The sequence below is a fragment of the Bos indicus x Bos taurus genome, chromosome 8 (assembly GCF_003369695.1).
Source record: "Bos indicus x Bos taurus breed Angus x Brahman F1 hybrid chromosome 8, Bos_hybrid_MaternalHap_v2.0, whole genome shotgun sequence".
In the NCBI taxonomy this organism is placed as follows: domain Eukaryota; kingdom Metazoa; phylum Chordata; class Mammalia; order Artiodactyla; family Bovidae; genus Bos; species Bos indicus x Bos taurus.
Genome location: NC_040083.1, coordinates 19,647,690 through 19,791,868, shown reverse-complemented (window position 1 = coordinate 19,791,868; position 144,179 = coordinate 19,647,690). Strand labels below are relative to the sequence as shown.

Sequence of the window (144,179 nt, the reverse complement as noted above, 5' to 3'; positions counted from 1 at the left end):
TGGGAACTTTAAGTGACTTCCTGCCTCAGGAACTTTGTACTTGCTCTAGCCTGTCCTTGAAAAATTCTTTCCTCACTTCCTTCAGGCCTGTACTCTAATATCTGCTTCTCAGACTCTCTGACCAAACCATTTAAATTGAGAGCATGCATATTCATTGCCTTTAATTTTTCTGCATACCACTTACCACCATGTAACATACATATTTTATTGATCTGTTATGCCGATGGTCTGTCCTTTATAATGGAAGCACCATGAGAATGTGAATTTTTCTGTTATTCCCTTTTCTATCACGGTGCCTATAAGTATCTGGTAGCTAGTAGATACATAATACATATTTTGTTGAAAAATGAATGGTATACATTTACCAGGCTTCTTTTCCTAAGCCAGGGATGAAATACGTTCTGTAGCAGGATCTTGGGAAGACTAATAATTTACAGCTATTATTTTTGTTTGTGTGTGTGTTAGTCTTTTAGTCGTGTCTAACTCCTTGCAACCCCATGGACTGTAGCCCACCAGGCTCCTCTGTTCATGGAATTCTCCAGGTAAGAATACTGGAGTGGGTTGCTATTTTCTATTCCAGAGTGTCTTCCCAACCCAGGGGTCAAACCTGCATCTCTTGCATTGGCAAGTGGTGTTTGTTTTTTTTTTTCCTTTTTGATACCACTGAGCCACCAGGGAAGCACTTTTATTTAGCAGGTCTGGGGAAAGGCCTGAGCAGATGTATGTCTAACAAAATTTTAGGAAACACTGATACTGTAAGTCTGGAATTCTCACCTTGAAACTGCTTATTGAAAGGAAAAGGCAGAGTCAGTAAGGGAATATAGAGCCTGGGAAATCTGGCTGGCAGCACCTAGTCATTCTAATATGGTTTTGAGCAAGACAGCCACTGTTCCAAGCTTATTCACTTCAAAGTCCTGCAGTTAGCAAGATCCTTATTCTTTGCATGGCAATTTAGCTTCTTCAATGGTCTTATTTCTTCTTCCTTCTAAGGTATCTCATTCCTACCAATGGAATACAGTATTCTTCTTGATAGAGTTCTGATTAGCCAGTTTTCTCACTGTATTTCCAGTAAGAATCATGACTCATAATATTTTTTGTCTTTTGCTGGCAAATCTCTCTCAGTCTAGCTCTGCGTTCAGTCACATGATTATGAGACAATACAGTGTCAGTGATGATTAAGATGCTGTTTCTCATCCCCAGCCCAGTGGATATTGGGTATATGGGAAATAAGACTAATTCTAGGCTCACTAGTTAGGGAGTTGAGGTGATGACATGTCTACCTTTTCAAAGATTGTGTGATTGTGTGATTATGTGTGTATGTGTGTGTGTGTGTGTGTGTGTGTGTGTGTAACAGTGAGAGGAAGAGAGAGAGGGGAAGTTGAAATGAGAATGAGACATGGGATTAATGTGACTGAACCTACAGATAGAAGGAAATATCAGAAATTGTAGTTGGGAAGAATTAGGAAAAGTAGGAGCCATTGCAAATGTTGTATTTGTCCCTATTGCAAGGTCATATTATCTAATCATTAATGAAAATGTATTAACATCTTCTATGTGCATGATATACTGATACAACCTACTTTCTAATTACATATATTTAAAAAAATCTATTCATTGAAAGAAATATCTTAAGGACTTCTGGAACTCTTACTCAATGAATAAAAGATTGGTTGAACTTGTAAGACTTTGGATAAAGATGGTATTTTGAGACAGAAAATTACATGTCTTTCAAAAGTATTCTAACATGTTGAATTTCCATTAATTTAGATAGACTTTTCCAATTAGTCCAAATTGTGGAAGTTTTCCTCTCTTCACTAATCCTTTGGTCTTCTAAGCTCTATTAGGTGAGATAATAATTAGAAGTTTAGTGGAAACTAAACTTGCATATAGGAAGAAGTGTAAAGTTTAGAAAGATGTTTGTATCACAGCCTGGAGCATGCCTAGCTTTCATTTGTTAGCTGTTGGCTTCCCAGTTTATTATTATGTAAGCAGATTTGCACTCCATTAGTGGTTCTCTACCCTAACCACACATTAGAAGCACCCTTTGAGAATAGTAATTTCTCAGTTCCACCTTAGATCCTCTAGTTTAATTGGTCTAGGATGGGACTGGGAATTGGAAAATTTTTAAAAGCTCCCTAGATGATTTTAATGTGCAGCCAGGTTGAGGACCACTGCACTTGAGAACAGCAAAAATCATGATAGCTTAGAGTAACTAAACAAATACCTTTTGACAAGTTTTCAAGACCAGTGACCAAATCTGATGATTCTATATTGATTTATGATTCACTTCAGTTCTTTAACATAAATATGCTATTTCAACCCATTTGCTATTTTGTGACATGAGTAAGGGGAGATGGTGCTATACTTATTTTATAGAATACAATGCTGAGACTTTATACTCATTTTGTAAATTACATTAGGTGCTTAAGTCAGTAATTTTCAGAAGATTTTCACTGGGTTATATGTTGCCAAACATCTAACTGAAAAGTTTGTTTCATAGCACGAAGATGCCACATTCAATTTCATAGTGTGAGGATGGTACATCTGCATCTTTTATCAAATGCTTTCCTCACGGGCTTCCCTGATAGTTCAGTTGGTAAAGAATCTGCCTGCAATGCAGGAGATCCTGGTTCGATTCCTGGGTTGGGAAGATCCACTGGAGAAGGGATAGGCTGCCCACTCCAGTACTCTTGGGCTTCCTTTGTGGATCAGCTGGTAAAGAAACCACCTGCAATGTGGGAGACCTGAGTTCAATCCCTGGGTTGGGAAGATTCCCTGGAGAAGGGAAAGGTTACCCACTCTAGTGATCTGGCCTGGAGAATTCCATGGACTGTATAGTCCACGGGGTTGCAAAGAGTAGGACATGACTGAGCGACTTTAACTTTCCCTTTCCTTTTCACACTCAAATTTGACCCTTGGTGTATACAATCTTAGCTTATATTTTCCCTTTTGTTGCCAGTATTAGCTGCAAAGAATTTCAGGCCCACTTTGTTTTTATCATCCTTGTTTACTTAAACTTATTCATCACACTCAGGATGTTTACCATACATTCCTAACTTTGGGGCCATTATTAGGCTAAGGGGTGACATTAACCTTCCAAAAGAGAATTGTTGACACAGGAAGGCTGACAGCCTGATCCTCTAATATGAAATCACAGGTTTGAAAGGTGAGGAAGTTGACCTTGAAATCTTCCTTTTGCTGCCTACCAGACTCTGAACAGTCAGTCATTCTGACTAAAGGGCAAGCTGGGCCACTTGATCTTTGCTTTTCATTGTGCTTTTTGTGTCAGACCAAACCTCCATTAGAAGACTATTGAAAAATGCAATAAGCACGTCTACAAGAAAGATTTCTTTGTGTTAGCACATTAACACAGTAGTTTCAACAAGACAAAACAAAACAAAACAAAACACAGTAGTTTCCAGATGTGTTTGAATGCCATGGTATGTTCATAGGCAGCTCACATCTTCACAACATAAGTGTGTCGGAGTCAGGATTTGAACTCAAAGTTACTGACTTGTGTTCAGACCAGCAGGTCCTGCTGCTACTTAGATGTATCCTATTGTAGAACTGGACTTAACAGCAAAGAGAAAGAAAACATAGCCTGTGAAATGACCTGGTTGGTTTACCAGGTGCAAATATGTGGATTAGCAGCTTAATGCTTCTGAAAATGATAAATAAATTAAAGGAGAATCATCTGTGGCCATTTTAATAAGTACATTGGTGAAAGAATGGAACCATGGAAACAATGCAATAGAATATTTATTCAAGTATATTTTGTCCAGACTGTCAACTGACAGGACAAGAAATATTTTTTTCAGAAGCCATAATTGGAAACTTCAGAATACCAGATGGAGAGAAACTAAAACTATGTCTCAAGGGAGAATTCTTGTGGGCTAGCCCTGTGGGTTTAGAAGAAGAAGAGAACCAGAGATCAAATTGCCAACATTCGCTGGATCATACAGAAAGCTAGGGAATTCCAAAAACAAAAACAAAAACCTTCTACCTCTGTTTCATTGATTATGCCAAAGCCTTTGACTGTGTGGATCATAATAAACTTTGGAAAGCTCTTAGAGAGATAGGAATACCAGACCATCTTATCTGTCTCCTGAGAAACCCGTATGTGGGTCAAGAAGCAACAGCTAGAACTCTGCATGGAACAACTGGTTGATTCAAGATTGAGAAAGGAGTATGGCAGGGCTCTCTGCTGTCACTGTTTGTTTAATCTATAGCTGAGGACATCATGAGAAAAAGCGGGCTGGATGAGTTACAAGTTGGAGTCAAGATAGGTGGGAAAAACATCAACAACCTCAGATATGTGAATGATACCACTTTAATAGCAAAAAGTGAAGAGGAATTAAAGAGCCTCTTGATGAGGGTGAAGGCGGAGAGTGAAAGAACTGGCTTAAAACTAAATATTAAAAAACTAATATCATGGCATTTGGCCCCATTACTTCATGATATATAGAGGGGGAAAAGGTGGAAGCAGTGACAGATTTCCTCTTCTTTGGCTCTAAAATTGCTGCGGATGGTGACTGAAGCCATGAAATCAGAAGACATTTGCTTTTTGGCAAGAAAGCTATGACAAACCTAGCCAGTGTTTTGAAAAGCACGGACATTACTTTGCCAACAAAGGTCCATATAGTCAAGGATATGGTCTTCCCAGTGGTCATGTATGGTTGTGAAAGCTGGACCATAAAGCAGGTGGAGCACCAAAGAATCGATGCCTTTGAACTATGGTGTTGAAAAAGACTTCTGAGGGTCCCTTGGACAGCAAGGAGATCGGACCAGTCAATTTTAAGGGAAATCAACCCTGAATACTCGTTGGAAGGACTGATGCTGAAGTTGGAACTCCAATATTTTGGTTATCTGATGTGGACAGCTGACTCATTGAAAAAGTCCCTGAAGCTGGGAAAGATTGAAGGCAGAAGGAGAAGAGGACATCAGAAGGTGAGACGGCTGGATGGCATCATTGATGCAATGGACTTGAACTTGGGCAAATTTCGGGAGATGGTGAGGGACAGAGAGGCCTAGTGTGCCACAGTCCAAGAGGTTGCAAAGAGTCAGACATGACTGGGCGACTGAACAACCGCAACACCAGCACCAACAGCCCCGTGGAAACACCTGTGTTCCTTTTATTCCCACCAACATGAAGGGATACTTGGCAGAGAAGGAAGAGGCTCTCATTTTATGTGGGTCTGGTTAATTGCTATATCCACTGCAAGTATAACCAGAGGTAGCATTAGTTAAACATAGGCCCCAGTTTAACCAATCCAAGTATAATGTGGGCTCCACCCTTCAATGCATAATCCCCATAATGCATAATCTCCCATTATATCAGTGTTGAAAACCAGTTAGACAATTGTTAACCCTACTCATAAAAAAAACAAAGTTAATAATAAAAAACTTCAGAGCATTTGAAAACACAACTCTGTGTGTGTGTTAATATTTTCTGTAATTAACCCTATAAATTCAGTTGTTCCGGTTCTCTTGTTATTGTGGTTTAGTCACTACATCATGTTTGACTCTTTGTGACCCCCATGGACTATAGCCCACCAGTCTCCTCTGTCCATGGAATTTTCCAGGCAACAGTACTGGAGTGGATTGCTGTTTCCTCTTCCAGGGAATCTTCCCTACCATGCCTTTTTAAAGAGACTACAGTTCTGTACAGGATTTGGCCAGGATTTTCTTTCAGGATGTCTATACAGTATACAAATTTGTTCTTGGGTTAATGCTTCACAGTACTTATGAACCAAGTCTTTTCCATTTGTAATTTCTAGATGAGAAGTTTTCCTCAGGCTAATATGTTTTCTACATATAGGGACATAGATGTGTGCGTGTGTACTAAGTCGCTTCAGTTGTGTCCAACTCTTTGCAGCCCTGTGGTCGGTCTCCTCTGTCCATGGGATTCTCCAGGCAAGAATACTGGAGTGGGTTGCCATGCCCTCCTCCAGAGGATCTTAATGACCCAGGAATGGAACCTGTGTCTCTTTTGTCTCCTGCACTGGCAGATGGGTTCTTTACCATGATTGCTACCTGGAAAGTCCAGGGACATAGATATTTTCTATTAGTTTATTTTCACTTATAGCCACAACTAAGTTAAACAAAAAGTTAAAGAAATATTAGGGGAAACTTAATAAAACTATTACTTACAGCTTGTATATCATATGTATATGCACATGTATGTTATTATTAGTAGATGTATATGTACATACTTAATAACTCCTCCACTACTTTAATTCTAGATCTTTTGGGACATTGTTTCACTCGGGGATTGACTCTGAGGGAATTTCTATTGGTAATGAGGCTAACATTTTGAAGGGGAGAAGGAGGAGTTTATGATGACAGAATAAGAGACCTACACTATTTAAGAGCAGCCCTGCCACAAAACCAGCATCTACTTAAGGCACATAGTTACTTTACTGTTTGAAAAAGAGCAATTTCCTCAGATGAATATACTATTTGGATAGAGATGCATGACTCTCACATGATTTGGCCAATGTTGGAAGATGCCACCTAGAATCATGGAATACTGTTGCTGGAAGCCACAGAAAGCTTGTAGTGCAAACCTCCTCTATTTGGCTGGCCTCCTCTAGCTGGCCTCCAGAAGAGGCCAGCTCCCTTCTGCTGGATCGTTGAGCAAGGTCATAGCCCAGAGAGGACTAAAAACCAGAGATCCCCTTAGCCAGTGTCTTGCTTACTGTCTCTAAAATGTGTGGGCACATTAGGGAACTGTTGATGTAAAATGGCTCTCCAAAATAAATCTGTTGGTAAATTGCATATAAAACCGAAGGACATCTATAAAGAAAACAGAGTATCTATAGCCCCAGGGTCCAGAAGTGATCATGGGCTTCTCATCAGTAATATTCTTCCATTTTCCTTTCATTCTTCTTTTCCCACTTTACTGGTTCATCCCAATCCCCAGATGAGGAGCTCATGCTCACTTCTAGACTCTGGGTCTATAGATACTCTATTGTCTTAGACTGACTCAGGCTTAATTACCATTTTGGCTATGTCCCAAGATTCATCTTTGCTGTTACTCTTGAGTCACAAATACTATCTTTGCTTTTTGTAAGTTATTCTGGAGCCCTCTCCTCTTCTCAGGATAGCTTGAAAATATTCTAGGTAGTAAAAACAAAACCCATTCACAAATCCTAGGGAAATATATGTATAATATGTACTACATCTCTGTATAAACATTTATAAGTATCTCAAAGTTAAAGGTGTAGTAGGTCACCTTATTAAAATGCAAATCTCAGGGTGGGGCATGAGATTCTATAAGTCCAAGTTTTCCCTCAGGTGGTGCTGATGCAATTAGTCTGTTGGTCACACTGAGCAACAAGGCAATTGCTACAATAGTTAAAATGTTTGCATTTTAACAAAAAGCATCAATATTTTAACCTAAAAAGGGACTCAACATGGGAATTTCAAGCAGGTCTATTTTTGACAATTTTTACATTGCAACATATAGTCAGGGGGTATTAGCCTCTGTCTTTATCAGGTCTATTCTGGTAAGCCCCTTTGAGATCATTATATGAGAGAGAGCACAGAAGAGCAGACAAATGTTCTTCATTGGTTGTAAATTTCAACCGTGAGCAGATGATTTTCTATTCATCTTGGATTCCTTCCTTCTCTTCCCACACCCCACCTCCCACCCCCAGTTCAGAAATGCGTGTTAAAACTTCTCCTGTACAAGATGCTGGTTTTGTTGGATCTGCCTTTGAAATAAAATAAAAACACAACAGGTACGTTTATTGAATGTTCTTTATTTCTTAATTGATAGGAGCAGTGGGTTTTAATTTTAATTGGGGAGGAGCTTAGTTTTCTTTATCTTTCTTTCTCCAGTCCCCATTGCATTCTATTTCTATAGCACACATCTTTTTTTTTTTTTGTTTCCCCTGTAATTGTCTTTTTAAAACCAGAGTTAGAATTTTTCTTCTTCCCTCAATATTATGGAGTGCATCTGGAGTATGACTTAATTTTGCCTCAGCCTCTATTAGGGTGCTTTGTGTATTAATATTCACAATAAAGTCTCAATGAATAAATGTACACTTAATAAATATTCATAGTATTTAATTATCCTGATCCTTCAAGGTAGCTCCTTTCCATGCTGGTTTACACAGACATAAGGACACTACTTGGGGATTTTTGGTTTTCTCCTTCTAGACTCTAGGAATGCAGTTATGCTCTGTTCTGTGTATATTTATATACTTTTCAACTAGAACAGCAACACTATTTTTTCAAATAATATCCCTAATCCTACTGGTTCTACCTGTGAAGTTGCACATGTGTCCTCTTTCGCATGCCTGATGTAGAATAATCTTATATACATCTCCTATATATCACTGTATTCTGATGCAAGTAGGAAAGAAAAGTAAGTGTTTCTGATTGATCGTTCTTTTTGAATTGGAGGCTCTTTTGTTTGAATGACCTAGTGGAAAGAATGTAGATAATAAAGTTACCAGGCCAGAAGGCAGATCTTTTATGTGTTTGTAATCTAGGTGATAATATTAGTTATGAATCATTCATTCATTCACTCAGCTCTCACTGAGCACTTCCATGTACTGGGCATAATTAGCAATAAACTCCCTGCCTTCTTACAGTCAAATTCTGTTTGTGTGTGTGTGTGTGTTTTATAAAGCTAAAAAATAAATTTAGAACATAATTTCTATTAGTGATAAGAACGGTAAAACTATATAAAGCAGGTTAAGAGGATAAAGGAGAATGATAATAGCGGGCCCTAGAAAAGGTTTGTATGAGAAGACATTTGAGCAGAGAACTGAGGTAAAGTGTAGAGTGAAACGTGGATGTTGGGGAAAATGGTCTACAGGCTGAGTGAACAGCAGATGCAGAATTGAGAACAAGTCTGGCATGCTGGATGAAGAGTAAGACTTCCGGGGGTAATGGAGTGATTGCAGTGACTGAGGAGGTGAGTTTGACAAATGGGCTGGCCCATTATTGTGGGTGTGGTAGCTGCTTAGTAAATGGACACTGTTCTACTCTTATGCTTAAACCTTTCAGTGGCTTTTACTGCTCTTAGGAAGAAGATGCAAGAGCTTGAATGAAAGCTTAGTCTTCCAGCTTCATCAGGCACACCATCTTTTCCTAAATTCCCTCTGCTCCAGACACAACCCACTACCTCCTCCACACCCCATGGTCTTTTAGTCCTTCTCTCTTCCTGCTCTTCTCACCACAGGGCCTTAGTGTGTGCCAGTCTCACTACCTAGAGGACTGTCCAGCTACACCCTCAAGCCTTTGCCCCTTCACATCTCAACTTCATTATCAATTCTTTAGAGAAGATTTTTCTGGCCCTCCAATAATCCCTGTTATTATGCTGTCAGAGTATCATGTACCCCTTTTCATTATGCTTACCAGCATTTCAACTTTACATTTGTGTGGTTCTTTGTCTTTTTCTACTACCAAATTATAAGCTCCATGAGGCCGGGAACCAGACTGGTTTTTTCCCACTACTTTGCCTCTGACACCTGGAGCCAGGGTCTGTCACACAATAGTGGCTCAATAAAGCCCACTTGAATGGGCTTCCCAGATGGCTCAGTGGTGAAGATTCTGCCTGCAAGTTCAGGAGATGCAAGAGATGTGGGTTTGATTCCTGGGTCAGGAAGATCCTCTGGAGGGAGAAATGGCAACCCACTCCAATATTCTTGTCTGGGGAAATCCCATGGACAGAGGAACCTGGTAGACTACAGTCCATGGGGTCAAAAAAGAGTTGGACACGACTTAGTGAATAAACAATAGCAACAACACGTACTTGAATAGTTGATTAAAAAAAAATTCTCTTAGCTTTTTTCCACATTTTATTTCTCTTTTTCTGAAAATTCATATTTCTCCTTTTTCCTTTGTTCTCTATCTCTCATTTCTTCCTTCTCTCATCTTGCCTGATGAAGACTCACTGCTGAGTTTAAGATTCTGTATGTAAGTGAACATTTTCTAAAGACTAAAGGAAAAAGGTAGAAAAGAGTTGGTGGCATTTAATAGCATGTTGCCAGTGTATGTGAAATCAAAGATAGCCCTTCATAAGAGAACGTGGCTATTATATCTTCCTTAAAATGAAGACCTACATCAAACACTGCGGCAGGGGTGTTTTTCCATTTCATTTCTTTTGTTCTGCTTGTGGCTTTGCTGGATCCATCTATCATTAACATTTATAATTTAGCACTGTCTTCTGGCACAGCGTGATGCTATCTGTATTGCTGACAGATTTGTCTCAGTCTTGGTCTTAGGTCTTTCAGCTGTCTGGTTTCCCAAATTTTGCTTATCCAAGCATTTCATTTGTCACACTACCTGCCATTGTCACCACGTTTTTCTTTATCCTCAGTCATTAGTTTTCTATGCTCTGTCTTAATCCCATTACAGGGCTTGTTCTTGCTATTTTTATTTGTCACGGTATCTATTTTGGTAACAGATGTAGTTGTCAGAACAGCTCCTTTACTCTCATTACTGGTGTCACTTGTGTGTTTGGTGTGAGAGTTTGTCTTGTATGCTCTTCTGGATCTTTCTGTGTACACATGTTAGTCCACTTCATTGTTCTAACTGTATAAAATTTTTCTTTCTATGATGATACATAACTGTAGTTTATTTCTACTTGCCATTCTGAATATTGTTGACTTGCTGTCTCTAAGGAAGGCATTTTGGGGAGGCCAGATCCATAGAGTAACAGATGAGAATGCAAATTGATGAGTGTTTGCTCTTAACATGTGTGCATTCAGTCAGAGAGCTGAGCTACAGTGTGTGTGCTTTTGATCATGTTAGGATAGTATGTTCATTGACTGAGTTTGATTTTTAGTATATGCTTTTCACATTCGGTTTAATATCATATTCAATGGGATGTTATTTATTTATTTATTTTTTACTGTTTGAAGTTACTGTATTTCCATGGTAAATGAAGTTTTGAAGGAAATACGCTTTGTCTCTCCTACTCTTGCATGATGAGTTAACAAAGCACAGCATAACAGATTTATTCTAAAGTGAATTTATTACTTGAAGAAAAGCTTACTAAGCAGCATTTAGTGAAAAAATATAAGATGAGGAGAAACATGGATGTGTGCAGATAATAAAAATAAATAGAATTTGTCTTGAGGATGTGTACAAAGAGGATTAGCTTCTCTGAATTAGCCCTCTAACCTTTATAATTTATTCTCAAATAATTTAAAATAACTAAGGGTATGTGAGAGAACTTCAGCTTACTAAAAGATAGAAGAAGAACTCATTCCTCAGGGTTGTGGGTACTCTCTCAGTGAGATTAGCTATAGCTTCTCTAAGGTTAGGTCTAATCCAATTTGTGAAAGAGAGGAGAATGTATAAACAGGTTAAATCTTGAAATCTTGCAAGTGTATAAAATGTTTTATGTTCAATCAACTGACTTGGAACCAGACCATGATGAAATTCACATTCTTCCTCTGCTCCATGATTTTATGATTGCTTTTCAGTTGATATTTGAACTGCTTTGTTAGTTTGATTCCGCTAAACTGAGAAAATTAGAGTATCAACCACTTGTGGGAAAAATTCAGTTTCATTGTGGAGTCTTAGTAGTCAAGGAATTCAAGGGATAGTAGATACGTAAAAGTTATGAAATACAACAGTGTAGTCCCCACTTGTCAGTATCTGCCTCCCATTTCTAATTTTTATAAGATATGAGCTAGCAGGGAAGCTCTCTAACCATTAAATGGTAGGAAAATGGGGTTTTGTAGGTCAGAAAAGGGAAATGTTCATGGGAGTCTGGATTTTCTATGACTAAATGACACTCAGCAGTTATGAATTTGAAAGGCCTATATATTGCTTCTCAAGTGAACAGGAGAATGTGTGCATGTGTATGAAGTCGCTTCAGTCATATCTGACTCTTTGCAACCCTATGGAACATAGCCTGCCAGGGTCCTCTATCCATGGGATTCTCCAGGCAAGAACACTGGAGTGGGTTGCCACACCCTCCTTTAAGGGATCTTCCTAACCCAGGGATCGAACCAGCATCTCTTTAAGTCTCTACATTGGCATTTGGGTTCTTTACCACTAGCACCACCTGAAAGCCTGTACAGAATAGCCTCCACATTTTTCCTGTGAAGGAATAAAAATACACAATAGCAATTTGTGAAGAAGAATATTTCATGTATATATTTAAATATCATTTCAGAAATCTCCTTATCTATTCTGTGGCATTTTCTCTCCTTTGTACTGCTGTGGTGTTTGGTGTTCAGCTCTTACATAAGACTTTTCATTGCATCCTGATTGCATATCTTCTACCACCCTGGCTATGAGCTCTTTGAGTGTGAAGCTTACTTATCCACTATTTATTAATGTCAATGCTTTGTGAATAATTGCTTTTCAATATATGATTGGAAATGAAGAGTTACTATTTTACGGTTTATGCCAGGTAATTGTTATGAATACATGCTTTAAAACATTTATTTATCTGATTGAAGATTTTATAATCTTAAATGAGTTAGTGAAAAAAAAATCTATGTTGAAATATTTGAGGCAGGCTTCTAATCTTTGTTTTTGCATGTAAAATACTTGAAAAGGTAATTTAAAGCAAAAGAAGGTCTTTGAAGTGCCAAACATATAGTCCAGACAGGGCAGGACACTATCTGTAAATATGACTTCTAATTTACTCCTTGTAACAACCCAGTGAGGTAGGGATTTACAGTAGATAATTCTTAGTGAGCTGCTGACTCAAAGTAATCTCCCTTTTTCTAGAGAAATACATATGAGCTCTCTGTGACGACATTTCTACTCTTAACTCTAAACCTCTGGCCGTAGTTTGTTGATCCAGGATTTGGGTATGATCTAGGCAGGGATAGTCAGATTTTATCTTTCAGAAACTGGAATGTGAGACAGAAAGAGACTGAGAATTGTTGGAACTGAGTCATATAATCAACAGAGAAATTTCCTTCCTTCATTCATTCAACAAATATATATTGAATGCTTTAAATGTTCCAGACACTAAGGAGAGGTTGGCGATTAAATGAAACAAAATCAGACATAATCTCTGCTCTTAAATACTTATAGATTACTGAGAGAGGAAGACTATAATCAAAATCTCATAAAGTTAATTAAAACTATTAAGTGATATAAATGAAGAAATGGAATATAGCTTTCTGATAGCAAATAACAGTAGAACCTGCAGTGGAGAAAGATTGAGAAGGCTTCTGCAAAGAAATAAAAGTCATTTAATTTACAAAGAGTGTTAAATAGGTGAAAATGATGGATGTGGATGAGAATGAGACATTTCAGGAAGAGGCAGCAGTGTGGTAGAGGCTCTAAGGTACTAGTAGGAAGCATTCAATTGAATGTTTTTCATCACATATCTAGTATAATCATGTTTGTCACCAGATTTACTCCAGGGAAGAGTGGATGTTAGTTTTCTATGACAAGAGCAATAGAGTAGGAAGAGAAATGGATGGGTTTGAGAAATATAAAGGAAATAAAGTCAACAGAATTTGGTGATAGAATTTATGTGGTGGGTAAGAAAAAAGTGTCAAGTATGATTTCTAGATATTTAGCATGCAGAATTAGAGATAAAAAGATTTAGCAACTGACAAACAACTGATCTCAAAAATATACAAGCAACTCCTGCAGCTCAATTCCAGAAAAATAAACAACCCAATCAAAAAATGGGCCAAAGAACTAAATAGATATTTGTCCAAAGAAGACATACAGATGGCTAACAAACGCATGAAAAGATGCTCAACATCACTCATTATCAGAGAAATGCAAATCAAAACCACAATGAGGTACCATTACACGCCAGTCAGAATGGCTGTGATCCAAAAGTCTACAGGCAATAAATGCTGGAGAGGATGTGGGGAAAAGGGAACCCTCTTACACTGTTGGTGGGAATGCAAACTAGTACAGCCACTATGGAGAACAGTGTGGAGATTCCTTTAAAAACTGGAAATAGAACTGCCATATGACCCAGCAATCCCACTGCTGGGCATACACACCGAGGAAACCAGAAGGGAAAGAGACACGTGTACCCCAGTGTTCATCGTAGCACTGTTTCTAATAGCCGGGACATGGAAGCAACCTAGATGTCTATCAGCAGATGAATGGATAAGAAATCTGTGGTACATATACACAATGGAGTATTACTCAGCCATTAAAAAGAATACATCTGAATCAGTTCTAATGAGGTGGATGAAACTGGAGCCAATTATACAGAGTGAAGTAAGCCAGAAAGAAAAACACCAATACAGTATACTAATGCATATATATATGGAATTTACAAAGATGGTAAGGACAACCCTGTATGTGAGACACCACAAGAGACACAGATATATAGAACAGTCTTTTGGACTCTGTAAAAAGTCCAAGGGAGGGCAGGGGGATGATTTGGGAGAATGGCATAAAAACATGTATAACATCAGGTAAGAAACGAATCTCCAGTCCAGGTTTGATGCAGGATACAGAATGCTTGGGGCTGGTGCACTGGGATGACCCAGAGGGATGGTATGGGGAGGGAGGTGGGAGGGGGGTTCAGGATGGGGAACATGTGTACACCCGTGGTGGATGCATGTTGATGTATGGCAAAACCAATACAATATTGTAAAGTAAAAATAAATAAATAAATAAATACTAAATGGTATTTCAGCATTGAAGAATGTAGGAATTTTGTGTGACCATTTGAAATGGTTATGATGGTCATGGATTTTTGTTTCTAGTACTTATAAATGATAAGTTACGTAAATTCTGATGTTCAGTGTTTGACTGTAAAGAGCTTGACTAGCAAAAGATGGTAGTTAAGATTTTTTAATTTTCTAGATATTTCCAAGAGAAATTCATGAATAGTGTTCACCCAAAGTGAACCAGAATGCCATCTGGTGACTATTTATAAAAATAGCAGGCACATGTTCCCTGAGGACAAACTTATAATAGCTAACATTTCCTGAGAAATTATAAGTGCTTGGAATCTGTGCTAAGCAATTATATGGCATCACATTTATTAACACTCTAAAGCATACTGGATTTTAAATGGCAATATAAGATAATATTAGATATAAAGAAATTATATAATTGCATGGCACATGAATGATTTAAATTAAAAAGTGTTATGATTTTAGGTTGCTTCTGTGTCCTAGCTATTGTAAATAGTGCTGGAGTGAACACTGGGGTACAAGTGTCTTTTTCAGTTTTGATTTCCATGTTGTAAACCAGTTATCCTCCAATTAAAAATAACCAAATTAAAAAAAGAAAAATTCTAAGGACAAAAGGAAAAAAAAAAGTCTGGTGATTTCAATAGGTTAATGAATTGCACTCTTCCTTTTGCCTAAAATGCATATGCATTTATATCACCTGTTCATCAGGAGAAAATGTGGAATCAATTCTGTTGTAGGATTTGTTGTCTTCTCTCCTAAAGAAAAAAGGAATTATTTGCAGCTCTTGAGTTATGCTTTTCAGTGTAAACCAGGCTTTGAAAAAAGTCAAACATTATTTTGCATAATTCAACCATTCATTTACTCAGCAATTATGGTTATATATTGAGCAACTATTATGATGGGGCACTTTTCTACTGAAGATGCAACAGTGGAAAAAATATGCAAGAACTCTTATCTTTATGGAATTTTCCATTAGGAGAAATAGAAAGTGACTAGTAGAATATATAATATATCAGATACAATTAAGTGCTGAGGTAAAAAACAAAGCAGAGAAAGAGAATAAGTAGTGATGGTAGAGGTGCAATGGTGTTGCTCTTTTAAATAGATGCCAGATCTCATGGAATAAAAACTTCAAAGGGGTAAAGAAATGGACCATAGGAACTTTTGAAGTAGAGTGTCCTGATAGAAGGGCCAGAAGGTGCAAAGACCCAGAGGTAGAAATATTCCTAGTTTAGTTAAGTAAAACCAAGAAGACCAATGTGGCTGGCGTAACATAATTTAAAGAATAAATTAGAAAGTATTCCTTCTGCTTCTATTTTCTGGAGGAGATAGTGGGAAATTGGCATCATTTCTTTCTTAAACATTTGATAGAATTCACAAGGAAAACCATCTGGGCTTAGTCTTTTATTTATGGGAGATTATTACTGGTTCCACTTCTAAACCTGATATAAAGCTCATTGAAGTTATCTGTTTCTCTTCCTGTATGTTTCAGTAGATTGTGTTTTTCAAGGAATTGGTTTATTTTATCCATGTTATCGATGTTTTGGGCTATAATGTTTCCAGTGTTAATTTATTTTACTTTTAGTGTCCATGTAATTAGTAGTGATGACCCCTCTTTCATTTCTAATATTGATAATTTGCGTCTTCTTTCTTTCCTTTTTTGGCTAGCCTAGCTAGGTGTTTAGCAACTTTATTGGTGTTTTCAAATAACAGTATTTTGTTTTGCTGATTTTCTCTATTGTTTTCTTGTTTTTAATTTCATTTATTTCTGCTCTGTTTTGTATTATTTCTTTTCTTCTGCTAGCCTTAGGCTTAAATTACTTTTTTAAATATTGAAGGATAATTGCTTTATAGAATATTGTTGTTTTCTGTCAAACCTCAATGTGAACCAGCCATTTGTATACATATATCTCCCTCCTTTTGAACCTCCCTCCCATTTCCCTCCCCGTCCCACCCCTCTAGGTTGATACAGAGCCCCCGTTTGAGTTTCCTGAGCCATACAGCAAATTCCTGTTGGCTATCTATCTTACATATGGTAATATAAGTTTCCATATTACTCTTTCCATACATCTCACTCTCTCCTCCCCTCTCCCCATGTCCTAAGTCTATTCTCTAAGTCTGTTTCTCCATTGCTGCTGTAAATAAATTCTTCAATACCATTTTTCTAGATTCCATATGTATGGGTTAGAATATGATATTTATCTTTCTCTTTCTGACTTACTTCACTCTGTATAATAGGTTCTAGGTTCATCCACCTCATTAGAACTGACTCAAATGCATTCATTTTTATGGCTAATATTCCATTGTGTATATGTACCACAACTTCTTTATCCATTCATCTGTTGATGGACATCTACATTGCTTCTATGTTCTAGTTATTATAAATAGTGCTGCACTGAACAATGGGGTACATGTGTCTCTTTCAATTTTGGTTTCTTTAGAGTATATGCCTAGGAGTGGGATTGCTGGTCATATGGCGGTTTTATTTCTAGTTTTTTAAGGAATCTTCATACCATCTTCCATAGTGGCTGTATCAATTTATATTCCCACCAACAGTGCAAGAGCACTCCCTTTTCTTCACACCCTCTCCAGAATTTATTGTTGATAGACTTTTTGATGATGGTCATTCTGACTGAGGTGAGGTGATATCTCATTGTTGTTTTAATTTGCCTTTCTCTAATAATGAGTGATGTTGAACATCTTTTCATGTGTTTGTTAGCCATCTGTATGTCTTCTCTGGAGAAATGTCTATTTGGGTCTTTTCCCCACTTTTTGATTGGGTTGTTTGTTTTTTTGGTATTGGGTTGTATGAGCTGCTTGTATATTTTGGAAATTAATCCTTTTTTAGTTGTGTCATTGCTATTATTTTCTCTCATTCTGAGGATTGTCTTTTCATCTTGCTTACGGTTTCGTTTGCTGTACAAAGGCTTTTAAGTTTAACCAGGTCCCACTTGTTTACTTTTGTTTTTATTTCCATTACTCTAGGAGGTGGGTCATAGAGGATCTTGCTTTGATTTATGTCATTGAGTGTTCTGCCTATCTTTTCCTCTAAGAGTTTTATAGTTTCTGGTCTTACATTTAGGTCTTTAATCCATTTTGAGTTTATCTTTGTGTATGGTGTTAGGAAGTGTTCTAATTTCATTCTTTTACATGTAGCTGTCCAGTTTTCCCAGCACCATTTATTGAAGAGACTGTCTTTGCCCCATTGTATATTCTTGCCTCCTTTGTCAGAAATAAGGTATCCATAGGTGCATGGGTTTATTCCTGAGTTTTCTATCTTGTTCCATTGGTCTGTATTTCTGTTTTTGTGCCAGTACCATACTGTCTTGATGACTGTAGCTTTGTAGTATAATCTGAGATCAGGAAGGTTGATTCCTCCAGCTCCATTCTTCTTTCTCAAGACTGCTTTGGCTATTCAAGGTCTTTTGTGTTTCCATATGAATTGTGGAATTTTTTGTTCTAGTTCTGTGAAAAATGCCATTGGTAATTTGATAGGGATCACATTAAATCTGTAGATTGCGTTTGGTAGTATAGTCATTTTCACAATATTGATTCCACCTACCCAGGAACATCAAATATCTCTCCATCTGTTTATGTCATCTTTGATTTCTTTCATTAGTGTCTTTTAATTTTCTGTGTACACTTATTTTGTCTCTTCAGGTAAGTATATTCCTAGATATTTAATTTTTTTGTTGCAATGGTGAATGGGATTGATTCTTTAATTTCTCTTTCTGATTTTTCATTGTTAGTATATATAAATGCAAGTGATTTCTGTGTATTGATTTTGTATCCTGAAACTTTTTTAAATTCACTGATTAGCTCTAGTAATTTTCTGATTCTATCTTTAGGGTTTTCTATGTACAGTATCATGTCCTCTGCAAACAGTGAGAGCTTTACTTTTTTTCTTCTAGTTTTCTAAGATGAAAACTCAGAGTTGTAGATCATTGTTTTCTCCTAATATATGCATTTGATGCTATAAATTTCCATCTAAGCAATACTTTCAGTATATTTCACAAATTTTCATATATTCTATTTTTATTTTCATTTAGTTCAATTAAAAAAACATTTTCCTGGAAACTTCTCCTTTGACCTTATATTTATAGAACTATGCTATTTAGTACCCAAGTATTTGGATTTTCCAGCTGTCTTTTCTAATGCTAGTTAAAGCCCATGATGGTCTGTGAACATGCTTTGTATGATTTCTATTCTTTTAAATTTATTAAGGTGTTTTATGCCCCAGAATGTGGTATGTATTAGTGGATGTTCAATGTGAGAAGAATATGCATTCTTCTCTTATTGAATGGACTATTCTATAAATGTAAATTAGATCAGATGGATTGATAGTGCTGTTTAAGACAACTATGCCCTTACTGGTTTTATGCCTGTTTGATCTACCAATTTTTTTTGAAGGAGAGCTGTTGAAGTTGAAAAAAGTAAGAGTACATTTGTCTTTTTATCATTGCAGTTCTATGAGAGTTTGCCTCACATATTTTGCTGTAGTACTGTTAGGTGCACATATGTTAAAGAGCATTCCGTTTCCTTGGATAATTGGCCCCTTTATCATATATTATGCCACTCTTTATCCTTGGTAATTTTTCTTGTTTCGAAATATATTTTGTCTATAATTATAGTAAATCCAGCTTTCTTTTGTTTCATGTAGGCCTGCTACAACTTTCTCTATCCCGTTACTTTAAACCTCTCTGAGTTTTTAAAGTAGGTTTCTTGTACATAACAAATAGTTCGGTCTTATCTTTTACTTCTAGGTGTTCTGATAATCTCTGCCTTTTAATTGGCATATTTAGATCTTTCATATTTAGAAGGATTATTAACACAGATTATATAACTTATATTTGAAACCATTTTCTTATTTATGGCATTCAGATTTGTTTCTGTTATTTTTCCTCTTTTTATGCTTTTTCTCCTTAAAATTGAGTATTTTTCCCTATTTCATTTTGTCTCTTCTCTTTGCATATCAATTATACTACTGTAAAAAAGATTTTTAGTAGCTGTTCTAGGATTGCAATATGCATTTTAATCTAATCTAAGTGCATATTCAGTTCAGTTCAGTCACTCAGTTGTGTCTGACTCTTTGCAACCCCATGGACTGCAGCACACCAGGCCTCCCTGTTCATCACCAACTCCCAGAGTTTACTCAAACTCAGGTCCATTGAGTCAGTGATGCCATCCAACCATCTCATCCTCTGTCATCCCCTTCTCCTCCTGCCTTCAATCTTTCCCAGAATCACGGTCTTTTCCAATGAGTCAGTTCTTTGCATCAGGTGGCCAAAGTATTGGAGTTTCAGCTTCAGCATCAGTCCTTCCAATGAATATTTAGGACTGATTTCCTTTAGGATGGACTGGTTGGATCTCCTTGCAGTCCAAGAGACTCTCAAGAGTCTTCTCCAACACCACAGTTCAAAAGCATCAGTTCTTCAGTGCTCAGCTTTCTTTATAGTCCAACTCTCACATCCATACATGACTACTGGAAAGACCATAGCCTTGACTAGATGGACCTTTGTTGATAAAGTACTGTCTATGCTTTTTAATATGCTGTCTAGGTTGGTTAGTTTTTCTTTCAAGGAGTAAGCGTCTTTTAACTGAATGGTTGCATTCACCATTGGCAGTGATTTTGGAGCTCCAAAAAATAAAGTCTCTCCCTGTTTCCATTATTTCCCCATCTATTTCCCATGAAGTGATGGGACGAGATGCCATGATCTTAGTTTTTGAATGTTGACTTTTACGCCAACTTTTTCGCTCTCCTCTTTTACTTTCATCTAGAGACTCTTTAGTTCTTCTTCGCTTTCTGCCATAAGGGTGGTGTCCTGTGCATATCTGAGGTTATTGATATTTCTCCCAGCAATCTTGATTTCAGCTTGTGCTTCATCCAGCCTGGCATTTCTCATGATGTACTCTGCATATAAGTTAAATAAGCAGGGTGACAATATACAGCTTTGATGTACTACTTTCCTGATTTGGAACCAATCTGTTATTCCATGTCCAGTTTTAACTGTTGCTTCTTGACCTGAATACAGATTCTTAGGAGGCAGATCAGGTGTCTGGTATTCCCATCTCTTTTAGAATTTCCCATAGTTTGTTGTGATCCACACAGTTAAAGGCTTTGGCATAGTCAATAAAGCAGAAATAGATGTTCATCTGGAACTCTCTTGCTTTTTTGATGATCCAATGGATGTTGGCAATTTGATCTCTGGTTCCTCTGCCTATTCTAAATTCAGCTTGAACATCTGGAAGTTCTCAGTTCATGTACTGTTGAAACCTAGCTTGGAGAATTTTGAGCCTTACTTTGGTAGTGTGTGAGATGAGTGCAATTGTGCAGTAGTTTGAACAACCTTTGGCACTGCCTTTCTTTGGGATTGGAATGAAAACTGACCTTTTCCAGTCCTGTGGCCACTGCTGAATTTTCCAAATTTGCTGGCACATTGAGTGCAGCACTTTCACAGCATCATCGTTTAGGATTTGAAATAGTTCAACTGAAATTCCATCACCTCCACTAGCTTTGTTCATAGTGATGCTTCCTAAGGCACATTTGACTTCACATTCCAGGATGTCTGGCTCTAGGTGAGTGATCAAACCATTGTGGTTATCTGCATCATGAAGATGTTTTTTTATATAGTTCTTCTGTGTATTCTTGCTACCTCTTCTTAATATCTTCTGCTTCTGTTAAGTCCATACCATTTCTGTCCTTAATTATGTCCATCTTTGCATGAAATGTTCCCTTGGTATCTCTAATTCCTATTCAAATAATATCAAATTGCTTAATGTGTAGTGCAGTAATTTATAAGAAATCATTGGGTTGGCCCCAAAGTTCATTTAGGTATGGAAAAACTCTAATGACTTTTTGGCCAATCCAATATGCCCAACGTCTTACTCCTCTCCCTCATGATATTGCTATCATGCATTTATTTTCAGTTTGTTCAACTTTACTTATATAACTAAAAGTCATGACTTCTAAGCTCTTTACATGTTGAAGTGGAAAAATGGAAGTGGATCGTTTCTTTTTAAAAAAAATAATTAGCTGCTAATAGTTGTCCATGATTTTTTTGAGCTGTGGGTCAGAACTATTTCCTTGCTTTTTTAATGCCCTTTCACTACTGCAAGTATCATAGTGGAAAGCACGTGTCCTGGAAATGCAAAAGAGAAAATAGCAAGCTTTTAAATCTATCTATCAGTCTAATCTAGCTCTGTATTACTATCTCATTTTAAACAGGACTTATCGACCACTGTGTGGTCTGCCCTGGTGACTCAGAGGTTAAAGCATCTGCCTGCAATGTGGGAGACCTGGTTTCAATCCCTGGGTCTGGAAGATCCCCTGGAGAAGGAAATGGCATTCCACTCCAATATTCTTGCCTGGAGAATTCCATGGGGTCGCAAAGAGTCGGGCATGACTGAACGACTTCACTTTCACTTCAGTTCAGTTTAGTTCAGTCGCTCAGTCATGTCCGACTCTTTGCGACCCCATGAATTGCAGCACGCCAGGCCTCCCTGTCCATCACCAACTCCCGGAGTTCACTCAGACTCAGATCCATCAAATCAGTGATGCCATCCAGCCATCTCATCCTCTGTCGTCCCCTTCTCCTCCTGCCCCCAATCCCTCCCAGCATCAGAGTCTTTTCCAATGAGTCAGCTCTTTGCATGAGGTGGCCAAAGTACTGGAGTTTCAGCTTTAGCATCATTCCTTCCAAAGAAATCCCAGGACTGATCTCCTTTAGAATGGACTGGTTGGATCTCCTTGCAGTCCAAGGGACTCTCAAGAGTCTTGGAAGCAACCTAGATGCCCATTAGCAGATGAATGGATAAGAAAGCTATGGTACATATACACAATGGAGTATTACTCAGCCATTAAAAAGAATACATTTGAATCAGTTCTAATGAGATGGATGAAACTGGAACCTATTATACAGAGTGAAGTAAGCCAGAAAGAAAAACACCAATACAGTATACTAACGCATATATATGGAATTTAGAAAGATGGTAACAATAACCCTGTGTACGAGACAGCAAAAGAGACACTGATGTATAGATCAGTCTTACGGACTCTGTGGGAGAGGGAGAGGGTGGGGAGATTTGGGAGAATGGCATTGAAACATTTATAATATCATGTATGAAACGAGTCACCAGCCCAGGTTCGATGCACGATACTGGATGCTTGGGGCTGGTGCACTGGGACCTCCCCAGAGGGATGGTATGGGGAGGGAGGAGGGAGGAGGGTTCAGGATGGGGAACACAGGTATACCTGTGGCGGATTCATTTCAATATTTGGCAAAACTAATACAATATTGTAAAGTTTAAAAATAAAATAAAATTTAAAAAAAAAGAGTCTTCTCCAACACCGCAGTTATGGACCACTATAAATGAAAAAGTTGGAGTGTGAACAGAGCAATACAGTTCAAATGACACAGTAATAAGATTTACATATTTATCAAATATGATTAATTTTTGTACTTTTCCAGTAGTTTTAGCTTTCTGTTATACTCTTCTATTTCTAAGCACTATATATATTAAAAGCAAATAACTAAAAAGCCTAGTAAATATAAGTAATTTAAAACTTATAGGCAAGAATAACCAAAATAAAGTTGCATTTAGAGCTGGGGGGGTCAACCACATAATGTGGGTAAATATCCACATTTCATGTTTTAAAAAATTTATGTTAATTCTCTATTTACATCATTCTAGAAATTTCAATGTCTTTCTTTTCCTCATTGCATTTATTTTTCATGTTTCCTATTGCTCAGAAACAAAGGTATTTACACAACTATTGATATGCTAAAAGTTTTGTTTGCTACCTGCACAATGTACATTAATAGTGAATAAATACTTTGAATGAAGCTTGACTGATATCCTTCTGCAACACACAGACAGAATGGGGCACCTTGACTGAAATCGGCCCTGATGATTTTTGAAATCTGAAAAGTTAGGGCTCTACAAGCCACCTTTTCAAATCTCTAAGCAGTTTTGATCTTTCAGAACTGAAGCCTTCAATTCATCCTGAGTGCAAAGTACCAGTGCTAATGCTTCCAGTTCACACAAGAGGTTAACTGTGCTGGTGTGCTATATGTGTCAGCTCCCTCAATTCATTTTTTTTTTTTTTTTTGTGGAGATATTTTAAAAAAATTTTTTTTTTTGGCTTTCTACGTATTTAGAATGCACTGTGCCATATGCAAACCGTGACTTATTCAAGCAGAGTTTTGGATATTTTTTCATTTGTCTCAGTTTGATGAACGATGATGAGTACAGGTGGAGAGAACTGGAGGTGCCACTCACTCATGCTAAATTAAAAACTAAGAAAGGAACTGGGATGTTAAAATCCTACACATAGTGTTAGTAACGAGTGGATAATCTATAACAGAGTAATGATAGTCTGTTGGTTTGGATATTATGTCCACAGACTTAGGCCATAACTAAATGGGTAGGTCGAAGGTGATAAACAGCTTATAATATAGTTATCTTTATTCATGTACTTCTGAGAAGTCATAGAACTCCTTTTATAGTCGCTAAACTCAGGACTCAATTCACAACTAATGAAAGGGTTTAGAGAGCGTCAGCTGGGATGTCTGTCTTTAGCACCTTCTTGGTGTCACTGATGTCAGTTAGCTGCCCTGAAGAGAAAGGGCAGCCCTGAGTGGTGTGGGGGTCGATGGGTGGATAAGAAATTCTTCCTCCCTTTGAGCATTTTGCAAGGCTGGTTTCTGAGGGTAAATGTATTTGTAACACTGGTAGTGGTAGGAGAGTAGGTGGTTCCTTTGTGAGAAACACACAGGAGGAGCCTATCAGAATGACGCCCAGTAAGGGAATCGGAGGACCATGAAATGCTACATATAATGGTCCTAAGTTATTCTTGAGCTGCTTTTATTTTAAACTTACAAGCTTTCAAAGATGCTTCTTTAAGAATGATGTCTTAGTTTTTATGTGAAGAATTAAGGACAAGGCTTGCCCTATATTGGGTAGAAGAAGGGAAGGAAATAATTTTTAACAATTTAGACTAGTGATTCTCAATGGGAGTAATTTTTGCCCTCCATGGATGTCTGGCTATGACTGGAGACATTTTTGGTTGTCACAATGTGGGTGGAGGAAGGATTTAATTGGTAGTGGTTAGGGGTGTTGCTCAACCTCTTACAATGCACTGGACAACTTTTTATAACAAAGGATGATCTGGTCTAAGTCCATAGTGCTGAGATTGGGAAACCCTGAATTTTAGATATTTTGAAGGAATTCCTGTGTGGGCATATGCACGTGTGCTCAGTCATGTCCAACTCTTTGTGATCCTATGGATTGTAGCCCGCCAGGCTCCTCTGTCTATGGGATTTTTCAGACCAGAATACTGGAGTAGGTAGCCATTCCCTTCTCCAGGGAATCTTCCCAACCCCAGGATTGAACCTGGGTCTCCCACATTGCAGGTAGATTCTTTAACATCTGAGCCACCAGGGAAAAAGGATTATATTCCACATTTAGTCTGCATGTTGCAGTTACACTGTAGAGCCTATGAATATGTGTGCATCAGTTCAGTTCAGTTGCTCAGTTGTGTCCAACTCTTTGCAACCCCATGAACTGCAGCATGCCGGGCCTCCCTGTCCATCACCAACTCCTGGAGTCCACTCAAACCCATGTCCATTCTGTCAGTGACGCCATCCAACCATCTCATTCTCTGTCGTCCCTTTCCCTTCCTTGCCCTCAATCTCCTCAGCATCAGGGCCTTTTCAAATGAGTCAGCTCTTCGTATCAGATGGCCAAAGTATTGGAATTTCAGCTTCAACATCAGTCCTTCCAATGAACACACATATATCAGAAATAAGCTTTCCTGCATTACCTTCTCTATCATAAACATTGCAAAAACCTTTGTAAATTATATTGTATCTAATAGTCCATCATCACTGCATGAAGAGAAATCAGCAAAGCTCAAGTTGGTGGTCACAAAGAAAAGGACCGTTGCTTCTTATGATCTTGACTGAAGTTAATGCTTTACTTTGCCTTGAAGTTTTCTTTTAAAAAATTGATCAAGTTTTGTCTTTGTATTTCCTCTGTACCTGGATACTTTGTATTATTATTATACATACTAATTTTTAGTGATTGTAGAATACGATGAAGTGTTCTCTGGCTCTTCTATAAATTGGTGATAGATACTCCTGGAACAATTCCAGAATTTGAGATAAAACATTCCTTAGAACATGGCCTTCTAATGAAACCCATCCCTTTCTTTCATTCCGATCAGCAGCAAAGTAAAAGTTTTACTTGCCACAGATGATGACGGGAATGCTAGATGTCAGTCTTGTGCTGATAGTTCTTTGATCAATTTGACCTGTCAGTAAATCAGTTCAATTTATGGTCTAACTTTAAGAATATCAGAATTGAAATGCAATTTTATGCCCTACCTTAATTTCTGTGATTATATTAATATTATTAGAGAAGGCATTTTATACTAATTTAGACAATTAGAAATAAAAGAAATTCTAGTGATAATATAGTCTTTCTTTTTTAAACCTCTCTGGCCTAACATAGCCTTTCCAGAAAGAGTAGCACCAAATGCTATGACTGCTAAGGTAGTTTCGTAGGCCATATTGTGACTCTCCTGGTGGTAAAGAAGCTGTTGTCATGTGACAGGTCTCCCATGGATAACCATTACCTCCTGTCAGTGAGAAATGTGAAGATTAAAAACTGTGTCACCAAACACCGACACCATCCCGTATTTTTTATTTAAGAACTGCTGAAAGATTTCCCGCTGGCTGATCAAATATGTGAACAGCTGGCTCCTGACCATAACCTGTCACTTGCAGCACATTTCAAAATGCCCATTTAAGAGCAACATAACATCCCTGGGACCTTCAAGCGAGTCAAAGGGGCAAGAGAACGTATAAGGAGGCACAAAGCTAGCCAAAATCTTGGGTAGCCCAAACACCATTGCATGGTTTTTGAGTATCCAGTATGACAAGTGAAGGCAGAGGCTACCAGCATAGATTCTGGCAGGGATTGTAAATCCTGGGACTGAGTCTTTGAGAGCTTAAATTCTTTTGGATGATTAAAAGAGTGTTAAATGACAGCTTATTATCACCTAAATAGCACAAACAGTGGTCTGGAATTTTAAAAAAGAATACCATAGATATGCTTGCTTATTTATCTGTCTAAGGACCTATCATCTCTTTATGAGATTTATAAATAAAAAAAGGGAATGGTTGTTTCATTCTTTTCTTATGACCCCAAATTAATCCTACTCTCAGCTATCAATCAGAGATTGGAGTGCCAGTTTGGCTGATATCCCTGTAATAGAAAGACTCATTTGAATGGATTGATCAGCTGGATAACTTAGATAAAATGCAGTCTGCTTTTATTCATCTTTCTATTTAATAATGAGCTGTCTGGAATTTCTACTCCTTTCATATATGTTGTATTCTAATAAAAAGCAATCGGTTACAGAATTTGCTCAATTCTAACACCTAAGCTTCCTTGCTTATTGTTGTAATGTTAAATGCTCTTTTTTGAATCCAGTATAGATATAAGCCATTTTAAAAATAAATTTCCAAAATGTTGAGAATGCTTTCTAATCTGAAATAGAAGTGACCCTCTTTGGCTGCTTTCTCAAAGTCAACCTAGAAAATTGCCATCTACCTCCACCCAAAATGAGACTGGAAAGGCAGACAAGAGTTCATTTATGAAAGGCCTTATTTTACCAAGATAGAATGCACGGATCCTGTCCTTTATGACGGTGAGCTAGGTGAGATGTTTAAGAAGGGACTGATATGATGCATTTCTGGTAGAGTAAAAAATTGCAATGATAAAACCAAAAAGCAGCTGTTTGAAGTAGCCAACTGAGGTTTCCTCAGTGATTGAAAATATACCGTATCTGAATTCCCATCCGCAAATTTGTCAGTAATATATATTAGCACTTTAAACATATGATACCCTTTCTTCCATCAATAAGAGGTATTTGACTATAGAGTAGGAAAAATACTTGAGAACACAAATTTTATTGAAGACCTATATTGATTAAATGAATAGTACCTTTCTATCTTTCACTTTATTCTACACTCATTTAAGTCAATTTTGCTGACAGGGGAAAAAAAAACAACAACAACACCTGTTTTCTAGAAGAACATGGAGAAGTAGAAAGGATGAATGAGAAATAAATGTTTGATATGATAAACTCAAAGGAAGAAGTAAAGACCCTTAAAGACCCATATTACATGTATGATTATGTTCAGGATTGAAACTTATGTTTAAAAAATACTGGAACATTTGAAATGTCAATATTATTGTTTTTCCAAAAAGTTTATGTTATTTTAAGGCAAAGTTCATACTTTTATTTTCCGTAGAGCAAAAACATCATGAATGCTACACAGATTTTCAGTAATTACTTGGTGATTGACAAATTATTTGCAAAATTTTTTGAGTACTAACTCTGAGCTAGGTACTATGGGGGGTTGAAAAAGGCATAAGATAGAGATAACTATTTCATACATGTTACACTGAATTCAAACCAAATAGAAATGAGAGACACATATGCCCTTTAGGATCACATAATAGTATAATAGTAACATCTGTTTCTCTCTTTTTGTCTCTCTAAAGAAAACACAAGGGATATTCACAATAGCACAGATTTTTAGGAGAGATTGTTGTGAGTCTAATGAAATTATATTTGTGTCTTAGGTAGTGCATTCTTAAACTTTATTAAAAAATACATCAGTATGCCCAATTAATATCTGAGGGAAACCTTTGCAACAACATATACACAAAATTGGAATCAGTATTAAAACTGGAATCCCTTAACAATGAACAGAACTTATTTTCATATTGGTAGGTCATCATCACACTTTCCTCCTATATCACATCAACTTAGGACACTGAAATATCCTCAAAGAACAGTCTAGAAGGAGTTTCTGAGGGATTGGACGTAGTTTTCCTGTAGCAGAAGCTTCCCCATTTACCATCCATCAAGGAAAAGCAAGAATACTTTGGGCAGTTGTTCTCTTTGCTGTTGGTGCAGAGCTAGGATGCACTTTTTTAAGTAAATCTTGGGAGAGATTTCAGATCCTTTTTCAAACCATGCTGGAATTTTGCTCCTTTTTCTGACCATTTTGGGTTGTGTAATGATAACTTTTACATGAATCGTTATAATACAAAGACATGTCCTACAAATTTAATAATGGCCACCATGAACGCCAGCATGCAATAAGGTTTCCTCAGCAGGGACATATTCTTTCTGGAAGGGAAATTTAATTATCTAGCTTGACTACTGTGTAATTCAAACGCTAGCTATCGTGGCTCTTTTATACTACACACTGGTGTTGGTGGCAGACAGAAGAGTGATGGTTACCTCCCTACAGGCAAACTCAGAACTGAACTGCTCAGTGTTTTACTTTTACCCCATTTTTGAATTCCTATCCAGCTCTTTAGGCATTCCTCGCTCATAAACCATGTATGATAGAAGAAAAAGGTGGGGTTTTAATTCTGTGGTGATCATATGCCATCCTCTATTTTTCTTCCATTTCATCTTTTACCTTTTGGTAGAGGCAGGTGGTCAAAAAGGGAAATTACTGTGGAGTCAAGCAACTTAACATAAAGGGAAAGTCAGGCTCACCACAAGACCTCCCTACCCTTTAAGCAATTAAAACAGTACTCTGGGCTTCTGAAAACAGAATGAGAAAAAACAAAGCTATATAAACCGAAGGTTGTTGTTATTTCTGTGCTCAAACTCTGAAATGTATAATTAGCCTGTTAAGAGAACGGAATTCCACAGGAGATGATGGGATGGAAAGGGGAGATTTGCGAGGAAAAGTGCTATGAGATCATAGGGGGCGTTCATGGGATTTATCTCTGTCATGTCCTGCTTTACCTGACTCTCCTCAATTGCTGAGTGCAAGAACAGATTGGAGAGTTTAGGATGACCTTGCCCAATCCATTAGAAACTAGTTAGCTTGACTTTCTGGAATTTTATTATAGCAAAAATGTACACAAGTCTATTACCTCCTACATATGTAGTATTGAATATAATGGAAAAAAGAATAAGCCCAATGCTATAGCATTTGGATTCTGGAACTACTCCTTTTGATATATATATATATGGGAGATAAAAGGATAGGTCCTGCCTAGCTCTCCAGCTCCTTGCAGAGATGCTGTGTTGATTATATGAAATACTAAATTTGAAAATAGTTTATAATTTATAAATATCCAAGAAACATGTGATATTATTATTGTTGTTAATTAAGGAGAGTGTGGTGCCTAGTATAAAATTAAAATCTCTTGACTTTCTATCACTTTAAAGTGAATATATATTCTGTGCTTTTCTGCTGAGAGGAGGAGATGGTGCTAATTTATTTACCCTGGCATTTTCTTGTGCACAAATGTCACCCCTCTCTGTCCAAAAAAATCTGCTTGCTGGCATTTCTTATAGATTGCTTCTTTCTCTAGCTGCTGAAGTGAGACCAAAGGACATGTGTATGTAAGTCTAGACTATTTTTGATATTGTAAGTGATATAATCATTGCACTTTCCTGTGTAAAGTAGATGGCAAGGCAAAGAGTTGTTAAACACAGTTGGCCCTAGATTCTGAGAAACTGTTCCCTGAGCCTGATGATTGAGACTGTCTTCACAGTCAGGGTACACACTAATCAAATCATGCCCTTCCCTGCCTATAACTTTTCACTGAAACTCATCACCTTTAGAGAATAAAATCCAGGACTGTTTGCAATGCATGCAGCTCACAATTGAGGTTCTTATGTACTAGACTCATCATCTACTTCTTATACTTTTGTGAGCCACCAGGAAAGCCCCTCTTATACCTCAGACTTCATTAATTTTTTGGCAGTTATCCAGAAAATATCACCATCTTATTTATGACTTTACACATGCTACTTCCTTTGCCAAATATACTCTTGCTGTCTTGCCTTCATGGAAAACATCTACTTACTCTCAAGAGCAGATTCAGTCACTTATTCCATGAAGTGTTCTCTGCCTGTCCCATGCAGAGAAGTTCCCTACCTCCTCTCTGCCTTCCTGTACTTCGTGCATGCTTCTGGTGTGGTCTGATTGAAAACTGAAGATGAAACTTCATTTCCTAAGTCTGAAGATGAAACTAAGAACAGGTCTTTTCCTCCAACTGAAGAGACAAAGAACAGAGACTTACACCCTAAGAGCTTATTTAGCGGGAGCAATCAACTCCCACTTCTCATCCATCTCAGAGGGGAAGAGGGCTCGGCTTCCCACCACACAGGCGGGTACATGCTGATATTAGAATGTTTTCCAGGCAGAGCCGGGAGAGGGCTTCTTTTAGCACATCCCTGCAGATTCAAATAGTGATAGCCTGGAAAGAAACATGTCCTGCTGTGTTCAGTAGCTCTAGGGAGAAGACCAGGGGCTGTTCACATTCTGAAGTTGAGTATAATTTTTGCTCTTTAGAGAGCAGAGAGAGATTTCAGAGATGGACTACAGATGCATGCAGGTAATCCAAGGTCCTCTGATGTAATATCCATCAACTATATCATTCTCTTATGATTCAGACACAGCATTTGGGCCTAAATTCAAATTATTTCTTTATAACTAAATAATATTTATCTTAGTATGTAGAACCTCAAATAGACTTCAATTCTTGTGGATTAGGAGACCATCTTGTAACCAAAGGAAAATGTCAGTTGCTGGAGCATTTTCTAGGAGGTCATGGACCTTTCAGGACAAGTTTCCCCCTTGCAGAGGAACTGTAGCTGTTGTTCAGTCACTCAGTCGCGTCCAGCTCTTTGCAACTCCATGAACTGTAGCATGCCAGGCTTCCCTGTCTGTGACTATCTCCCTGACTTTGCTCAAACTTATGTCCATTCAGTCAGTGATGCCATCCAACTATCTCATCCTTTGTCATCCCCTTCTCCTCCTGCCCTCAATCATTCTCAGCATCAGGGACTTTTCCAATGAGTTGGCTCCTTGCATGAGGTGGCCAAAGTATTTGAGCTTCAGCTTCAGCATCAGTCCTTCCAATGAGTATTCAGGGTTGATTTCCTTTAAGGTTGACCAGTTTGATCTCCTTGCTACCATTTTCATTGGTAGGGGATTCAAGTCCAAGGGACTCTCAAGAGTATTCTCCAGCACCGCATTTCAAAAGCATCAGTTCTTTGGTGCTTAGCCTTCCTTATGGTCCAATTCTCATAGCCATACATGACTACTGGAAAACCATAACAGAGGAACTGTCGATGTCTTTAACTCCAGTTAGATTGTGTATCTTTTGGTACCTGAATTCTTACAATGGTACTGCATTCTTACAATGCTACCCCTGATGATGATGCTAATTTTCTGGCAAAGGATGTTTCACTTCATTCAAAGGTTAGGTTTCTTTCAAATCCCAAAGGACTATGGGAAACTTCTGGGAAATCACTTCAATACATCTAAAGCCTCACACTGCCTTGTTGTGAAGGCCAGTTGTGATCAGGGTCAAGTTTTCTGCAGTTCGGTGAGGTCACCTCCAAACTGAAACATACTGGGAGAACGCACGCTCTTTTTCTGACCTCTCCACTTTTGTACTTCATCTTGGCAACCAAGAGTTTTACTGAGAATGAATATGTAGTTACACGCCTCCTGATTTTCTGTGATAAAAGTGAAGAACTAAGTGTATCCAGTTGTGTAAAATAATGATGGATTTCTACATTAAGCAATGACAAGCCCCAAATGGTTTTATTTTCACGTGAATTATTCAGGTTAAATCTCCCAATTTCACCTTCTTGAGAAGGTGCAATGAAGAAAGCCCTCTCATCATTTAACCTTGAGAGCTGAGAGCAACTTGAAAAATCTCCCTTCTACAACCAGTTAACTCTCTGGTAGCAAGCACTGCAGCTATCTGCCACTGCTTCTCAAACTGTCTACGGATGTGTACAAAGGATTTCTCTAAGCCACCTAAAACCCTGGTTAAATGACCCTTGCCTCACACACTTAAGTACACACTTAAGGCCACCCATAGTGGCAAGACAGTGAGATAATTTCTATAATTCTATTTTTGGAAAAGCAGAAAAATGAGTTTTCTCTCCCCACGCACAATTTAAGTTGGCTCAGTTTTGCTTTGTGGATTCTCCTATTTTTGTGTTTTCATTGCTATTTCTCATCACTATCTCAGGCTCTTTTCTATCTTCAAACATACTTTTTGAGTAAACTCATCCATTTTCATGATTTTAATTACTATCAATGAAGATTAACCCCAAGTAATGTTGGAAGCTGGATTTTTTGTTAGGGTCAGACACTTAATATATATTTTCTTGACATCTCCACTTGGATATCTCACAGAAACCCAAATCTCAGTGTTTCCAATAATGAACTTACCCTCTTACCCTGATTCCCTTCAAGTGAGCTTTCTCCTGGGTCTTCACTGTCAGTGAATGAGGCCAGCAGTCAGCTACTGGTCTAGCAACTCACGAAGGAGACTCATCCTTCTTCTATATGTTCTATGTCATTATCAAATCTTGTCCAGCCTACTTCTCTTAAAACAGTCATTATTTTTTCCATCCATTTGTCTTATTTTATTCAGGTCACTACCATATAGAAGGTCCTCAATGAATAAATGAGTCCAAATGTATTTTCATTGGTAGGGGATTCAAGCTAACTGATGATTTGTACATATTGGGTTTTCCTTTTTGTCTGTTTGTTTTGTCCTCAAGCCCTGATATTGTTTCAAGGACATAGTTTATGTGCCTTTCTATTTCGGCATTTCTCAGTACACTATTGGGAGGGTTTACTGGGAGAATAAATTGCCCTTCTAACTGAGTCCGACTGAGCGACTGAACTGAACTGAACTGAACTGAGTTCTGCAGTTTTTTCCAAAGTCTTTAAGAAAGTGAGTCATGTGATCAATGCCATGACCTCTAAATCTGGATTATTTTTTTGTGACATAGTTCTGTTTTTATTTTTGGCAAATGTGGACACTTAACGTTTATCTTCTCCTTTTAAAAATTAATACTCAATTCTATAATAAAAGTGTGGCAAATAGTAGTTTTTGTTTTTGTTTTTTAATAGTAGTACATAGTATTTAATACAGTAGTAAACCATACCCTGGGCTTTCCAGGTGGTGCTACTAGTAAAGAACTTATCTGAAATGCAGGAGATGTAAGACATGCTGGTTCAATTCCTGGTTTGGGAAGATTCCCTGGAGAAGGGCATTGCAACCGACTCCAGTATTCTTGACTGGAGAATCCCCATGGACAGAGGAGCCTGAAGGGCTATTGTACATAGGGATGCAAAGAATTCGACACAACTGAAGCTGCTTAGCATGCACACAAACCATAGTATATATAGTTTAATATATGTAGTAAACCATATAGTAGTAAATCATACCCAAGCCATGATCTTCGTTTTCTGAATGTTGAGCTTTAAGCCAGCTTTTTCACTCTCCTCTTTCACTTTCATCAAGGGGCTCTTTAGTTCTTCTTCACGTTCTGCCATAAGGGTGGTGTCATCCGCATATCTGAGGTTATTGATATCTCTCCCATCAGTCTTGTTTCCAGCTTGTGCTTCCTCCAGCTTAGCATTTCTCATGATGTACTCTGCATATAGGTTAAATAAGCAGGGTGACAATATATAGCCTTGACGTACTCCTTTTCATGTTTGGAACCAGTCTGTTGTTCCATGTGCAGTTCTAACTGTTGCTTCCTGACCTGCATACAGGTTTCTCAAGAGGCAGATCAAGTGGTCTGGTATTCCCATCTCTTTTAGAATTTTCCAGTTTATTGTGATCCACACAGTCAAAGGCTTTGCCATAGTCAATAAAGCAGAAATAGATGTTTTTCTGGAACTCTCTTGCTTTTCTGATGATCCTGCAGATGTTGGCAATTTGATCTCTGGTTCCTTTGCCTTTTTAAAAACCAGCTTGAACATCTGGAAGTTCACAGTTCACGTATTGTTGAAACCTGGCTTGTAGAATTTTGAGCATTACTTTACTAGCGTGTGAGATGAGTGCAATTGTGGGGTAGTTTGAGCATTCTTTGGCATTGCCTTTCTTTGGGATTGGAATGAAAACTGACCTTTTCCAGTCCTGTGGCCACTGCTTTTTCCAAATGAGCTGGCATATTGACTGCAGCACTTTTACAGCATCATCTTTTAGGATTTGAAATAGTTCAACTGGAATTCCAACACCTGCACTAGCTTTGTTCATAGTGATGCTCTCTAAGGCCCACTGGACTTCACATTCCAGGATGTCTGGCTCTAAGTGAGTGATCACACCATCGTGATTATCTGGGTCATGAAGATCTTTTTTGTACAGTTCCTCTGTGTATTCTTGCCACTTCTTCTTAATATCTTCTGCTGCTGTTAGGTCCATACGATGTCTGTCCTTTATTGAGCCCATCTTTGCATGAAATGTTCTCTTGGTATCTCTTAATTTTCTTGAAGAGATCTTTAGTCTTTCCTGTTCTATTGTTTCCTCTATTTCTTTGCATTGATTGCTGAGAAAGGCTTTCTTATCTCTCCTTGCTATTCTTTGGAACTCTGCATTCAAATGCATATATCTTTCCTTTTCTCCTTTCCTTTTTGCTTCTTTTCTCAGCTATTTGTAAGGCCTCCTCAGACAGCCATTTTTCTTTTTTGCATTTCTTTTTCTTGGGGATGGTCTTGATTCCTGTCTCCTGTACAATGTCATGAACCTCTGTCCATAGTTCATCAGGCACTCTGTCTATCATATCTAGTCCCTTAAATCTATTTCTCACTTTCAGTGTATAATCGTAAGGGCTTTGATTTGGAGTTAAAGCTTAACATTCAGAAAACTAAGATCATGGTATCCGGTCCCATCACTTCATGGTAAATGGAGAAACAGTGGAAACAGTGGCTGACTTTATTTTTTAGGTCTCTAAAATCACTGCAGATGGTGATTGCTGCCATGAAATTAAAAGACACTTACTCCTTGGAAGGAAAGTTATGACTAACCTAGAGAGCATATTCAAAAGCAGAGACATTACTTTGTCAACAAAGGTCCGTCTAGTCAAGGCTATGCTTTTTCCAGTAGTCAGGTATGGATGTGAGAGTTGGACTATAAAGACAGCTGAACACTGAAGAATTGATGCTTTTGAACTGTGGTGTTGGAGAGACTCTTGAGAGTCCCTTGGACTGCAAGGAGATCCAACCAGTCCATCCTAAAGGAGATCAGTCTTGGGTGTTCATTGGAAGGACTGATGTTGAACCTGAGACTCCAATACTTTGGCCACCTGATGTGAAGAACTAACTCATCTGGAAAGACCCTGTTGCTGGGAAAGATTGAAAGTGGGAGAAGAAGGGGATAACAGAGGATGAGATGGTTGGATGACATCACCAACTCAATGGACATAAGTTTGGGTAAACTCCAGGAGTTGGTGGTGGACAGGGAGGCCTGATGTGCTGCGGTTCATGGGGTCACAAAGAGTTGGACATGACTGAGTGACTGAACTGAACTGAACTGATCCTATGATTTCCTTAAGGTAATGAAGATCATGGCATCTGGTCCCATCACTTCATGGAAAATAGATGGAGAAACACTGGAAATAGTGTTAGACTTTATATTTTTTGGGCTCCAAAATCACTGCAGATGGTGACTGCAGCCATGAAATTAAGACACTTACTCCTTGGAAGAAAAGTTATGACCAACCTAGATAGCATAATCAAAAGCAGAGACATTACTTTGCCAACAAAGTCTGTCTAGTCAAGGCTATGGTTTTTCCAGTGGTCATGTATTGGTGTGAGAGTTGGACTGTGAAGAAAGCTGAGCACCAAAGAATTGATGCTTTTGAACTGTGGTGTTGGAGAAGACTCTTGAGAGTCCCTTGGACTCCAAGAAGATCCAACCAGTCCATTCTAAAGGAGATCAGTCCTGGGATTTCTTTGGAAGGAATGATGCTAAAGCTGAAACTCCAGTACTTTGGCCAGCTCATGCAAAGAGTTGACTCATTGGAAAAGACACTGATGCTGGGAGGGATTGGGGGCCAGAGGAGAAGGGGACGACAGAGGATGAGATGGCTGGATGGCATCACCGACTCGACGGACGTGAGTTTGAGTGAACTCCGGGAGTTGGTGATGGACCGGGAGGCCTGGCGTGATGTGTTTCATGGGGTTGCAAAGATTCGGACACGACTGAGCGACTGAACTGAACTGAACTGAACTGAAGCTCTTTTTTACTATTAAAGTACTATTTGGTCTTTAAGTGAACAATTTTTCTAAATCCATTGTTAAACCCCCAGGTGGTAGATAGAGTTCATTTTATAGCCTAGATAAACACTTACTACCTATATCGATATAGAATAGAATAAATGCATACTATGGCTATGTTTAGCATCAGGTCAAGATTTCTGTCAAGAGCAAGGAAGCTTTCATGTCTCCCTTTGAACTAAATGGGGAATGGAGAGTGAAAAGTTTCTTGCTTTTTGGTTTCTAATCTATTTGTGCTTAGTCACTCAGATACATCTGACTCCTTTATGACCCCATGAACTGTAGCCCAGCAGGCTCCTCTCTCCATGGGCATTTTCCAGGCAAGAATACCAGAGTGGGTTGCCATGCCGTCCTCCAAGGGATCTTCCTGACTGAGGGATTGAACCCCGGTCTCCCGCAACCCCGGTCTCCCGCATTGCGGGTGGATTCTTTACTGTCTGAGCCGCCACAAGGCCTTTTTACTCAGGGAGCTTTCCTGGTGGCTCAGACGGTAAAGAATCTGCTTGCAATGCAGGAGACCTGGAATCTATCCCTGGGTCAGGAAGATCCCCTGGAGAAGGGAATGGCTACCCATTCCTATATTCTTGCCTGGAGAATTCCATGGATAGAGGAACCTGGTGGGCTACAGTCCATGGGGTCACAAAGGAGTCAGATACAACTGAGTGACTAACACTTTTCATTCAAGGCAAATGAAAATTACTAATGTTAATGGAAATGCATCTAAGACAGGTTAGGTTTGGGATAAGTTGTAAAGCAAGACGGTTATCACTTCATATGTCTAGTATCTTAAAGCGATAGCATAATTTGGAAAGAACATAAATGCCTAAATTTCCCTGGGTAATGTGCTAATCTACCTGTAAATTCTATGCCTATGTATGTCTAATTTTGAAAACAGCAAATTTTCTTGAACTGACAAGCAGAGTATGCAATCTATTTTCTCTAATTTTACATTCTAAATAGCAAATTTATTAAAAGTAACTAAATAACAATTTTCATGAAAAGTAAAGAAAAATTTAGAGTACATCCTAGAACTTTGTAATTCTAGGTGTCTGTTATCTGTGTTTTCCTTCTACTTTTTTTCTTAAAATGTTTTCTGTATAGTTTCAAACTGTTTTGACCATCATGTCTTTTGATTACTCAATTTTGTTAAATATTCCCTTTTCCATCTCTAATGTCTTTAGTAATTCCTCATTTTTTATGTCCTGTTCAATTAGTTCAGTACTTTATTTGCAATCTATCAGCACATTCACAATCTTTAGTTTTCTTTCCTACCTTTCATAATTAATTTCAGTTATTCCTTCAGGCAGTTATCTGTCTTTTCAACCATTAACACTGTTTTAACACTTGCATAAAAATATGCAAAGATATATATTTAAACAGACAATATATATTTGTTTATATATGTTATATATGTTTGCTTATATTGTTACAGAACAATATAATATTAATATTTATAAATGTTTGTTATATGTATATTTATTTATATTTATAGAGGGAGCAGACATATAAAGGGGATTATAGTGGGCAGAATTTTCCAAATTTATTTCATCGCAAATCTGTCCTACCCTGCTTTTTAGCAGAGCATCTCACAGGAATAGTGTTTCATCGAATATGGTTTGGAAGATGTCATTTATTTATCCAGTCTATCAACAAATGTTTATCTGTCAGTTAACTAATAATACAACAGAAGTTAAAACAATAGGAAAAAAGATCCCTACCCTCATGGAAATTACATTTTGATGAAGATAGTCAATAAACATAATAACAAAAAATTATAAAGTATATTAAAAGGTAATAGGAGCTGTGGTGTGAAATAAACCAGAGAAGAGACAGAGAGCGCCAGGAACAGGGCTAGAATTTGAAATAGGTGGTCTTAGAAAAATTTGTGGAGAGAGGAATGTTTGAACAGAGATTTGAATAAGGTGATGGAGAAAACCATGTAGATACTTGGGTACTGGGAGGCACTCCCTGCAGAAGAAAGATCAAGTGTCCTAAGGTTGGAGAGATTTTAAGACTGGCAAAGACAGCAGGATGGCTAGATGATAGGGAAAGGGTAGATTGCAGAGATAAAGTTGAAGAGATAGTGAATTCAAGTTCTGTAGATAATTGTAAGCTTTGGGGCTTTGTCCTGTGCCATTAGGGGGTTTTCAGACATGGGAGTAGTGTACTATCTGACATATTTAAGGTGGATAACTCTGGATGCTGAACAGAGAATAGATAGGACAGGGTGTGGATTAAAGCAAGAAGACTTCCTAAAAGTTTTTTAAAGTAACGTAGGCAAGAGTTGATGGTGACTGGAACCAGAGGAGAAACTAATGATGAATTTGTGAGAAAAGGTTAGATTCTGTGTATATTTTGATAATAGAGAAAATAGTGTTTGCTGATGGATTGGATATAGGACAGGGAAGAGACAGGAGAGAAAAGGAAAGGAAAGTAGAGAAAGGGAGATGAAAAGAAAAGAAAGCTATCGTTGAGGCACTGGAAGAATAGAGCTGCCCTTGACAGAGATGAGGAGGACTCTGAGTGCAACAGGCTTAGGTGGGCATGGGCAGAGGAGATGAGTTTTGAATATGTTGTGTCTGAGATGTGTATTTCACACCCACTTGGGGATATTGATGAGGTAGTTAGATGTGCCAATCTTGAACTGAGGGATAGGGTTCAGGCTACAGGTAAACTTTCTGTTTATGTGGAGAAGGAAATGGCAACCCACTCCAGGATTCTTGCCTAGAGAATCCCATGGACACAAGAGCCTGGTGGGCTACTGTTCATGGGTCACAAAGAGACGGACTCGACTGAGTGACTAAGCATGACTTTCTGTATTCAGAATTACATTATTCAACTGTGGGTAATTTTGTACCCTGGTAGTGCAGAATAAATCCTGCTCTGGTAGTATGAAGGTAAAATGCCTGTAACAACTTTACTTGCTTATCTGCTGCCTTCCACACCATACCACAGAAAACAGGGTTGCATGACACTGAATCATTGATGGGCTGATATATATATTTGCAATAGGAATCATGGGACATAATCAAATTAATATATTCTAAATGAAATGTGCACAACAGTGGTAATAAAGCTTAGTGGACAGAGAGACCTTGATTCAAATCCTAGATCCTCACTAGTGTTATGCACCTCAATTTTCTCATCCAAAATCATAGGTCATATTACCTTCCATATAGATTTATTGTGAGTATTAAATTTTACACATGCTTCTGAGCATAACCGTTCAGCATAAAATAGGCACTCCATAAATACAAACAATTATACAACTTTTGACCTGTTTCAAAATAATAAAAATGTAACAGTGGTAATGCTGTTCACATTACTAAATAGCATATGTTGGCAGTAGTGATAATGGTATAAAAATATATCCAGATGCTTCCTTTTTTATGACTGGTTACATGTGAGAATGTGTGGAGAATAAAGGAGTACTGGTTAGTGGCAAACTTCTAAATAATTGTCAGTATAGTAATCTTCTCTTTGCTTTTAAAAAATATATGTACTTATTTATTTAAACTACTTTATTTTTAATAAGTAATGAACACACATGAAATACTGTAAATAAAACACCAGCAGTGAGTGCTATTCACGGGCCCTACTAAGAGGTCTGACACTGAACACCACCCCAAGGATGATGTTTATCATCCTCATAGGCTTCTGCATTGTAATGGCGCTATCTTTCCTGATTTGGATCAGAGTCCACTAATTCTTCCTGGTCCATTTCATCAGTCTCTTCTACTTCCTTCTTCTCAGGCAGAAGTTTTTCCAGCAGAGTTTATCAGGAGAGAGAAAGCCATTCTCAGGAAAGTTTACCTTAAATTCAATGATTAGGTGACCCTTTTCATATGGCCTATGATAAATTGGCATGCCTTCCTTTAGCAAACACTTGATATCTCCCTGCTGGACAATCTGACCTGGATGAGAAGTGATGACTATGGTTCGGGTGTCAAGAGTAGATATTGGCTTCTGGAAGCCACACAGTGCCTCAACCAGCTGTATGTCCATACACATGAAAAGGTCTTCTCCTCGTGGAGGAAAAACAGCATGGTCCTTCTGATCTAAAGCAATGATAATATCCCCTAGCTCCAGTCCGGGTTCTTGGTCTCTTTCACCATGGAATGTTATCTTCTGGCCATCTTTCATGCGTTTTTCAATATGAACTTTTATAATTTTCTTTTCTCAAACTATCTTCCTTCCATTGCAGCTTTTACATCTATCCTTAGGACTGATCTGCTCCCCATGGCCCTGGCACCCCATGCATACAGACTGAATTTGCTAAACCATTCCAGGTCCCGTTTGATGAATTATTATTTGCATTCCAGTACCTTGGTAGTTGGGACAGCATTCTACTGCTCCTTTCTTACCACCTCGGCCTTCATATTTGTCACAAATCACATTCTTTTGCAGAGCTAGTTTTCTGTTGCACCATTATATAAAATCTTCTAAGGTTACTGTAAGTTGACACACACGGTTTTTACCTCTCCTCTCTCTCTGCCTCCTTCCTCCTGCTCCGAAAAACGTATCAAAGATGTCCATGGGGGAGCCAAAGCTAATGACTGCTCCACCGTCTTTAATTGCCTGTTCTCCTCCTTTGTCATATAATTCCCTTTTCTTTGCATCAGAGAGCACTTCGTAAGCTTGAGAAATTGTTTAAACTTCTAGCCTTCATTTGGATTCTTATCAGGGTGGTACTTCAAGGCCAAGTTCCTGTAAGCCTTTTCAATTCTTCTTGGGTGGCATTGGGTTTGACCCCCAAAACATCATAGTAAAGTGGTTTCTTTAACCATTTTCTACAGCTGGTGAGCAGGCCGATGCCGGTGTGGGGGACCTGGAAGGAGCGTGCTGCTGTGCACAGCTCGGGCAGCTGCCGATCCTCTGCCTCTCACTGAGCGTTCTGGAAAGTTTCACTTTATTACTATTTTTACAGAAGAATAACTTTAAGGGCAATTTCAAATAAATGGCAACTTATCAGGGAAATCTGAAGTACCAAAGCTACTCTCTTGAAATGAAGGTTGATTATTTGCAGTTATAAAAAGGTCACTGCAACAGTTGCTGGTAATCAACAAAGAGATAAATTTATACAGTTGTTGCTCTCAGACATAAGTTTTTTCTCTCATTGTCTGCTGGGCATATTTGCAAATGCCAAATTGTGCTCAGTCTTTATCGTATCACTAAGAATATTTTAAGACGGGGGTCAAACCCAATGCCACCCAAGAAGAACTGAAAAAGGTTTATTTCCCATATATATGTGTGGTGAGAGGAAAGGTACATTTCTGGATAAAATAATGATGAATGTAAGTTGATGATTCACATTGGTTTAGATGAGCATTTGGTAGATTTAGATGTGACAAATATGTTTCCTTCTAAATCAAGCATATGAAAACATTTTAAACTTAAAAACAAATTGAAGATCATATGAAGGGAGATAGGGGTCGGATTTAAGAAATGACATTCAGCGCAAATGCTGCACAAAAGTAATTTTGTTGCTTTGTGGTCCTTATGGCTTCTCAATGTCAGGTCAGAAGGATTTGTTTCTGTTAGGTCAAGCTTCCCACAGTTCCTACAAATTTACTTCTCTATATAGTTAGCAGTTTGACTTGGGAGTGAAATTTCAGAGAGAATGTCATTTCTTTGAAAATTTATGAATATCCCTATGCTTCAGTTGCTAATGGGAGTGGAGGCAGGTGGTCTGCAGAGGAACAGATTATCTAGTTTGGGCAGATACTTCCTTAAACGCTGTTAGAAATACCCACAGCAATGCAAGGCCTTATACTTACTAGGTGGTCAATAAATATTTGTCAAATAAATGAAATAATTATATAAAGCAAAAAATGAAGACATATGGAATGCTTTGGGCAAGCTGCTTAACTGCTCTGATCTTCGGTTTCATCATGTATAAGATGGAGACAGTATTACTTACCTTATAATAATTGTGAGGATTACATTGTAAAATGCAGGCAAGGTATCTTATACCTTGCCAAGCACATAGCAAAAGTTCTGTAAATATTAACTGTTATGATGATTGTTTTCTTTATATAATGAAGGAGAGAATTTCATAACTTTCCTTAGTACTTTCATTCATAGTATAAAGCAGAAATAACATTTTATTGAAAAAGTCAGGGCTTTTTAACAACAATTTTCTTCAAAGACAACCAAATAATTTTCATTTGCTTTGCCACGTGTTGTAGTTAATATTGGTTGCCAAAATGGCACCTTGAATATTAAGTCATTTAGTCACGGCTACACTTTATCTGGGCTCCCCAGATGATACTAGTGGTGAAGAACCCATCTGCCAATGCAGGAGATGCAGGTTCGATCCCTGGGTTGGGAAGAACTCCTGAAGAAGGGCGTGGCTATCCACTCCAGCATTCTTGCCTGGAGAATCCCATGGATAGAGGAGTCTGGAGGGCTCTAGCCGATAGAGTAGCAAAGAGTCAGACATGACCGAAAGGACACACTACTTTATCTGTATCATTAGTGTTGAAAGAAACTGCACTGTTGAGTGGATTTCATTCAAAACTGACTTGAAGATTATAGGTATCTTACACATGTCAATGCACTCTTAGATTTCCCCAGTACTTTTTTCATGGACTTTGACCATTTTAACCTAGTTTACCCTTCTAGAAAACTGGGCATATATAAAATAAAATTTGAGCATACTAACTAAGTAACTATATGATTAGAAACTTACTAATAATTAAAAATGGCATATGACAAGCATAAAATAAATCTTTTCATAGGGAAGTCTAAATTCTCTATACCTCTAAAATTCTAATCTATTGATACATTTCAGTGCGGCCATGTATTTGAAACAGAAGGACTGTTTCACAGATGAGTTCTTGAATCTCAGCTGGCATGATTAGCTCTTCTCTTAAAAACAAAATAATTTATTTATTTTTGGCAATAATAAGTCTTCATTGCTACCTGCAGGCTTTCATTAGTTGTGGCTGTGGGTGGGTGGGGGCCTGCTTTGTTGTGGTGCTCAGGCTTCTCTTTTCTTTTTTTTTTTGTTTGAGATTTGACATTTTTTGTTGGCAGAAAAGGAAAGAAAAACAGCAGGAAATAAGATTCATCTTATATTTGATTTTTACACTTTCCAAGATAAATTTAAACAGAAACTTATTTAATGCATGAAATGTTTTAATTATTTGGTTATTTATATCTATTTAATATTTTAATTGACATGTAATTGGCTTACAATAGTATATTAGTTTGAGGTTGCTGCTGCTAAGTCGCTTCAGTCCTGTCCGACTCTGTGCGACCCCATAGACGGCAGCCCACCAGGCTCCCCCGTCCCTGGAATTCTCCAGGCAAGAACACTGGAGTGGGTTGCCATTTCCTTCTCCAATGCATGAAAGTGAAAAGTGAAAGTGTAGTCGCTCAGTTGTGTCCGACTCTTAGCGACCCCATGGACTGCAGCCTACCAGACTCCTCAGTCCGTGGGATTTTCCAGGCAAGAGCACTGGAGTGGGGTGCCATTGCCTTCTCCGAGTTTGAGGTTATGGCACAGTAATTTGATATTTTATCATTACAAAATGACCACTGTGGTAACTTTGGTGACCGTCTGTCACCATACAAAGTTATTACAATGTTGTTGACTCTATTCCCTGGGCTGTACATTATATCTCCGTGACTTATTTACTTCATAACTGGAAGTTTGTACCTCTTAATCCCCTTCATCTGTTTCACTCATCCCCCAGGGTGTGGTGGCTTCTCTTATTGAAGAGCATGGGCTCTAGAATGTGGGCTCAGTAGCTGAGGCGCATGGGCTTAGTTGCCCCATGGTATGTGTCTTCCAGGACCGTGGATTGAAACTGTGTCTCCTGTATTGGCAGGTGGATTCTTAACCACTGGACCACTAGGGAAGTCACTGATTAACTCTTATATTCAAGACCTTATATCTCATATAGTTAATGACGGTTGTTTCCAAAATAAGATGATAACTCAAAGATGAGAGTCTGACGTTTCTGGTCAGCCAAGATATTAGAAAAATAAAAGCAATGTGGTATGTTCTCCATAAATTTAAATTCAGTTTTTATAAAAATTTGAGATGTTTTATCTCAATTTTGATGTTAGATATCCACTATAAAAGGAAATGGTGATAATAGATAACAGCAATCCTTATATATCAGCCAAAAAATGTTGATTATTTCATGTGTGGCTTGTAGCATTTTTTTCCTTTTTCTTAGCTGGGTATAGAGTGAGTTCTAATCTCTCTTAGGGTTACACTTCCCATTCAGCTAATGACCATCCCTCCTCTATGGTATGATATTCTATTAGAACCATACTGCATTTATATTTCTATATTATTATTTGAATTCCACTAAATCCACTATTCCTTCCATGAATATTGAGTTCTCTCTTTATCCTTCTGTCTCTTTGTATGTATGAGTATATATATACTCACACACACACACACACACACACACAATGTGTATAGGTAGTGTATCACTAGTGTGATGTATAATCACTGGGTATTTGATAACTACTGCCTAGCACTACACCTAATTTGACATTTTTCTTATTTTAAACTCTTTAGACTATCACCTTTTTACTTCTTTTCTATTTCCTGATACCTTGTTCAAATAAAACAGAGAAACTGGTTTACAAATATAAAATTGAAGGGAAATTAGAAAGCGAAGAACAAAAATGTCACCATCAGAATTTCAACAGTATGTTCTATATTCACCTAGAAATAAAAGAATAAAAAGTACCTAAATTAAAAATATATCTTAACTGAACCCTGCAAAAGTAGTATAGAGTCTGAATTATTTTTCTTAAGAAAAATGAGACCTTCACATCATTGAACTCCAGATTTGGGGAAAGGTTCTAGCCCACTACTTTTCGGCACTTGAATCGGCTTAAAGGGAATTGTCTGCTGTGCTTGATGGTTTGGCAGATTTCGGAAGCTGCTGGATGTTCTGGGCTCAATGGAGTAGAACACCAGAGGCTAAAACTGATTCATGATCCAGTTAGGGGAGAAGAAAAAAGTTTTTACCTGGGAGAGTTATCTTTTCCTATAGCATTTTGTCCTGGGTTGTGGTTTGGAATAATTTCACTATATTCTGAAGTAGAAATATTTTCCCCATGCTTTCAATATTGTGGTTGATGCCTTTGGGTGAAAAGCTAGTGCTGTCCATAAACTTAATTTTTGACTTAGCTTCACAATTAATTTTGTTGTTGTTGTTTAGTATTCTCATTTAAAATAGTTTGAAGTAAGACTTACAAGTTTAGAAAAATCTGTTTTCTTTTCAAATTATAAACTAAAAGTGAATTCAGGAAATCTACAAAAATGCCTTTGGCTTTTATAGACTAGAAGAGTTCAGAAAATGGATGGTGGTTCCATAAAATACAGATAATTTTATTTGATGGATGGTGGTTCCATAAAAGAGATGTAAGAGGTAACTTGTCTACACTGGCTCAACTCTTATGTGTCCCAAGATGTACTGTCTGATTCCAAGTTTGGAATCTTTCTATGAGAACTGACTACCTCTAATATTCTTTATTTTTTTCTCTCATTTAAAATATTTTTTCTGTTTTATCTACTCATTCTAACCTGATGATCCATTTGAAAAAAATTATAAGGATGCAAAATCTCCTTGATTATTTGCTGTGTATGTTGAAGCTTTTTCATATATTCATTATCTTAGATATTCCTTATCTTTTACCATTTTAATTCCTTTTCTGTGTTTGGAGAAAAATCATGGTTTATGAAAGTCACTGAGAGATAATTATCTGCCTATAATTGATGGTAACTACTCAGAATTTTCCAGGGACTATCGGATTATGGCTGGTCATCACATTAGAATCTGTCTCGTGGGGTTCCATCGTACTATTTGGAAAACTGTGAGGAATAGTAGGAAACGACTAAGAATTTCAACCTAAAGTGACCTGAGAGGCTTTCTCTGGATCCTGTGTGATATTTTTCATTTTTAATATGAAGACTGGGATTTGTGATTTAAATTTTATTTTGTGAAGAACTTCCAGCTGAAAACTTCAGCTTTATTTTGTCTAATTTTTATTTCTCTGCTTTCTCCCATTTTATTATTAGAGAATTAAAATAAGATGTAAAGAATAACTTCCCCAAAAAACCTTTTTGATGAGTGCCAGCAATTTCATTCATCTGTCCTTGTTCAGCAGTTTGCATGATCATGAATTATCTTTTGTTTTCTAATTAATGTTTATATTTGGTGCATCTTTACATCCAGTTCTCCATCCTCTGAAATAGGATATGATCTCTACTTTGTTTCCCTGATAGTTATTGTGACAACATTACTGAATTCTTGTCCTGGAAAGAATGCGGGTAGAAAAAATTTTAAATGTATCAGATGTGCCACAGACGATGCAATATAAGAGAACACTGTATCAGAGGTATATGAAATTCTCAGATATCCCCCAAATTTCCTTAGCTTAGAGATTCTATTTGTACCCAATCACAATTTATAAAAGTCGATTTTATTATGAATGTAATGGACATATGGAAGAATGCATAAAATAAATAATATGGGTGCAAACATTATATCCATGTCACTACCACCTAGGTTAAGAAACAGAACATTGCCAGAATCCCAGAAAAATCTCTATATTATTTGTCCCAACTTTGGTGACATTTATGCTATCCACTTCCTAACTTTCCTTTAAATTTCGTATCAATCATGCGGTCTGTAGTGGATGCTGTTTGTTCTCTACCCTACCTCTCACATCTCCTTTAGCAGATCCTGTGAGTTTTGCATGGCAAGAATTCACAGCTGCCCACTTATTTGGAGAACTGCCCTGGGCCAGATGGGAACTGCTACCTGGGAAACTGTGTCTCTTCTGTGCAGCCCCAGTACCAACTGACTGGCAGTATGGCCCCCAAGGGCAACCCTGGAACTCAAGGTTCTAATTGTGTGATGCTCTGGGATATCACTTTGGGATTGACTGATGCTACTTTCTAGCTGAGACCTTGTTCTTGCAGGCTTCTTTCCCCTACCTTATCCTGCTTCCTTTATTCCCCTTCTCCTGACAGCACTTGTCCAATAATGAATCCTTGAACAAGAATCTCTGTCTCAAGCTCTGATGCTAGGGAACTGGAGTTAGGACACCTCCAGTATTAGTTTCCTGTTGTTGTATAATATATTACAACAGATTTTGTGTCTTAAAACAACATTCATATTTAAACTCATAGTTTCTGGAAGTCAAGAACTTCCAGATGTGGCTTAACCAGGTCCTTTGCAAGGCTCCCGTCAAGATGCTGGTTCAAGTGGGGATCTCATCTGAAAGTTTGACTCCACAAAGATTTACTTCCAAGCTCACTTGGGTTGTGATGAAATTCACGTCCTTCCAGTAGGAATAAGAGCTTCATCTTATTGCTGTCAGCTAGGAACACTTGCAAGAATTCAACTGTAAATCCTTGCTGCATGGGTCCCCCAACATGGCAACCTGCTTCATCAAAACTTGAAAGGAAAAGAGACTCTAGAAGGACAGACGTTAGTCTTATGTAACATAATCATATATACATAATTGAGTACATCTCATCGCTTTTGCTGTATCCTTTTGGTTAATAGAGAGTCACAAGTTTAGCCTAGATTCCAGAGATGGGGATCACACAAGAGTGGGAATCTCAGGAGCTGTGAATTATGGGGGCTACCTTAGGAATCTGCCTGCCACACATCCCCCCTAGGCAATTTAGACTATTTTTGCCTGTTCTTGAATTTATATATTCAGGATTGCACATTGTATATTTATTGTGTCTATTTTATTATTTCCCTCTTTTCTGTTTATATGCATACCCACTTTTCTCAAATCATTAACTGTATTTTTAAGATTTATCTGCATTTTGCATGTGGTTGTGGTTTACTCACTTTTATTTCTATGTAATATTGTATTTAATGAAAACCAATAAATTATTTTTTCATTCTACTATGTTAGACATGTTGTTGAATTGAATTGTTTCCATTTTGGTTTTTGCTATAGCAAATTATGCAATTATGAAAATAATAATGCATGTTTCCTGATGCATATAATCTCACTTCTCTGTGAAACTGTGCTTCTCAAACTTTAGCACACTTCAGAATTATTCACTGGCCTTGTTAAAACCCAGATTCTGGGACCCAACCATAGAGTTTCTGTTTCAGAGGGTCTTGATGGAGATTTGAATCCTATCATTTGCCCCAGATGATGCTGATGCTGCCAATCTGGGGTCCACGCTTGGGGAAGCACAGCTGTAGAATGCATTCTTAGGTGTAGAATTGCTAGGTCAAAAGTATTGGTGTTTGTAAATACATATTTTTGTTGAATTTAACATTTTTTATTGGTTCAGACCATTTCTCTAATCATTTTTCTTACCTTAAGATTTGTTTTCTTTGCTTTGTACCTTGAACTCGCACTGGTCATCTGTTTTACATATGGTACTGTGTATGCCTCAATGCTATTCTCTCAAATCATCCCGTCCTTGCCTTCTCCCACTGAGTCCAAAAGTCTGTTCTTTATGTCCATGTCTCCTCTGCTTCCCTTCATGTAGGACTGTCGGTACCATCTTTCTCAATCCCATATATTTGCATTAATATACAATATTTGTCTTTCTCTCTCTGATTTATTTCAGTCTGTATAATAGGTTCCAGGTTCATCCTTTAATATTACTATAGTTGCATTTGAGCTTTGGAAGAAATTTGTTTGATTGAGTTTTCAAAAATCATTTTACATTCAAGATTTTTGTAAATGTCAACTTCAAATGTGTATATTATAAAGGGCTAGGATTAGTTATTATTTTTTAAAAACCGGTATAACAGTCAGTGCTTTCAAACCTGTGTGTAGTTAGTTTACATTTAATGAAATTACCAAAATATTTGGTTTTAAATTGATTATATTCTTATGTGATTAGTAATTGTTTTGCCTGTTCTATATTCTCGTGTTTTCTTTGTTGTTGCGTGCACACACACACACACACACATACACATACACACACAAATATTTAAGAGCTTAGAAGTTATAAATTTTTTAAGTGCCAAAATTTTAAGTGCTTCCATTTATGCACTGATAATTTATCAAGGGTTAATAATTATCTTTACCTGAAAAAAAGATAATTATCTTTATCTTTCAGAAAATGAAGATTTTAGCACACTTTAATATTCAATTACTTCTTCCCAATTTATATGCTATTATTTTATGTATTTTAATTATTTTTCTATATATTAAGTCCCACAAGAGACTTTTAATTTTAGTTTCTATAATCAGTGCTCATTTAAATTTACCACATATGTACCATTTTCCTTGCTCATCACACCTCCCTGCATTTCTGAGGTTAAATCTCCATGAATGTAGTGAGAATGGTTATTTTATTGTCTATACCTGCTGATTCCAGCATCTGGATTCCCAGTTGTCTCTTTTGGTTTTCTATTGTTCCTCCTGATCTGACTCATTTTGTCTTATGTGTCTCATTCTCTTTCTTTGTTGGGCATTATATTCAAAAATTACTTTCTGACATAATTTGAGGCCTGAAATAGCATTTGTTTTCCAGAGAAGATAGAATGGTCAGGGCCACAGCAAAAACAGTGTTCCCTCGAAAAGACTGAGGACTATTCACAAAGCGTTGTGGCCTAGAAAACCAACAAAGGGTGTTGAGTCCCCTAGTCTGAGTTTGTAGGGACACAGGCTGGTTCAGTGGAGGGAGGCCAACTGAAGGCCTTCACTTGTAGGTGGAGGCAGCCATTGCCAGAACTGCAGCCCCAAAGCAGGAATGGGGGTGGGGAAGGCAGTGTCCTAATGTCTCTGTCCTCCCACCCTCTGATCTTCTGCCCCTGTTTCCCTTTGTCCAAAACCACCAGAAGCCAGAGGACAAGGAAGTCTGGACAATGCAGTTTGTTATGGGTCAGTGATACTGCAAAGAGCAGGGAAGATAAGGGTAGAAAGTAGCTCTGGAGAGCAAATGTGGATAGCAACTATAGTGGATGTATTTTTCTCTTCTCTTAGGCTCCTTGCTGGGGCCAAGGCTTGAGTTTTTTCTGGAACATGAGAAATATAGTCCAGTCACTTACTGTCAGGGTGGAGAACCTCCAGACCCCAACACAGAGGAATGATGACTCGCCCAAATTTCCTGTCTTGGTGGGTACTATATGCTACCCTCTGCTCAGTGAGTCCACTCAAAGCAAAGTTCTACCTTTCAGCTTCTGTCAGTCAATGTGTAAAATCTCCAGCACAGAATCAGGGCTCAGCTGTAATGTTCTTTGACTTCCTCCCTTTAATGTTTGACCCACTCCCTTTAATGTTTTTTCTAGAAATTTTGGAGGGAGATAGGGGCAACCTAATTATTTTGTTTGTCTTCAGTAAGAGGGTTGGACAGGGTTTTGCAAACTATGACTCATGGGACATATCCTGCCCAATACTTGTTTTTGTAAATGAAGTTTTATTGGGGGAAAAAAAAAAACCTCAGCTATTATTAACATATTGTTGATGGCTGCTTTCATTCTGCAAGTCAGAGTTGAATAATTGTGATAGCGACAATCCATGTCATGCTCAGTTGTGTCCGACTCTTTGCGACCCCAGGCCAGGGTCCTCTGTCCATAGGATTTTCCTGGCAAGAATAATGACAGGAAAATCCTATGGACAGAATATTGAAGTGGGTGCCATTTCCTCTTCCGGGGGATCTTCCCAACCCAAGGATCGAACCCAGATCTGCTGCATTGCCAGCAGATGCTTTACCGCTGAGTCACTGGGGAAGCCCATTAGGGACCATCAGAACCTTAACACTTATATTTAGCTTTTTACAGAAAACCTTGGTTGAATTCTGCTAGACATGCCCTCCATTTTCAGAAACCAACCATCCCCACAAGAATATTTAAAATATATATAATTCACAGTGTGAAGCACCTTCATACATATCATCTAATTAAATTTTAGTGGCAGACTAGAGTTGAGAGCTTCTTTTCCATATTATCACAGATCTATCTAATGATGGTGATATTAATGAGATGTTCAGTACTCAAATTGAAGTTAATTGTAAGGGAAATAAGTGGAAAGAAGTGGTCCAGATTATTGGAAAAACCTAATCAAACTGCCACTGATAAAGATAAATAGAACACTATAACTTTAAGGTAATTAAAATCTGATTAAGAGAGTTAATTAAATGTGCACATACATAAATATAGACATAATCATTTAAATCACACTTTGATAATTTCTAGCACCTACTGTGTGGCTGATAATGTGCTAAATTTTAAATGTGTACTATCCTGATTAAGTTCCAATCTCTAAATCTCTGTTGAGTTAATTATAATTCTTCTCACTTTACAGATGGGTAGACTGAGTTCCAGTAAGTTTAAACAAAGTTGATTATGATTTCAAGCTTGCAGGTAACAGGGGATTTGGATCCACTTCAGAAGAACCAGCCAGGGCCATTTCATGTACTTCCTTTAGACAACAATGCAGCCCCAATACGTTTTGTTTATATTAAACCCAGTAACAATCACATCTCTAGCTTTTTAAATATATCTCTTTCAGTTGTATGCCAGAAAAAAAGTCAAATGGCCCAAGCAGAAATATTTCCTTCTAAGAAACAGTAGGACCATTCTGATTGATTCGGGCTGAGAGGTACTGACAATTCAACAGTAGCCAGCTGAGATTGCCTTTCCAACTGAAGTGGTTAAGCCTGGCCCAGAGCACTGCAGTCAGCTTGCACCTGCTGCCCAAATCCTCCTAGTGCTTCAGAGGCAACATGGGTCTTTGAGGCGTCTTATGGCCCTGTTATGTATTTATTAATATTATGTTCGTGAATATCAAAGAAGTGGAGGGCAAGTTTGGAAGCTATAAATAAACTACAGATAGGCTCTGGAAACTTCTAATTGCATTTTTAAGTTGTACTTTATGGTACTCTTTAGAAAACATATTTTTTTCTGCCCAGAAATTCCCAAGAGACTATTCCTTATCCTGAATTGAACAACTGGAAAGTTTTTATCTCTTAAAATCCAATTGATTTTTAGGTTTCTGTAACTTCATAATGTCCTCAATTGCTTTTTAAGCAATATATTTGTACTTAGAGGACTTTGTCTTGCTTTAATTTTGCCAAATATTTGCCCTGAGCCTGAGGCCAACATGGAGTTGATTGAGTCCCCAGAAGGACAATTTTATTTTGACTGATAAGTAGTAGAAAATGGGGGTTTTATTGCAGAAGACTTAAAGGTTTCATTTTAGCAGTTGCAAATACTGCAATTGATTTAAAATGTTTATGTTTTTAAGATAATTAAGTAAAAAATGCATAATTCTAAACAATGTTATACCAGTAGGCATGTTTACAGATTATAATTAGTTTGAGGTGAAAAATTAGCAGTGTAGGTGACTGAACCACTAGAATGTTTCCAGTGTTAGTGTTTCAGCATTTCCTTCTCTATTTTCTGTTCCACCACCCCCCCACCCCCTGCCAGTTTTTAAACTGGCAATGGTAGAGAGAGGTAGAAAGTTAGTAATTAAAATTTTTTTTATGGAACTACAGTTGATTTACAATATTGCATGTTTCCAGTGTACAGAAAATTGGTTCAGCTACAAATATTTTGTACAAGATTTTTTTTACCACTGTAAGTTATTACAAAATATTGACTATAGATCCCTGTGTATGCATGTGTGCTCAGTCATGTCCAGTTTTTTGTGACCCCATGGACTGTAGCCCACCAAGCTCCTGGGATTCTCCAGGCAAGAATACTGGAATGGATTGCCATTTCCTTCCCCATAATTTCCTATGTTATATAGTAAATCTTTGTTCTCTATTTTATATTTAGGAATATATATCTGTTAATCCCTAATCCTAATTTATCCCTCTCCCTACCACTTTCTGCTTTGGTAATCATAAATTTCTTTTCTATGTCTGTGAGTCCGTTTCTGTTTTGTAAGTTCACTTGTATTATTTTTTATATTCCACACATAAGTGATATATAACATTTGTCATTGTCTGGCTTACTTCACTTAGTATGATAATCTCTAAGTCTATCCATGTTATTGTAAATGGAAATATTTCATTCTTTTTATGGCTGAGTAATATTCCATAGGGTATATATACTGCATCTTCTTTATCCATTCATCTGTTGATAGTTAGGTTGCTTGCATGTCTTGGCTATTGTAAAAAGTGCTGCTATGAACATTGGTGTGCATGCATCATTTTGAATTAGAGTTTTTGTCTCTTCTGGATATATGCCTGGGAGTGGGATTGCTGGATTGTATTGTAGCTCTACTTTTAGTTTGTTAAGGAATTTCCACAGTGTTTTTCATAATGGCTGCACTAATCTATATTCCCACCAACAGCCTAGGAGAGTTCCAAAAGGTTAGTACTTTCTCATAAAGGAGATTGTTAGATCATAGACTATCACTGGAGAATCAAGCCACTTAGAGATTCAAATATATGCTCTCAACATAATGTAGCATGAGAGACTGCAGAAAGTTAATCTCTGCGTTTTTCATAATGTATCTTTCAACAAGCATACAGTAACTATACTATCTCTGGAAGAGCTGATCAGTGCATGAAGTCTTCTCTCACACAACTTGAAAACACTGAAAAATATTTTTGTGAGTTACCTTTACATGTCTTCTGTAGGACAAAAACAAAATAAGGAGATGGCCTAGAATATTTTTTAAGACAGTGAAATGGCCTTTTAAGGGTAGAGAAAAGAATATCAGTCCATTCAACCAACTTTGTTTGCTTGCAATAATTTTTTAAGTTTCAAACCCTCTTCTAGTTAATGACTACTCTGTCATGCACACACACACACACACACACACACACACACACATGTGCACACACATCCATACCCATGGGTTACTATTATCTTGATAGTTGCACCATCATAGTTTAGTTTTGGAAACTTATGCATGTGGAATTATACAGTATATATTCTTTTATATCTTTGCTTTTTCATCCATGAGATTCACCCACGTCATTACATTTAGTTTTAGTATATTCATTCTCACTGATAAAAGTCTTCATACTATTCATTGTGTGACTATACTAATCAATATTTATTAATTTTACTTTTGAAGGTATTAGGTTTGCTGGGCCACCCCTAAGGTATGAAGAATTCTGGAAAATGTTTGTTTTTTGCCTGTATAAATGATTCAGTTAAAAACTAATTACAAATTTGTGGGCCCATATGCATAGGATGATTTACCAATAAATGTTTGAAATCATAATTAGAGAAGAGGTACTTACCTGTCTATTGTTCAAGCAGTAGACATAAAGATTCCTCATAATGTTCAGGCCTAAGAACTGTATCTTCATGTTCTTTATCATCAAATTTCCTATTCCTGGCTAGTAGTATCCTTATTCATGACATAAGGAAAAGATAACAGCACTGTTACTATCCATTATGTCTTGGCTCTTCAGAACTGTTCGTACTGAAGCAATATAGATCTTCTTGCTTTTGCATTACCCTAGTAGCTTTTATTAAATGCTGGTTACCTCATTACTCATGATTTTGCATCATCCACTGTGCCATCTGTGAATACCGGCTTCCAATGACTCAAAGAATGTAACTTCACTTTGTTGATTATGATCACAAATGTAAGTCTTATCCATAATATGTAGAAAACAGTTGACAATAATTCGTTTTCTAGTCATGTTAAATTTACCATTTATCGTTTTATAAGATAAACACATGGAGAAGGCAATGGCACCCCACTCCAGTACTCTTGCCTGGAAAATCCCATGGATGGAGGAGCCTTGCGGGCTGCAGTCCATGGGGTCGCTGAGTTGGACACAACTGAGTGACTTCACTTTCACGCATTGGAGAAGGAAATGGCAACCCACTCCAGTGTTCTTGCCTGGAGAATCCCAGGGACGGGGGAGCCTGGTGGGCTGCCATCTATGGGGTCGCACAGAGTTGGACACGACTAAAGTGACTTAGCAGCAAGATAAACGTAAATCAACACATCTTATAACTGTGTCTTACCTTGAACTCTTTTGACCATGATCACTAAAGTCTTAGAATGTGGTATCTTTCAATGCCTTCTGCCTCCTCTCACCATTGGGAAAGAGAGGCTAGGAATCTGTCAGTAGAGCGAACAGTGTGGTCTCACGTACATGAAGGATGTCTTTGCCTTGTTCAGTACATCTCAAGACGCATCCAGGGAAGCATTATGTTGTCCCACCTGTTGAAGCAAGAAGAGATACAGATCGAGGGGACCAGTGAGCATTACATAGTATCAGCCTGGATGGCTATGGAGGACATAGGCATGACTAGTCCTAGAGGACTGGCTGATATGTCATTTACGTTCTGTGGAGAGGTTCTACTATGTGTTCCGGGTGGAATGTGTGCTGCAAAACCCATCACTGCAAAGTATAATAGCTTAGAGGTGGCACTGAGGTAAGAGCTGGTGTGCGAACATACAAAGGTGACTCAAGTTCAAGGGTTGAGAGCAGACTATTGGTAGCCCGGAGCTGGAATCTATCATGTGTCACCCAAAATTAGTGTATTAGTACTATTCTGGTGACTCAGTCTCATTTGACACAATAAAACAACAACAAATCCAGCATTTGCCAGCCAAGAAGTTCTTGATCTCCTTGGAGCGACTAGTCAACCTCATGAGTGGCATAGAGGGTTGGAAGGTACCTAGAGGGAGAAAATAGGACCAGCACCCATGTGAGTCCTAGTCTGGGCTCAGACACACCACATGGGTGGAATTTCCAACTCCAGCTCATCCTGCCCACTAGAAAGAGATGAAAGTTTTAACAATGACACTCCAAAGCATGAGGCTTCTTGAGGCATTGCTAGATAGGGCACTACTTGTTTAGGGACAATACTGTTGGGTCATTTCTAATTTCAGCTAGTACAGATGAAGCTTCTATGAACATTCTTGGTGCACATATGAACTGATTCCTGCTTGTTTTATACCTAGGGTGGGATTACTTGATTATAACTAATTATAATTGAAATAATGTGCATGTTAACTTTACTAAAGTTAACACATTAACTTAACTTCAGTAAAGTTAAGTTTAGTAAACAAATCCTGACAGTTTTCTAGAGCGTTTAGACTAAGTCACGCTCCCAGTAGGATGATAGTACCAGAACTCCACATTCTTTTCATATTTGGTGAGGTCATTGTCATTACTTAAAAAAAGAAATATAGCTCTTCTAGTGGATTCGATGGTACTTCATAGAGATTTTCATTCACATTTTCCTGAATAATAATGATTTAAAGTACCTTTTCATATGCTTATTGGTTATGTTGATATCCTTGTTGAATTACCTGTTCATCTTTTTTCCTTATTGCTTTGTAGAAGTCTTTTCTTACTAATGTATAGTAGTTCTCAGTACACATCTTTAATACTCACCTATTATTCATATGTGAATAATATCTTTATTATTATTCAGCACATATCTTTATCCTATTAAGGCTTGCAGTTTCATTCTCTTAATGGTGTCTTTGAGTGCCAAAACCTTTTAATTTTAATGCAATTTAATTTATCAGCATTTTGTTAATTGTTAGAGAACATTTTCCTCTTTGAGAAATCTTTGACTCCTGGGTATGGATATACTCTCTTTTGTTTTCTTCTACATGCTTAATTTTTTCTCATTATTCCAGTTGTTCTAGCAGCAGATTTAAAATGAACACTGTTTCACCCACAGCATGTTTGTGGAAAAGCAAGTGACTGTGTTAGCAGGATTCTGGGCTCTCTTTCCTGTTAACCTTGTACCATTACTGCAATGTGTTAGTTTTACTATAGTTACAGTAGAAATCTTAATATCTGGGTGTGTATTCCCTTTAAAATTATATTTTAAAACTATATTTCCTTTAAAATTATATTGTATTCCCTTTAAAATTATATTTTTTAAAAGATATTTCTTCAGTAATCTTGATCTTTCTGACATCATTCATACATATGTATATTATCAAAATTTATCTAGGATTTTTCTTATACTTGAAAAATTTCCTTTCCTTTTTAATTTCAGTGTATGCATCTTAAAAAGATGCATCTCAGATTTATTTTAGACATTTTATTGTCTAAAATATGTTTATTTTTGCCTTCATTTGTGAAGCACATATTTGCTGATGTAGTGAATTCTAGATGGGCGGGTTTCTTTTCTTTAAGTTTCAAATTGTTTTCAAGAAATGGGTTTTTGTTGTTGTTGCTGTTTGCTCTCATTGTTTCTGATGAAAAGTTAGCAGTAGTTATGCCCTTTGAAGAGAATTTTAATTTTTGTTTCATTTTTTTTCCCCCTTCTGCCTGCCATTTTCTTAAAAAATTTTTTTAGAATGGCTTTATTTTTTTTTAATTTTATTTTATTTTTAAACTTTACATAATTGTATTAGCTTTGCCAAATATCAAAATGAATCCACCACAGGTATACATGTGCTCCCCATCCTGAACCCTCCTCCCTCCTCCCTCCCCATACCATCCCTCTGGGTCGTTCCAGTGCACTAGCCCCAAGCATCCAGTATCGTGCATTGAACCTGGACTGGCTTTAGATTAACAGAGGAGTTAGGAAGACAATTACGAGAATTTTCATATTCCCTTTACCCAGTTTCCAGTTAACATGCTACATTAGTGTGGTACACTGGTTACAATTCCTGAACCAATATTGATACATTATCAACAGAAATCCATACTTTATTTAGATTTCCTTATTAAAGCCATCTATTAAATTTTTAATCTCAATTGCTTTTGTTTCTGTTTCAATTCTAGAACTAATGTAAGATATGTCTCCTGTGTAAATCCACAGCATTAGCCTAAGAAGTAAAATGGAAGAGGATCCTAGGCTTAAATGGGCAATAGTCGTATTATAGTATAATTCTTTATTTAGAAGTCAACCATAACAATTAAAAATACTTATTTCACATTTGTTTATTTTAAAATGTTTAAAAATACATACATATATATAAACATTCTTGGTAAAACTCCAGAATTTCACATGAGTCCCCGAAAGGCTATCCCATAGGTAAAAGGTAATTGCCCTAAGAATGGGTGAAACCAAGACTTTACTTTAGCAATGAATTGGCCCTTCCTTTTTTGTCTATGAGAAGAAAACTGAATCCTTTCTGAAGAAAGATATCACCTAAATGCTTATACACAGTGTCCAGCATCCAGTCAAAAGGTATACCGAAATTAAAGAGCATGTAATCAAAAGCCAAATGAAAAACATAAAACAGAGTCTTTGGTAAGACAGATACTGGAGATACTAGACAGACTTTAAATAAATACAATAAAAATTTCAAGAAAATTAAAGTAAAAATGAAAAATTTCACCCATTTAAGCCTAAGACCCTCTTCCATTTTACTTCTTAGGCTAATGCTGTAGATTTACCTAGATGCCATCATTTAAACAGATTCTTGGGCTTCCCTGATGGCTTAGCAGGTAAAGAATCTGCGCGAAATGCAGGAGACCTATGTTCGACCTCTGGATTGGGAAGATCCTCTGGAGGAGGAAATGGCAACCCACTTCAGTATTCTTGCCTGAATATTCCCATGGACAGAGAAGCCTGGTGAACTACAGTCCAAAGAGTTGCAAAAATATGGACAGGACTGAGTGACTAAACACATAAACAGATTCTCAATGTATAAGAGCTGTTCATTCATTCAACAAGTATCTGTCGAATGCTAACTCATGCCAGATTCTATGCTATTCTAGGCATACTATGGTGAGCAAAAAGCATGTGGTCACTGTCTCCATGAAGCCTACGGTTCTAGGGTAGGAAAAGATATTAATAAAATGGCATAAAAATAGAAACTACAAATTGTGAAAATTGTTGAAAAGTAAATGTGCACCTCTGTGAGAGCATAGAGGGATCACATATTGTCTGGGAGTTGCCAAACAAAGCCTCATTATGTTGAGATTTTACCTAAAGTAACATGTAATTTCTGGCATTACCCTAAATAATCAGCAAGGTGAATGATTTTCAGTTACAACTGAAGTCAAAGTTTTTTTCTGAATGTAGCACAAAATTTCTAATAATCACAAGACTGCAATAATAAAATTCCAGTGTGTAGGAGGTATCCCACAAGACTATATAGTATGTGGGTAGGATGTCCTTTATTTTAAGAATTGTTCTATTTAATGGCATAGGTGGGTGGCATAGGGATAGAGAAAAAAAGAGAGTTCTTTGTTACATAGTACTAAGTATTCAGTGTATTACTGTAAAATTTCATTTATGTTCCAGGTTGGTGCTTATAGATGGAAAGAAGGATGTACTGATATTTTTTCAAGTCACATTTACTCCTGGTCCTTGGGCATAAATTTCCATGCATATGCAAAAATGGTGAAAGTTGACTATCTCAGAAGAGAATTCCTGCAGACACTATTTTCGTTTGAAATGCTACTAATTTTACTCTTGCAGTTTTGCCAAGGAAGTGCTATGAAAAAAAGGAATGGAGGCATAAATGTGTGTAGTATTCTCAGGGAATGGCAAGCATGACCAAGACGTGGAAGAGAGGCAGAATGGAGTAGAAAAAATAGATTGTACCAGATTACGGGTTGAGGGGTACCTTGCAAAAAATTGGTAGGTAGTCGGGGAGCCACTGAAATGGTTGCGTGTATGTGTCAGGGAAAATATCTGTTATTTGGTAAGATTGCTCTGAGAAACTTCAGAAAGGAGATTGAAAAGAGGAAAGCTCTAGACTGTGAGACAGGTTGGAGCACATTCTCAGTCTGCTAAGAGGTGACGCTCAAGTGTTTCAGAAATATCACCTCTGATTAAAAGTCATCTCTGTTTTTGTTTGTTTGCTTTTGGAAAAAGTCCAACAAATGGGAATTTTAATGAATCTGAATGGATTGAGAAATACTAATGGTTTGAAAACCCTCACTTTTAGGAGAATTGATCTGTTTGAATAATTTGAGTTCTTTAGATGATTTTCACATTACTTAAAACATTCTTTGTTCTGACCTTTTGCTTTTTGACTCCCTGAAACCTTGCTGCCCCACAATTTAAGAATACATCAATATAAATATATAAGGAAGTCCTCAACTTTATCATTTGCTACTGCGCCCTGGACAGTTCTGATGGAAATCATTTCAGAAGCCTCCCTAATTAAAATGGAAACCCATTGTGTCAGTTTGTGTGACAAAGCTGGAGCACATTTGAATGTTTGTTTGAATACAGCTTTTAGGCTATTGACAGAAATTTGAGACCAAGGCCAAGCTTGGTAGCATGGGCCCTGAGAAAGACCAAAGCCAGACATGAATGTTTACTGACAGGCGGTTAAGCAAAACAGCTACTCTGCTGTTTGTCTTTGTCCTGGATATTTGCTTCTTATTAATCTTTTAGGATGTATTCTTCCTTTGCTGAATCCATTATTAATCAGAGAATAGACATTGTGTTCCCATTGTTTGTTCTTGCTCAGGTCGATGGAGAAAAAAAAATGTGTTAGATATAGTTAGAAGAAGTTGTATTTTCTAATTATAATTACAACAAATAGAACAAGATTTCTAATAAGATACTTTGTACTTTTGGTTGGTTTTAGGTAAGAAAATGTATATCTTAACACTAGATTGCAAAGAATGATCTCACAAATTCTCTAAAATCTTTCTCCTGTTCCCTGGGAATTTTAGTGACTTATAAAAGCAATTATGCTGATAATTTTTGTGATATAAAGAATACACTGGATTTTGTGTCTCATAGGCCAACTAAGCATTGTTATTTGAGATGATGTTGCTATATTTATCTGCAGCTTAATTATTGCTTTGTAATAATAGTATAATATTATATTGTTTTTAATATTATGGATATATGTATTTATAATTATCTTTCCTTTAACAACATACAGTTTCGAGATAAAGTGACTGTGGCCCAGAGAGTTTAAATAACTTGCCCAATATCAACCACCTATAAATAAAGACATTGATATTCAAATTTAAGTCTATCTCCAAAAAGCCTATTTTTTCCTAACACATCCTGCTGCTTTTTTATAGAGATAAATGTCACACCAAATTATTTTCCTTTTTCTACTAAGGGTAGGAGGATGAGCAAGGAGGAGCAGTGCCTTGACAACATGAAGCAGTAAGACCTCATTGTAATAAAAAATGGCAGCCAATCTTCTGGTGGCCTGCTCATTAGTGTCTGAAAATAAAGAATTCTGTTCTGGTGGTGGCAAATTCTTGGCAAGAAAGAAGCAAAATACGAACACTTTGAAGTATGCTTCTACTGTTACTTCTATGTGACGGAATTATACTTTCTGTCTTTTTATTTTCCCAAAGTGTTAATTTCAGGAAAATCAAATCTCCACTTCAGTTTGACCTAAATGGAATCTGTGAAGCCTTGTAACTTACTGCCTGATGGATGATGTCGTGGTGAGTGGCATGTACAAGGATGGAGTCAGTGATCCCAAACTTTCCAAAGCTTGATTTGTATTTTAAGAATGCATATGTCTAGCTGAAAGGAAAGATACATTCAGTGGTAAGGAAGCAGATTTGGGCATTTTAAAAATCCGTATTATTAAATAGTGCAATTGGAATTATATCAGGAATTAGCCAACCACAGCCCCTTGGACCAAATCTCCATCATCTGAGATCTGTTTTTATATAGTCCCTCCAAGTTAAGAATGCCCTTTACATTTTAGAGGGTTGTAAACAAAACAAACAAAAATCTCCAAAAGCAAAGAATATGTGAGAGACCTTATGCGGCACTCAGAGTCTCCAAATGTTTGCTGTCTGCCTATTTACATAAAAAGTTTGCCTATTTCTGAACTAAACAATGGAGGTTAAGCTATATGAACATATATCAATTCTATTCCATGTAGCTTGCCTTAGAGAAACAATAGATTTGGGCTTGAATCCTATTTACTGCTTGTGTGAACTTGGGCAGAATACACAATGGTTTTGAGGCACCGTTACTCATTCTTGAAATAAATATATTACCTATGTCATAATATAGTCAGAGGATTCTATATGTAAAGAGAGTTTTAAGTGCCAAAAGCAGATTGCAAAGTAGAATATTGGGTATAATCTCTTTGTCTTAAAAATGTTTGTTTTTATGATTATAATCACATGAAAAATGCCTGGGAACATAGCCTCTGAATTGTTAACAGTGGCAGGCAAATCCTGGAGAGTGAGAATAAAATAAAGATGTTTACTCTTTATTCTGTATAGTTCTGTATGAAAACTTTTATAAGGCACTGCTTTGTTAATTGTCACCTAATGGTAATTTAAAAGTACAGTAGGGATAGGCCAAATGTCAATCCTTTCTTGCTCCTTAAAGAAGGGAGAAAGATTCTCCAGATAGCTGATTCTAACTTGTGGATTGGAACAGCATTAAGCTCAGATTTTTTTAGGAGAATAAACATGCAGTGTTTTAAAATGTATTTTATAATTTAACAGCTTCGACATCTTGACTTCTAAAAGGGAAACAAGATTCACTAATTCATTTCCGGGTTTAGCCTCTAACTATCTGGCAAGATAGGGTGTCTTCACATTCAGTTCAGTTCAGTCACTCAGTTGTGTCCAACTCTTTGCAACCCCATGAATTGCAGCACGCCAGGCCTCCCTGTCCATCACCAACTCCTGGAGTTCACTCAAACTCATGTCCATTGAGTCGGTGATGCCATCCAGCCATCTCATCCTCTGTCATCCCCTTCTCCTCCTGCCCCCAATCCCTCCCAGCATCAGGTCTTTTCCAATGAGTCGACTCTTCGCATGAGGTGACCAAAGTACTGGAGTTTCAGCTTTAGCATCATTCCTTCCAAAGAACACCCAGGACTGATCTCTGGATTGGACTGGCTGGATCTCCTTACAGTCCAAGGGATTCTCAAGAGTCTTCTCCAACACCACAGTTCAAAAGCATCAATTCTTTGGTGCTCAGCTTTCTTCATAGTCCATCTCTCACATCCATAAATGTCTTTACATTAGGATATCATTTTCTCATGTCTCATGTGGGGAAGATTCCACCACTTGCATGTCCTTCTGGAGTCTCTTTTGTCCCTGAATTCAAATTCATGGATAGCTTAGTCTAACCTCAGGAACCCAACACTTCTGTTATTGTAGGCTGTTATTGAAATTCTGTCTGTAACTAATAAGAAATTAAAGGCATAGTTAGTCACCTTCTCTGGAGAAGGAAATGGCAGCCCACTCCAGTATTCTTGCCTGGAGAATCCTATGGATACAGGAGCCTGGTGGGCTGCTGTCCAAAGGGTCGCACAGAGTCAGACACGACTGAGGCAACTTAGCATGCATGCATGCACTGGAGATGGAAATGGCAACCCACTCCAGTATTCCTGCCTGGAGAACCCCAGGGACGGAGGAGCCTGGTGGGCTGCCGTCTATGGGGTCGCACGGAGTCGGACATGACTGAAGCGACTTAGCAGCAGCAGCAGCAGCAGTCACCTTCTCCTTACATTATAGATTAACTGGGGCTCCACAAGGTCTGTAAAAATCTAGGATTCTCTTAGGCCGATAGGCAGCCTTGTTTGTCATGGTTTGGCTGTGTATAAGCTTCATTCAGATATATAATGAAACTTGAAAGAGCCCAGTTTCACTTGAAGTTGAATAAACATGTCCATTAGCATTATTCCTAAATTTCATGACTTCTTACTAATGCTGCTAGAGTTCTAAGACTTCCAAAATCCCCTCATTAAATATCTCAAAATAACCCAAACTTCCTCTCGGTCCCCAAAACCATAGGATCCTAGGTAAGGTCACTTAGGAGTTTCTCACCAAGACTGATGACTGCTCTTGTCCTCTGTCATTGCAGTGCTCTTTTATTTTTTGCACAGACCTTGGATATCATGTCCCATAATGCCCATTCTTCCAGGACCAGTTTGCCTGTCTCAGGTTCCTCTCCAACTAGGATTCTGACTCACCCTCACCCTCTATCTTCCAAGGTGTGTCATCCATCTTCACCATCTCTTTTCGCCTGTCCCTAGGATTGCCATTATTCATCTATCCTTTGGACCTTTATGGAGAAGCCTTTCTCTTTCTGGACATATTTCTTCTACAGGATGTAATACAGATGATTTAATTTTATTATTCAGCTCTCTTGAATACAATTATCTCAGTGGAGTGACTCTCTCCTGTCAAAGGTGTGTAAGCAATCTGGAGACAGGAAGGGGAGAGACTGGTTAAGTTCAAGTTCAATTTAACTTTGCTTCCATCCCAAGCCCTGGTAAGGCCTAGTGAATCTCACTTCTCACCTCTCAGTGATTATCCCTTAGAGTGCTGGCTTGTCTCCCTGAGTCTGACTGAGCAGCACCGTTGTCCTTTCTCAATCAGGTCTCCATTTGGTCTGCAGTTGTGAGCAGGGATTTAGTGAAAATTGTAAAACATGTACAGAGTTCTCATTATACACCTCACCAAGTTTTCCCTATTGTTAACATTTTACCTTACTATAGTACTGTTGGGTAGTTACAGTAGGAAAAAGGAGTCCAGAATGGTGGTGACTAAAAGACAAAGAAGGGAAAACCCTGAGAAAATAGAAAAGGTCCGAGGTGCACACTCCCCGGACAATACGTTTGTCTCCTCTTTAGCAGACAGCTTGTGACAATTAGTTGCTTCGCTGACAATTAATTGCAGTATTTTCTAGGTGTGTCCTGATCAAATGATTTGAAAGGGTGTGATTAGGGACAAACTTTTTTTTTTTGCATTGTATCAGCTTTTGCCTTTGGCGTTTTGGGAACTCCATAGTAAGAGGACAAATTAGGGTAGCCTGAGTCTTCTTTTACTAAAGTCTTTGCTGAGAAAGAGTAGGCTAGGGTAGTTGCTCCTGTGGGGCTCTATGGGACAGAAGCTGAATTCAGGCAAAACTGAAAATCTGGGCAGTAGGCATTTAGGTGAGGCTTTCAAATAGGGAAGAAATAAAAATCACATTGGATAGAGCAGAATGAAATAAAACAACTATCAACTTGAAAACATGTAAAACCATTAACGTGTCCAAAGAAATTATGGTTGATGGTCATAAAGTCATTATATATATATATATATATATGTATACTGTACCTTCTTAAAATATGAAGTTTATCTCTATAAATGTTCTGAAGGTGTGTGTGTGTCTGAGTTATAGTGAGCAACTACCTATGGACCAGACACTGTGTTAATTACTAGAGATACTGACTAAAGAAAACCATGTTCTTATCCCCAAGAAGTTTATGGCCTGGATGGCGATGATCTTACATATATATAACCTAACTAGTTTTCCTTAACTGTTTCTTTTCCTCCAATTTGTACTATATTTTATCTGGTAGGGCAGGAGATATCCAGCAATGGGTGATATGACCATCATCAAAAATGTAATTCTCTGCTAAGAAAGTGACACAAACACCAAGTATCATGCTCATTAACAACTATCCATTAAGCTCTTGCTCTCTGTAGCACACTTTGCAGCCATTAATTAGGCAAACAATATAAGACCACGTGACCACCCTCTCTTACCTTGTTACTCAGGGTGTTTCCTAAAATGAAGAACGATGATACAAGGTAGTCTCAATTAGTCCTAAAGACTATTTCAGATCTAAATTCTCTAGGAGATTAGAAAATGAGGCAATCACCCCTACCTGGAACTGGCAGGTGAGGAGGCTTGGTGGAGGAAAGCTTCTAGTTATGTCCAGAAATAAAGCCCTACATGTGCCCAGGGTTTTCAAGGGTGGAATTAGACTAGCCAAGTTTATTGAATTGCCTTCCCTTCCTTTTCTGGCCTTTTTCTTTTACTTCTTGCCTTCTGTGTGCCAAGGTGACTGCATTTGGTGCAGTCATATGGTGACCCATCGTTCATTTCTTGTTAGCTGAATTAGGAAAAATGGTTGAGGTGGATTAAGATGGGCAGCAGCAGCCTTCATGCCATCCTGAGAGTAATTAAATGTAACAGAGCAAGTAAGGAAATAATCCTGGGTGCTTCACTTCCCCAAGTTCCGATTCAGGCCTTGAAATCCCCCTATGCCAATGAGTGATCTGGATGTTGTGCCACAATGAAGACTTTTGGCTTAGAGTCCTAGTTCATGGTAGAAATGAAAGGTCATTCTGTACTTTGCCTTGATGTCTTCAGATGTTGTTTCACCCATAGGATATAATTGGAGAATTTCTGTCGTAATTCTGTCATACTATTTCAAGTTCAGCTTTTGGTTTCCTAATAGTCTAAATGTCACATGCATTTTTATTTTACAAATGTAAATGGTCCACAGTTTATTGTGCTACTTTCCTGTGTATTGTGAAATGTATGTCTGTGTGTGTGTATGTGTGTTTATGTGTGTGTGCGTATTTCCTCCCCCTAAAGAGGTGAATTCTTTAAAGGAAATGAAAATAAAATTTTCATAGGGTGTAGGGCAGAGCAAATGCTCATCACAGACTTATCTGACAAGTCTCTTTCAAGAACCTGTCCACAGACTGAAGATTCACTCTTTGCTCAATTTGCATCCTTGGCCCAATAAATGTTTTATGACCTCCCTCTATGAGCACTCACAGCCAGAAGGAGGTAATGCAAAATTGATCTGTATATTAAAACTGCTGAGCCAAGCGGGCTTGCTCCTGGAATTACACTGATTATGTGTATGTGTGATTCAACAGGCCCTATTGAAACACCAGAGTATTTGAAAAGACACCCACCAGCTGCATTTTTTATACATATAGCTTCTTCCTTCCCTCTTCCTCTTAACCCTGTGGACTAACTCCCCTTTGGGCTCATGAATAGCAATAATGTTTGCAGAAAAGAAAATACTTCCCCATAAGGCTTCGCAGTCTATTATTTCTAGAATGCAAAGAAAGACATGGACCTCGGACTCAAACACACAAGGGTTGGAATCCCACCTTCATCATTTATTTGCTGCGTGGATTTGGGCCAATTATTATATCTCTCTGGGCCTCATATTGATATTTTAAAGTGGAGAAAATAACATCCACCTGCTCAAATTATTGCAAATACAACCAGTATAGTTAGGCTTCGGCTCTCTGTAATGTAAAATGATGTCTATTTCCTTTACTATCCTTGTTACAGTGGCGTGAGTTAATAGTAGCATGATGGATCTCCTTAAATCATGCCCCAATTATTTCTGGAAATGACACCAGGTTCTCTCTTACATGGGCTGAGAAAAGGTTCTTCATTCTGGTGTTTTTTTTTACATGCTGCCAAGATGTTCATTTATATAACAGCTGTTTCTTATTGAGTACCTATTTTATACCAGGAACTTCTCTTACCCTTGGGTTATGTCATGAGTGGGACAGACAAGATCCCTGATTTCCTGAAACTTAGAGATGATTGCAAGTAACAGGCGAGGAAATCACACAAGAAAGATAAATAGTTATAGGTAAAGACAAATATTCCAAAGGGAATAAAGCAGTGACTCTATAGACATTGACTAGAAAGGTGGTATAAGGGAGCAACATTAGAGATAGTGGTCAGCAAAGTCTTCTCTGATGAGCTGACATTTGACCTAAAACCTACATGGTGAGATGGATCTTACATGTAAAGATCAGAGGTAAAGGAAGACCATTCCAGACTGAAGGAACAAAGGGAAAGAACCACCGAATTAGACTGATTGAGGGAAGGGGGCTAAGATTCTGGTCACGCATTCCATCATGTGTGTTTTCCCCCATGCCTTCAAACAATTCTCCAACACTAGCTGTGTGTCCCAGAATTTGACACTCTACCCAAAGAAAGCATCAGACTGTTCCCCACTTCAGACTGTTACCTGCACTTCTTATTCACAGGCTATTAATCGGTGCTTCCTATTTCCCCATCTTTGCATTTGATTAGTTTGCTAGAAGGTCTCACAGAACTCAGGAAACCAGTTTATTTACTAGACAGTAAATTACAAGCCAGTTTATTACAAAGAATATGGGAGGATACATAGCGCAAGTTATGGAGAACAGATGTAGAGCCTCTGTATCTTCTCTAAGCAGGTCACGTCCCCAAATCTCCAAGCGTTCACCAATCCAGAAGCTCTCCAGTCCTGTCCTTCTGGGTTTTTATGAAGACTTCATTACACAAGTACAATTGATTAAATCATTGGCCACTGGCAATTAATTCAACCTCCAGCCCCTCTTCCCTCCCCAGAGGTCAGGGGAATAGAACTGAAAGTTAGAACTCTCTAATCCTCTGGTTTCTCTGGTAACCAGCCTGTGTCCTTAGGTGACCTAGGGTCTTTCCAAAAGTCACCTCATTAACATAACAAAAGCTGCTTTTATTCTTCTTCTCACTTAGGAAATTTCAAAGTTTTAAGGAGAAGGCAATGGCACCCCACTCCAGTACTCTAGCCTGGAAAATCCCATGGATGGAGGAGCCTGGAAGGCTGCAGTCCATGGGGTCGCTGAGGGTTGGATACGACTGAGCAACTTCACTTTCACTTTTCACTTTCATGCATTGGAGAAGGAAATGGCAACCCACTCCAGTGTTCTTGCCTGGAGAATCCTAGGGACTGGGCATCCTGGTGGGCTGCCGTCTATGGGGTCGCACAGAATCAGACACGACTGAAGTGACTCAGCAGCAGCAGTGCCAGAAAGAGAGGAACACCAAGTATATGTATTTCATATTATAAATCACAATATTACAGGGAGAAAAAGTGAGAAAAAGATATAGTGGTACAAGATGACCCTGAGAGTTATGCAGGGACCTGATCATGTATGACAGTAGGCAAGTAGAATGATTGGAAGAGGGACTTCCCTGGTGGTCCGGTGGCTAAGACTGCACTCACAAAGCAGGGGGCCCAGGTTTGATCCTAGGTCATGGAACTAGGAGGGTTTCTCTGGTGGCTCAGATGGTAAAGAATCTGCCTGCAATGCAGGAAACCAGGGTTCAATCCCTGGTTTGCGAAGATCCCCTGGAGAAGAAAATGGCAACCCATTCCAGTATTCTTGCCTGGAGAATTCCCTGGACAGTCTGACAGGCTATAGTCCATAGGGTTGCAAAGATTCAGACAAGAATGAGTGACTATCACTCGCATGGAACTAGAAAGTGTTAGTATCACTACAAACAAAGCTAGTGGAGATGATAAAATTCCAGCTGAGCTATTTCAAATCCTAAAATATGTTGCTGTTAAAGTGCTGCACTCAATTTATGTCAGCAAATTTGTAAAGCTCAGCAGTGGTCACAGGACTGGAAAAAGTCTGTTTTCATTCTAACCCCAAAGAAGGGCAATGCTAAGGAATGTTCATTCCACCATGCAATTGCTCTCATTTCACATGCTAGCAAAGTAATGCTCAAAATCCTTCAAACTAGGATTCAGCAGTATGTGAACTGAGAAACCAGATGAACAATCTGGATTTCTGAACAATCTGAAAAGGCAGAGGAACCAGAGATCAAATTGCCAAATCTTCTGGATAGTAGAAAAAGCAAAGGAATTCCAGAAAAACATCTGCTTCACTGACTATGCTAAAACTTTCAACTGTGTGGATCACAACAAACTGTGGAAAATTCTTCAAGAGTTGGGAATGCCAGATCAATTTACTGTCTCCTAAGAAACATGTATGCAGGACCAGAAGCAACAGTTAGAACTGGAAATGGAAAGACAGATGGGTTCCAAATTGGGAAAGGAGTATGTCAAGACTGTATATTGTCACCTGCTTATTTAACATCTATGCAGAATATATCATGAAAAAATGCCAGGCTGGATGAATTACAAGTTGGAATCAAGATTGCCAGGAGAAATATCAACAACCTCAGATATGCAGATGATGCCACTCTTATGGCAGAAGAGGAACTAGAAAGCCTCTTGATGAGGGTGAAAAAGGAGAGTAAAAAAGTTGGCTTAAAACTCAACATTCAAAAAACTAAGATCTTGGCATTCAATCCAATCACTTCATGGCAAATAGATGGGGAAAAAATGGAAACAGTGACAGATTTATTTTTCTTGAACTTCAAAATCACTGTGGACAGTAACTGCAGCTATGAAAATAAAAGACACTTGCTCCTTGGAAGAAAAGCTATGACAAACCTAGACGGTGTATTAAAATGCAGAGTAATCATTTTGCTGACAAAGATCCATGTAGTCAAAGCTATAATTTTTCCAATAGTCATGTTTAGATATGAAAGTTAGACCATAAAGAAGGCTGAAGAATTGATGAAGAATTTATGCTTTCAAATTGTGGTGCTGGAGAAGACTCTTGAGAGTCCCCTGGACAGCAGGGAGATCAGACCAGTCAATCTGAAAGGAAATCAATCCTGAATCTTCATTGGTGGACTGATGCTGAACCTGAAGCTCCAATATTTTGGCCACCTGATGCGAAGAACTGACTTATTGGAAGAGACTCTGATGCTGGGAAGATTGAGGGCAGAAGAAGAAGGGGTGACAGAGGATGAGATGGTGGGATAGCATCACTGACTCAATGGATATATATTTAAAAATACATTACTAAACTCAATCTCACTGGTTTCTTTTGCTTTCTTTTGATGTATCTACCAGAAATTTAAAATTATAAATGCAACTTAAATTATACCTCTGTTGGACAGTACTGTTCTAGACTATTCAGACCATAAATAAAGATGATTATTTGAAAAAATAGGAAATATTAATTTTAGTAATATAGAAAGAACACACACATGTAGATATTTAAGAGAGATTATATGATCTAAAGTGCAATCCATACTTCTTAGATTAGATACATTTAGAGATTTATTCTCATTCTGACTTAGAATCTTATTTCTTACAATTTTTTTTCAGCTTCTTTTTTTCTAGTAAACAATTGGATTTATAGAATTTTTCTTTGATTTTCGGTACACCTCTCCTCCCTTTCATTTTATTATCTCTGACCAGTTTCAAGGCTTTGAAAATGACCCATTTATGACACTCCACAATAAGTTCTGAGGATCCATTGAGAAACTATCATTCTAAAGTTGAGTCTCTGTTTCTCACTGCTGAGTTATTTATAGCTTTCCATTCATAGCCGTCCCCTGAGCACTGCAATTATGTCTCTCAACACCCACATCTTCTCCCTCCCTCCCTTCACCTTCTTGTGTTGTGTGGGCATAGGCACTTTGGATTTTGTATATTTTCAGACTGTATGCTGTTTAAGAATGAAAACTAATCTAATGTAAAAGCTTTAATAAGGAACACATTACCAGACAAATACTACAGTAGAGGATTTTGTTGAATATCAGTCAGGAACCCTGTTATATTTGAAATTAAGTAGCACCTAGTACTGTTGACATGAATGAAGTTGATACTTGGAAATGCAGCAAATTCACTGCATATAAATTTAAATATTAAAGAGCAATGAGGTTATACATGTCTGAAAAATTGCTTTGGCCCATGCCCAGTAGAAATTTGCATAAGCTTAGAATTATGCAGTTATTTCTATATCTCTGAAACCATTACAAAAGTTAAGTAAAAGTTGTATAATTGAATGGACATTTTTTGATGGTTTATATATTTTTTCTATAGATTGAAGTCTTATTACAAAAAAATTTTATATACTTATACAAAAATACAAAATTAAAGTAACCCAATAAATGTAATATGTAAGCTAGTTTATAAATGCAGAAGGGTCTGCTAAATATCCGGGAATGATAAGGTTCTTACACTCTACTTATGTACTTTAGACAAAAATATAGTCACAATTTATAATCACTTAAATTTAGCCTATGTGCTTCTATATGTGTATCAGTTCAGTTCAGTCGCTCAGTGTCCGACTCTTTGCGACTCCATGAATCGCAGCACGCCAGGCCTCCCTGTCCATCACCAACTTCCAGAGTTCACTCAAACTCACGTGCATTGAGTTGGTGATGCCATCCAGCCATCTCATCCTCTGTCATCCCCTTCTCCTCCTGCCCCCAATCCCTCCCAGCATCAGAGTCTTTTCCAATAAGTCAACTCTTTGCATGAGGTGGCCAAAGTATTGGAATTTCAGCTTTAGCATCAGTCATTCCAATGAACACCCAAGACTGACCTCTTTTAGAATGGACTGGTTGGATCTCCTTGCAGTCCAAGGGACTCTCAAGAGTCTTCTCCACCACCACAGTTCAAAAGCATCAATTCTTTGGTGCTCAGCCTTCTTCACAGTCCAACTCTCACATCCATACATGACCACTGGAAAAACCATAGCCTTGACTAGACGGACCTTTGTTGGCAAAGTAATGTCTCTGCTTTTGAATATGCTATCTAGGTTGGTCATAGCTTTCCTTCCAAGGAGTACGTGTCTTTTAATTTCATGGCTGCAATCACCATCTGCAGTGATTTTGGAGCCCCCCAAAATACAGTCTGACACTGTTTCCACTGTTTCCCCATCTATTTCCCATGAAGTGGTGGGACTGGATGCCATGATCTTCGTTTTCTGAATGTTGAGCTTTAAGCCAACTTTTTCACTCTCCACTTTCACTTTCATCAAGAGGCTTTTTAGTTCCTCTTCACTTTCTGCCATAAGGGTGGTGTCATCTGCATATCTGAGGTTATTGATATTCTCCCGCAATCTTGATTCCAGCTTGTGCTTCTTCCAGCCCAGCATGTATAACAGTCCATAGAATAAATAGCAACATATTATATCATTAGAGCTTAATTTTGAGGTATAATGGATGAAATATTTACATGCATGTTTACTGCATAGGTTTCCTGAATGTCTACTCTGTGCAGGTGCTTCTTTACACTAGCCTAATGTAGCCACTGATACTGATGGTCCTCTTGTGGTTATGTGTAAAAGCATTCCTGTTTTAAAGTATTTGGGTGTGATGGGATATCAGGTCAACAACTCAAATTGTTCAGGAAGAAAACAGTTCTTTGTATTATATGTACATTTTCTCTGTAAATTTGATTTTTTTAATAGAAGAAAAGAATTACTTTTAGCTGTTTGAACTTGGGAAACTCACTTCGACAATCAGTCTGGGTTCTGTTTCCCTTTGTGTAAAATGGAGATACTAATATCTTAAGAAGGTGCTTTAAAGATTAAAATTGCAAGTCACTTAGAGACATGGTTTTCTTCTTTATTCAGTGGTCTATAATCTGTTTCTCTCTTTATTTACTTAGATGTTCAAATTGTCCCATATTTGCTAGTGGAGAATGAAAGCCCCTTCTAGATGAGAGCCCATTTTCTTAACATCCTTGCAATGATATAATACTATTTTATAATTTAAAAGAAAGCTTTATGTTGTATCAGTATATCACCTCAAAAAAGTATACATTAGGAAAGGGCATTTTCAGACATCTCAGAATAGAGATCCAGACTGTGGTTTGCAATAACACAAAGCTATTATAAAATACCTGAAGAACCAACCACCTCATTACGGAGGATGCAACACCTGTAGAAGGTGTCTGTGATAGCAAGCACTGGAGCAATAACCTAAAGTGTTGTTTGCTCTATTCATAGGTGGGAGGCTGGGATAACCCTCTGATTTTTTTTTTTAATGAAGTTTATTACTTGCTTCCAAAAATATTAACCCCCTTAAAGAAGTAAGAGCATAGTTACCCAAATAGAATTCTAATATTAAAAAAAATTGAAGTATAGTTGTTTTACAATCTTGTGTTAGCTTCTCATGTACAGAAAAGTGATTCAGTTGTATGTATATAATGTATATATATTATTTTTCCAGTATCATTTATTACAGGATACGAATATATTTCCTTGTGCTATAGTAGGACCACATTATTTATCTATTTTCCATAGGTTGTGTATCTGGTAATCCTGAACTCCTAATTTATCCTTCCCCAGCTTTCCCCTTGGTAACTATGTTTTCTGTGTCTGTGAGTCTGTTTCTGTTTCATAAATAAGTTCGTTTTTGTCATATTTTAGATTCTACAAGTAAATGATATATGCTATTTGGCTTTCTTTTTCTGACTTCCTGCACCTAGTATGACTATCTCTAGGTTCATCCATGTTGCTGTAAATGTCATTATTTCTTTTTTTATAGCTGAGTAGTATTCCATTGTATATTTATATACCACATTTTGTTTATACATTCCTCTGTTGGTGGACATTTTGATTGCTTCCCTGTGTTGCTATAAACATTGGAGTGAGTGCATCTTTTTAAAGTAAAGTTTTCTCCAGATACATGCCCAAGAGTAGGATTGTTGGATCATATGACAACTTTAGTTTTAGTCTTCTGAGGTACCTCCATACTGTTTTCCATAGTGAGTGTGCCAATCTGCATTTCCACTAACAGTGAAGGAGGGTTCCCTTTCCACCACAGCATCTCCAGCATTTGGTAGACTTTATAATGATGGCCATTCTGATTGCTGTGAGGTGGTATTCATTGTAGTTTTGAATGGTGTTTCTCTAGTAATTACCAATGTTGAGCATCTTTTTATATGCTTATTGATCATCTGTATGTCTTTGGAGAAATGTCTATTTAGGTACTCAGTCTTTTTTTTTTTTTTGGATTGGGTTGTTTGATAATTTTGTTATTGAGCTGTATGAGCTATTTGTCTATTTTGGAAATTAAGGCCTTGTAGTTCACATCATCTGCAAATAGTTTCTCCTAACCTATAGGTTGTCTTTTCATTTTGTTTATGGTTTCCTTCACTGTGCAAAAGCTTATAGGCTTCATTCAGCCCAAACCAATTTTTGCTTTTATCTCTACTATCTTAGGGGGATTGACCTAAGAAAACATTGGCAAAATTTATGTCAGAGACTATTTTCTAGGACTTTTATGGTGTCATATCTTACATTTAAATCTTTAAACCATTTTTAGTTTATTCTTTTGTATGGTATGAAAGTGTGTTCTAACTTCATTGCTTAACATGTGGCTGTTGAGTTTTCCTGACAGCACTTCCTGTAGAGACTGTTTCTTCTCCATTATGTAGAATTCTAAAGTTTTTGCTCAGATTTTCAGGAAGCTGAAGAAATGAAATTACCAGAAGGAAATATGGGGTGAGTGGGTTGTAATTTAGTTCTTCTTCCTACCTTTAGGGAAAATTAGATTCAAGCTATTCTAGACACATGATATTATTTCTTAATTTAAAGACCTCCTGAAATAGGAGATCCCATAGCCTTCTATGGGATAGAATAGTCCATTTTGACATCTACTTACACTTACTGCCTGAAATTCTGTGTTTCTATGAGTACTGTGGCCTACTTGGAGATTAAACCCTCTCTTCTTGTTCTGTACTCAAAGAAAATTAAAATTCTGGTCATGTTCTCTCCAAAGTGTCTGTAAAAGAATAGTGTTCAAATTTCTGGTCACTTAATATACGTAGTCTCTACTTCCAAAGGGAAGTGACCTACCATTTCCTAAATTTCTAGAGAGGAAATTTTACTAACATTTTTTTAGTATTTAGAGTCCCTTGGACTGCAAGGAGATCCAACCAGTCCATTCTGAAGGAGATCAGCCCTGGGATTTCTTTGGAGGGAATGATGCTAAAGCTGAAACTCCAGTACTTTGGCCACCTCATGCAAAGAGTTGACTCATTGGAAAAGACTCTGGTGCTGGGAGGGATTGGGGGCAAGAGGAGAAGGGGACGACAGAGGATGAGATGGCTGGATGGCATCACTGACTCGATGGATGTGAGTCTGAGTGAACTCTGGAAGTTGGTGATGGACAGGGAGGCCTGGCGTGCCTCGATTCATGGGGTCACAAAGAGTCAGACACGACTGAGCGACTGATCTGATCAGATCTGATCTGATATGGCAAAGACTGTTACATGTACTTAACATGTTTGAACTTATTCAGTTTCTAGAGCTACCCTCTGTTTTCAATCTCCTAATAAAAATCACGTGGCTGGATTATTTCTTGAAGTTGGCACAATTAGCATAATAGTTAACTTTATGTGTTAACTTGATAAGCATGGGATGCCCAGATATTTGTTTAAATAATATTATTTATTTAAATATTATTTCTAGATGTATTTGTGAGGGTGTTGTTAGGTGAGGTTAACATACATTTGAATTAATAGACTGAGCACTATAAACAATATTTGTGACTCTGCCAAAATTCATATGCTAAATCCTAATGTCTAATGTGATGGTACTTGGAGATAGGATTTTGGGGAAGTGAGTCAAGATTGTGGAGCCCTTATGGATGGAATTTTTGCCCTTATAAAAGAGACTCCACAGAGCTCCCTTGCCCCCTCTACCACTTGTTAATAGACAGCCATCTATTAACTAGGAACTGAGGTTTCACCAGACACCAGAAACTTCTCAAGACTGATCTTGGTCTCTCTAGCCTCCAGAAATAAATTTCTATAGTTAATAAACTACCTAGTCTATAGTATTTTTGCTAAAGGAACATGAATGGGCTAATACACTGAGTAAAGCAGATTGTCCTCTCCATTGTGAGTGGGGCTCATCCAATCATTTGAAGGCCTGAATAGAACAAAGAGATGAATAACAAAGAATTCTTTCTCTGCCTGACTGTCTCTCAGTTGCGACATCAGTTCTCTCCTGTTTTCAGACTTAAAACTTGGACTGGAGGTAACACCATCTGCTCTCTTGAGTCTGGATTTGTCAACCTCCTATGTGAGCCAATTCTTTATAACAAATCTCTATCATCTATCTGTCCCTCTGTCTATCTATTTATCTATCTACCTACTCACCTACCTATCTGTCTCCCTACCTATCATCCATCTTATCTATCTATCTGTCATCTATCTCCAGTTGGTTTTATTTCTCTGGAGAATCCTGACTAGCACAAGAGGCAGAGCTTGGAGTCAGGGCATTTTCCCTTTAGTATTCTTGCTCTTAACTAATTGTATTAAGACAGCTTAATACAATAAGCTGTCTCTGATTCAGTAAATATTGTATAACCTTCACAGTACAGCAAAGTCAATGGGATTTTTTTCTCTCCATTTTATAGACTTAGTGAAGTGAAGTGAAGTTGCTCAGTCATATCCGACCCTTTGCAACCCCATGGACTGTAGCCTACCAGGCTCCTCCATCCATGGGATTTTCCAGGCAAGAATACTGGAGTGGGTTGCCATTTCCTTCTCCAGGGGATCTTCCTGACCCAGGGATTGAACCCAGGTCTCCCACATTCCAGGCAGATGCTTTACCGTCTGAGCCACCAGGGAAGTTTATAGATGTAGAGGAACCCAAAACTAGGAGAGGTTAAGCAATTTACTTGTGATCAAATAATTAAGCTAGTAAATGGTGGTGGTGGTTTAGTCACTAAGTCATGTCTGACTCTTGCAACCCCATGGACTGTAGCCCACCAGGCTCCCCTGTCCATGGGGTTCTCCAGGCAAGAATACTGGAGTGGGTTGCCATTTCTTTCTCCAGGGGATCTTCCTGACCCAGGAATCGAACCTGGGTTTCCTGCATTGCAGGCAGATTCTTTACCGACTGAGCTACAAGGAAAATGAGTAAATGTCACCCACAAATTCAAAATTCAGATAAACATGGTTCTGAAGTCAGTGGTATTTTATTATTCAGATTTACTGCATTTCTTCCATGTGGTTTATTTTGGAGGGGAGAATGTTACCTACAGAAAGGGACTTCTAGGAAATAACCAGAACTATTACTTTTTCTGGAGAATAGCTGCATTTGTTAGGTATATACCATCATAAGAGCCCCCAGTTAGATCTATAAAAGGCTACAGAGGTGAGAAGACTTTCAGGTCCCTTCCTGAAATAACAAAGGTAGTTACCATTTAGAGAAGACCTATTATATGTCCATTCCTGGGTGCAATAATATATCATTTAATCTTCAATGCAAACTTTTGAGGCAGTTTATTTTCTTAGACTGGGTTTCTCAGAAGCAGAGATGTAAGAATCTGTAATGTAAGAATTCAAATGCAAATGATTTTTAAGGTAATACTCCCAGGAGAAACAAGCGTGTGAGGAAAGCAATTCTGGTCAGGGAAAGAAAGCAAGCAAGACTGAAGATTTGGGTAAGAGCTCAGAGAAAGTAACTTCAGCTTGGTCCTACAGGGGATCTCTGGAGTGTAGGGCATACCTCAGGGTTTATCCGAGTCTGAGGCATAGAAGCTACACTTTGCCTCACCATTCATTCTCCATCCTTGGAGAAGGGGGGATATAAACTTCCAGGCACTTTATGAAGCCTTGTGTTTAGGGACAAGAGCCTCAAGGCAACTGAGGGTAGCCTGAGGAAGAAGAGTTGCATGTGTGGGCAGGAAGGAGACGAAACCAACATCACAGCTGGAGAGGGGTTCAGAGGATGGTAGAAGAATCTAGGGGGATCTGGGTGAAGCCATGATGTTATAAAGGGTAGAGTTCGGAGAGAGATTTCTCTGATGCCTGGGTGCTTTTCCTACCACGCCATTCTGCCTCTTTTTGTTTCCCTTACACTAGTCTGCCTCTGACGACTCTTGACTCATTTAGCAGCCTCAGGTCTCAGGGCTGAGTTGCCCTGCAGCTTGGCAGCAAGTAAGGCAGCAAGAGAACTGATAGGCTCAGTTCCATTTCCTAGAAGGTTTAATAGCCTTCTAGAATTAGAACTTCAGAACCAGGAATTTAGGAAAGTGACCTCATATGTTGTAATTGATGAAACTTTAAAAAATTTTTAAACTTATGAAAAAACACTTTTAAACCTTATGAAAAAATTTAACAGAGATAAAAATAAAACTGAGCCTCTTACATACCGGCCAGATCTCTGTCTTTCAGAGCATTGATTCCTTTTGTGAGTACTTTGGGGGCCTTCCTTTTTCTGGATTTCACTGCATTGAAGTTCCAGCTTGGATTACTTGTACTCCCTGGTGGGAGTGGGTTCTGGACAAAGATAAGTCACCAACTGCCGTAGGGTCCAGATACCATGAGGATTTCAGACATATGAATGCACAGAAAACAACAGATGGGATCTCTGAATTTTGGATTTTTCTTTTTTCTGAAAGTCTCCTTTCTTTTTCTCTGACAAATCAGATTTATGTTTCTCTAAGCTTGAATTATGTAAAGCTTTGTGGTCTTGTGTTGGCTGCACCTTGACAAACAGAGACAATAGCACTACGTAAAGGTGTGAAGAACAATTTTACATTTTTATAGCATTTTTCACAACCATTGTATCCTGAGGCACTTCACAGGAAGTAGCAACAGCAACTTCTATAGATCCTATTGGGGTGTGAATTCTGAAACCCAGTTCTGACCTTCTATGGTTCATTTGATGGTGCGAGAGACTCTAAAAATGGCACTCTCTGGCTTTTTTTCCTCTTTCCTTTTTTTGTTACATTCCTTTGAATGTTTCTCTTTGATATTTTTATGCATCTCTCTTTTAAATAAATTTTATTCATTATCTTGCAATATACTAAACAATGGGGATAAAATGGCAAACGAGATAATTTTGAATTTCACTTTTTCCACTTACTAACTTTGTGTCTGAGCTTCCCAGGAGGCTCTGTGGTAAAGAATTGCCTGCCAAGCAGGAGATGCAAGTTTGATCCCTGGGTCGGGAAGATCCCCTGGAGAATGAAATGGCAACCCATTCTGGTATTCTTGCCAAGGAAATCCCATGGACATAGGAGCCTGGCAGGCTATAGTCCATGGGGTTGCAAAAGAGTCAGACATGACTTAGTGACTAAACAAACAAAAAACAACTTTGTGTCTGGGTTTCATTATCCGTAACATGGAAATTACATATGTCCTGTGGGGAGTGAAATGAAGTAGTGTGTATAAACGTCTTAGAACAATATCTGACAGTTAGTCAATAGTGAGGCATTGAGAACTGATTGTGTGTGTCAGGCACTGCTCTAGGGAGTATGAAAGTAATACAATGCTACTGTCCTCACAGAGCTTACTTCCAGTAGTAGCAGATAGATAATGCAGAAACATACAAAAATCCAAAATCCAAAAAAAAAAAAAAAAAGTGCAATGAGGAAAATACAATAAATACAACACAATAAAATGATAATCAATTAGAAGTGTGCTGTACTCAGTTGCTAAGTCATGTCCGACTCATTGTGACCTCATGAACCACAGCCCACCAGGCTTCCCTGGTGGCTCAGATGGTAAAGAATCTGCCTGCAATGCAAGAGACCCAGGTTCAGTCCCTGGGTTGGGAAGATCCTCTGGAGAAGGGAATGGCTATCCACTCCAGTATTCTTGCCTGGAGAATCCCATAGACAGAGGAGGCTGCCAGGCTACAGTTCATAGGGTTGCAAAGAGTTGGACATGACTGAAGTGACTTAGCATGCACACATGCATAACTCTAAGAAGTGTTACTATATTAGTTTTACTGATGGGGAGCAGAGACACAAAGACATTAACTAACATACCAGTAAACAGTTTTGAATAAATTAGATTTTGAATCTAGGTTGTACAGCTGGTAGGATATGGACCCAGGACCCAACCCCAGCAGTCCAGCTCTTGAAACCATGTGCTTAACCAGCATCCATCCCTTCCTTAGTCTAAGCCATAACAAATGTACATTCCACAAAGCAAAATACTAATTGACTGGAATACACAGTTTAAATTTTTCATCAAAAGTAATCATAGATTAAAAAAACACAAACCACAAACCAGGAGTGTGTGTGTGTGTGTGTGCATTATATATATATATATAATGCATGAAACCAATCAAAATGATTAGTATACAGAATATATGAAAGTAAAAGTCACTCAGTCTTGTCTGACTCTTTGTGACCCCATGGACTATACAGTCAATGGAAATCTCCAGGCCAGAATACTAGAGTAGCCTTTCCCTTCTCTAGGGGATCTTCCCAACCCAAGGATAAAACCCAGGTCTCCCACATTGCAGCTAGATTCTTTACCAACTAAGCCACAAGGGAAGCCCAAGAATACTGGAACGGGTAGCCTATCCCTTCTCCAGCGGATCTTCTCGACATAGGAATTGAACCAGTCCTGCATTGCAGGCAGATTCTTTACCAACTGAGCTATCAGGGAAGCCCTGAATATATACAGAATATATAGACAGATCTTAAAAAGAAAGAAAATCACAAAGAATTTCATAGGAAAAAAGGGCAAAAGACCTGAACAGCCATCTATCACAGAAGGAAAACATGAGTCATCTATAAGCTTACTAAAAGTTACTCAATCTTCTTAATAATTATGAAAATACCAATTATAATCAGTAGCCACTTGATACTCAGTACATTAGCAAACATTAAAATGTCTGACAATAATAAGCTTTGGGGAGAATATGGAGCAATTTATTCTGTTTTTAGGATGCAAGCTAGTATAGTTACTTAGGAAAATATTTTGGTGTTACCTAGTAAAATTACCTAGGCTTCAGTAATATCACTACTAAGTATTTGATCTAGGAAAACTTTGATGCATGTTTACTAGAAGAAATATCTGAAATGTTTATAGGTTAAACAATGAAAAAAAAAACCCCACAAAAACCCAAATCTGGAAATAGCCCCAATATTTGCTTTGTTGATATGGGAAAGATGAAATGAATTGTAATATATTTATGCAATGCAAAGCTTCTCATTGTACTGCTGTTGTTGCTATAGTGTTGCAATGTCAGTGTTTTGTTTTTCTTTTTTTTTTTTTTAAGATTAGTGGTATAAGAAGATGCTAGCATGCTGGTGTAAAGAGTTGAAAAGAAAGTGCTGAATTGATGATACAGCACAGAGAGAAAATAAGAGTAGAAATAAAGCTCCTGAGATGGCAAGAAGAAATGAGATCAAAAGCTCATGTGTGCAAGTGGGCTTTAGGAACAGACAGATGGGAAATAGGTGGTTGTGTACTTCTGTGAGTTGTACATGAGGTGGTAGTAGGGTGAGGCAGTTCCTTGTTTGCTTTTACTTTTTTCTGTGATGTTTGAAGTTATTGGCTGGGTATACTATGGGGAGACAGATTGTTGGAAAACTGAGAAAGAAGGGGAAAGCATTAAACAAAATTCCCAGAGTATGGGAAAATGAGTCAAACAGTTCTCAAGATAGTGACACTCTCATATAGAAACGAAACACAATGCTCAAAAAAAAATTTAAATAAATTTGATACATTTCCACAGCTAGGCAGCAACAAAACTAGACTTCCCACACAACTTCCTTCTCAGCTCTAGTGGTTTTCTCCTATGTCTCAGTTTCTGAGAGGCAAAAATTTGCTTTCTCTGTGAAACTTACTCATCTCTGGAAATTCTGGGTGAATTGGAATTGTTTCAAAGGTATGCTTGCTCCTAAGAGGCACTGTCAATGTGGTCTGATACATTTAGCAGCACTGTCTCGTTATTTGGCTTTATTTTAGGAGTGAAAATACAAGGAATGAATGAGTGCTTATTACCAAGTCCAAACACTGCATAGCAGGCAGTGAGTTGAGAGACAAGGTTTTGGGACAAAGAAAAGTGACTTCTAACAGAAAGCCACCAAAGCGAGAAGATGGCAGACTAATGGCCTAAAGAATCATCTTAATTCAAAGTAGAATTCAAGCCTCTTTTATGTCAGGGAAGAGGGAAGCAGGAGGAGTTTAAGGTCAGGAAGTGACAGATAATCACAAACATCTGGGTGCCAGCAGGGACCCAAGGAGGTTTGTGAAAACCCTTTGTTCTTGGTAAGTTGACTTTGATTGAGGTGAGTCTGATCATGATAGTCCTGCAGAACTCAATAAGACAAATGTTAATTTTTCTTGTTCACATTTCCTTGTCATTACAGGGGAGACACTTTCTTTGGAAGGAGGCTACCGCCTATACCCCAAAGTGGAATAAAATTCCTTTCAGTTCAGTTCAGTTGCTCAGTCGTGTCCGACTCTTTGCGACCCCATGAATCGCAGCACGCCAGGCCTCCCTGTCCATCACCAACTCCCTGAGTTCACTCAGACTCACATCCATCGGGTCAGTGATGCCATCCAGCCATCTCATCCTCTGTCTTCCCCTTCTCCTCCTGCCCCCAATCCCTCCCAGCATCAGAGTCTTTTCCAATGAGTCAACATTTTGCATGAGGTGGCCAAAGTACTGGAGTTTGAGCTTTAGCATCATTCCTTCCAAAGAAATCCCAGGGCTGATCTCCTTCAGAATGGACTGGTTGGATCTCCTTTAGTGGCTAACATATCTATGTGTAGGGCTAAGCTGAGTCTTATGACTCAGGTTAAAGCAGCAGAAAAAGATAGATGAAATATAGAGGCAGAGATGGCAAGCTTCTTCTACAAACAAGAGGCTGGTAGGGAACATAGTGGGAAAGGTGGGCAGGTCTTAGTTCCTAAAGAACGACTTATCCAAGAGATTGTTACGTATATTCCCTGAGTAGGAACTAGAACTCTGCTTTATTTTGAAACTATTGGCATTACTCTTTTTCAGTTCAGTTTATTTCAGTCGCTCAGTCATGTCCGACTCTTTGCAACCCCATGGACTGCAGCACGCCAGGCTTCCCTGTCCATCACCAACTCCCGAAACACGCTCAAACTCATGTCCACTGAGTCGGTGATGCCATCCAACCATTTCATCCTCTGTCATCCCCTTCTCCTCCTGCCCTCAATCTTTCCCAGCATCAGGGTCTTTTCCAAGGAGTCAGTTCTTTGCATCAGGTGGCCAAAGTATTGGAGTTTCAGCTTCAGCATCAGTCCTTCCAATGAACACTCAGGACTGATCTCCTTTAGTATGGACTGGTTGGATCTCCTTGCAGTTTAAGGGACTCTCAAGAGTCTTCTCCAACACCACAGTTCAAAAGCATCAATTCTTCGGTACTCAGCATTCTTTATCTTTTTCTTATCTTATTTAACTGCCTTACTTTTTACTTATTTAGCTTTACTTTTCTTATCTAACTGCTTTTCCTTTGTTTCTGCATTCCTTCACTTATTCTCCTCATTAGTCATTGCCTGTGCCTGCTCTTCGGAACTCAGGGAAGGCCTAGGAGGCAAAAGCCTTTTCAACAAACAGGAAATGGGGACAGGGAGAGGCTTTTGTACCCTGAAGGGCCCTGCAGGGTCCATTGCTTTGTGCCTGTTCCAGGATTTTTATTTTTATAAAAATTTTGAAACATTGAGCACCTACTCTGTGCTCTAAAATAACTATGAGCCCTAAGATATTCATGAGTACCTCCAAGTACTTTCTGTGTTTATTCATTCATTCATTGAACATATTGAGCATCCACCACATGTATTAAATTCTAGTATAGGTGGCAAAAAACAGGCAAATATGTCAGATGGTGATAATTTATGTGGAGATAAATTAAGTACAGTAAGGCCATTGAGGGAGAGTTTGGCATTTCATTGGCCTGCTGAGTGGACAGGCTTGACGGGGGAAGCATAGTAGATAGGCAAAGGTCTTCTGAGAAATTTCACTGTAAAAGAGAGTGAGATGAAAGAGTAATTGGAGAGGATGTGGAGGTCAAGGGAGAGAGGTTTTGTTTTGTTTTTTCAGGTGGAAGATTGTGATGGTTAATTTTATTAATGGTCAACTTGACTGTGCCACGGGGTCCAGATACTTGATTAAACATTATTCTGGGTGTGTCTGTGAAGGTGTTTCTGGATGAGATTAACTTTTGAATCTGTAGACTGAGTAAAGCAGACTGCACTCCAAATTTGGGTGGCCTCATTCAGTCCACTGAAGGCCTGGATAGAACCTGAGTAAGGAAGAATTCATTCTTTTTCTGCCTGTCTTTGAGCTGGGACATCAGTCTGCTTTTGCCCTCAGACTTGAACTTGGACTGGAACTTATACCACTGGCTCTCCTGGAACTCAAGCCTTTTGAATACAGGTCTTTTGGACTTCTCAGCCTCTATAACCATGTGAGCCAATTCCTTATATATGTGTATATATAAATTAGAATGCTCTAGTAGGAAGGAAAACTGGTGATTCTGCAAAGGTACCGTATTCTTAGCTAACTGAAAGGATGTGTGTAAGCTTGCCAGGTTGCTTCAGTCGTGTCCGAATCTTTGCGACTCCATGGACTGTGACCTTCCAGGCTCCTCCGTCCTTGGGGATTCTCTGGGCAAGAATACTGGAGTGGGTTGCCATGTGCTCTTCCAGGGGACTTTTCCAACCCAGGGATTGAAACCGCATCTCTTTTGTCGCCTGCACTGGCAGGCAGGGTCTTTACCACTAGCCACCTGGGAAGCCCAGATAGGTAGAGGTAGTGGTTGCTATCCATAGACAGTTTATGTAAAAGAAGGAAGTCAGGAAGAACAGGTGCAGGTACAGGATGTGGTGGTGGGCACCTGTAGAAGTCCTTTTTTGGTTGCCTCCTTTCTCTTAGTGAGAGAGAAGGGAAATTCCACAGGTTGAGTGAGAAGGGGATGCAGGTGTTACAAGTTCGATAACAGGGAGTAGCTATTTAGTTGAAAAGTAAGCAATTTTAAAGGAAAAAATATAATAGTAAATAGTGCCTCAGATGAAATGAATTTCTATACAACTTTAAAGTGTAATGTGTGTTTCTAAGTTCCAACCTCCTCAAACAATGTAGCATTCTATCAAAATCTTAACTGAGAAAATTATACTTTACTCTTGTGTAGAGTAGATGATAAGCAATAAATATGGACAAGGTTAATGAAGACAGTGGGGAAAAAAAATCAAGGACATTTAGTTATCCACAAAGAGATCACTCTTCTGAATCCTTTCCTTTCTGATAGAGGTTGAGTTTGTACTCTGAAACTGAACTATGGGACTTGATATATTTTCAGCTTCTTTTTTTTTTTTTAAAAAAGAGGTTCAAGCATTTTGCCTTGTGATTTCCATTTTTCTTTAAAGTGGAAGAATGGTTTCACGTTTATCTATGTGCAAACATTACTCTTGTAATCCTAGAACGTTATGGAGACCTTGGCTTATCCATCTCATCACTTTCATTTGCCCATGGGTGGCTTCGTCTTGTGTATATTCAAAATTTCTAAGTAGCTCTGCTATTTCCAGACGGATAATAACACATTTTTATTGATCTCCAATCTTGACCCCATGTATCTGTTTCCCTGACAAAAACCTATGCCTGTGTACAATAAAGTATTCATGTTGAAGCACATAATTCTGAGTTTTGACATTTTAAAACACTAAAACTTTAACTTCTGCGGTGCTAAGGTATGGGGAGAGGAGGGTCCTGAGTCATAACTAGGTAGAAACAAGTAGGAGTGGATAAATCTAGGTGGAGAAATCAAGCCACCCACGGGAATTGCCAGAAATAGACTGAGCAGTTTTTTATTCCCCTTCCACTTTTGCCTTTCTTTCAGCTTTGTCTATAAGATTTTAAATTTGAGCATGAAGAGCTGTTGCAGTCTTTTTGTGAGTTTTTCTCATTCAGGTGAATCTTCTAATCCAAAATAAACTTTCTGGCTTTTATTAATTTCTAGCAACATCATTCTGAAAGCCAAGCATGCTGTCTTATTGTTGAAAAACGTTAGCTTAATTTGAGAAGTACTTGGCATAAGTAGATTTTGTTCCAATGATGTATTGATTTTTTTAACTTCTTTTTTTTTCAAGTTACATGTGTCCATATGATTAGTGATTATAATATTATTTTTTATTTAGTGGAGGCTTCTCTTTGGGTTATAAACTGCTTTCTTTTTTTGGTATGTCATTGTGTATGTTTTTGTGGTATATTTATGTATAAAAAGAGATATAATTACCATCCAGGAAATCAGTAGCAAGAGTACCCCAGAATATGTTGTTGTTGACAGTGTTTAATTTTATTTTGCATATATATTATTTATGAAAACTTTATAAATCCTGCCAAAGCACATTTCAGCAGAATTGGAAATTGTATCACAAGAAAAATTGCCTGGTATGGATCAACAGGCTTTGAGGTCTGTTTTGTAAATGTGCCTTTTTGTTGTTTAATTTATAAATCATGTATGTAGAAAGAAGAAAAAGAAAGATTTATTAAATGTTTATGAGAAACTCTAGTACACCCTGTTTTTAAAGTGCAAGGAATAAACAATTAGCTCAGGGTTTTGTCACTGAGGTTATTGATCACAATGGGAGTCTAAATGAAGGGAAAACATGAATTTCTCAAGTCAGCAGTCAATATAGACATGAAATAACCCTAATTTTGAATTCCCTTTCCTTCTCAAAAGTTTTTTACCACTCAACTTGCCACACTGAGACCTTTTGCCTTTGACCAAAAGAGACAAGAATAACTGAAGAGAACTATATTTATCCTCTTTTATCAGTTTCTATGAGGAAGGAAGACTTGTTTTTGTCCCTTTTCTTGCTTAAGAAAAGGTGGGCATAGTGTTATAGATCTTGTTTGCTGTGAAAGAAGAATAACTGTATCAATTTGATTGAAGGTGTCAGAAATGCTTTGGGAAATAGCAGAAACTCTGAGGTGGGAAAGGTTTGACATATAGCAGCAGCAGAGCCTGCTTTGTTTGTGTTTTGATTTAATGTACCTGCTGGGTTTTTAAGCATATTATGTCAGAAGAGCCAATTGCTATTTGCAAAAGCTGGCCAGAGTGTTTTATGGACATTTGTTCTTGTTTTACCTCTGTGTTTAAGTAAATAAATTTAATTTTTAAATTTTGGGGAGGGGTCTGGTAGAGTTTTCCCCCTTGATTGAAAGCCTTAGACATTTTATAGGCTTCTCAGTTGAATGGAAAAGAGGTGAAGGGTGTTCTAGGTAACAGATTGTTTTAATAAAAGGTGTCCCTAACCCACAGAGATGCTCTGTTGCACGGATGTCTGCTGTTGGAAGTATTTGCCTTTTAATGGAAATAAATAGTTAAAAATCTGGGCTGACACTAAAGAAAGCGAATCACACCCATAATTATCCTTATATTCTTAATTGTTTTCATTTGTTTACTTCTATGCATTTTGATGAGGCACTTCACTTCCCAGTGCCTTAGTTTTCATATTCACATGGTGGGGTCCATAATGTGCTTTTATAACCCTGCTGGGAGGATCAATGAGGTCCCTGTACATGAAGGGGCTTACTAAATGGTATGTGATTTGAGCTTTCTGGATGAAAGGTGCTACGTGAGTACAAAGTAGAGCAGCCTCCCACAGGTAATGCCTTTGCCTGGATAACTCTGATTATAGGCTTTCTTTATCTCTTCAAAGCAGAGATTTTTCTCCTTGATTCCTTCCTGTATCTTCATTTCAGAAGCTAAAATGCCTATTTACTCAGTGCCATTTTCTTTTGAGCATGCATACACCAATCAAGGAACACACTTGCAGAAAGATTTGTTTACTTAGTGCACACATGGTCAATCACATAAATGCAAATAGGAAAAAGTAACAGTACGAAAGAAATGTTCACATCACATCAAACCCCCAGATGGTTCTCAGAACCTCTGCCATCTCAGGTGGAACTGAATTCTGGAATATGCATTTTCAAGTGAAGAGACTGTATCCCAGGAACATTGAATCAAGGCTTTGTTAGGTCTATTTAAATTTTACTTCATTATGTTCCCATTTTTTCTGCAGTTCTAGAAAAAAAAGTAATAAAAAGAAATAATTTTATACAACACTTTTAAATGTTTGAAGAACAGTTTTACAAACATTATTTCATTTCTTTCTCTCCAACAACCTTGTGATGTAGGAAAGACCTGTGTGCTCAGAAGGGTTATGTAACTTGTCAAAATACCCCTCTGTTAAGTGGTAATATGTAAATTGGAATAAACATCTTCAGTACTTTCCCACATTTCCAGGGATGGCAAGTGAGTTTTATCACACATCTTATAATCTGATTAACAAGTAGTGACTGTCTGTAGTGCTTTGCTTAGGATTTTTAGGCTATATTCTGTACCTGAGGGAAAGACAGCAGTAATTGATTAGTGATGTCTGCTCTGTATGTGGGCATAGACCTGGGTCATGAGTAATGCATACCTGCCAACCCAGAAATGTACTATAATGTGGGTGTTACGGACTAAAATTTCCCCCAACCAAATTTCTTTGTTAAAATCTAGTCCTTAATATAATGGTATTTAGAGGTTGGGCAGTTGGGAGATAATTAGATCCCAAAGGGGTAGCCCTCATAAACAAGATTAATGCCTTAGAAGACAAGACCAGAAAACTAGCTGCTTTTTCCATTGTACAAGGACAGGGCAAGAAGATGACCCTCTGTAGAAGAGAGGAGATCACTCATTAGAGCGTGGTCATACTGGTACCTTGACCTTGGACTTCCAGCCTGTAGTACTGTGAGAAATAAATTTCTGTTGCTTGTAAACCATGAAGTCAATGGAGCTTTGTTATAGCAGCCTGAATTGACTAAGATAGTGGTTTTTTTAAAAAGCGTTTTTTGAATAATCAATTTGTCTCTATAGTACTCAAGTAAAACAGGTTCTCTCTGAACAATTGGAAGTCCAGGTAAGGACTGAGCCTGTTAGTTAGCCATGGAATGCAAACATAGCTTCTTGATCTAGAAGAATTTAATTGAACTACTATTTGTCTAGATTTATGATTTTGAAACGTGGCAGAAACGTAACATAGGTATGTATTTCTTTGATTTTTCTCTTAGTCTTATTTGTTGTTTGTTTGTTTACTTATTATCACAAAAGCTCCTCCTTATCCTTTAGAAACTTAGGCAGTCCTTGGATTAGGTGAAATCCGTTTTAGAAAAGCTAATGCATGAGAATGTAAGGATGGTGACGAACAAAATTCTTTCTAAATATTCATTGGTAATATGAAGGAGAATGTGGGGGAGATCTTTTGAAATAGAAGTAATATGGTAGAGCATTCTACACTCCTAGTATTATATCAGGTAGATGACAGTCTATTTGTGGTATTGGTAAGGAGAGCATTGATTGCTGGAGTAAGTTACTTTGGAATGGCATTAATATTATGGTAAATAATTTAGTCCTATCAACCACAGGAAATATCCTTTTAAAGAAAAAGATATGTCAGAAGACATGACTTTTGGCTTTTAAGAAAATGATAAAAGACTCATATAGTTGAAATTATGTTTGAAGCTGACTACCACTGGGTGCATAACTGTCCTGATATTTTCCATTCAGTTTGCAGACAACTGACCCACTTTGGTGATGAGTCATCCAGTTACACTTTCAAACTCGGCTTTGAAAAATACACAGATAACTCTAGTGTGAAAAAAGGTATTTCCATATTCTTGCCTTAAAGTTAGATTTAGAACTATACTACCTGCTATTTTGTTTCTTCCACCAGAAGGTTTTAGCAATGACATTTTTATAAAATTAGCTGTAACACATTTTTATAGTTGAAAAGGACCATTTGAAAATATGAATTGGAATTCATCATTGGATGGTCAGCTTCAAAATTTATGTCTTCTTTGAATTCCAGAACATATGATACTAATACAAAAGGATATTTGAAGTGGAGTTAAGCAATAAATGTAGACATCATCTCTGATACTTGCTTATCCCTGGCCCCCCTACAAAAAGTCATCACCATGTACCATGATTTTACTTCCTAAATATGTCCAAAATCTGACTGTATCACTCTGGCCTTACTAGTAGCAACTTTAGGCTTAAGCTTAGGCCAAGCTACCAATCTCTCCTTAGGCTTTTAACGGAATCATAACTGATTTTCTTCTTTAACTTAATTTTTCCTCTCTCCTATTCATTCCTCAAAATGAATCTTTTTAGTGAAGCTGGTATAGAGTCTTCTCCCCAACACTGGAGTGTTAGGAACTTTTATTTCTATAAACAAATTAAATGTGCTTCAGGACCCAGCTACCCTGGGCCTTGGGACATTCAACCTCAGACAGCACAGTGGATTTAGACCAGGAAGGCCGGAGTCAGACTCTCTGAGCTCAAACAATGAATTTATAAGACATATGCTTTAAGCAACTACTTATCTCTTAAACTCTCATGCTCTTTCTTGGATAATTGGATAATAATAGTCTTCAACTTACAGATAGTCATAATGAGGTAATCCTAGTATAGCTTTAAGTACAGTACTGGCCATGAGGAAGTGAAGATGGCATGGCTGCCATGGCAGCCCTCACTACCTTCCCCCACTACCTTCCCCCAGCCTCTGAGCAGGCAGTGTTTGGCCACATCCACAGGAGCCTCTGTGGAGAAGGAAATGGCAACCCACTCTAGTATTCCTTTTTGGAGAATTCCATGGACAGAGGAGCCTAGTGGGCTACAGTTTGTGAGGGTCGCAAAGAGTCAGATGCTGAGTGACTAATACACACACACACACACACACACACACACAAGCCTCTGGGCCAGCAGTGTTTGGCCACACCCACAGGAGCTCTCACTGTGGTTTTCCTGGCATGATTCATATTGTCCACCTCCTATAGACGTCCTACAGTGAAAAATCAAGACCTGGGACTCTGCTGTCATGCAAGGTTATCAACCTCCACCCGTAATGTCTTCCCTTCTCTACTCTAACCCCTCGTCGTGGACCTGATGGTGGTGTGGAGGTGTAGGGAAAGGGCAAAGAGGTGGAGATAAAAAGACTACTTAGTCCTTTGAATAAATAATTCTGGGCCCCTCTTTCCTTATGTCAGGATGGGAAAGGAGAAACTTTTTTTTTTTTTTTTTGTCTTAGTAACCTTTCTTGTTATCCCAAACTCAGTGCTTACCATGGCAGTGACCTTGATAGAGTAATCCATTGAGGCTGACTTCCATCCTGGCACAGAGCCTATGCTCATACTGTGCCCATGCTCTTCCTCTCTTTACCTGGTGAATTTCTACTGGTCCTTCATATCTCAGATCAAAGTTACTGCAGAATCTAAAAAGAAATGATACAAATGAACTTAACTGCAAAATGGAAACAGACTCACAGACTTGGAGAATGAACTTATGGTTACCAGGAGGGATGGATGTGGGGAAGGGATAGTTAGGAAGTTTGGGATGGACACATATACACTGCTATATTTAAAATGGATAACTAACAAGGACCTATTGTATAGCACAGGGAATTCTGCTCAATGTTATATGGCAGCCTGAAAGGGAGAGTTGTTTGGGGGAGAATGGATATATTCATACATATATACATATGTATATGTATCAGTTCAGTTCAGTCTCTCAGTTGTGTCTGACTCTTTGAGACCCCATGGACTGCAGCACACCAGGCTTCCCTATCCATCTCCAACTCCCAGAGCTTACTCAAACTCATGTCCATTGAGTCAGTGATGCCATCCAACCATCTCATCCTCTGTCGTCCCCTTCTCCTCCCGCCTTCAATCTTTCCCAGCATCAGGGTCTTTTCAAATGAGTCAGTTCTTCACATCTCATGGTTTATAATGATTTTTCTTTAAATGTAGATATGATACCTGTCTCTCACCAGACTGAAAGCTCTAGGTGGGTAGGGACCATATCTGTAAAGACAGAAATTTGTGAAATTAACAGGGTGCTTGGCATGTAGTAACAATAAATACTTGATAGCTGATGGAATAGCTAATTTTTCATGAGCACTGAGAATTCATATTGTCTGTAGACCCACTCCAGTACTCTTGCCTGGAAAATCCCATGGATGGGGGAGCCTGGTAGGCTGCAGTCCGTGGGGTTGCTGAGTCTGATACAACTGAGCGACTTGACTTTCACTTTTCATTTTCATGCACTGGAGAAGGAAATGGCAACCCACTCCAGTGTTCTTGCCTGGAGAATCCCAGGGACAGGGGAGCCTGGTGGGCTGCCGTCTATGGGGTCGCGCAGAGTTGGACACGACTGTAGTACCTTACTGCCTTTTAATATTTTCTCTTAATTTTAAGGTTTTTAAATCTGCAAAGGACAGCAACTATGCAGTAATCTATTATTAATTATGTTATAGCTGAAGAACAGTTTTCATGTTTGGGTTTTCCTGTTACCTTCATTGACCAAGCATAGGAATTAGTCATTACTGCTTTCTGTTGTCTACATTGTTTATTGCAAACTATTGGTATTTAGAAGTGATCTTTTGATAAAACATTGTAAGCTTACATATTGATTTACAGCTCTGCATGTACACACACATATACACACAAAGATGGATAATAAATTCCTTTATTGCTTTTGGTCAGTTCAGTCACTCAGTCATGTCTGAATCTTTGCAACCCCATGAACTGCAGCATGCCAGGCCTCCCTGTCCATCACCAACTCCTGGACTCCACCCAAACCCATTTCCATTGAGTCATTGATGCCATCCAACCGTCTCATCCTCTGTCGTCCCCTTCTCCTCCTGCCCTCAATCTTTCCCAGCATCAGGGTCTTTTCAAATGAGTCAGCTCTTCGTATCAGGTGGCCAAAGTATTGGAGTTTCAGCTTCAACATCAGTCCTTCCAATGAATATTCAGGACTGATCTCCTTTAGATGGACTGGTTGGATCTCCTTGCAGTCCAAAGGACTCTTAAGGGTCTTCTCCAACACGACGGTTCAAAAGCATCAATTCTTCGGAGCTCAGCTTTCTTCACAGTCCAACTCTCACATCCATACATGACCGCCTTGACTAGATGGACCTTTGTTGGCAAAGTAATGTCTCTGCTTTTGAATATGCTATCTAGGTTGATCATAACTTCCCTTCCAAGGAGTAAGCGTCTTTTAATTTCATGGCTGCAATCACCATCTGAAGTGATTTTGGAGCCCAAAAAAATAAAGTCAGCCACTGTTTCCAGTGTTTCCCCATCTATTTGCCATGAAGTGATGGGACCATTTATTGCTTTGCTGCTGCTGCTGCTGCTAAGTTGCTTCAGTCGTGTCCAACTCTGTGCGACCCCATAGACTGCAGCCCACCAGGCTCCCCTGTCCCTGGGATTCTCCAAGCAAGAGCACTGGAGTGGGTTGCCATTTCCTTCTCCAATGCATGAAAATGAAAAGTGAAAGTGAAGTTGATCAATCGTGTCCGTCACTTTATTGCTTTAGGATGATATTAATCATGGATGGTAGAAATCTTCCTTCTCTTATTTCCTTCTTTCTCTGTCTTCTCTGTTTTCCTCCTCTCCCCTCCATCTGTTTCTGTCTCTCTGTCTCTGTCTCTCTCTCTCTCACACACACACTTCCTGATGTGAACTTATAATTGTCAGAAATCATGGACGCACCGGTCCATGTTAGCTTCAAGATACATGCAATATTGGGACTTCCCTCATGGCTCAGTGGTAAAGAATCTGCCTGCAATGCAGGAAATGCAAGTTCCAGCCCTGGGTTGAGAAGATCCCTTGGAGAATGAAATGGCAATCCACTTCAGTTTTCTTGCCTGGAAAATTGTACAGACCCAGGAGCCTGGCGGGCTACAGTCCATGAAGTCGCCAAAGAGTCAGATGCTATTTAGCAACTCAACAACAACAACAAATGCAATATTGAAACATTCTCTTAGAGTTTGCCATTGTGATTTAAAATTTTGCATTATCACCTTAAAGGATTAATTTTATTTGGTTGTCCTTCCAGGATTCTGCTCTTAAAATCACTTTGGTAATTAACACATGCATTTGTTTTCCAAATCTGCTCAGCTCTGCACCTTCAGCACCAAAGTGCTCTGAGCTTACACCCCTCACTCTCTTCTTGCCACCCCAGTTAACTCAGAGGAGGAATACATCCTCAAAAAATGTAAAAAGGTTATTCCGCGATCTCTCCTTTTCTCTTTTGCAGGGAGAATTTCATTTGACAAATTTGGCATGTGTGTCATCAGTCAATTAATAATTAACAAAATGTGGACCAGAATAAAATTAATCTTCAGGATATTGGCAAATCAGTGGCATTTCCGCTAATATGAATTCAGCGTGGATGAGAATCTTATTGGAGACTGAATATGTCTGTTCATTATGTAGATAAATTGATTGTTTCCAGCCTACTCTGCTAACTGGCATAGGTGTAATTTACAAAGCCAAGTCTGGGTAATATGTTGGTCTTACCTTCCATCGATGCTAAGAAGATCACAATAATTATATGAGGTGATGTTGGAAATAATTCCATCCTCCTCAGCCCTTCAAATGCTCAGAAGATTCCTTAGCCCTCTTAAATTTTGCCAAATTTTAATGTTAGGACAATAATGTACAGGGCTACTTTTAAAATATGAGTTTTATTGTATTAAGTGTAGAAATACCCTTAAGATTGTATTAAGTGTAGAAATACATTATGGAATGGCAAAAAAAAAAAAGAAGAAAAATGAAATTACTACTACACCACTGCAGTAACACATCTAATATCATTTTGATGTGAACTCTTCTAAATTATTTTTTGCATGTATTTTAAAATAGTTGCATTCATAATTTAACATACTTATTTTTCCTTGATACTATTTCAGAAATACTTCCATAATTTAGAGTTTTCAAAGTATCAATATTATCTTGATAATATATATGGAATTATTTGCTAAACATGTCTTATTGTTGGTCATTGACTGTTTGCAACTTCTCAACATTTTAAATAACATTGTAATGACTTGTTTTGTGCATAGATATTTTGATTTATTTTTCTTAAAAGAGCTCCACAAAGTGGTATTATCACTGCTTGACTTTTGAAAGGTTGAGATTAATAACATTATTATTCTTTCTGAATTGCCATAGACTCTCAATAGGAGAGAAATGTGTATTTACATAATAATTCTATAAGAGCTTTATTCAACTGAATAGTTTCAAATGCCCTTTCAATGGTCTTTCTTACTTTCCTTTTCTTGGAATAAGGTGAATCAACTTCATTTGTGGAGATATCAACAACAGCAGCAGCAACTCCAAACTGAATACTTATGCCAATGTTCCACGCCATTTTTACATTATGCTAATTCATAATCTTTGACTATGTGGATCACAATAAACTATGGAAAATTCTGAAAGAGATGGGAATACCAGACCACCTGACCTGCCACTTGAGAAACCTATATGCAGGTCAGGAAGCAACAGTTAGAACTGGACATTGAACAACAAACTGGTTCCAAATAGGAAAAGGAGTACGTCAAGGCTGTATATTGTCACCTTGCTTATTTAACTTATATGCAGAATACATCATGAGAAACGCTGGGCTGGAAGAAGCACAAGCTGGAATCAAGATTGCCAGGAGAAATATCAGTAACCTCAGATATGCAGATGACACCATCCTTATGGCAGAAAGTGAAGAGGAACTAAAAAGCCTCTTGATGAAAGTGAAAGAGGAGAGTGAAAAAGTTGGCTTAAAGCTCAACATTCAGAAAACGAAGATCATGGCAGGAAATATATGGGGAAACAGTGTCAGACTTTATTTTTTGGGGCTCAAAAATCACTGTTGTTTGTGACTGCAGCCATGAAGTTAAAAGACGCTTACTCCTTGGAAGGAAAGTTATGAGCAACCTAGATAGTATATTCAAAAGCAGAGACATTACTTTGCCAACAAAGGTCCGTCTAGTCAAGGCTATGGTTTTTCCAGTGGTCATGTATGGATGTGAAAGTTGGACTGTGAAGAAAGCTGAGTGCCGAAGAATTGATGCTTTTGAACTGTGGTGTTGGAGAAGACTCTTGAGAGTCCCTTGGACTGCAAGGAGATCCAACCAGTCCATTCTGAAGGAGATCAGTCCTGGGTGTTCTTTGGAAGGACTGATGTTGAAGCTGAAACTCCAATACTTTGGCCACCTCATGTGAAGAGCTGACTCATTTGAAAAGACCCTGATGCTGGGAAAGATTGAGGGCAGGAGGAGAAGGGGATGACAGAGGATGAGATGGCTGGATAGCATCACTGACACAATGGACGTGAGTTTGGATGAACTCCGGAAGTTGGTGATGGAGAGGGAGGCCTGGAGTGCTGAAATTCATGGGGTCGCAAAGAGTCAGACATGACTGAGCAACTGAACTGAACTAAACTGAACTAATAATCACAACAATCCCATAAAGTAGATACCTACTTTTTAGAAGAAGAAAGGAAGGTTCAAGATGGTTAGATAACTTACCTAAGGGCATACCAGGTAAATGGTAGAACTGGGATTCAAGCCCTACTCTGGTGACATATATCATGGCTTCATTATATGGATTGTCTAAAATTATGGACACAGTTTTTCAGAGTGTCCCAAAGAAGAACCGAAACTTTATGCTATGTACATTTTAATGCCACTCCAAGTGTTGATTCAAGTTAATAAATGCTATTTTACCAGGTGAATAAGGACTCTGCAGAAACAATAGTCACTTAAGGAGAAACACTGGATATAATTAAGTAATGGGCCATGTATTTCTGGGTATCTGAGTGGATAGATTGAAAACTTCATAACCAGAAAACCATGTCTCATTGTTCACTCCTACATTTCTTATCTTAAGCACAGTATTCAGGAAGAGTGCACACTCACTGTATTTTGAATGAATAAGTACTGAACTGCACATGCTAACCAGTTCTTTCAAAGCAATTACTACCCACAGCATCTGAGCCATTTACTGAGTCTTGACCAAATGTGCCTGTAAGTTGCTCAGGATCCTTTTGTAGACAAAAAAAAAAAATCCTTTTTTTTCATATAAAACTAAAATACTTTTTTTGGGAAACTGCAAAAATCTGCCAGTTAGAAAAGCAAAACAAAGCAAAAAAAGAAACAAAACATAGAGCCAGCAGGCCTAGAGCATACCATGATACTTGCATGGGGTTGGGGGGGGGGGGCGGGGGAACACACAGCTGAAAATAATTGTAAACCTATAGAATAAAAATTAATGAATATTTAAGTAGATACATAAAATGTAACAGTGCTGTGTAGTCAAATGCAATTCCACTCATTTCTTGAACTGTTATAGATTTATTTTTAGCTATATATGAGTGTGTTTTATCACATTTAAAACGACGTGGGGTGGCGCCTCCAATATTAAGAGTTCCCACAGCTGCAAAAGTTGCAACACACTGTAGCACTGCTACCTGGTTTGAGTAAAAGACAGCTCATTAGCTCTGTCCTTATTTGTTGATGGCCAGATTCCAGAAGAACAGGTGTGAGTCTTTCTTGCTGCTAGTGGTTGAGGGTCAGGAGTTGATGAGCCTCATGAAATAACATGGGCTTCCTATCTTCAGTTAAATCCCAATAGAGCCTAGTATAGTCTTTTCCTTTTTCTAATTTTATTTGGTCAAATATGTGCATGCATTTATACTTTATGAAATTGTTTTCTGCTTAAGGGATTACAATGAGGTATCAGATACCTCATGAACTTCATGGAAACTATCCTCCACATTTGGATCCTCACCCTTTCCTGTGGAAAAACTTTACCCTGGTGTGGAAACTATTAGACTTTCTCCAACCAGAAGCGTTAGGTTCTGCCTTGAGTCAATTCTGGTGGGGCTTGGTTCTGGATCTCTGAGCTGGGCTTTGCTACTCATCTTTGGTTGCTATGGTTGGGTTTCCACCATGATGGCTAGATCCCCAGATGCCATCTATCAGATTGATTGACCCTTGGCTGAACACTGACCATCCGAGTCTGCTAATGATAAACTCTGTTCACCTGCAGGTGTTGTTTACTTCTCGACCTCTTTAATGCTTGACAACTGTCTGCCCAAACTTTCTTTACTGTCCCCGCAGTCTTTAGTTTGCTTCTAGGCTTTTCCCCACAAAAGCCGAGAAACTTTTCTTTTGGTTTGTCTGGCTTGGCCTCTAAGGGGTAGCCTAACGTCTGTGTCCAGCCTCCTCCAGGCTGGCCAATTGTGACACTGACGAAATCCCGGATCCTGAAGCAAAAGAGAATGATATACAGTTGAGCTACGTGAGAAGCAGAAACAGTGAGTAATAATATTAAGCAAATGCATTTGTAATTTTGTTATTTAAAAGCATGCTGAAACAGATTTTTTTTTTTCAAGACTGTCTTCACCTTAATTTTCTCATTTATTCTGTGTAGAAATTTTTGGTTTCAGGCAAATGGAGTCAGAATGAAAATGGATGCTTTTTCATTTTTTGGAGTGTGGGGGGAGGTGTGGTGTCTTAATTACTAAGGTATATAACTTATTGGAGAAGGAAATGGCAACCTACTCCACTGTTCTTGCCTGGAAAATCCCAGGGATGGTGGAGCCTGGTGGGCTGCCGTCTATGGGGTCGCACAGAGTTGGACACGACTGAAGCGACCTAGCAGCAGCAGCAGCATAACTTATTGAAGAAGAATCATACAGATTTCAACATGGAAACTTTTATTTTTTTAAATATTTTCTATCTCAGGTTGAACTTTAAGAAAGTTCCTTCAGTGACTTTTTCCCCTCTTACTGCTTCTCGACCATAATGCCTCAAGCTGCCTTGCTTTCTCTCAGAGAAGTTGCTTCCTCCTTTGCTCACTATCTAGTTTCTTGTGGTTGTCATTCAGTCGCTAAGTTGTGTCCAACTCTTTTTTAATCCATGGACAATAGCCCACCAGGCTCCATTCTCCAAGGGACTTTTCAGGGAAGAACACTGGAGTGAGTTGCCATTTCCTTCTCCAAGGATCTTCCTGATGCAGGGATCGAATCCACATCTCCTGCGTCGGCAGGTGAAAATCACTAAGGAAGACCCAGTATCTGGTTAGACAGTTACTAATGTTGGTTACGGCGGTTTGCTTTTTTTTTTTTCTGGAGTTAGAGACTTCGGTCTTGACTCTGGCCAGTCATCCTATAAATATGTGTGGTATATTTCAGTGGGAACAGGCTAGAGAATAGGATTGAATTTGAATGTAACGCGCACGTGAACAGTGCTTCTGATGGAAGGTCAGTAACATCGCCTTGGTATGAAGGAAAGCTTTATTAAGTAATGAAACCACTTTCTTGGCTTTTTCCTCCTTTTTATTTATTTTTTTGTCATCCACTGATGGTGGATTTATCAGTTGGTTGATTGGGAGTAGAATATTTTTACTCTTGTTCTTATTTGGTGCTTGGCTTCATCTGAAAAGAAATAATGATTTTCCTCTTAGATTCATTTGTATATCTTATTTCCAGTGCTCTTATGAAGGAAGAAAGTACAACTATGGTTCTATACAACATATGGTGTGCTATTTAGCTACCTGTGGGACCTTTTCTGCCATCTAATAACCCTTAGTATATTATCAAAGATAGAGCTGAAATTGTGGCTCCAACTGGCTACCTTCTTTTAAAAAAATGAAAATGGAATGAGGCCAAGTAAGATGAAACAGGAAAGTTATGCCTTTTAATCATAATTGCCTAAAACTATGGTTGCCCTTTCCTTCTGGTGTCCAAGTGGTTGCGTGGCTTTCTGTTATCCAAACATCAATTACTCAGCCTGAAGTGATTTAGATTTAAAGCAGAAGTCATACCCTTCTGTAATTATGGCTATTTGATAAATGATCTTGACATTTTTGCGTTTTCAGTATTGTGAGGAAAAAATCCAGTTTTAAAATTTGCCCTTTTAGAAATTAGAAAATTAAAAATTAATCAGATTGAATGTTGCATGTCTGCAAAAAAGAAAATTCCAGATGTCATTTCATCCATTAAAGGACAGGTGTTCCCTTTTTAAGATTTGATGTATGCAGTGAATACCAGCTTTACTATTTTAATAACACCTTGGATTGAATAGTTAAAATTTTTGTCAAATATTTCCATATAATCTTACATAGCTAATGGGGTTGAAAAATAAGGCAACCTCTGATGAATGGATATTGCCAATTAAAAAGATTTCCCCAAAGTGCTCTATGCTTCATGAAACTTTTATTGGCAAGTTACATATTAAGTAGTGAATCCTAATTTTCTAATTCTGTATTAGAATGATAATTTTTATATACGGAATGGTATATAATTTATAAAGAGTCTATTTGGTAAATGGCATTCATACTCAGATTGAGAACAAAACAATCTTTTAATAAAATACTGATCTGGGACTCATTTGAGGACTTCAGTGATCTCATTTTCCTATTTATTATTTTTGTTCCTATCCCCCACTCCAAAGACATAAGTCATTCCTCTACACTGAGAGGTGAAACATAGAGTGTTAGGAAATGGATAGACTTTGGAATTATAAGGATATGAGGTTGAATTTTATCTTTGATTCTTTTTTTTTTAATTTTATTTTTAAAACTTTACAATATTGTATTAGTTTTGCCAAACATCAAATTGAATCCACCACAGGTATACCCGTGCTCCCCATCCTGAACCCTCCTCCCTCCCCATACCCTCCCTCTGGGTCGTCCCAGTGCACCAGCCCCAAGCACCCAGTATCGTGCATCGAACCTGGACTGGCGACTCGTTTCATACATGATATTATACATGTTTCAGTGCCATTCTCCCAAATCTCCCTACCCTCTCCCTCTCCCACAGAGTCCATAAGACTGATCTATACATCAGTGTCTCTGTGGGCAATTTAACAACTCTTTACAGAGTAAAATTTTTCTCACCAATATTACTATAAGAGCAATAGGTAATATTGCAATTAGCAATAGCTAGATAATATATGCTAATTCCTTTAAGACAAATTATAAATATAATCTAGTTTAATTTTCACAATACCACCACAGGACAGCTATTATTATTTACATATTACATATGAGAAAATAAAGTCCTGGGCTAAGTAATTCTTCCCATTTCATTCAGTAAGTGCCAAGAGTCAATATTCAAACTCAGACCTCTATTTCCCTTTGTGAAAAGTGGCATTATATTCTCTTGCAAGGTTGTGAGAATTTAATGAAATAATGTAGTATATTTCCAGGCACTGTGTAAATGCTCTACATTTTAAAATCATATTTAGCCTTCTTTTTTTTTCTCTACTTCTAGTCATTTTCTAATTCCTGCTTTTTATATCTTTTAGCCTTCTTTTCCCTCTTCTTTTTCTCAATATTACTGTCCTATTTCATGATATCATTTTTTTTCCTTTGCATTGTTTTCCCTGGCCCTGCTTCTTAGCATTTTATCTACTTTCCCTTAACAACATATCCTAAGAAATATTCTAAGATAGAATTTCAGTCATATGACAACCTCTATACCCTTCTCCTTGTAAGCCTTTATAGAAACCTAGACTAACTCCTCATGACTTATAAAGCAGTTTTAATTCTTGGCACAACTTTTAGGCCCTTTCCAAAGTGGACATGTACTACTTCTCTAAGCTTTGTTACACTTCACAGCTGCAAACTTAACTAATCTCACTTTCCTTGAGCAGAGTGTATATCTGTCTAATTTTTGGCCTCTCTACTATTGCACATATGATGATTTCCATCTGATAGGTCTTCCCTTCCTTCCCCTCCCTGCTCCCACTGCAGCCTGCCATTTCCACCCACAAAGCCATTTGAAAACCACCTCTTGCATGATGCCTTTCCTACCTTTAATCAGAATCTTCCCTCTGTCTTTCATCCCTATTTGATATTCTGTTAAATTACTTATAAAGTTTTCCTTTTACTAATATTAGTTGTACCCACATCTTCCTCCAGTGTTAATTTTATTAAGTTAAAAAAATTTAATCCCTTTGAAAAGAGACACCATACCTAGCTTGTCTTTCCATGTTCTAAGTAGCACCACATACAATACCTTATATCCAGTAGAACTAAGATCAACTGAATTAAACAGAAGTTCAAAAAGTTTTGGCCACAGCAATCAGTGCAGAAAAAGAAATAAAAGGAATCCAAATTGGAAAAGAAGAAGTAAAACTCTCACTATTCGCAGATGACATGATCCTCTACATAGAAAACCCTAAAGATTCCACCAGAAAATTACTAGAAATAATCAATGACTATAGTAAAGTTGCAGGATATAAAATCAACACACAGAAATCCCTTGCATTCCTATACACTAATAATGAGAAAACAGAAAGAGAAATTAAGCAAACAATTCCATTCACCATTGCAACAGAAAGAATAAAATACTTAGGAATATATCTACCTAAAGAAACTAAAGACCTATATATAGAAAACTATAAAACACTGGTGAAAGAAATCAAAGAGAACACTAACAGATGGAGAAATATACCATGTTCATGGATTGGAAGAATCAATATAGTGAAAATGAGTATACTACCCAAAGCAATATATAGATTCAACGCAATCCCTATCAAGCTACCAACAGTATTCTTCACAGAGCTAGAACAAATAATTTCACAATTTGTATGGAAATACAAAAAACCTCGAATAGCCAAAGTGATCTTGAGAAAGAAGAATGGAACTGGAGGAATCAACCTACCTGACTTCAGGCTCTACTACAAAGCCACAGTTATCAAGACAGTATGGTACTGGCACAAAGACAGAAATATTGATCAATGGAATAAAATAGAAAGCCCAGAGATAAATCCACGCACATATGGACACCTTATCTTTTACAAAGGCAAGAATATACAGTGGATTAAAGACAATCTCTTTAAAAAGTGGTGCTGGGAAATCTGGTCAACCACTTGTAAAAGAATGAAACTAGACCACTTTCTAACACCATACACAAAAATAAACTCAAAATGGATTAAAGGTCTAAACGTAAGACCAGAAACTATAAAACTCCTAGAGGAGAACATAGGCAAAACACTCTCCGACATACATCACAGCAGGATTCTCTATGACCCAGCTCCCAGAATATTGGAAATAAAAGCAAAAATAAACAAATGGGACCTAATTAACCTTAAAAGCTTCTGCACATCAAAGGAAACTATTAGCAAGGTGAAAAGATAGCCTTCAGAATGGGAGAAAATAATAGCAAATGAAGCAACTGACAAACAACTAATCTCAAAAATATACAAGCAACTCCTACAGCTCAACTCTAGAAAAATAAACGACCCAATCAAAAAATGGGCCAAAGAACTAAATAGACATTTCTCTAAAGAAGACATACAGATGGCTAACAAACACATGAAAAGATGCTCAACATCACTCATTATCAGAGAAATGCAAATCAAAACCACTATGAGGTACCATTTCACACCAGTCAGAATGGCTGCGACCCAAAAGTCTACAAATAATAAATGCTGGAGAGGGTGTGGAGAAAAGGGAACCCTCTTACACTGTTGGTGGGAATGCAAACTAGTACAGCCACTATGAAGAACAGTGTGGAGATTCCTTAAAAAACTGGAAATAGAACTGTCTTATGATCCAGCAATCCCACTGCTGGGCATACACACTGAGGAAACCAGAAGGGAAAGAGACACGTGTACCCCAATGTTCATCGCAGAACTGTTTATAATAGCCAGGACATGGCAGCAACCTAGATGTCTATCAGCAGATGAATGGATAAGAAAGCTTTGGTACATATACACAATGGAGTATTACTCAGCCATTAAAAAGAATACATTTGAATCAGTTCTAATGAGGTGGATGAAACTGGAGCCTATTATACAGAGTGAAGTAAGCCAGAAGGAAAAACATAAATACAGTATACTAACGCATATATATGGAATTTAGAAAGATGATAATAATAACCCGGTGTACGAGACAGCAAAAGAGACACTGATGTATAGAACAGTCTTATGGACTCTGTGGGAGAGGGAGAGGGTGGGAAGATTTGGGAGAATGGCATTGAAACATGTAAAATATCATGTAAGAAACAAGTTGCCAGTCCAGGTTCGATGCACGATACTGGATGCTTGGGGCTAGTGCACTGGGACGACCCAGAGGGATGGTATGGGGAGGGAGGAGGGTTCAGGATGGGGAACACATGTATACCTGTGGCGGATTCATTTTGATATTTGGCAAAACTAATACAATTATGTAAAGTTTAAAAATAAAATAAAATTAGAAAAAAAAAAAAAGCAGACACCCTGGAGTCAAAGAGCAGAAGCTTAGGAAGCAGGTAAAACCAATTTAAATAATACATCTGCCAATTGAGAGCTTAATTAGGCCTCAGTTTTCATATCCATAAAGTGGGATAATAGTGTCTATCTCAGATAATTGTTGGAAAGATTGAAGTAGCATATGCCAAGAGCTAACACTTCAGTATATGCTTGCTCCTAGTGCTTTACATATATTGATTCATTTAATCCTTATAATAGCCCTGTGAAGTGAGTGCTATTATCTTGTTTTTAGAATGAGCAGTCTGAGGCAAAGAGGAATTAAGTGTCTTGGCCACAGTTACACAGCTAATGAGTGGAAGAGTTGGGATTTGAATGCAGGCAGTCAGGCTCTAGAAAGCACATGTTGCCCTCTTAGTTCATTTCTCCTTTCCATGACTCGACAGAGGGATTATTACAGTCAATGATCCAGCAAGTGCTTGTGGATGTCAGTGTTCCAGGCAGGCTGTGGTCTCTGGCCCTCCGCTGTGTCAGTGTCACGGGACAGGTAGACACTAGGTAAGCAGTTTGACGAGGCCTGTGGTAGCAGTATTCACAGCTTGCTCTGAGGACAAAAATATTTACTCATCACTCAGGTTTTTATTTTCTAAGAGTGTCCTTTACAAGGGAAATTTCTCTTTTCTGTTCTTGATGCAGTAATACTTAAATGATTTAGAGAAATCCTAATATGAGGTTTATAATTCTAGGCCCTAAATAGTCTATGAGTCTCAAGGCCTCATTAATATCTTTTTTTTTCTGTTGCTTAGTTCTTTGACTTTTGAAAATCAGATGGGCTGCTTCATGGACTTTGGTCTATAAATCAAATGAAACCTTAAGAAAGACAGTTTTTGTACACTCACATGAAGACCCTAGTGAAGAAGTTTACCTGTGCTTGAAACAAAATGTGGGTGAGCAAATCTTACTCTTGTTCTTGTGTCCTAGGTTGAATATTCCCAAACCAGGGGTGGGGAATAGCCATATAGATGTGAGACCCTGTGCCCCAGAATTGGACGTCTTCAGTGGTTCATATTAAGGTTGTTCACCACTCTATCCTCAGTAATTATCCCCAAAGTAATAGGAAGTGAATACACACACAAAGAAATATATTCCAATAGCACTTATCCAGTCTAATTTAAAGTAAAATCTTACACACGCACACACACACAATTTCCTGGCAACTAGCCAGCTACCAAGTACCCATTTGGCAGAATAGCTGATTTCCTTTCAGAATGCGATTTGTACAAAAATAAGCCTTGAAGGAGGAGGTGAGAGATGGGAAATAGGCTGAAGAGAAAAAGATCTTATTTAGTATGGGTACATCCTTCAGTGCTTGTCATGTGTGCTTTTGCTTTTGATACTATTAGCTTTCATGTTTATTATGGCTATAGGCATGTTGATTTGCAATTTTCACACTCAGTCCAAAAATGTTCACACTCAGTCACATTTCTGTCCATAAATGTTCTTTCAAGACAGAGGGGAATTCTCTTTGTTTAATAGATTTCTGAGAAATGGCAGCATACAAAGCACTTGGTGATATCCTAGGAGTAGAAGTGAGACTAGTTAGAATCCCTGAGAAGTTGGAATTATTCCAAAAGCTACCCTAGCAGGGATAGAAATCCTTCCCAAGCAAGTAGGGCCTATGTATAAAACTCTAGTCATCGTATCTAAAACATAAAATGAATATCAAGGTTAAAAAAAAGAAGAGAAAATACACCTTTTCCCCCCTCTTAGTATGATGGCTTTTTGCTCCTCTTTTCCCTAACTCCAGTTCAAGAGAGGTGTGATTGGATGAGATGAGATGAAGGCCAGCATCATATGTCTCAGTACAATGGTGGTATCCTCACTAAGATGCATATTAGAACTATTTTAGGTGCTTCCAAAAAAAAAAAATAATAAATTTCCAGGGCCCCACCCCATATGTATTGATTTTCTTGGTCAGTGGTGGAATATGTAGTTTTAAAGAACTTACCTAGGGATTTTAATGATCAGCCATTTTTAGAAAACTAATATCACGAATTTGGTATTTTTAAAGTTTCACATCATTCTACTGTGTGTTCAGGAAAGAGAACTACTGTACACCATTGGGGAGGTCAGATGTAGGGGAAAAGTATAGATGGGTATAGAGTATGGAAATCAACTAAATAGAGATACTTAAAGACAATAAAAAGAAGATAACAGATTTGGAATCAGTGATGTCTGAAGCCCTTTTTGTCTTTAAAATTCTAAGGCTCAAAGCACTGAGATTGATAACCCTGCAGTATTTCATTTATGGCTTGTCTCCAATCTGTGATGTACATTTGCATTCTCATAGGGCTTCCTTGGTGGCTCAGATGGTAAAGAATCTGCTTGTGATGCAGGAGACCCGGGTTCAACCCCTGGGTTGGGAAGATCTCCTAGAGAGGGGAATGGCAATCCACTCCAGTATTCTTGCCTGGAGAATTCCATGGACAGAGGAGCCTTGTGGGCTGCAATTCATGTGGTTGCAAAGAGTCAGATGTGACTGAGCAACTAACACTATAGATGAAAAGAAACAAACAAAACTAATACTAGTGTGGTTGTTAGAGATAAGGAGTGTGCCAGTCACTGTGGAGATGGAAAAGAAGGCTAGGTAGTGACCATATTTGTCTAAAAATGAGAGAGAGTGGTACCTCTTACCCAAATATGAGAAAGATAGAACTCTCTTTTACTTAGTAACTACTATGGGACAAATATTTTGCTGCCTTTATATGAGTAAAAATCATAGTAGCAGCCAACACTTCCATGGTCTTTTTATCTGCCAGGCATTGTTCTTAAGTAGTTTATATGTATTAACCTATTGAGTCCTTAAAAATAATCTTAAAATTTGAGACTGTTATGTTCCCCATTTACAGATGAGGAGCATCTGTAGGAGTAGCAACTGAGGCCCAGATAGACTGCAACTTACTCCAGTGTCACAGAATTAAACAGTAGCCCCTGATAGTTCAGTTGGTAAAGAATACGCCTACAATGCAGGAGACCCCGGTTCGATTCCTGGGTTGGGAATATCTGCTGGAGAAGGGATAGACTACCCACTCCAGTATTCTTGGGCTTCCCTTGTGGCTTAGCTGGTAAAGAATCTGCCTGCAATGTGGGACACCCCGGTTCGATTCCTACATTGGGAAGATACCCTGGAGAAGGGAAAGGCTACCCACTCCAGCATTCTGGCATGGAGAATTCCATGGATGGTACAGTTCATGGGGTCACAAAGAGGTGGACACTACTGAGCGGCTTTCACTTTCATGTTTAGATTAAACCTCAGTTCAGTTCAGTTCAGTCGTTTAGTGGTGTCCAACTCTTTGTGACCCCATGGACTGCAGCACGCCAGGCTTCCCTGTACATCACCAACTCCCAGAGCTTTCTCAAACTCATGTCCGTTGAGTTGGTGATGCCATCCAACCATCTCATCTTCTGTCATCCCCTTCTCCATCCAACCATCTCATCTTCTGTCATCCCCTTCTCCTCCTGCCTTCAATCTTTCCCAGCAACAGGAACTTTTCTAATGAGTCAGTTCTTCGCATCAGGTGGCCAAAGTATTGGAGTTTCAGCTTCAGCATCAGTCCTTCCAATGAATATTCAGGACTGATTTCCTTTAGGATGGACTGGTTGGATCTCCTTGCAGTCCAAGGGACTCTAAAGAGTCTTCTCCAACACCACAGTTCAAAAGCATCAATTCTTTGGTGCTCAGCTTTCAGCTTTCTTTATAGTCCAACTCTCATCTCCATACATGACTACTGGAAAAATCATAGCTTTGGCAAGACGGATGTTTGTTGGCAAAGCAATGTCTCTGTTAATATGCTGTCTAGGTTGGTCATAGCTTTTCTTCCAAGGAGAAAGTGTCTTTTAATTTCATGGCTGCAGTCACAAACAACAGTGATTTTGGAGCCCCAAAAAATAAAGTGTGTCACTGTTTCCATTATTTCCACATATATTTGCCATGAAGTGATGGGACTGGATGCCATGATCTTAGTTTTCTGAATATTGAATTTTAAGCCAACTTTTTCACTCTCCTCTTTCACTTTCATCAAGAGGCTCTTTAATTCTTCTTCACTTTCTGCCATAAGGGTGGTATCATTTGAATATGTGAGGTTATTGATATTTCTCCCAGCAATCTTGATTCCAGCTTGTGCTTCATCCAGCCTAGCATTTTGTATGATGTACCTGCATATAAGATAAATAAGCAGGGTGACAACATACAGCCTTGACGTACTCCTTTCTCAATTTGCAACCAGTCTGTTGTTCCATGTGCAGTTCTAACTGTTGCTTTATGAGTGCATGAAGATTTCTCATGAGGCAGGTCAGGTAGTCTGGTATTCCTATTCCTTGAAGAATTTTCCACAGTTTGTTGTGATCCACACAGTCAAATGCTTTGGTGTAGTTGATAAAGCAGAAGTAGATGTTTTTCTGAAACTCTTGCTTTTTTGATGATCCAGTGGATGTTGGCAATTTGACCTCTGGTTCCTCTGCCTTTTTAAATCCATCTTGCACATACGAAAGTTCACGATTCATGTACTGTTGAAGCCTGGCTTGGAGAATTTTGAGCATTACTTTGCTAGTGTGTGAGATGAGTGCAATTGTGCGGTAGTTTGAGCATTCTTTGACATTGCCTTTCTTTGGGATTGGAATGAAAACTGACCTTTTCCAGTCCTGTGGCCACTGCTAAGTTTTCCAAATTTGCTGGCATGCTGAGTGCAGCACTTTCACAGTATCATCTTTCAGGATTTGAAATAGCTCAACTGGAATTCTATCGCCTCCACTAGCTTTGTTTGTAGTGATGCTTTCTAAGGCCCACTTGACTTCATATTCCAGGATGTCTGGCTCTAAGTGAGTGATCATGCAGTCATGGTTATCTGGGTCATGAAGACCTTTCTTGTACAGTTGTTCTTCTTCTTGCCACTTCTTTTTAATATATTCTGCTTCTGTTAGGTCCATACCATTTCTGTCCTTTATTGTGCCCATCTTTGCATGCAGTGTTCCCTTTGTATCTCTAATTTTCTTGAAGAGATCTCTAGTCTTTCCCATTCTATTGTTTTAATCTATTTCTTTGCACTGATCACCGAGGAAGGCTTTCTTATCGCTCCATGCTATTTGGAACTCTGTGTTCAAGTGGGTATATCTTACCTTTTCTCCTTTGCCTTTCACTCCTCTTCTTTTCTCAGCTATTTGTAAGGCCTCCTCAGACAACTGTTTTACCTTTTTGCATTTCTCTTTCTTGGGGATGGTCTTGATCACTCTCTCCTATACAATGTCACGAACCACCATCCATAGTTCTTCAGGCACTCTGTCAGACTAATCCTTTGAATCTGTTTGTCACTTCTACTGTATAATCATAAGGGATTTGATTTAGGTCATACCTGAATGGTCTAGTGGTTTTCCCCACTTTCTTCAATTTGGCATAAGGAGTTCATGATCTGAGCCACAGTCAACTCCTCGTCTTGTTTTTGCTGACTGTATAGAGCTTCTCCACCTTTGGCTGCAAAGAATGTAATATCTGATTTTGGTATTGACTATCTGGTGATGTCCATTTGTAGAGTCTTCTCTTGTGTTGTTGGAAGAGGGTGTTTGCTATGACTGGTGCCTTCTCTTGTCAAAACTCTGTTAGCCTTTGTCCGGCTTCATTTTGTACTCAGCCTAGAACTGTACTTTTCCAGAGTCCCTGCTTTCAATAGCTTTCCCTCAAAAATGGACTGAAGGAAAGGCTCTGTAATTTGTGTCTAGATGGATGAAAGAAAGATTGAATTGCTTTCTGATGAAAATATCAGGACGTCGATGCCCACATTACTCGTTAGTGCGCCTCTCAACTAATCTTTTTTTTTTTTCTTAAAGCAAGGGTATGGGCAAAAAATTTACAATATTCATAGTGGATAGAATCACAAGAATCTTATTTAACCGTGATGTCAGTGCATTAAATTTATTAGTTGCCGAATTTATCATTCTTCATTTTTATCCTATATATGTTTCTCCCTTTAGACATTTGGATTTCTTGTTGGATTTACCCTTTCCAAATGCAATTTTTCTATCTATCACCTCCAGGAAAAATATAAAAAGGTCAAACAAACAAAAAATAAGCACTCTGTGACATCGAGTGACAACAATGTAACAGAGGAGTCCATTTTTATTTATTCTTTATGGCATATTATATATTTCCTTTTACCATCTCTAGTTTGCTCATCTCTCTTATGCTATTGTGAGATTGTTCTGATCATCAGAGTAAGGGATAAATCTGTTCTATATACATTACCCAAATATCAGCTGGCTAGATATCGTATGTCCTTTAATATTATAAAGAAGCAATCAAAATGAACCGACAAACAGACATCCTACCACCACAATCATGAACTGCCAACCTACCTGTTTTGGTGGAAATCCCATTCTTCACCCACCCCTGAGAATTCATGGATAATTTAAGTTTTTGCCTTGGATTCTTATTTTCCTCTGAATTGTAAAATCTCTTTTGTGCATTTCATTTCCTTCAATGTTTCTTTTTATGTTTATCAAGACTATTTTTTCACTTTTGCCAAGATAACATTAGCAAAGGCATTCTGTACTTGAAGATTTTGTTGAGGGTTTGGGGGCATCAGGAGTTTGTTATGTTGCCTCCCAGCACTGTCAACAAACTGCATTTGTATTTTAGATGTCCCTGTTTTTAAAATCCTCAGGCTTTACCCTCACCAGTATTTCCTAGTGATTAACTTTATCACAGGGTCTTCAGCCTTTTGCTTGAAGGACAGGTAGTTTGCATTCTTAGATTATGCCACAGCTACCCAAATTCTTAGTTTGTCCTCAAGTTTTTTCCATGTCCTTTGGGTGGACTCTTGGGGAAAAAAAAAAACCAGGCTGTGAGGTCATAATATGACATTCTTTCTCCAATATACAACTTGATCTACTATCATTAATGCTCATAGAACTAGGATGGCTCCATTTCCAAAAGATAAGCTTATGTAAGTTCCAGTTGAGAGTGAAAACACAAAGTGTCCTGGAAAATGTTTACATCTTCCTCTAGGATATGAGAAATTATGTAGGCTTGCTATTTTGAATTATTTCTTTAGGAAATAAAAGCAGCAAGTCTCTCAGTGGCCCACATGAGAAATGAAAAGCTGTAATTGAAAGATGCTCTGTACATTTATCTTGGTTATAAAGCAAAATATTGAATCACCTCACCATCAGGGAAAGTTATGTTCATAGACTTTGACCATGGAGGATCTCTCTTTGCCCACCTTAATTCAGAAGGCAGGGATTGTCCCTATTTGGACTTTTGTAAACAAAAGGAAGGAATCTTCCTGGCACATTACTCGGATAGCTTTATTGGTAGTATCTGATTATTCTTTAATAGTCCTTCAGTAAAAAATTAAAAAGACTTTAATGGAAAATGTTTTTTACTGGTTACCTGTGTCTTAAAATTCTAAATCTCTTATTTAGAGGAGCCAACTAATTCTAGAGGGCATTGGCAAGGAGAAATCTGCTCTGATATTTAGCTGAGAAACCCTGAAACTTCCCCCAAGCCTCAAACTCCCAAGTCTAGCTTATTTTTATCTGCAAAATAATTCAGATCTCCCTCATTTCTTCATTACTTCCCAGTCCTTTCTGTGGGCTAATCTTTCCACATTAAAACCACCCATCAAGGTGTTTTGTGAAACTAAAATTCTCACCATTTGATTCATTATGTGACTTTCTAGAAATAACACTTTTCCCCTTCAGTGGTACAGGGTCATGCTATGCTGCAATGCATGTTTACCTTGCAAAGGGCAGTCACACATGGCCCATGTTTTTACATTAGTTGTAAACTGCCTCTTCCTTCTTCTCATTCTCCTCTTGATTATTTACCTTTTAGCCTTTCCTATCCTATTTAAGTATTCTTATCTGTAAGATCTGAAGTCCTTATTAAGAAACACTTTCTGAACCAACCTCGGTGCCACTCCCTCTGCCACCTCTGCCCACACCCCCACATACCATTGTGAGCACAGGAAATGTAGCTTCAACACTTGGACTTTCAGGATGGAGTTGAGAAAGAAAAGCAAAACAGCCTGCTTAGTGTTTCTTGGCCAACATAGTTCATTTAGTAAAATGCACTAAGTGAATTGATCTCATCATGCTGTTGGAACAGCATGAACAATGAGGAGTTTTAAATAAATTCATATTATAAATTTTGTTGACATGCATGGGGCTTATGGTTTTGAAAAACACTTTATTTTAATCATTATAGATGAAAGGCAAACTATTGATATAACCATTCCTGTGAACATTTCTCTTAGAATTTGGTTAATAGGAGGTATGCCTTCAAGTGAAAGGAGAAGTTTCATTATTTTATTTCTTTATTTCACCATCAGATCAGATCAGTCACTCAGTCGTGTCCGACTCTTTGCCACCCCATGAATCGCAGCACGCCAGGCCTCCCTGTCCATCACCAACTCCCAGAGTTCACTGAGACTCATGTCCATCGAGTCAGTGATGCCATCCAGCCATCTCATCCTCTGTCTTCCCCTTCTCCTCCTGCCCCCAATCCCTCCCAGCATCAGAGTGTTTTCCAATGAGTCAACTCTTCACATGAGGTGACCAAAGTACTGGAGTTTCAGCTTTAGCATCATTCCTTCCAAAGAACACCCGGGGCTGATCTCCTTCAGAATGGACTGGTTGGATCTCCTTGCAGTCCAAGGGACTCTCAAGAGTCTTCTCCAACACCACAGTTCAAAAGCATCAATTCTTCGACGCTCAGCCTTCTTCACAGTCCAACTCTCACATCCATACATGACCACAGGAAAAACCATAGCCTTGACTAGATGAACCTTTGTTGGCAAAGTAATGTCTCTGCTTTTGAATATGCTATCTAGGTTGGTCATAACTTTCCTTCCAAGGAGTAAGCGTCTTTTGTTATCACCTTTTATCCTCCTGGCTCTTTCATATCTTAAAAAGTATTAAACTTGCTTATATTTATCAGAATTATAGCTGCAATGCATTTTTCTCCACACTGCCCTGTTGCTTACACACAGTGCATACACACACAAAACCCATAGTCGAAGTCGGTCAGCTTCTCGTTGAGCTGTTGGCACTGGCCTGGTTAAAGTTTTCTTTCCATTTAGAGGTTAATATTATTTTTCCCCTACTCTTTTTTTTTTTTAACCAGCTGGCTTTAAGTGGAAAAAGAAATACAAACAACTGTGTAAGTAGAAAGTAGTGGGGAAGATTCCATACGGACAATACACCAGTCTTAACCCTAAATCTGTCTTAAAAAATAGTAAAGATTTTACTGAATCTCCAAAATAAGAAGACAGTAGAGGAAGAGGGAGGTTTAACACAACACAAGGATTTATAAAACCCTTCAAAAACTTGCAGAAAGGAAAGAAAATTGTTGTCAGTGAGAAGAAATAATAATTCTATGAAGTGGGGATAAATAACTTTAACAAGAACTCATTACACATATAGGATATACATGTGTGTGTGTGTGTATATACACACACACATATACACGTTGTTGTTGTTCAGTTGCTCAATCGTGTCTGACTCTCTATGACGTCATGGACTGCAGCATTCCAGGCTTCCCTGTCCTTAACTATCTCCCAGAATTTACTCATACTCATGTCCATTGAGTCTATGATGCCATCCAACTGACATATATATACACACACATACACACACATATAGATATATATATATTTATATCAGAGCATTTCATTTGCCACTTCTGTAAAGTACTCTGGAAAACAGCTTTCCAAGGTACCACTTGATGAATTAGTTTCCATCCTTTAAATAATCACTTAATAGCATAAACAAAGTAATGAATGATCATAATGGTGGTTTTAGTGATGAGAATGAGTATTGGAACTCATTTAATACATTTTTTAATACAAACTGATGCTAGTTAAAAGTCCAGATTAAACAACAAAAAAATTTAGGGTTAACAAAAATCTCTTCAAAGGAATCTATTGTCTTGTTGCAAATAAAAGCAGGTTTAAGATTCTCTCTGTTCAAAAGTCAATTATTGCCAATTTCATGGGCTCCTCAAACATGGGAGTTTCATTTAGCAGATCCAACTTCATTTTACCTGCCAAAAGCCCATAAAATGGCCCCTTTCCATCTGATAAATGTTCCACAATGAAATTAGAACTGTTGGAAAATAATGGAAATCTATGGACATATGTATACTGTGACTGAAATGTGAATTTGTCAGTAATATCTGGTGTAAATTACTTATTTAAAAATCAACGTTAAATCTTCTAGACCAGTAAAGCTTGATTTTCTATATTATAGCTGGTATAATCTCCTACCTCCTAGTAGAGGTAACTCAAATCCTTCTACAGAAATAAGAGCCCCCACCCTGACAAACAGTGATTCTTAAATGTCTTTGGTGAATGTCATGACCCTCTGAAAGATCAGATTAAAACTACAGACACTCACCCCAGGAAAACAAGATACTATGCAAAAATTAGAAGCAGTTTGAAAATTAAAAAAAAAAAAAAGGTCCTATTCCAAATAGTTTTTGAAAGAGGAGTTCCTCACTCCTTTAATGCTTTTTAGTATTTCTCAAAAGGAAGCTCTTTTCTTAAGTCTAATGTATAAATTTAAATAATTTCCCATACGTTTATTTACCCAGCTCTGTTTATATTACTGACTTATCCCCCTTTGAAGATTTAAGTGAGTTTCTCATATAATTTTCTTTACTCTGTGAATGGGTCACAAAGGAGTTAGCGCAACTAGTAAAAAATGGCTTGCCTTGGTCCAAGGTACCAAGAAAAGAAAAAGCATAACTAAATTGTGTGTTCCATGTGTACCCCTAGCTGTAATTCAGAGAAGGTGACTTGGCTTATCCATAGGTATGTAGGTAAGACCCCAAAGAGACTATATGGATTGTTAATTGATAAGATGCAACATGTATGGATATGCCAGCTCCCTGCTTTCTACTTCCTTTTGAAAACAATAGCAGCAATAGCAAAACTCTTAACCTCTGAATCATGACAGTTTTTATTATTTTATCAGATGTTCTTAGTAGAAGTAAAATGATTTCCAAGGGCAGAAGGAACTTTCTGAGGCTTTCAGAGGAGGAAAATATTCTGACAGGGGAGATGGGGACAACGGGATGATCCTTAGGCAAAATCAAATTGTTCTGAAATGATTGGTAGCTCTTCCTAGAACAGGAAATAGGGTTGTTCAGAAGATGCTTCTGGAGACTTCAAGCTGGTTTGCATTTACTTTCTCAATTCATTCCTAAGATCAGTGAATCATTTCTTAAATGGTTCTGTAGTATGTTATTTTCTAACCATGTGGAGGGCACCATCAACCAAATGGTTTCTTTTCCTCTTTGAGCCATTATGTTTACATGGTGATGGCAGGGAGAAGTCCTTTCAGACTCAGAGAAACCACAAGATTATCTGCATTGGCAGCTGCTCATAAGATCGTGTTTAGCAGTAGACCACCAACATCATTTTCTTGATTCACAGCATAAAGGGAATTCCAGTTCACTTGGAAGCGTGTTCAAAATATCCTTGTCCATCGATTTTACCCCCAAGCCAACTCATTTTTTAGACCTGCCCTTGGTTAGCTTTGACTGACAGAAAGGCTTGGGAAACCATTGAAATCTTATTTTAGAAGGGATTGAAACCTTACCTTTTTGAGTTTTTCAATCTCTGTTTGGAGACCAAAGAATCTATTTCAAAAGACTTGTAGAAACCTGTATTTGGAACTGGGGCTTCTGTGGCAGATTTAAAACCCTTGGGTTATTTGAGATTTCCAAGTTAAGACCTGATGGAGTAAGGGATGTAGGGAGGCAGCTATAATATGGACAATGCAGCTATAATATGGACAATGCACCTATAAATTTTTCTTGGAAATAAGAATAGCCTCTTGATCTGTCATACTTAATACAAAACGAGAGTAATACAAATGAAGACTTAAATTGATGAGGCACATGTGTAAATTGATAAAGGAAGTTTGGTGCATCATAACATTGAAATTTATCTAAATTCAATATTGTTAAACATTCTTAAAGATCAAATGAATTATACATGAAATATATGGATTATTTGTCCCTGGCAAACAATGGTGACATTTCTGTCTGTCACTTAGTATGACAAGGTTAGCATGTTTTATTCAAAACTTTTAAACAGTAAAATGATTTGTATGCATTACTCTTTCTTTGGACTGTCAGGGAAAGCAGAGAGCAACACAGTTATTCTATGACATTGAGTCAGCATGTGCATAAAAATGACAGAAAAGGATTGCCTCTGACATCTATAAAGCTCATACTTTTGCTTTCTAATCATCTGGTAGAAAAACAATAAAACCATAAAGACAGAAGTATTTCCCTTTCACCCCCACCCCCACCCCACAAAGGAACATTCCATTGTGTATTGAAATATAAATGTGATATTTGTGATATAATAAACATAGAATATTCATGAATGGGAATAGATTCCTGGAGATATAATGATTTGGGTTTTAAAGAAATTTAATGACAGAATATTTATTTTTTTCAATAAAGCAGTTTCAGGTTACATTGTTCCTTTCAGTGTTAAAATGCTGTGCAGTGATGGGATGGGACAGTAATTTAAGAATCTTTGGACTTCGTGTTCCCTGTGTATGTAGGATGAGCATATGGAAAGAAAGGAATAGCAGAATAGAAAGATGCTGCTTGACACCTGGAGAGACAGGTGTCTCTCCTGTCTCTGTAGAGACAGGACTTTAGTGACTTGTCTGTAGTTTCTGTCACAGCAGTCTGACACTGGAGGGTGTCAAGGTTAAGTCCTGATAGAATAAGTCATAGAAGAGAGGCGACTGCTGAGGCAGCTCTAACATTGCCCCATCAACCCTGGCCCCCCAAACTAGGACACCAGAGGAACATGTACTTCACTGTTGCTGTACTCCTCTTCCTCCTCCTCTCTTTGAGTTTCTAAGGCAGAAATGAGTTTTGGGGAGATTATGCTAAGTTGGGGTTTCCCTGGTGGCTCGTTTGTAAAGAATCTACCTGCAATGCAGGAGACTGCCTGAAGCACAGGAGACCTGAGTTTGATCCCTGGATCTGGAAGATTTCCTGGAGAAGGAAATGACAACCCATTCCAATATTCTTGCCTGGAGCATCCCATGGACAGAGGAACCTGGTGGGCTACAGTCCATGGGTTGCAAGAGTTGGATATAACTTAGCAACTAAACCTCAACCACCATGTTAGGTTGGAATAAGGTAGGACCTAGGGATCTGGTGCAGTATAAATACCCTGGGAGAGAGAACACTTGAGGCTTTTATTCAGTCCTTTCCATTCACAGGTCACTTAGTGACCTCGATGATGCTATAGCCATCCCACAAAGAACGTTGCACTGACACTTTCTGAGAAAGGACTATGAACCAGTGACTCTCTTGGGAATAAAATGATGCCTGAGATAAGCTCTTGTCTTTCAAGTGTTTACAATAAAGGAAGAAGGACACATTAGCAAATAAGCACAGTGGTGATATGGATGCTGTTGTGGCTAATCGCACAGTGTGAGTGGAGAGGGAAGTAGATGGCTACTATCAGAGGAAGGGGCCAGAATACCATACTTGACTGCTCCCTGCTCCTCCACTCCATACCCTGGGATGTTAACCACAGAGGAGAATATTTTCTTTCATTGCATTAGGCAATATGTTTACCACATCTTTGAAAACCAAATTCATGGTTTTCATGCTTGCATTTTATGTTTCTTCCATACCTGCCCAGGGCCTGGAGAAAAGCTAGCACTTTAGAATATGTATTAAGCTTTTTTGATTATTATGATAGGTAATGGTTGCAATTGATTAAAAACTGTCTAAAGCAAAAGACTGAGGTAAGCATTGGGGGAGATTATTTAAGAGAAATAACTTTCTTCCAAAATTTTTCTTTTGACCAACCTAGACAGCATATTAGAAAGCAGAGACATTACTTTGCCAACAAAGGTCCATCTAGTCAAAGCTATGGTCTTTTCAGTAGTTATGTATGGATGTGAGAGTTGGACCATAAAGAAAGCTGAGTGCCAAAGAATTGATGCTTTTGAACTGTGGTGCTGGAGAAGACTCTTGTGAGTCCCTTGGACTGCAAGGAGATCTAACCAGTCCATCCTAAAGGAAGTCAGTCCTGAATATTCATTGGAAGGACTGATGCTGAAGCTGAAACTCTGATACCTTGGCCACCTGATGTGAAGAATTGACTCATTTGAAAAGACCCTGATGCTGGGAAAGATTGAAGACGGGAAGAGAAGGGGATGAAAGAGGAAGAGATGCTTGGATGGCATCACTGACTCAATGGACATGAGTTTGAGCAAGCTCCAGGAGTTGGTGATAGACAGAGAAACCTGGTGTGCTACAGTCTATGGGGTCACAAAGAGTCGGACATGACTGATCAACTGAACTTGACTGAACTGATTTTAGAGACTGTTTAATTCATTTGAAAAGACTCTGATGCTGGGAAAGATTGAAGGCAGGAGGAGAAGGGGATGACAGAGGATGAGATGGTTGGATGGCATTACCGACACAATGGACATGAGTTTGAGTGGACTCCAGGAGTTGGTGATGGACAGGGAGGCCTGGCGTGCTGCGGTTCATGGGGTCGCAAAGAGCTGGACACAACTGAGCGACTGAACTGAACTAATGAAAGAAAAAAGAAATTTTACTATATACTCCATTTTTCTGGATATACACTTAACTCCTGTTGAGCCTGAAACTCATCAATGTTAACACATCAGCTATAAGGTAGATACTAGTTGGAAAGATGATTATCACTATTTCACTTTAATTATACACAGAAATTATACCCAACCTATTTTAATCCTTTATCTCAATCTACCTGCCCCCTGCCAACTTCCAGTAAACTTCACATCAATCTAGATTGTTAGAAAGAATGAAAGAACTGTATTGTTTTCAGAAAGATTTTTCCTGAATCGGTAAGCAAATTTACAGAGATAGCTGAGAAGAAAATTATAATAACCTATTGCCAAAAAGAGACTTGCAGGTGCCACCAGACTTTCAGGATGCTATGCAGCCTGGCAGGGCTGTCATTTTAAGAAATGTTGTTTCCCTAGAGGAAAGTGTTTTCAGAAATACTCTGACCTTTTCTATTTTTTTTTTTTTTTTAAAGCATGGAAGTGAGGTCATCTAAGAAGAGCAATATTCCAAGTAAATGTGGTGAGCCTTTAGATTGAAATATTCATCGTGTTTCTGTTGTGAATCTAAACCACTGCTAAAATTCAGTTTTCTGGTCTATTCAGCTTATTCATTTCATGCAAATCCCAATGTGCATGAAATGAACAAAAGAGTTCCTTTCTATTTGTATGTATTGTTAAGTTTTCTATTCCATTTTTGTTCCCAAACTTGGCTTTCTTTCTTTAAGAATTCATACTTTATTCATTCTTTCAACAAATATTTGTAGCATCCCTAGGCCTGATTGAGGCACCAGAATGAATAGTCTTGTCCCAGCATGGTAGTCAGCATGACCCACAGGTTTCATTTTTTATGCCTTTTTAGTTATATCATTAGAGAATGCTGAAGATTTCTTAAGGCCACATCTGTGATGAAGGCAATGATTTGCTCAATTATGTGTGACTGCTCTGAGCATGATTTGGGGGCTCATTGCTTTCCTGACTCAGGGAGTGGGGGGTGTACACTTGGGAGTCAGACTGATAGGAATTCCCTCAGTTGCTCTGCTCCTTGCAAGCTCTGACCTGGAATGTTAGCTCTCATTCTGAGTGAGTTTCCTTATTTGTAAAAGGAGAATGCCTCCTTTTACAAATGCCTCCTATAATGTGGTTAAATGAGTTACCAGAGTGTCTACATCTAGTTGTTGTTTTAGTTGCTAAGTTATGTCTGACTCCTTTTGAGACCCCGCGTACCTACTATAGCCCACCAAGTCCTCTTTTCTATGGGATTCTCCAGAAACCGTGGATTGCCATTTCTTTCTTTAGGGCCTTTTCTTGACCCAGGGATCAAACGCGTGTCTTCTGCATTGGCAGGTGGATCCTTTACCATCGAGCCAGCTGGAGAGCCTATCTACGCCTATTTAGTCCAGTTCAGTTGCTCAGTCATGTCTGACTCTTTGTGACCCCATGGACTGCAGCATGATCCAACTGATGTTGGCAATTTGATCTCTGGTTCCTAGCCTTTTCTAAATCCAGCTTGAACATCTGGAAGTTCATGATTCATGTGCTACTGAAGCCTGGCTTGGAGAGTTTTGGGCATCACTTTGCTGGTGTGTGAGATGAGTACAATTGTGCGGTAGTTTGAGCATTCTTTGGCATTGCCTTTCATTGGGATTGGAATGAAAACTGATCTTTTCCAGTCCTGTGGCCACTGCTGAGTTTTCCAAATTTGCTGGCATATTGAGTGCAGCACTTTCACAGCATCATCTTTCAGGATTTGAAAGAGCTCAACTGGAATTCCATCACCTCCACTAGCTTTGTTCGTAGTGATGCTTTCTAAGGCCCACTTGACTTCACATTCCAGGATGTCTGGCTCTAGGTAAGTGATCACACCATCGTGATGATCTGGGTCATGAAAATATTTTTTGTACAGTTCTTCTGTGTATTCTTGCCACCTCTTCTTAATATCTTCTGCTTCTGTTAGGTCCATACCATTTGTCCTTTATCGAGCCCATTTTGCATGAAATGTTCCGTTGGTATCTCTACTTTCCTTGAAGAGATGTCTAGTCTTTCCCATTCTATTGTTTTCCTTTATTTCTTTGCATTGATCACTGAGGAAGGCTTTCTTATCTCTCCTTGCTATTCTTTGGAACTCTGCATTCAAATGGGTGTGTCTTTCGTTTTCTCCTTTGCCTTTCACTTTTCTCAGCTATTTGTAAGGCCTCCTCAGACAACCATTTTGCCTTGTTGCATTTCTTTTTCTTGGGGATGGTCTTGATCACTGCCTCCTGTACAATGTCACAAACCTCCATTCATATCTAATCCCTTGAATCTATTTGTCACTTCCACTGTATAATCATAAGGGATTTGATTTAGGTCATACCTGAATGGTCTAGTGGTTTTCCCTACTTTCTTCCATTTTAGTCTGAATTTGGCAATAAGGAGTTCATGATCTGAGCCACAGTCTTCTCCCAGTCTTGTTTTTGCTGACTGTATAGAGCTTCTCCATCTTTGGCTACAAAGAATATAATCTGATTTTGGTATTGACTATCTGGTGATGTCCATGTGTAGAGTCTTCTCTTATGTTGTCAGAAGAGGGTGTTTGCTATGGCCAGTGCATTCTCTTGGCAAAACTCTGTTAGCCTTTGCCCTGCTTCAATATGTACTCCAAGGCCAAACTTGCCTGTTACTACAGGTATCTCTTGACTTCCTACTTTTGCATTCCAGTCCCCTATAATGAAAATGACATCTTTTCTGGGTGTTAGTTCTAGAAGGTCTTGTAGATCTTCATAGAACCATTCAACTTCACCTTCTTCAGCATTACTTGTTGGGGCATACACTTAGATAACTGTGATATTGAATGATTTTCCTTGGAAACAAACGGAGATCATTCTGTCATTTTTGAGATGGCACCCAAGAACTGCATTTATGACTCTTTTGTTGATTATGAGGGCTACTCCATTTCTTCTAAGGGATTCTCGCCCACAGTAGTTCACTCATTCCAGTCCATTTTAGTTCACTGATTCCTAAAATGTCGATGTTCACTCTTGCCATCTCCTGTTTGACCACTTCCAATTTACCTTGATTCATGGACCTAACATTCCAGGTTCCTATGCAATATTGTTCTTTACAGCATCGGACCTTGCTTCTATCACCAGTCACATCCACAACTGTGTGCTGTTTTTGCTTTGGCTCTGTCTCTTCATTCTTTCTGGAGTTATTTCTCCACTGTTCTCCAGTAGCATATTGGGCACCTACTGACCTAGGGAGTTCATCTTTCAGTATCCTATCTTTTGCCTTTTCATACTATTCATGGGGTTCTCAAGGCAAGAATACTGAAGTGGTTTTCCATTGCCTTGTCCAGTGGACCGTGTTTTGTCAGAACTCTCCACGATGACCCGTTCATCTTGGGTGGCCCTGCATGGTCTGTGTCATAGTTTCATAGTCCTACACCTATTTTAGGATTCCCTTAATAAGTGATCATTGTCAGTGCCTTTCCTAGGATCTAAAATCTAGTGTATACGTAAATGAGTAAAAACTTTAATAATAATAGAGGGTCAAATATGTCACATTAATGCAGACACAATAATGTGTTCTGTGATTTCTTGGAAGATTTGGTAAATTACAGACTGTCTGATTTCTCTTCTCTTTTGATTTTCTATTAGATGTAATGGATTTCTATCATGGGAATTTTTAACTTAAATAAATTCTAACTGTAAATACACAGTAGGGAGCAAGAAAGAAAGGGACTGAACATGAATTTAAAAAGTTTAAATTGCATAGCTGATTATACATGTGTTTCCATTCAAGGAATACTTCTATCTGACTCATCTTGGGAGCATCTCCCCATAATGAGTCCACTCATATTGTTTTAAAGACATATATATTTTTTATATTATATGATCCCAAATTCAAGCTCACTCAAATAAACACTGATTAGTTCCAATGCTGGAGGAAAATGACTTTGTGAGACTTATTGAGAGATGGCTTGTTTCTCTCTTCTATGGCACCTTTCTAAGGAATTAGCCAGGGCATTTTCAATTATGCATGGTTATTAACTTATTGGCATATAACATTTAAGTTGACTGTACTTCCTGGCTTTAATTCTTTATAATTCTTTTCATCTTTTGCTTGAATGTCTAGATTTTCTTTTTCCCCACATAATCTCAGTCAGTAGACTGACCTGTTTCTTGCTTGGTTTATCTCATTGCTGTTTTATTATTTAATTTTTCAAAAACATCACAGGGCCATGTCTAGAACTCAAATCCCTGTGTGTAATGTCTTAAGTGGGTTGTGGTGCTTATGGCATTATTTCCTTAGGAACACCTGATGAACTTTTTGTGTTCCTGGAGTGATAGGTGACCGTTTTGAATGTTAGAGTGAGCTCAGCAGTCTTTTTATAACATTAAAATAATAATATTATAAAGCACTCTTTGCAGCCTGATGCTTGTCTGTTTTTATTCTGCCAACACAAAGGATCTTTAGACTGTTAGCACAGGGATCCAAAGCTCTGATCCACAATAAAATGCAAAGACCGCAGAGCAGGTAGAACCTTTATCAGTTATTTACATGTCTGTGTGAATCCAGCGTGATAGGGATAGAAGAAAAGGCCCAAGGTCTCTCTCAGCAGGTCTCTAGAAAGGCCTGGGCTGGGGTCTAAGGCCAGCCTTCCTACCTCACTGCTCTGTCACATGCTGCTGTTAACACTGTGGGACCTCTCACTCCACCTCTGCCCCCTTTCTTATGTCTGCCCTTCTCCTTTCTCTTATTCTGTCATGCATGGTTTTCATTTTTAGTTACCTTTCTTGAAGGGGCCTTCTTTTAGAATCTTCATGCCCATCGACATTAATGTTGAATATTCTTCATTAAGAATAATAACACCAATGTTTAAGCACATAAGATTCTTTATGAGGAAAGACACTTTATAAATGCCTCTAATTTTCAAAATAATTCTGTGAGGAAAGTACTTTCATGTTAAAATGGAAAAAAAAAAAAAAGGAAACAGAGACAAAGTAACTAACCATGTAATTTAGCAGATGAAAGAGGTGGATGAGAACCCATGTGCCTTTCTTGCCTGCGCCCTCTCCACTGTCCTATGCTGAGTAAGAGAGACAGAGGGAAGGTACACTTCTCAGTTTTTCTATCTATACGTACATTTTTAAAAACCATGGCTGACTTCCAGAAAATTTTTGCAGTGCTCGAAAACCAGTGTTGACAGGACTTTGAATTCAAAGATTGCCTCCCACCCCCACCAAAGTAAGTTGAAATTTGATTAGTTACAATTCATGTAGTCAATGCCTTTTTCCTCACTGATACAGTTTCTCCAAATGAAACAGAACTTTATACAATTTTACTTTTCGAATAAAGCATTTCCAGGGCTGGCAATTGCTTTGGTCCTCATTGGCTGGTCTGTGAAGGCTGTAATACTATTTTCTTTAACATTATTTGCTCCTTCCTATCGGAGAAGGCAATGGCACCCCACTCCAGTACTCTTGCCTGGAAAATCCCATGGACAGAGGAGCCTGGTGGGCTGCAGTCCATGGGGTCGCTAGGAGTCCGACACGACTGAGCGACTTCACTTTCACTTTTCACTTTCATGCAATTTAGAAGGAAATGGCAACCCACTCCAGTGTTCTTGCCTGGAGAATCCCAGGGATGGGGGAGCCTGGTGGGCTGCCGTCTCTGAGGTCGCACAGAGTCAGACACGACTGAAGCGACTTAGCAGCAGCAGCAGCTCCTTCCTATAAGGTGTGTCACCCCTTTCATGCTGTGTCCATTGAAGCAGTTTCTCTTTTCTGAAATTTTAATGCTTATAAGATGGGGAAAAAAAAAAGAGGGAAAGAAAGACCCAGGAGTGATTTAAGATGATGATTCTGGACTGAAGCATCTTGCTACTTAGAGGAACACCATATTTCATAGTGTATTTGCAGAAATGCTTCATGGCACAAACTCCTATTTCATGTCCTTGAAGGCCAGTGGGGTAACGGAGTTTCTGCTTCAGTGCCTACCTGATCAATAATCCTATGACTTTTCGAAGTTGCTATCTGTCTTGTGATGCATTCTTACTGTGTCAATGTGCAATGACTAATACCTACATGCATATATTTTTGTCTCTTGCCAGCTGTAAATTATTTTTTAAATATTTTTACAAGTTCTTAAATTTATTTATATAAAACAGCTTTCACTTGATTTCACTGGAGACAAATACATAAATCAGTTTCACTTGAAACTATATTTGGAATTTCACATAACTTCTCTTGGGCTTGACCTTAATTCAACACACAGTAATAGGATGTTACCTATGTAGCAGACAGTATGCTAGGCCCTGGTTATTCAGATGAGTGAAACATCAGATCAGATCAGATCAGATCAGTCACTCAGTCGTGTCCGACTCTTTGCGACCCCATGAATTGCAGCACGCCAGGACTCCCTGTCCATCACCAACTCCCAGAGTTCACCCAAACTCATGTCCATCAATTCGGTGATGCCATCCAGCCATCTCATCCTCTGTCGTCCCCTTCTCCTCCTGCCCCCAATCCCTCCCAGCATCAGAGTCTTTTCCAGTGAGTCAACTCTTCGCATGAGGTGGCCAAAGCATTGGAGTTTCAGCTTTAGTATCATTCCTTCCAAAGAAATCCCAGGGCTGATCTCCTTCAGAATGGACTGGTTGGATCTCCTTGCAGTCCAAGGGACTCTCAAGAGTCTTCTCCAACACCCTGACTATTCAGAGTTCACAAGCTTCAGGCTTGAAATGGTAGTTAAGAGTGTGGATTTTGTCACCACTTTGCCTTACTTTGAATATTTTCCTTACAACTTGTTAGTTGTTAGACAAATTATTTCACTTTTTATGTCTTAATGATCTCATCTGTAAAATGAGAGTCATGGTAAATGTTACCTTAAGACTTATGTGATTATTAAATGAGAAGGCAACAGCAGCCCACTCCAGTACTCTTGCCTGGAAAATCCCATGGACGGAGAAGGCTGGTAGGCTATAGTCCATGGGGTTGCTAGGAGTTGGACACGACTGAGCGACTTCCCTTTCACTTTTCACTTTCATGCATTGGAGAAGGAAATGGCAACCCACTCCAGTGTTCTTGCCTGGAGAATCCCAGGGACGGGGGAGCCTGGTGGGCTACCATCTATGGGATCACACAGAGTCAGACATGACTGAAGTGACTTAGCAGCAGCAGCAGCAATGCCTCTAAGGCAATAGAGGGATGCCGACACATACATCTCAAAAAATTCTGGGTACTTTTGTCAATTGTTATTGATATTACTATTATTATTATATGAGTTACAAACTGCTAAATATTGCTTGCCATAAGTATAAGTTAGAAATTTGTTTAAGAGGAGGGACTACAGAACTCCATCATGAGCTGCCAAGGAAGTTTTCATAGGAGAAATGAGACTTATGTATATATAATTTTTGTCTTTTGCAACTTGAGACTTGAAGAAGGACTAAAAGAAGAAACAGTATTTCACTATACATATAAAGAAAGTCAAAACGTCTCAGGCAGAAAAAATAGCATTTGAAAAGTAGAAAGCCTTGAGATAGTTTGCCTACTCAGCAAACTGTTGGTGGGGCCATGTATGTAATTAGGAGTAAGGTAAAGGGTAAGGTCGCAAAGAGCCCTGGGTGAGAGACTTAAGTATTTAGACCTTAATCACATTGGCATTGAAAATCATTAAATAATTTTTTAAAAGAAAACTAATGTGGTTAGATTTACATTTCAGAAATACCCTATTCAACGTAGAGGATAGATTAGAATGCTAGCTAGAGGAAGGTAAGACGTGAGACTCAGTTCAGTTCAGTCGCTCAGTCGAGTCCAGCTCTTTGCTACCCCATGAATTGCAGCACGCCAGACCTGCCTGTCCATCACCAACTCCCAGAGTTCACTCAAACTCATGTCCATCGAGTCAGTGATGCCATCCAGCCATCTCATTCTCTGTCGTCCCCTTCTCCTCCTGCCCCCAATCCTTGCCAGCATCAGAGTCTTTTCCAATAAATCAACTCTTCCCATGAGGTGGCCAAAGTATTGGAGTTTCAGCTTTAGCATCAGTCCTTCCAATGAACACCCAGGACTGATCTCCTTTAGAATGGACTGGTTGGATCTCCTTGCAGTCCAAGGGACTCTCAAGCGTCTTCTCCAACACCACAGTTCAAAAGCATCAATTCTTCACACTCAGCTTTCTTCATAGTCCAACTCTCACATCCATACATGACCACTGGAAAAACTATAGCCTTGACTAGACGGATATTTGTTGGCAAAATAATGTCTCTGCTTTTGAATATGCTATCTAGGTTGGTCATAACTTTCCTTCCAAGAAGTAAGCATGTTTTAATTTCATGGCTGCAATCACCATCTGCAGTGATTTTGGAGCCCCCCAAAATAAAGTCTGACACTGTTTCCACTGTTTCCCCATCTATTTGCCATGAAGTGATGGGACCAGATGCCATGATCTTCGTTTTCTGAATGTTGAGCTTTAAGCCAACTTTTTCACTCTCCTCTTTCACTTTCATCAAGAGGCTTTTGAGTTCCTCTTCACTTTCTGCCATAAGGGTTGTGTCATCTGCATATCTGAGGTTATTGATATTTCTCCCAGCAATCTTGATTCCAGCTTGTGCTTCTTCCAGCCCAGCATTTCTCATGATGTACTCTGCATAGAAGTTAAATAAGCAGGGTGACAATATACAGCCTTGACGTACTCCTTTTCCTATTTGGAACCAGTCTGTTGTTCCATGTCCAGTTCTAACTGTTGCTTCCTGACCTGCGTATAGGTTTCTCAAGAAGCAGGTCAGATGGTCTGGTATGCCCATCTCTTTCAGAATTTTCCACAGTTTATTGTGATCCACACAGTCAAAGGCTTTGGCATAGTCATAAAGCAGAAGTAGATGCTTTTCTGGGACTCTCTTGCTTTGTCGATGATCCAGTGGATGTTGGCAATTTGATCTCTGGTTCCTCTGCCTTTTTCTAAAACCAGCTTGAACATCTGGAAGTTCATGTTTCACATATTGCTAAAGCCTGGCTTGGAGAATTTTAAGCATTACTTTACTAGCGTGTGAGATGAGTACAATTGTGCAGTAGTTTGAGCATTCTTTGGCATTGCCTTTCTTTGGGATTGGAATGAAAATTGACCTTTCCCAGTCCTGTGGCCACTGCTGAGTTTTCCAAATTTGCTGGCATATTGAGCGTAGCACTTTCACAGCATCATCTTTCAGGATTTTGAATAGCTCAACTGGAATTCCATCACCTCCACTAGCTTTGTTCGTAGTGATGCTTTCTAAGGCCCATTTGACTTCACATTCCAGGATATCTGGCTCTAGGTGAGTGATCACACCATCGTGATCATCTTGGTTGTGAAGATCTTTTTTGTATAGTTCTTCTGTGTATTCCTGCCACCTCTTCTTAATATCTTCTGCTTCTGTTAGGTCTATACCTTTTCTGTCCTTTATCGAGCTCATCTTTGCATGAAATGTTCCCTTGGTATCTCTAATTTTCTTGAAGAGATCTCTAGTCTTTCCCATTCTGTGGTTTTCCTCTATTTCTTTGCATTGATCACTGAGGAAGGCTTTCTTATCTCTCCTTGCTATTCTTTGGAACTCTGCATTCAGATGCTTATATCTTTCCTTTTCTCCTTTGCTTTTCACTTCTCTTCTTATAGCTATTTGTAAGGCCTCCTCAGACAGCCATTTTGCTTTTTTGCATTTCTTTTCCATGGGGATGGTCTTGATCCCTGTCTCCTGTACAATGTCACGAACCTCCATCCATAGTTCATCAGGCACTCTATCTATCAGGTCTAGTCCCTTAAATATATTTCTCACTTCCACTGTAGATTTTTGTAGTTGGTAATTTGACAACTTGATTATATCCTTAAGACTGTCACTATGGAAATAGAAAAGGAGGAACACATTTGAGATACAGTTAAGAGAAAGAATTGATAGTGCTGGAGGATCATTTGTCTGGAAAGGAGGACTAGAGGGCTCCAGGATGATGTTCAAGTTGAAGTTTGGGCCAGTTGGGTGAATGATCATGCTATTGGTAAAGATAAGGAGCAGATTTGATGGGCAGGACAGAGGCAGTCTGCTGGGTGGGGATAAAACTGGAAGCAATCATCACCTTCTCGTGGGCTGGTGGAGAAGAAAAAAAAAAAAAAAAAAACAGAAAAAAAGACATAAGAAATATACCAGAAGTAGAGAAAGAATCAGATGTTATAGAATCAAAGGAAGAAACAATTGTTAGGAAAGAGATTTGTTAACAAAATTCAGAATTTATTGGTGATCTTCATGAATATATTCCAATGGTATAAGAGATGAAATAAAATGAAGAGAAGACAAGTAAAGACTATTGTCAAGTAGCTCAGCTGAGAAGGGGCATAGAAATGAAGATGATTTTTTTCCTCCTTAGGGAAATAAACTTTAGAATTTTTGTATATGATGAGGGAAAAGTCACCAGAAGAGAAGATGGAAATAGAGGAAAAAAGAATTCCTTTGAGAGAAAATGATTCATCTCATCAGAACATAAAACGATTAGTTTTTAACAAGACGAAGAAATTTGATTCATATATATGGGAGGCAAGAATGGAATGCACGAGGATATGTGGTTTGTGCCTGCAACAGGAATTAGAGTGGCTTCATTTCTATTTGTAAAATAGAAGGTGAGGTCATCTTCATGTTGTAGTCAAAGTTTTCTCTCTTCTTTCCCTCATGTTTATTTTCTTTTGTCTAAGTCCTTCCAGAAACTGAACAGTAAAATAAATAACATGTATTTTAAGGAATCTGCAGTTCCTGTGGGTTTCTTGTTATTTCCTAGACTTAATGTGTGTGGCTTTTTTCTAATGAAGCTTTATCAGTTGAAGTGTAGCAGTAAGATAGTTTCCACTACGTCTCTTTGAATTCTATTATAAATTGAGGGGCTGCACAGATCTCTGTAAGAGCTAACCATCATGTCATTATTTTGGTCAGGGTCACCTGTGTGCTCTCTTGAGCATATTAGCAGGAAAAAATGACCTCTGATATTTGGGGTTAGCAGTATCTCCAGTCTGGACTCTTTCATTTAGAGTCCTGGGAGGGCAAGTGTGGTGCCTGTCATTAAGCATTCTTCATATCTACTAGATGTTACTAAAGGACCCAGTGGTGCTAGTGTAAAGAACCCGCCTGCCAATGCAAGAGACAGAAGAGATGCTGGTTCGATCCCTGGGTTGGGAAGATCCCCTGGAGGAGGACACAGCAACCCACTCCAGTATTTTTGCTTGGAGAATCCCCATGGACAGAGGAACCTGGCAGTTAGAATTCATGGGGTCACAAAGAGTTAGACATGACTGAAGTGACTGAGCACACACACACACCCAAGGCACATCTCTATTTATTTTAGAATCAGGTGGAATATTATATCAGACAAATCCACTGAGGATTAAAGATGTATGACTCCCAGTGTTAGGTAGGCTGTTTTACATCAGATTTTTATTACTGTAAAGTTTGTTTTAGACTCTATGGTATTCTAGTCCCAAGCTTTATGCTCTTTGAATCTAGTTTTGTCTTTTGCAGTAAAACAAAATGATTCTACCTTTTTATCCACAGAACATTATTACAAATCATTAAATGTTACTGTAATTATCTTTCTATCATCTTTAACCCCCTTAATTTTTCCTCACAGATAATGTTTGTAAGCCCCTCCAATACCCAAGAAGCCTCTGTAATAAATTTTAGTTCCCATTTTATGAAGCAAATGCTCATATAGTAGAAGTAGGATTAGACTTTAAGTAGCATTAGACTTGAACAAAGAGGTTGAGTTCTGTTTTAGCAAATTCTGGAATTTGAAACTTCAACAGACAATTATCTTCTGAGTCTCCATTTATAAAGGAGAATGGCACCTTAGTCAAAGGTTTTTGTGTGTTTTTTTTTTTTTTTTAAGCAGTTGTGTTTGTGTGTCTTTTACGTACATATACCAAATTCACCCATCTAAAATACACAATTGGATAGTTTTTAGTATATCTATAGTACTGTGCAAGGATGACCCCCTAATCTCATTTTAGGACATTTTTATTACCTCCAAGAAACACCGTAGCCATTAGCAAGTCACTGTTCACCACCCCTGTCTTTTCTCTCCTCACCCCCAACCCTAAAACCTTTCAATATAGATTTGCTTATGATATACATTTCCTATAAATGGAATCATACATCAGTATGGTCTTTTGTGACTGGTTTCTTTTACTCATTGTAATGTTTTCAAGGTTCTCCTATGTTATGACATCAATATTTCATTCCTTTCTGTAGCCAAATAATATTCCATTGCATACATAAATTACATTTTGTTTACATATTCATCAATTGATGGACATTTGGATTGTTTCCACATTTTAACTACTATGAATAATTCTGCTATGAACATTTGTGTACAAGATTTTATGTGGACATATGTTTTCATTTCTCTTGAGTAGAATCCTAGGAGTGAAATTGCTTCATATAGAAATTTTGCCTTCATATGGTAACTCTGTTTAACATTTTGTGAGACTGCCAAACTGGTTCCTAAGTGGCTGTACTATTCTAAACTCCTACTTCATTTTGATGAAGACTAAAAGACTGAGTTCATAAAGGAAAAGCTAAATGCTGAAGCACTACCCATGGCTACTTTTTTTTTTTTTAATTAATTTTATTTTATTTTTAAACTTTACATAATTGTATTAGTTTTGCCAAATATCAAAATGAATCCACCACAGGTTATGTTTTGTCTAACTCCTCACAAAAAACAAGTTGTAAATACATATTTCGCATGCGCTTAAAGAATTCCCCAGTCATCTGCAGGTTAGGTATTTCCTACATTTAATGTTTGTGACTTACAGGCTCACATTTTGCTAGTAGGGCCCACAACAGATGCAAATCTGGAATATTCAAGTTAACTCTGTAGTTAGCTATGTGTCTTTTTTTTTTTTAACCACAATTATTATATTCTATTTAAAGGTTTTAGAGGATTAGTGACAGAGCTCACAAGTTATCTGAATCATTTAAAAAAGCAAAGGGCAATAATTAAAAAAACAAAATCGCTTCTATGAAGACACCTTATTTGTTTCTTAAATTGTTGAAGAGAGCAAAAGAATGCTTATGATCTTAAAGACAAAAGTTATAGACATGCTAAAGAATACATTAAAACAAACAAGACTGAGGAAAAATATATTGTGTTATAGGTTATATCCTGTTATAAATGAACATTATTTCTATGAAACTTTTTTTTTAAGCCTTGTAATGTAGTTACTCTAAAATTTGAGGAGACATTTGAGTTTCACTCTGAAGATACGGAAAAAAACAAATAATGCTGAGTGTCACATCCCCACTCCCTCATTCTGACCAGGCCAAATAAGTCCATGTTGCAAGCACATTTCTCTTCTCCCTGTAATTCTGAAATTAATATAAGAAGAACTGACATCAGGTGTTCACTTTGAGTGATGGCACAGAGTGGGCCCGAGAAACCTGTCAGGCGGAGCATCGTGGGGTCGGAACAGCCTAGGGAGGTGTCTTGAGGGGAACGCAGGGCTCTGGGAAGTGATCAGTTGCACGTGGGTGCTGCGCCGGGTCCTGCCTGCAGGAAGAGGCTGCAGGAGATCGCCTGCAATCTGTCCTGTCACTTTTCCGGGGCTGGGATGCCATCCATCAGGACTTTATGCTTGTGGATCAACCCCATGACCTGGTCAGGGCTGCTACTGGTGTAGAGGGCATCTGTGGACTGGGTCCACGAGGGGTCAGACTTGCTCCAAGGGAAAGCCTAGCCACCCACATGGCCACCCTTGGCCGTGAAGCCAAAGACTCGTTAATGTGTTAGACTCACCTCCTGTTCAGGAAATTAGAGATGCCGTCATCCTTTTGCGGGCTCTGGATCCGGAAGTTGGGCCCTGGGAGTTGGCGCAGCGGCTCAGCACCGAGCGTGGAGGCAGGGCCAGGCGTCAGGTGGCTCTGCGTGTTGTCCGCCCGCAGCGTCACATCCGAATGTGGAGGCACAAGCCGCACGTGTTCTCCTTGCACTGTGCCCTCGCTTTGCTGGCCCACTGGAAGCCAGCCACCTCGCTGTCCTTGACCTCCTTAGGTAGTGCGTACCCTTGGTGACTCTGTGAAGGTGATGGGATCAGTGCTGGCCAGCCCAGAGCACCACAGTGTGTGGACCTCGGCCATATCCCACTTGCACTTCTTGGCGGGGGAGCTGGCCCACTAATCCAGCTCCTGGCGGGCAGGCACCTCACCCTTGTCAGTGTCCTCTGCTTGGCCATCAGTGAAAGACTGCGTCCTCAGGTACAGCCAACTGTGCTTGTTAGGGGACTTAGACAAGAAGAGCAAGCTTTACTCCCTGGTGACCTCACAGTACCAGAGGGCCGTTGGATTTCCTGATGGAATATGGACTTGGTCCCCTCTCCTCAAGGATTCAGGGAACTTGAGACCCGACTTGGCCAGTGCTTCTGCCCCTCCTCCATCCAGTTTGGTTTGGTGGGTAGGCCGGGTTGTTGGCCTCCACAATAATCCTGTCAACTGGACCCAGCTCCTCTGGAGTTTCATCACCTGCCTGCAGTGGGTGTGCTCTGAGGTGGTGATGATTCCTGCCTTTGTGAGTGTGGATGCTCAGCAGATTCACGATGATGTTTCTCAAGGCACATTCTCCTTGGACTCTAGGTAACAACCCATTAAAGGGGTAGTTTTCTGAATCAGCTTCAGGTACAGATTCTCCTTCCTTCACGTGTGTTTGGGGATGTGTATTGTGGTGATCATTTTGCAATATATACAAATATCGAATCGTTACATTGCACCCCCAAACTCCTATTATAATTGTTGATAGCTGTTTCTCAGGGTCAGGCCAGTGATTTCATAGATGTGTGGATCAGAGAGCAGTTGTCCTCAGTCTCATCCCAATATGACTGGGAAAATAAGTTGTTACGGTTGTTCTAGTGATGGAGAGTGATTACTATGGTAGTACGAATTAAAATACCTAAGTTGTAGACTTCTAAGGAGTTTGTGAGAGTATGACTCAGAGAAAGGAACAGTCTTTCATTTTACGAGACTGTACTCTTTGGGAACAAGAATCACATCATACCCAGTTTTGTTTCTGCAATGACTATTACTTAATATATGATCATGCTGCTGCTGCTGCTGCTAAGTTGCTTCAGTCGTGTCCAACTCTGTGCAACCCCATAGACGGCAGTCCACCAGGCTCCCCCGTCCCTGGGATTCTCCAGGCAAGAACACTGGAGTGGGTTGCCATTTCCTTCTCCAATGCATGAAAGTGAAAGGTGAAAGTGAAGTCGCTCAGTCGTATCCGACTCTTAGTGATCCCATGGACTGCAGCCTACCAGGCTCCTCCATCCATGGGATTTTCCAGGCAAGAGTACTGGAGTGGGGTGCCATTGCCTTCTCCATATGATCATAGTATTAAGTAATAAAACCAGGAAATTGTATATCTACTACAAACTTGAACATTTCATCCATACTTCAGTACCTAAATTGTGAGAAGTGCTGATTCCTTTTTTTTTTTTTTTTTTTTTTTACTTTTTTACAGATTAATAAACTGAAACTCAAATCACTTGCACATACTTACAAAATCCCATGGATGGAGGAGCCTGGTAGTCTGTAGTCCATGGTGTTGCTAAGACTCAGACACGACGGAGTGACTTCCCTTTCACTTTTCACTTTCATGCATTGGAGAAGGAAATGGCAACCCGTTCCAGTACAGATAGGCCCTCATTAATTTTTGAATTGTTAAAACCAAAAAATCAAGAATACAGTCACTTTGGTAACAAAAATAATTCCACTTTAATACTTTATCTAGTAGGAAATTCTCAGTAACAAGTTTTGTTAATTATCCAAGATGGAAGTGTTTATTTAGAATCATTTGACTGGACAGAATCTGTTTTTCTTAAGTTATTAAATAGTTTTTGAGATTAGATATGGAAAAGTGGTTTTCTGTAAAGGGTGACTTGAGATGTTGCTCTGAATTAAGTTGGGGAAGACAGTAAGTATTTTGGATAACAGAGATGAAAACAAAGGGAAAAAAACTCAGCAAAATGATCAAGACAAAGCATAACATTTTTGTGATAAACTGTAATCTAACATCTGAGTTTAAATAGTCAACCATCTAAGCAAATGTTGGGTAAAACCTAGTACAGTAAGTTCATATGAAAAAATCATCTCCTGTTGTTCACTGAACAGAAATTTACAGTGTATCATGGTTGTCACCATGTCTGTGATAGGGATAGTGGCCTGAACAAATGAAGTAATAGCTCTGTGAGATTTTATTTATTTGTTTTAATTCTGTTGTTGCACTAATTTAGCAATACTCAGAGCACCTCGTTGTCAGAAGTGTGTGCCCTAGTCTCTTAAGTTCTCTCTTTCAAGTTCTTGGGGTATCAGTAGCAGCAAAGACCTCAGTGTTACCTTTTGCCTTTTCAGTTTTCTAATGCCTGGATAATGATTCTTTTAATTAAATTCTATTAAAATAACTTGTGTGGTTTTTATCTTCTGCCTGAATCCTGATGATAACAACTGGAGATGAGTAGATGATGGAGTATGGTTGATGAATACAATTTTTCAAACATGAAAGACTTGCATGCGAAAAGAAAATACATTAGCTATGCTTCACATGACTGGTTTCCTTATATTTCCTTCTTGGAGATTGTCTGACCCTGTACCACCATACATAGTCATGTTCTGAAGTATGTGACCTAATTCCATGGCCACAGCTGATTGGACCAGGGTGGGCACTTTACCTAGGGACAACAGATTCTGGGCTAGTCAGTTACCTACGACAAGGTTTAGCCTAAATTGTTCTGCCCAAAGATAGATAAACTGAGCCAAATGGATTCTTTCTTTTATGACTTTTAATCAAAAGTCTCAGTTCAAAGCTGGATCAAAAGAAGCATGTGATGCAGTTGAATCGATTAATAGAAGAGTCTAAGTGGTTCATGAATTCCTGCCATAGAGTTTTCCAGAGACATTTGACCTATGAATCATTCTCCTCTGCCCTCAGCAAAAGCATTTCCATAATTAACACTGGGTTTGCTTTTTGAGATGGCTGTATCCCTATCATATGAATGTTCAAGCAGAGACTAGGTAACTATCACGTTTGTTTCAGAGGGAATTTCTTCAAGGGAGGTTTTTCATGTTAAAATATAAGATGTGCTTGTACTTCTAGACTCTGTTCTAGATCTCTTGAATAAGAATATCCAAAGAATGGAGGCAAGTCATACACATTAAACATACAATAACAATGGGACTAACTTCTTCTGCTATGTTATGTTGAAGTAGCTAGTTTGTAGATTAGTCAGATGTAGGAAGAAAAGGGCTATCTGTTCTTGATATCTATTGCTGAATGACAGACTATCCCGACACTTACTGGCTGACAACTTTTATTATATCTTATGACTTTGTGGATCAAAAAATCAAGCACTCTGCAGGGCATTCTTTTGTACCATCTAGATTGATGAGAGCTACCTATGCTATGCTATGCTAAGTCACTTCAGTCGTGTCCGACTCTGTGCGACCCCATAGACGGCAGCCCACCAGGCTCCCCCGTCCCTGGGATTCTCCAGGCAAGAACACTGGAGTGGGCTGCCATTTCCTTCTCGGATGCATGAAAGTGAAAGTGAAAGTGAAGTCGCTCAGTCGTGTCCGACTCTTAGCGACCCCATGGATTGCAGCCTAACAGGCTCCTCCGTCCATGGGATTTTCCAAGCGAGAGCTACCTAGTGATACTTAACTGGAGACTCTGTCTATCTGGAGCATGCAGGATGGCTTCATTGGTGTCTTGATGGGGACAGCTGAACTCTTTCTCTTCTACAGTTCAGGACTCCTCCCTGTAGTTTTTCAAGCAAGTCAATTGAACATCTTGTGTGGCGGCTCAGTGCTCTCATATGCAAGGCAGAAACTGGAGGTCCACTTTAAATGGTAGGCCTGGATCTGGCATCATTCAGTTTGTTCAGTCGTGTCCAACTCTTTGCGACCACATGGACTGCAGCATTCTACGCCTCCCTGTCCATCACCAGCTCCCAGAACTTACTCAAACTCATGTTCATTGAGTCGGTGATGCCATCCAACCATCTCATCCTCTGTCATCCCCTTTTCCTCCTGCCCTCAATCTTTCCCAGCATCAGGGCCTTTGCAAATGAGTCAACTCTTCAAATGAGGTGGCCAAAGTATTGGAGTTTCAGCTTCAGCATCAGTCCTTTCAATGAATATTCAGGACTGATTTCCTTTAGGATGGACTGGTTGGATTTCCTTGCTGTCCAAGGGACTCTCAAGAGTCTCTCCAACACCACAGTTCAAAAGCATCAATTCAATTCTTCAGCACTGAGTTTTCTTCACAGTCCAACTCTCACATCCGTACATGACTACTGGAAAAACCATAGCTTTGACTAGATGGACCTTTGTTGGCAAAGTAATGTCTCTGCTTTTTAATATGCTGTCTAGGTTGGTCATCACTTTTCATCCAAGGAGCAAGTGTCTTAATTTCATGGCTGCAGTCACCATCTGCATTAATTTTGGAGCCCCAAAAGATAAAGTCTGACACTGTTTCCACTGTTTCCCCATCTATTTGCCATGAAGTGATAGGACAGATGCCATGATCTTAGTTTTCTGAATGTTGAGTTTTAAGCCAACTTTTTCACTCTCCTCTTTCACTTTCATCAAGAGGCTTTTTAGTTCCTCTGCACTTTCTGCCATAAGGGTGGTGTCATCTGCATATCTGAGGTTATTGATATTTCTCCTGGCAATCTTGATTCCAACTGTGCTTCATCCAGCCTGGCATTTCTCATGATGTACTCTGCATATGAGTTAAATAAGCAGGGTGACAATATACAGCCTTGACATACTCCTTTTCCTATTTGGAACCATTCTATTGTTCCATGTCCAGTTCTAACTGTTGCTTCTTGACCTGAATACAGATTTATCAGAAGGCAGGAAAGGTAATCTGGTATTCCCATCTCTTTAAGAATTTTCCAGTTTGTTGTGATCCACACAGTCCAAGACTTTGGTGTAGTCAATAAAGCAGAAATAGATGGTTTTCTGGAACTCTCGCTTTTTTGATGCGCCAAAGGATGTTGGAAATTTGATCTCTGGTTCCTCCACCTTTTCTAAATCCAGCTTGAACATCTGGAAGTTCACCATTCATGTACTGTTGAAGCTTGGCTTGGGGAATTTTGAGCATTACTTTGCTAGCGTGTGAGATGAGTGCTATTGTGCGGTAGTTTGAGCATTCTTTGGCTTTGCCTTTCTTTGGGATTGGAATGAAAACTGACCTTTTCCAGTTCTGTGGCCACTGCTGAGTTTTCCAAATTTGCTGGCATATTGATTGCAGCACTTTCATAACATCATCTTTTAGGATTGAAGTAGCTCAACTGGAATTCCATCACCTCCACTAGCTTTGTTTGTAGTGATGCTTTCTAAGGCCCACTTGACTTCACATTCCAGGATGTCTGGCTCTAGGTGAATGATCACACCATCATGGTTATCTGAGTCATGAATATCTTTTCTGTATAGTTCTTCTGTGTATTCTTGCCACCTCTTCTTAATATCTTCTGCTTCTGTTAGGTCCATACCATTTCTGTCCTTTATTGTGCCCATCTTTGCATGAAATGTTCCCTTGGTATCTTTAAATTTCTTAAAGAGATCTCTAGTCTTTCCTATTCTATTGTTTACCTCTATTTCTTTGCACTGATCACTGAGGAAGGCTTTCTTAGCTCTCCTTACTATTCTTTGAAACTCTGCATTCAAATGGGTATATCTTTCCTTTTCTCCTTTGCCTTTCATTTGTCTTCTTTTCTCAGCTGTTTGTAAGGCCTCCTCAGACAATCATTTTGCCCTTTTGCATTTCTTTTTCTTGGGGATGGTCTTGATCCCTGCCTCCTGTCCAATTTCCTGAACCTCCTCTCATATGCAAGGCAGAAACTGGCAATCCCCTTATAATGGTAGGCCTGGATCTGGCATAAGCCACTTCTGTTCTTCATTGGTTAAAGTAGACATAAGCCAGCACAAATTCCAGGGGAGGGAAAATAAACCTCTTCTCTCCATTAGAGAAGAGTTAATAAAGGATTTGTAGACATATTTTTGGATTGGAAATAGGTAATATTTGCTGAATTCTCACCAAAAGTATGCCAGTCAATGTTGTCAATCATCAGTAATAATGACAGTAACTATTATTTCACTGAATTCATTTTGCTTTTCAAGTTAATATGAATATATGCATTTTTTGCATTTAAACAATCTTTGTCTTTTTACTAAGATGGGGAGTGAGGAGAAATATTTAGAATTCCTTTTGATTTTTAAAAGGTATCATGCTATTGCTAAGTTGCTTCAGTCATGTCTGACTCTGTGCAACCCCATAGACAGCAGCCCACTAGGCTCCTCTGTCCCTGGGATTCTCCAGGCAAGAATACTGGAGTGGGTTGCCATTTCCTTCCCCAATACTTGAAAGTGGAAAGTGAAAGTGAAGTCGCTAAGTCATGCCCGACTCTTAGCGACCCCATGGACTGGAGCCTACCAGGATCCTCTGCCTATGGGATTTTCCAGGCAAGAGTACTGGAGTTGGGTGCCATTGCCTTCTCAAAGGTATCATAAGCCTAATAAATAGGATCACTATTATTTTTCTTGGAGAGCTGAACTGATTTCATTTCTCCCATGTAGACTTAAGTTTTTGAATTGCCTTTCTTAAAGTCTCAGCAACTTACTCATTTTGAAATATGAAACATGCTGTGATAAACTTGTTTTCCTCCTTTATTGTTGTGAAATTGCATTTGTGAGCTATTGAATGATCTATTGGTGTTATTTATACTTGAGAACAGATTAACATGTTTTTATTTATATTAATTGTGAAACTGAGGCATTTGGGATAAATGTTTGGTTTTGTTTGTCTTTCTTTTTATTTATGTAACTTTTCCTCTTGCTAGGCGTTGGTTACTACTTTGCTCCAAGCTGCTGGGTGATTCAGAAATGAAATTGACATAGACTATTCAGTATCAAGTATGTTGATGTAAATTAACAGCGTGGAAGAGAGTTTCAATGAAAATACAAAGGCATTTAATAAATTAACATGTGGGACCAACTCAAACTGAAGATTGGTTTAATAAAATTGCTTAAAGTTTTATGTTGTTCAGTTAAAGACTAGAGAATGAAATCCATTATATTGGTATTCTCCAAAAATGATAATACTAAAAATCCAAGTACTTAGAGTTATGTCTTAAAACATCCACCTCCCAGCTCCAAATCATCTCCTGAGTTACAGAACTCTCCAAACATAACACTGTTCCTGACTTGACAGATTGGCAAAGTAATTTGCTTATGGGAATATCATGTATTTCCTCTGTGGAAGATGATTAATATGGATGCCTTTCATGCATCATTTAAAATCCTCTGACCGTACTTTCTATTCCAACCATGCTGCAGAAGTAGTCAGTAGGCTTTCAGTGTTTTCGTGCAGGTGAACCTAATAGCACCTTGCCAGGACATCTCAGAGTCTCTGACCTGAACTGAGTGTCTCTGCCTTCCTGGTTCAGATCTTCTCTGATCTCACATCACAGGAGACTTATGGGAACTCCTTTGTACTCTTGCAGGTACAAACTAGAAGTATGTGGCAGTAGAAGCATATAAGTGCATATAGGTGTCTCCCCACTTTTTTTCCACAACCAAACAGGGGGTTCCTTGACATACTGCTTAAGCTTCTCAGATGACCACTAAGGGATTAAGCTGTTTTCCTTTATAGTAAACAACTATATCCTTGTGTTGGATCTCTTTCTTTTCTTCCTTGTTTCATTCCCTTATTGCACTCTCCTGTTACTTGGGATCACATTCCCAAATAAATTGCAAACACAGACACCTTTGTGTTAGATCTGTTTTGGGGGGTAAACCAGAGCTGAGACAGGCCCTGTAAAACTTGTTTCTTTCACTTAAATTATCAGTGAGGTGTTGGGATTTAATTAGGGGATGTTTCCTCCAAATTGGAACCGAGAATATCCCAGTATATGAGACTTTGTATTCAGCACGCTGTAGTAACCATCTTTATCATGTTTCACTCTTCTCTCTGCTGTTACATCTATGACCTTTGTTCTCTTGGCACTCAGACAAGAACTTTTGGACAAGCTCTGTCTGCTTATGAAGTTAAATGTTAGAGATATTCCAAATTTCAGATGTCTGTAAGTTTTCATGAAAATTTTAGTTAATTTTAATTTTCTCTCCCAAACAGTAGAATGGCACCGAGTCTGGTAAAAATCACACCATGTTTTCTCCTCCGTGAATTCTAAATATTATATAGTGTGTTAGTTGCTCAGTCGTGTCCAACTCTTTGTGATCCTATGGACTGTAGCCCACCAGGCTTCTCTGTCCAAGAAATTCTCCAGTCAAGAATAATGGAGTGGGTTGCCATTTCCTTCTCCAGGGGATCTTCCTGACCCAGGGATCAAACCAAGGTCTCCAGCATTGAACACAGACTCTTTACCGTCTGAGCCACCAGATCTGCAAATATTATATAGTGGAGAAGTAAACTTGAAAGGATCCACAGTTTAAGTTGAAGATTATGCAGTCCCCAACTTTATAAATCATCACACATTCTTTCTCAGACTCAGTTGTGGATTTGTTGAGATTAGATTTATGTCTTATAATTTAATTTTTTCTCAAATATTATTCTAGTATTAAATATAGTTAGTTCTGTGTGTATAAGCTGGGAGACATATATGCATCTCACTGGAATAAAGCTTTACAGCATCCTAAACTATACTATTCAAAATTATATTGTTTTTGAAAATATATATTGGTCACCATAATGAAATCTGTGTAGAATAACATTTTATTTTGCTTATTCATTTTTGAAATATCATATTTATGTTGGTGGTTAAATTTTAGGAGGCTTCAAAAATATTTTAAGGTCATTATACATTGTCTAATTTCAATGGCACCCCACTCCAATACTCTTGCCTGGCAAATCCCATGGATGGAGGAGCCTGATAGGTTGCAGTCCATGGGGTCGCTAGGAGTCAGACATGACTGAGTGACTTCCTTTTCACTTTTCACTTTCATACATTGGAGAAGGAAATGGCAACCCACTCCAGTGTTCTTGCCTGGAGAATCCCAGGGATGGGGGAATCTGGTGGGCTTCCGTCTATGGGGTTGCACAGAGTCGGACGTGACTGAAGCGACTTAGCAGCAGCAGCAGCAGCAATTTTATTAAAAGATAAAAAGGATTTCAAAGTTTAAGGCTAAAAACTAACCATTTACATTTGAACATCTCAGTTTATTGGTTGGAAAGATTTCTGACTGTTTTAGAAACTTGAAGCATTATAGAATCCAGAAAAAAATCAGTTGGTCAGTTCAGGTGCTCAGTTGTGTCTGACTCTTTGTGACCCCATGGATTGCAGCATGCCAGGCTTTCCTGTCCATCACCAACTCCCGGAGCTTGCTCAGACTCATGTCCATCAAGTCAGTGATGCCATCCAACCATCTTATCCACCGCCATCCCTTTCTCTTCCTGCATCAATCTTCCCCAGCATCAGGGTCTTTTCCAATGGGTCAGTTCTTCACATCAGGTGGCCAAAGTATTGAAGTTTCAGCTTCAGCATCAGTCCTTTCAAGAATATTCAGTACTGATTTCCTTTAGGATTTATTGGTTTGAGCTCCTTGCAGTCCAAAGGACTCAAGAATCTTCTTGATTTTTGAATCTTCTTGAGACTCAAAGGTCTCAAGAATCTTCTCCAACACTGCAGTTCAAAAGCATCAGTTCTTCAGTGCTCAGCCTTCTTTATGGTCTAATTCTCATATTCATACATGACTACTGGAGAAACTATAGCTTTTAATAGATGGACTTTTGTCAGCAAAGCAATGTCTCTGCTTTTTAATGTGCTGACTATGTTGGTCATAGCTTTTCTTCCAAGGAGCAAGGGTCTTTTAATTTCATGGCTGCAGTCACCATCTGCAGTGATTTTGGAGCCCAGGAAAATAAAGTCTTTCACTGTTTCCATTGTTTCCCCTTCTATTTGCCATGAAGTTATGGGACCAGATGCCATGATCTTAGTTTTCTGAACGTTGAGTTTTAAGCCAACATTTTCACTCTCCTCTTTCACTTTCATCAAGAGGCTCTTTAGCTCTTCTTCATTTTCTGCCATAAGGGTGGTGTCATCTGCATATCTAAGGTGATTGATATTTCTCCTGACTGGCATTTCTCATGATGTACTCTGCATATACGTTAAACAAGCAGGGTGACAATATACAGCCTTGACGTACTGCTTTCCCAGTGTGGAACCAGTCTGTTGTTTTGATAGTTTATGTTTGAAGTTAAAGATTAAAGTTATTGGGAATATTAGATATTTGATAATCTAGGCACTGAGATAAGTGTTTTATGTGCAGTTGACTCATGAGATTTGTTATTATTAATCACTTTTAAATACGAAAGAAAAATGAAACTTTAAAGCAGTTACTTTGATTAGTTTTATCCATCTATTAAGTTGTAGGTCTGAAATGTTTCTTTTCTAATTCCAGTTCTGGTGCTCTGAATGGTTGTTTCCTTAGGTAAGACCAAAACCTGATAGCCACTCCCAGAAAAACGCAATTGGTTTCCTGACCAAATTGGCTGTTGCTGGCTGTGAAAGTAGATTCACTTGAAATAAAAGCATGGGAATATAAGAGAAAATTTAGAGAATGAAAGGTGATACAGGATCTAGGATTCAAAAGGGGAAGAAATTTAAAAGAAAAGTGGAAAGAAAGTGGAAGAAAGAAGAGTAGAAAGATAAGTATCTGGCCAATAATATAAATGGTATCAGAGTGACCATGGCATTGGTGATTGAAAAATGATGATCACATCTGTGGGACAGAGGAAGAGCT

At 38.5% G+C, this 144,179-nt stretch overlaps 1 pseudogene; it reads right to left on the bottom strand.

Annotated features, from left to right (window-relative positions):
- Nucleotides 1-40,343: 40,343 nt before the first annotated feature.
- On the bottom strand, nt 40,344-133,508 carry LOC113897925 (annotated as a pseudogene).
- Nucleotides 133,509-144,179: the final 10,671 nt, after the last annotated feature.